General features: G+C 40.1%; 3 protein-coding genes and 1 long non-coding RNA gene across 5 annotated transcripts in view; 1 reads left to right on the forward strand and 3 right to left on the reverse strand.

The window, feature by feature from the left end:
• Positions 1-6,805: 6,805 nt before the first annotated feature.
• On the reverse strand, positions 6,806-111,305 carry LOC105925874 (MICOS complex subunit mic25a). Of its 2 annotated transcripts, XM_036125261.1 has the most exons (9): positions 111,096-111,305; positions 109,193-109,310; positions 107,041-107,155; positions 103,828-103,972; positions 77,500-77,523; positions 72,858-72,941; positions 60,568-60,638; positions 43,283-43,418; positions 6,806-7,389 (listed from the first exon to the last, which is right to left on the reverse strand). In XM_036125261.1, the coding sequence occupies exons 1-9, from the start codon at positions 111,177-111,179 to the stop codon at positions 7,366-7,368; spliced, it is 801 nt and encodes a 266-aa protein (XP_035981154.1). In that variant the 5' UTR covers positions 111,180-111,305; the 3' UTR covers positions 6,806-7,365. The 2 variants fall into 2 exon arrangements, with proteins under 2 accessions (XP_035981154.1, XP_021171786.2); XM_021316111.2 differs by lacking the exon at positions 77,500-77,523 and having other exon boundaries at positions 111,096-111,304.
• A 2,467-nt stretch (positions 111,306-113,772) lies between these two features.
• LOC105925873 (E3 ubiquitin/ISG15 ligase TRIM25-like) lies at positions 113,773-120,499 on the reverse strand. Its single transcript, XM_036125392.1, has 4 exons — positions 119,686-120,499; positions 118,915-119,054; positions 117,407-117,574; positions 113,773-115,360 (listed from the first exon to the last, which is right to left on the reverse strand). Exons 1-4 carry the CDS (start codon positions 120,322-120,324, stop codon positions 114,652-114,654), a joined length of 1,656 nt encoding a protein of 551 aa, XP_035981285.1. The 5' UTR covers positions 120,325-120,499; the 3' UTR covers positions 113,773-114,651.
• A 10,985-nt stretch (positions 120,500-131,484) lies between these two features.
• LOC118562879 (twist-related protein 2-like) lies at positions 131,485-132,728 on the forward strand. The gene has a single exon (XM_036135960.1). It carries the CDS (start codon positions 131,931-131,933, stop codon positions 132,573-132,575), a length of 645 nt encoding a protein of 214 aa, XP_035991853.1. The 5' UTR covers positions 131,485-131,930; the 3' UTR covers positions 132,576-132,728.
• Positions 132,729-143,740: 11,012 nt separating this feature from the next.
• Positions 143,741-144,179, reverse strand: part of LOC118562887 — a 516-nt gene continuing 77 nt past the window's right edge. The window contains exons 1-3 of the long non-coding RNA XR_004930865.1: positions 144,173-144,179; positions 143,900-143,981; positions 143,741-143,762 (exon numbers count right to left, since the gene is read on the reverse strand). The exon at positions 144,173-144,179 is cut by the window's right edge and continues 77 nt beyond it. This is a non-coding gene — a long non-coding RNA (uncharacterized LOC118562887). The remainder of the gene's footprint in view (positions 143,763-143,899; positions 143,982-144,172) is intronic.

A 144,179-nucleotide genomic window follows, 5' to 3' on the forward strand; every position in this document is an offset into this window, starting at 1 on the left:
TTGGTGTGTGTGTGTGTGTGTGTGCGCGTGTGTGTGTGTGCGTGCAGCAGAAGTACTAGCAGGCCAACACTTCGCTCCAAGCCAATTACCGCGAGCTCAGGGCGGATTTTAAAGCCCGGGGAAGAACTACCTTGAGCATAAAAAAAAAAAAAAATGTGGGTCCAACTTGTTAGATTTGGTCAATCAAGAACATTATGGCACACCTGGGTGCGTCTCATTGTTGCTCACAGTGGACGTCCGCAGCCTTCCCATTCAGGCGGTGGCTGCTAATCAGTCCATTCATGTTCCCCTCATCAACGCTCTTCTTCTCCTCTGAAACAAGCTTTATTTTTTTGTGTAAAAGAATATCCGGCTGAAGGACAGCGCCATTGTAATTGCAGAGAGAGGCAAAAGATTCTGCTTGAAAAAAAAAGAAACTGAATCTTGGACCAAGTGACTCTATTCGTGTAACAAGTTTAACTTTAACTCTGGTTTTAATGTCTCCATTGTTAATCAGCCGTTTGGAGAGAGCAGACCTGAAAACACGATCTGAATCGGCCTGGTGTTGCTCCTCGGTCCCCGTCACATGTTCAAGGCCCACTAAAAAGCTCGGGAGTGTTGAAAAGATTCAATTTTGTTCAGGTTAATGATCCAAGGTCCTTGTGCAGCGCAGTTAGTCGTGGGGTGCCACATGGCCGGCTGTCTTTAGTATGCACACTCGGTCGCCGTTTTATGAGGTTACAGCTTGATATTACCGAGTCGGACCCTATTTTGTGTTCAGAACTGCCTTAATTCCTCCTGGCATAAATTTAACAAGATTGTCAGAGACATTCCTCTAAGACGTTAGATGATAGAATCGCACAGTCGCAGCCAGATCTTTCAGCAGCACATCCATGGTGAAAATGTTTCACCACATCCCAAAGGTGCTCTGTTAGAATGAGATTCCGCAGAGGCCGCTGGAGTAGAGCCATTTGTTTTTCCCAAATCTAAAAAAATAGAGATCAGTCAACCCGGAAAATGTAAGAAATTGCATTCCTTTCTTTTAAGAAGGCAAACGTGGCTTCCAGACTGGACTATGATTGTAATTATTTACTGTCAGAATGTTTTTTAGCATATCCATAATTCTGCAGCAAGTGTTCTGATGAGAAATAAAAGAACATAAAGTATTTTTCCAATTTCAGTTTCTCCTTTTATGGCTCCCTGTTCAATCTCTATACTCTTATTTTCTTTGACATAGAAAGTGCTCCTGGCCCAGAGCCTCTGTGTTCTTTCTCCATCAGCTCTGCTCTGTCTTCTTAAACCCCCCTGCTGATTGCACTCACTGAGCCAGGATCTGCTGGACCTTTCTTAATGGTAAAAGAGAGTTGTTTGTTTCCACTGTAACCATATGCTTTCACAGCATGAGGGATTTCTGCAAAGTAAATGACTCAATGCAGCTACCATAGACTGTTAATCGTTTATGTGACGCTGTGATTATCATTGCACTGTGTTATAATAGAATCAAACTGCACTGTAATGTCATTGAATCTTAATGTGACCATACGATTGATCTGGATTGGAATAAATTGGAAATTGCTTTTAGATGACACTTTCTGCAATTTGCTACTCTATAAACAAACTGAAATTAACTGTACAAACCCCTGCTTTTCTTGTTTAAAATCTTTTTAAGCTGTCAGGAAAGTCCTGCCACTGAGTTGAGCTGAGTCACACGGACATGCTTTAGCCTACAAAGTTCTGTTCTCCTAATTTGGCTAAAGAACCATCTATGTTAAACGTGCTTGATGGTGTGCTCTGACTGGAGAACATGAAGCTGACCGCCCCTGAGCAGGTCCTTTGGTACTTACTTTTGACTTTCACAAGACCTCATCAGTGCACAACAAATCATATTATACCCCCCAAAACCTAAAAGAAATGACATTTGTTGTCATGGCCCCTTTAATGAACATGTCACATGTGTTCAAAGACTTGCTTTTACACAATCCCAAGACTAAAAGTCTCAACAAATTTGCTTTCATCCCTGGAAGATTTAATAACACCTGCAGTAACAAGTTTCATCTTTGCAGGTCAAAGACATCTCAGGGCTGTCGGCTTTTCTTTCAATTTTCTCTATGTTCAGCTGAGCTTAATTAACCTCCATTTTCTTTTCATTACTATCCTTTTTGTGACTCGTCTTCGTACTAAAATGAGACCTGATGCTCTGTCAATGATCAAGGTATTTTTTGTTAACTGTAAACAGAGTGGATCATGCAGCGACACAACACCATATTGAATTTAAAGTTACTCACTAGGCTTTTTTTAAAAGCATTTAGTCATTTTCAATAAGTAAGAATACATGAAAAGTTAATTTTTTCAGTAACTCAATTCACTGAAGGAAACACATTATAAAGATTAACACAGAACAATGATGTTTTAAAGCATTTGTTTCTGTAAACGGCAATTTTTTTCTACCACCTCCAGAATATTGCATCAGACCAATAAAAATGCTAAATCCTTCATGTAGAAAATGGGGCTTAATGAAAAGGATGTTCAATTTAAAAATACTTTATTAATGTCAAAGGGAAATGAAATGCCGATTTAACTCATGTTACAGCTGATCTGGAGAAGCCTCTGACTGAAGAAACTGTTGTTGTACAACAGTCTGATTAATGCCTGAGCAAAGGTTGTTTTTTTGTTTGTTTGTTTTTTAAACATATTTTTATCCTGTCAAGGCACTTAGAAATGCTTATTATAATGTATTGAATATGACTGTATTTAAAGTTTACTTTAGGTAAAGTTAGTCAGCAATATAACGGGACAAGCTTTTCTATAATTTCTTTGCCTTTGGTTGCCAATTACCATTCAATTGTGAAAAAAAAATCTACAAGTTCAACAACAGTTCTGCATCTCCTGTTGACTGCTAAATGATTTTAAGTCACTGACTACCAACCACTAAGAGCATACGCTGGCAACCTTAATATTTACCAGACAGGGATTGTGACTCGAGTCTGCGACTGAGATTTGACTCGTACTTAAATCACAAAAACAAAGACCCTAAACTCGACACGGACAAGTGCAATCAGTAAGCTAGTTGGAATAGATCATTTACATTTCAGTAAATGATTATTGTTGTCAACATTGACTTACTATAGTATAAACAAATAACTGGTTGTTGTGATAACATTTTGCACAGTGATTAATTTGGCTATTGATACGATAGGCCTATCAGACCTATCGTATTATTTCTCAAAACTATGTTCCAGTATTTAGTGCCAAGGATAGCTTTCAAGTTTGTCTTTGTATTTAATGCTCCCATTATAGCATCACTTGCAGCTCAGACTTTGGTGAACTCTGGGCTATTGGTGGTTATGGCCAGAGTTCTTCAAACTTTTTCTGTTATCCCTCCCTTTTGAAAATCAAACATCCACCCCCATCCCAGCGAAACATAAAAAAAATGGGTAAAAATTTTTACTTTCATTGTTCCATGTCTTAGTGCAGCAAACCGGTTGCTCTAAGGATTACCCAGAATCCCTTGCTACCCATGCTAATGATTGCTGTTACAGACCAAACAGCAGGTGGTGCTGTCGTTTCATTTAGAAGGATTTGGGGTGTTCACAGGCACCAGGTAGCCCCGGACCACTTCTGGTGTCCTCAAGTCTGTTCTAAAACTAGCTCAACCCTCCAGTAAGCTGCATCTAAAATGTTAGTTTAGTCTCTTGCTCTACTTTTGTAATCACACATGCATGACAGTATCTGAAAAAAGAGCATTGAAAATATGTTTATTGGAGAGTGCTTACTCTTCTAGTTCAAAGGTCAGTACAGGTAGCCCTTCGTGTACCACAGTACTCGTTTCAAAAAGGTTGATGAGCCCTGGTCTATAATGTCCCCACATACCTTTTTAACTGTTACACCTGCGCTGTATTTTCTTAATAAAAAAAAAGTCAAGGCTGTTCTCATGCCCCCCTAGGGGGCACGCCCCACAGGTTGAGAACCGACGGTTTTAGCCAATTTGTGATTATTAGCTGTAACTTCTTAATAATGAACACATGGATTTGAAATTACCTGAGTACCGACTGACCTTTGGTTGTTTAAAACAGAACTGACTGGACTTACCTCCAACATAATGTTCATTCTCTTTTCAACTGACATCCTTGTAAAGACACTCCCGGCTCTTCAAAACAAAAGCATTTCCTGTTTGAGTTATTCAGAAACGCAACATTAACTGGCTTTATTCTACTAGTTTTCAGTGAACATGAATGCATGTTTATATTTTTACTAGGGTAAATACAAAACATTATATATATTTTTCCAAAATCATTCATGGCTTTTGTTGAGGCTGAATGTTTTGAAAAACATTAATAAAATTCTGAAATTAAATTGTTAAATTGTAATGTGTTAAAATCTGATTTTAAAACATAATCTACAGCAGTACTGTGTTTTAGGCAGACTATGTGACATGTACTGTTGTGAGAATGTTTATTTCACAGATTTGAGACATATCCTGGAATTTGATTTTTTTTTATACCTTTGAACATTTCTGGTATGTTTATCCTAAAATGAAGGCCTTGTTTTGCACCAAAGCGATGCATAATTAATGTTGAAGCTAAATAGCAGAAACCCTGGATCACATAGTTTGTTGCAATTCCTCTGTGCACGCTAAAACAACCGGGACCACTACAGATTCTGCCAGTATTTTAGCAAAAACTTCATCAGGGTTTCATCAGTATTCTCTGCTCTTCCAGTGTATCTTCATGCTGAAAACGAGTAAAAATATTTAATCCCTTATGTTTTAATGAGCAAAACATGCCAAAGATCCAGATGTGCTTACAAGATGGGCAATAAGAAGGTACAGCTAAGTCTTAAAAAAAAATAAAAAGTAAGTAAATAAATAAAAGATAGTAGAAGAAATTCAAGAGGCGAGATACATGGGATAGAATTTGTAAATAAATAGCAAAATCATTTTTGGTTCAACCAAAGGGCAGCAAAAGAAATCATCAGTAGTCAGTAACTTACCTGCAGTGCAAGGAAGCCAGAGCATACTGAATTTGTAAAAAAAAAAGAGAGAAGTCTGGCTGACAGATAAACAGAACTGGTGTGAAACATGAAAGAACTCAAAGCTAAAAACCCACCCTGTCTTACCATGATACGTATACACCACTTTTTTGCAGTAAAGCTTTTAGTTTGTTGATGTTTTGTCATCTGAACAAAGGGTTGTCTCGTGGCTTGAGGATGCTGGTCCATCCTCACCAGCCAGGAGTCGTCATAGTCAAAGGTATAATGAATTAGAATAATGAAAATGTCCCGTTTTTCTCGATTTTCAATTTTATTTTATGTAAATAGGCTGGTGCGTTGCTTGGAATAGGACAGGCGTCCTTTGGTGCCATGGATCTCGTAGCTCACATGGACACGGAAACAAAGAAAAAGCTGTGAGATGACTGAGTTTGTTGTTACACCGTGCACCAGAAGTGGACCAACTATTTTTGAGCAGACTAAAAGCATAGCATGTTGCTCAGAATCACTGAAGACTTCAGTTTGTCTTCACACTTCCCTCACACAGTGCAAATGTGGAGCTGTTCTCACTGATGCAGAGCCGGTGGAGCAAGGAGAGGAGCCAAACGCTGCCGAGCCGAACCAGCCCTACAGCAACAGCATGGCTGGGCACATGAGGAGGACGAAACGGAAAGCAGAATCACATGGAAAATAAAACAGAATACTTATTTTCTCAGATATGTTGATTTGTTCAGTATGATTCAAAAAGTGAGCCATAACTGCTACAGTTTAATTTTCTAAAGCAAGAGTCATTATTTCTGGCATTATTTAATTGCAGATTTTAAAATATTTTTTTGTAGTTGTTAAATTATTATTTCTAATCCCATAGACATACAATATGTTAAAATAAATGGGCTAGAAGTGTTCTCCAAGTGAAATCAAAATTTGGTAACCCTAGTTTTATTAGGCAGTGCCGTTTGGGGGGGGGGTTAAATCCTTTCCTGACAGTTCCTCTAATGTGTCTAGATACTTCCTGGTTGCTCCGCTTGGCTCATACTGATTGGTTACCAAAGGGATGGGTGTGACTGGTGATGTTTCAGTGGTAGCAGGCTGTGAGGCGATGACATCGCTGCAACAGGAACCCACTTCACGAAAATTAAAATTGCTCCTTTATGGTAAATAAAAAAAAAACATTTTATTGATTTCCTGTGGTGAAGTTTTATTTGACCTTTCTGATCTCAGTGAAACAACTTTATGAGAACGCCCACATTTCCCCTTTGTGGGACAATAAAGCAATTTCTTAGCTTATTTGGCTATTAAAGGATAAACTTTGTTATAGTGTTTGAACTACAACATGAACATCTTGATTGTATAGCTCTTAATTTTTTCCCATTACTTTTCTTTATATATATATATATATATATATATATATATATATATATATATATATATTTTTTTTTTTTTTTACAAGGTAAGGTGTTTAACTACATAAGGTACATCTTTATGCAGTTAATAATAAGGATGTACCCATCCTTATGTTTAACTACAAAACAGCCACGTTGGTTTGCCTTTTTTCTTTATAAATAGCACAATAGGATATAGAATTATTAGCAAATTGTACATAGTCACTGAAATACCAATGGTGTTTGTATTTAAAGCAAATATTTTTTTTATTTTCCTTTTTTGCAATTATATATATATATATATATATATATATATATATATATATATATATATATATATATATATATATATATATATATATATATATATATATACAGTAGACCCCTTTGAAAGTCAGAAAGAGACAACAACACAGCAGTTTGTTTTGCAGTTAGGAAAGAAGAAACCCACCAGTAGGTCAAAGGATATGAATGGTTTAATAAGATGGCCTAGTCAAGCACACGTATGACACGTTGAGGTCACTGCCAGGATAACCTGAGCTTACTCCCATGTTGCTGGAATAATACAAAACCATGAAACTTTAAAGCAAACATCAAATCAAGATCAAAACATGACTGCAACACACTGCATTCAGCACACACACCCCAGCTCTTTTCTTCTTCTTCTTCCTTTCATATCTTCAGAAGCAGCAGAGGTTTTGGACGTGAACTGACTCCTCTCTTTGGCGTACAGAGGAGTGACCCTGAACGCATCTCTGCGCCTCAGGTGTCTAGGGCTGGACTTACAAATGCAGTGACCCAAACCATAAAGCAAACGCACACCTTCATTCTAAAGCTTCCCTGCAGAGTGCAGCGCTGCAGATAAATAGCATAATAAATGTTTATAGACAAGGCATGCTAAAAGCAAATCAACTCTCTTCTTAGTCCAAACAGGAACATGGCCGGTGCTACTCGTAGTGCCTAACGAAAAGTCTCCATCGGATACAGCTTTTATCCGTCCTCTTCCTCCTCCCACTCTTCATCCGTGGTTGACCAGCAGGTTCTGCGGGGAGAAAATGGCGACATTTTATGTGCTTTTTGAATTGTTGCAACCCGATGACACCACCTGACCTTTGAGATGCTTTCAAGGGGAATGGCTGTGACTTTTCCATTCACACTCTTCCACCTCTAACTGACCGCATCTGAAAGGTCAGGTTTGGTAATGGTAGCGATTATCTCAGTAATGGAGAGAAGGAATCCCTAGCTGGCTCGTCTTAGCTTCAAAACCACAGGTAAAAAAAAAAGAAGAAGCAGGTTTTACACTCCAACACACAGACACGTGCGGAAGTATTCATAGTTCATCACATGATTTAACTACTGCTCTGATTTATTGGGATTTCAATTTACTATGTTAACCCTAAGCAAAACCCAGTGCCATGTCCACCTGTATTTAATTGAACCCAGCCGTTCTGTGAAGAAGTCAGAGGTTCGTTAGAGAACCACCAGCAGTGTCAAGATGAATGGACACGGCACAAAGATCAGGAGGAAAGTGGTAGAGAAGATTAAAGCAGAGTTCACTACCAATTTCCACTAAATATTACACAGTTTAATTAATAGTTTGAGCATTATTAATGTGGCAGTATAGAGTGGGAGATAGATTTCCAATCAAGATCTTACTTTTGATTGGTCCCTCACATCGGGTGGCTTCCTATAAAAATCCTCTGTTCTGCTGATGTGCACCTCTCTGTCTTCAGGCATTGGTTGTCCCTGGCTGTTTACTTCCGTGTTTTCTGTGCCTTACGGCAGCACGGATAGTTGCGTACCGAACCACAGATCAGCACAACTCATAAGTGACGGTAAGCGCGAGCACTGATTTGGCCCTTTAGAGTTTATTTAGCTTAGCCTAGTGCTAACATGGCTTCCTGCATTGAAATAGGAGACTTGGGCAAAGGTCCAGAGGCCTCCCCTCCAAAGAGCTGTAGTCCAGCTCAAAGTGGTGTGTAGTGTCTGTTATGGCTAAGATCTAAAGTGTTAATAATTGTTTTGCTTCTGTGTTTTAGTGTGCTTGCAGTGATTCTGCTGTTCTGCCCTGCTTATTTTTGCTTTGCTTCTGTTACCTGCTGCTTTGGTAGTTGTGGGCATGTGCCCGCCCTGTTGCTTGATGTAATTCCCCAAAGATTGATTACTTTCTGGAGCTAAGCGGGACCCAGTTCAGCTGCCACTGAAAGGCCATTTTAAAAATGCCCAACGAACATTTGTTTTTGTTTTTGCATTGTTCACTTCAAGAACATGTACTGTGCTTTCTAGGAGCTGATTGTCACGGCTGTGGTGGTGGAAACCCTTGGTGGTGGTATCTTCTTGGCTTGAGGTGCATTGATTGTTTCATGGTGTTGTTTGTTATATTTTAGTTTCCCTCCAGTTGCTTCCACTGCTCCCCTGTTGACCACAACTCCTGGCCCAGCTATGTTTTATGTGAATGTGATTTTAAGATTTTGTAAAATAAAGTTGTTAAATTGAGCTGGACCGTCTTTTGCCTCTCAGTTTACAAACCTGTGTGCCTTACCCCCCTATTGTCAAATTAAGAAAAGAAGATCCATGGCAACTCCAGATTAGCTGCAGGCATAAACTTGCTTAGGTGGGCTAAACCGTTACCACAAGTGTTTATCCAGAAGTCTAGACTTTATGGTTGAGTGATAAAAGACAAACCAGACGTTAATAGAAGGTATTTGCAACTTCCATTTGCAGTGGAAGAAGGTACCCTGGTCTGTTGACAAAAAAATAAATAAATAAAAATAATGGCCTACAAGTAAATCACTGCCCATGGCAGAAAGTTGACATTAAAACAACAATCTGAAAATAAAAGCCTCAACTGTGAAACCTGGTGGTGGCAGCATCATGATGTGGGGAGGCAGCTTTTCTTTATCAGGGGCAGGAAGCAGGAAAATCCATCAAACTTCGAGGTTATTAAGTGGAAAAGCTGTGGACAACTGGAAGGCATATGAAGACGTTTGTAAGGCCTTGTACCTTAGCTGCTGATGAAGACTTCAAACTGCAGTACATTTATGCTCTAAACGTAACACCCGCTGTTACAACCTGTTCACTTTGATAATATAACCCAACACCTTCCAACAAAACCACCAAGAGCTCTGAGAACCAACGCTGGCCGAGTTTTTATTCCCGAGACGAAATGGCGGCTTCCTGGAAAAGCTTTGTAGATAAACCTGAGGATGAGCAGCCAGTATGACAGGAGCCGCAGCAGCATGAAAACATCTAGCGACAAACTTTGGGAGCAGGCTATCAAAATGTTGAACTGAGGAGGATGTATGCTATTACTGCTGGAGGATGTATTTTTAGTGCGATGATTTATTCAGAAGCTACAGAGTTTGAGAATATGAGGAAAAGGCGGGTTTTCCAGGGGCTGACAGGCCGTCAATGGGAAAGTCTATATATAAACGCATATAAATACACACGTATGTGAATTAGACGGGGAATCTGAAGAGAAACTATTTAACCTGACGGTTCTGAAATGTCACAGTTAAGGCGGAGGATGACATCAGCACAGAACCACAGCAAACTGTGACGCAGACGCGCGTACGCTTGGTTCTGTTGGCGGGTTTTACGGCTCTCGCTTTGTCGCCCGCTTTTCTCACATGTGGATGATATTCTGTCAGGAACATCATCAGATCTCACACACCTTCCCTCCGCCGCTTCCGTCTTACAACATGAACACGAGGCTGATAAATACGTGCAGGAGGACTGGGCTCCAGGTCCAGATTCGCTGGATTAGATACTCTTTCATCTTCAAAGGTGCACCTAGTCTACACAACACTGACAGATTGAAGGTGCAGGAACCAGAGACTCACTTACTCAGATTATTTTTGATATTTCAGCCAAAATATTTGTATTTTCATTTCCTCTAAGTCCAATATGAACATTCAAGTGAATAAATGCTTTCATAGTTCCACATGGTTTTAACATATAATGAAATTAAACTGCATGAAGTTAACATTTATGTAATTGTCTAATTAATAAATTTTATTTATTTTTGAATATGTAACAACATACAGAATTAGAGAAAAAAATAAGAAAAAAATAGATAAACAAATAAAGATGTAATATAATTTTCACAATAAAACATTGCCTTTGTATTACGTAACTTAATCAATTATTAAATTAGAATCCACTAATTTGATTATCATAAATTATATATAATTACATGACAAATTATTTATTGGACTGCGGCATTTGCAGCCTTCAACACTGTAAGATCAGGAGCATCTGGGTCATTATTGGCCAGCTTCTTATCAAATTTAGAACGTCACCGTGAAAATCTTTAATTTATTTGGTGCTTTTCTTTTTCCAGTTGAAAGATAAAAAATTCAAAAGCCTTTGAGTGCTTTGTGTAGCAACCTGTTAAAACGATCCACTCACGCTGTCTGTTGGACCTTTTGTGCAGACAGGAGAGCTCCGACTACCGTCCAAGTTCCCTGCAGCTGTTACTGAAATCATTAAAAGGTGATCGATGCAGCTTAACGCTTTTAAACCTTCTTCTTTAGCCTCTTCACCTCTCATTCTCTTCCCATTCACGTGTTTCCTTTTAAAAACAGCTTACTGTTCTTATGATGTTCGAATGGCAACAATAACGGGTCTGTTGGTGTATTTACATTTAGAAGGATTTACCGACAGTATGGCACATATAAGTGGTTTTCTGTAACAATGGCTGGGAGGATAGAGGGGTGGAATCAAGAGGCGCAAAGTCTCTTCAAACCTGTTGAACCTTTCCACAATTTCTCACATTATAACAGTAAACAATGTATTTCATAGGGATTTTATGTGATAGCCAGACACAAATTGGAAGACAGCGTGAAGTGGTAGAAAAAGTTGGTGTGGTTTTCAATAGTTTTTTATAAGTAAAGGTCTAAAAGGTTTTGCTGCCCCGGGTCGGTTCTCACAGAAGCACCTTTTGCTGCTATTATAGCTGGAAGTCTTTCGGGGTGTGTCGCCACCAGTTTTGCACATTTAGAAAGTGTATTTCTTCTTCGATCCTTTAGGATCAGACAGGATGGAAAGTGCATAAAATAGCAATTTTCTTGTCTGGCAACAGATTATCAGTTGCATTTAAGTCTGGACTCTGACTGGGCCGTTCTGACATATGAATGTGTTTTGGTGTAGACCATTTCATTGCAGCTCTGGCCAAAGATCGCTGCTGGAAAGCACAGGTGCATCTGTATAAATTAGAATACTATTGAGAAGTTCATTCAGTTCAGTAAGTGATATGTGCTTGACTTCACCAAGTCATTATGTAGATTATTACACAATGAGGTTTTCAATCCTTATTTCAAGCCTTTATTTCTTTTAAGATGTTTTTTGCTTAAAGTTAATGGAAACTACAGTTAATTTCTTAGAAGATTAGGTTATTACATCAGCTGGAAAAAATGAATACAGAGATGTGGGCTTAATGAAAAGTATGTTTGCTTAAACATTGTTGTTTTAAAACTTTCAGTCTGACATTTTCTAATCTACTGAGATGGACCCATAATCTCCGCCACAGTCTGGTCTCTTCGCAGCCTAAAAAATGCTTTGCCTTAAACCACCGCAGCTCTGCCTGCAACAGTCAGGATTGCTGATTCCTGAGAATCCATAAAAGTCTCAAGTCCTTTGCGGCATCTTACATGTTTTCTTTGAGGACTGTCCTTTATATACTTCCGTTACAATTTCCATCCAAAAAAGCATCTTCACGTCATAATGCTACCACCACGACAGCCACTATTTACGATGAGGATATTATGTTCAGAGAAATGGTAAGTGTTAGTTTTCCATCATACACAGTGTTGTGCATGTAGATCAAGAGGTTCAGGTTTGGTCTCCTTTGACCAGAGCCACTTCCTCCACATGTTGGCTTTGTCCCCGACATGGCTAGTGGGAAAACCTACAAGTGAGAATTCTAATGTAGATATGATTCTATAGGCTTAGGCTGCTGGAGGACATCAGGGTCTATTTCTCTTACTCTGCTGAGTTCTCCTACTGCTCTCCAATTTGCATTGTTTGTTGTTCAACTTTTAACTTTTTGTTCTAATTTTTCTCTTCATAGTAGGTACACCTGGTCTGGCTTTGTGTTAGCTGTGACATCATCCAGATGAGACAGATCATCTGCTATTGTCATATAACATAGAAAGGATTCCTGGATCAATTTGTGTTTCTGTGCTTTTTGTGTCTCTGCTCTGTCCTCTCTAAGCTCCAGTCAGTCGAGGCAGATGGTCGTTCACACTGAGCCTGGTTCTGCTGGAGGTTTTCCTCCCTGTTTAAGGGAAGTTTTCCTCTCCACTGTCTCTTAATGCATGCTCAGTATGAGGGATTGCTGCAAAGCCATCAACAATGCAGACGACTGTCGCTGTAGCTCTACGCTTCTCCAGGAGGAGTGAATGCTGCTTGTCAAGACTTGATGCAATCTGCTGGGTTTCCTTAGATAGAAAACGTTTTGACCAATCTGTCTGTATGATTTGATTGAATTTGACTTTGTAACGTGCCTTGGGATGACACGTGTTGTGAATTGGTGCTATATATATAAAATTTAATTCAATTGATCTAATGGCATTCTTAAAAAAAAACAACATAGGTTTCTTCCGGTCAAATTTCCAAAGAGCTCAGATTTGTGCCGTGCACAACTCCAAATCGTCCTGTTGACAGATTCTTCCACCTGAGCAGTGGATGTCTGCAGCTCCCTCAGAGTTACCATGAGACTCTTGGTTGCTTTCCTGAATAATTCTCTCCTTACACCACCTGTCAGTTCAGCTGGACAGACTTATCGTGGTAGGATGGCAGAACTGCAAACCTATTTTCAGATGGTGGACTGAAAAGTGCTGTTAGCCGTCTTCCTTGGTCGCCATCATTCTTTATCGCTAATGTTCTCTAACAAACTCCTGAGGTCCTGACAGGACAGCTGGATTCATACTGAGATTAAATGACACACACATTGACTCCATTTCTGATCAGATTACTCCGGAAGATTAAAACTGGTTGCATTTGATTTTATTCAAGATTATTAGAGGAAAGGGGGCCAACATTTTTCTTTCCAGATTTGTAAAGAAAAAAAAGGTCCAAACCATCCATGATTTGTTATTCCCATTCACAATTATGGCCTGCCTTCTGTTTTCCATCATAGAAAATTCAGATCATCGTCGCAGAGTGACTGAGAGCGTATAATCCAAATTAAAGTGCCTAATTCACTCTTTTACATCAGGTGAAAAGCCTGTCAATATCCTCTCAGAATGTGCTTCCTTATATTCCACAGTTCTGCCATTCACGGTCGACTAAAAGACCAAGAACAGCTGAAAGTTGCCCAGGTTACCGCATCCTTCAACAGCTTGGATCTGGACCGTTACAACGAGCCCGTTTCCATTTCATGCGGCTCTAGTCAGCAGATCAACAGACCACAATGCAGGGACTGTAGAGAAAAGAAGCAGGACAGAGGGCGATCGGTGCAGGAGATAGAAAGAGAAAAACAAATAACCAGCAAGACGTCAGGTAAAGGTAGGGGAGCAGGAGAAGTCAGCCTTTTCCCCCCATTCTGCAGAATCCAGCACGAGAGCCTTGACTCAATTGGAAATCCATTTTATCTGATGACTGGCAGGCAATTGGAACTCCCAGGTGATGAGCTGAGGTTCTGCGGTTGATAGACCCGAGGGACGGAGGGACGGAGATGGAGCCGAATGTGGAGGGGAGCACGCACTAAAGAGGCAGGCCTCGCTAACAAAGTTCCTTTCAGGCATCAACTATCAGCAAGTTCACTTTTTTTTGTGTGGAAAACGCAGGAACCAGAACGGCTCTCTGAAAATAACAAAGTTAGTTCAAATAGAAACAAAGACACATCTGAGAAGAAGGAGTTTTGCTTAAATCACAAGCTATTTACACCTGGTTTCAACGTGAATCAGTGAGCCTAAACATTCAGCCAGAAATGGTTCAGATCAAAGCACATCCATGTGTTGGAATGGCCTAGTCAAAGTCCAGCCTTACAATGGCTCTCAAAAGTGTACACAACCCAGGGAAATTATTTGTGATTACAATAAAACTGGATTTTTTTTTAAAAGGTTTCAAAACCTTTTCAACCATTTCTGTTAAAAGCATCCAGTAAAGTTCAACTGAAAAAACAAGCACATTTATTAGAGGAAAGGTTGCAATTAGATGGTTGCGTAAGATTGCAGACCTTTGAACTATTACTTTGTGGAAGCTTGCTTTAATTTGATTTCATGACCCAGTCTTCACAAGCTCTCACCTGCCATAATTATAGAGAGCCTGTTTGACCTGAAATGAAGTTCAGCTGTCCAAAAAGGTTTTTTCCTGACTTTTACACATTTCCATGTCTTAGTTAAAGCCATAGTAAGCAGGAAGGTTAGAAAAGATCAAAAGGAATTCGCTGTACAATGGTTTCGGTCAGGAGAAGAGCGCAACAAAGTCCACAGCTTTATGCTACTTTACACCATAGCACGGGAAAATAGTCACCTTTTTATTATTTAATAGAGTGACATAATAAGTGATATTTTCTAATGAAAGGAAACTTTAACTTTTGGGTCATAAATAAATAAATACATTTTGACCCATAAATATCTTTGTGCACCACCAAAAGTACACCATGCGTACAATGAAACATGGAGGTGGAACCATCATGATCTGGGGTTGCTTTTCTTCAGATGAACCAGTTTTTTTTAATTTTATTTAGGTGAGTGATTTTATGAGCTACAAATACCGGACCATAATGAGCAAAAACCTTCTGCTGTTTGGTGGAAATCTAATCACTTCTGAATCAACAAAGACAAAAATGTATGGGAGGAAAATGAACGTTTTGAAATGGCCTAAAAAGGACTAAACTTGACGATAAATCTGTGGAGCCACTTGAAGAGAGCTGTAGCGAACAGATGTTTTTATAATGTGTTAGATTTGGGGAATTTTTCCAAGTCAAGATGTGGGATGCCGATAAGACTTATCCCCAAAGAAGACTGAATGCTGAAATGTAATCTATAGTTGGAATAAAAAAAAATAAAACATGAAATGTCTGAGTACGTGGGTGTGAATTCTTCAGAATTCTGGTTATTGTAGGTGTATTTTTTTTTACAGGACTAGAGTCACAGTGCATGTAAAAAATTTAGGAGGTAATTTTTTTTAATTGGAGTCCTATTTTTTTCTGCATCACTAAATCCTGACATTTTCCGAGTGGCGTGTAACCTTCTGAGATTCCAGTTTCTGGATTTTGAAAGCTGGCAAGATGCCCCCCCCCCCCTCCCCCCCTTGAAAGATAAATAGATCAATAAATAAAACTCTTGAAGTTGCAACTGCATTGAACTGTGATTCTACAAAAAAAAAAAAAAAAAAAAAAAAATCAACTCGTGCCTCATTTTCCTTGCATTAGTACATCTGTATGGTTCTGTCACTGCAGCAGATGCTTTGGAAACAAATGTATATTACAACACATTGAGGCACTGATGGAAACCGTGTGAATTCAACATTTGGGTAATATAACATAAATAACAAGCCAACTTTGAAGACTCTGCAAGATAAAAAAAAACACTTATAGAGCTGCAGCATAGCTCTAAAAAAAAACAATTTCCAAAGTTCCACATGAAAGAGAAGTTGTCAACATAGCTCTAAGGAACAAACAATAACACACCGATATTTATTTATTTACAAAAAGGCCAGAGAAGAAAGGGGAACAAAAAAAGAATCGATCTCCTCAGGAGTGCTGCGTGCGAATTGGAAAGCAATCACAAAGGAAAATCATGCTTCAAATCGTCAAGAAAAAGAAGCAGGGAGATAGACGGATTGACGGACAGCAGGACACAAAAGAGGCTGCTGGAAAGTGGACTGTTTCGATAATGTTGTGGCTGTTTGAAGGCGACAAAAGCCAGAGGGAAAAAAAAACGGAAAAAAAAAAAAACACAAAACCCCCACTGCTATCCTCTCTTATCCCGGCTGGTGGTCCAGGTTCCACAAAGGTTCTTGCTCAGAACGCGCAGGGGGTGGGATGGCGAAACGCTGACTAGAGAGAGGAGAGCGTGCCCAGAAACCCAAAAATAGTAAAAACAAAATAGGTGTGTCAATTCCTTATATAGTTGAGGTCGCTTTCAGTACAACACAATACAGGGTGGTGTTGAATTGTTCCCCTGAGCCCCTGCTGGAGAATACGCCGAGAGGACGAGAGCGGGGGGTCTGCTGGCGCGAGCCGATGGATTGGCGGAGCTCAGAAAAGGTCAGTGTACAGCAAGCGAGGGGCACAAAGGCTGGGGAAAAATGCCTCTACTGGGGGGGGCGATTGTCAACACGCTCAACCCCGTGAGCGCACTCGCTGCTTTTTTCCCCTCGTTTGAAAGCTCGGAGGAATCCGGGGCCCGAGAGAGGCCAGAAGGCAGATGAGAGAGAAAAACGGAGGCTGGACTCGGTTCGATCGAGAACTGGAGCGCGACAAAAGCAAAGACAGCGAGGGAGGACGGACAAAGAAAAACATCTTGCAGGGAGGGAAAATTGTCTCAACTTTTCTAGTGAAAAAGTTCAAATGGTTTTAGAATTTCTTCATGCCGAAAAAAAAAAAAAAGAAAAATACCAGGTAGGAAAAAAAAAAACAAAAAAAAAAAAAACACACGAGATGACTTACTGAACCTTGTTAAAGGTAATAATTTCCTCCAATCATTACTAAAAATATTTAATAACACCTGCTTTAAGATATACATTGTTCCTCACCTTTAAAAACACTTTTCATCTCCAGCTCCTCAGTTAGGTGCGACTTCTGGCACCTGAGCTGCAGCTGCGCTTACAGTGTAGCTTTGACAACTTTCATTAAGCTAATGATGAAGATCAGCCATCGCGAAAGGCAAAATCCCACTGCCTATAAAGGAAATCTGGATCAGTACTCTGGTTAATAGGAAGATCCAAGACCGCCTATGTGCAGTGAAAATAAACAGGAAATGATCAATATTGTAAGCATCTTTTTAATTGAATATAATGCTGATATAAAATACAAAAGAAACTAGGCTAATTCACATAAAAAAAATATCTGTTTTTAATTTCCAGAAGCCAGCTTGGGGTAAGTAATTTTGCACAGGAAATAGTCACTGGGAGGAATGATGGGTAATATCTGGATCACAGTCATTTAATCGTAAACATCCCACCATGATATATTTTACTAGTAGTACATAAGAGTTTGAATTATTCTGACGTGTTTGGAATATATTAATTTTCTTATTTATTTTAATAATATTATCTACCTGGACTTGAAAGGGAACATTTTATGACATTTATCACCTTGCTTTCCCGTTTTTGTCCTCAGAGAACCGCATCCAGATGCTGTATTTGGGTTTTTTTCTGCCTCCAAAACTCACCTATGGTCATAATTTGAGGGTAATCTTACAGGAATGAGCTAATAATGAATAAAACAGGCTGAACTGAGCTGTCTCCACAGGATGGTTGGACTTTTAGTTAGTAGTGTAGCTATTCATTAGGTGCTCAGTGTAGAGTTGTTGCTTCAATGCAAAGAAAATATGCTGGTTATGGTGGTTTAGACAATTGCTATGGATGCATTCCTATGGACTTGTTTCAGTGTGAGGTGGTCTAATAAGCCTAATAAGAATCATCTTTACTGTCATTGCAACACACATTCCAATGAAATTTGTCCTCTACATTTAACCCATCCCTTAGGGAGCAGAGGGCTGCCACTGTGTGCTGTCCAGGGAGCATTCTGGGGCTCAGGGACCCAAAGTGGTAGTCTGTGGGTGTCGAACCAGCTACTTGCTAGCCCGGCCAGTCAGACTCAGTTTTGCTTTCGCTTTGCTATACAGGACAGATCCCGGACACAGTGGAAAGATTATATCTTGCAGCCGGCTTGGTAAGGATTCAGGGATTCTTCAGGTTAGCTAGAGAAGGAGGAGAGAAAAGTCTTTGGATCTATACTAATCTCGACGCCCCCAAGAATCAGTCTCAGAAAAAGATGGATTGACGGACAGACCGAGGCACACAGATCGTATTCTTCACTAAAAGTTTAATACGAGAGTTGTAATTTCACCAAATGCCACATTGTGACAAAACCTGAGAAACTGAGCTGAAAAAAAAGCAAAAAGAAAGCAAAAAGGGACAAAAATAACGACATAAATACCAAAATCTACAGCCCTGTTATTTTGCTAAACCTTTGAATTGCTAGATTGAAAAATACAGTCCACAGAGCACATAATACAAGACAGATAAACAGAAAGAGCAGATAATGATGCCTTGCAGAGATTGGTTGTGATTGGCTGCACAGTGATCAATGCCGGCTTGAAAGGAGGCAACACTGAAAGTTTATGACAAGGGGAACATCTACCAACAGTATGAAAATAAAATCAATAAGTCAACTGTGGAGAAGGGGGAGAAAAATGAAAAACACAGAGAAAAAAGGAGAAAGCTACACAAAAAGGCAAACAAGAGACAACAGAATAGAGCAAGAAAGACAAAGCAAAGACAGAGTAATAGTTTCAGACAGAGGAGGAAGCTGTAGGAAAGGTTATGGCAGGAGCACCGAAACTGTCAGATGTATTATGAATTTAAAAAGTCTAAAACAAAAACCGCTAAAGGGCAAAATAATTGACAGGGTAATGAAACCTTCGTATAGCCAACTTAAAATCCTTCCAACTTCAACCGTAGGGCTACTGAAGTCACCATTCGAGATAATGTGAGGAGCTCCAACCTTTGGGGGCATCAGAGCTTAATTTGAGCCATTGGCACGGGAGCTAGGGAGCTCATCCTGTAACCGGTGGGTTGCCGGTTCGAACTCCACTCTGACCATATCAGTCGTTGTGTCCTCAGGCAAGACACTTCACCCGCTTTGCCTGCTGGTGGTGGTCAGAGGGTCCAGTGGTGCTGATTGTATGGCAGCCCTGCTTCTGTCAGTCTGCCCCAGGGCAGCTGTGGCTATAATGTAGCTCACCACTGTCAGCATATGAATGTGTGTTTGAGTGGAAGAACGACTGAATGGAGTGTAAAACGCTTGCGGGTCTTCAGGACTTGATAAAGCACTATACAAGTGCAGGCCATTTACCAATTATCCTTTCTCCTCTGCATCTAAAATACATGATGAGACTATTTGGGCCTCTAATCATGGTGCCTATAAGTTGCCTCCCTCTGGGGGCTTCTGGGGCATTCTTCTGGGAGGACCCAAAATTTTTTGGAGGGCCTTTATCTGGCCTGGGAATGCCAGGGGATCCCCAAAAAGGGGAGGAGGGATGTCTGGGTTTCCCTTTGTAACCTGTTATCACCATAACAACATTTGGAGAAGTAAAAAAGGATGCATGGATGGAGAGCGAGATGGACGGACTGCTTTGTAAAAACTAAAAGAACATGAGCTGGAGTCAAAGATTATAACTGTCGGCACCTGTCACGATTGGATACTTTAGGTAAGTGCAGGCCATCTGTGGGACCTCTGTTTATTTGGGTTTTTTCTCACAGATAGCTTTATGGGAATTAGTTAAAGAAAAAAAAAAGAAATCCCTGTTGGGGTCACTGAGCCGATCTCACAGTCATATCCAGAATAATATAGCTGTTTTTTTTTTTTTTTTATAAAAGGGAAACTACATGAAGCGGCAGCCAAGGAATGTAATAAGAGACAACCATAATCAGAAGGCAAAGTTTTGATTTTGTGTGCTGGAGTGAAAAAAAAAAAAAAAAAAAATCAACATTAGAGCCAAAATCCCCGACTGTGACCGATGAATGAATGGAAGTTATCGCAAAATCAAAAGGATGAAAACACCCTACGGGGACAAACTGGGATGGATAACTAATAGGCAATTTGCTATCTGCAGTCTGTTTTATTATCATTTTTGTCTGTTTCTTTCGCTCAGAAGCCCATGGCTGCCAGCAACGGTTATTGTTTTTCATTTAAGTCAAGTGTGAAATTCACCTTGGACCAAAAAAATAAATAAAATAAAAAATCAACTGTGGTCAGAAAAGTAAAAAATAAATAAACCATGCTACTCTGATTGGATTGGAAAGCAAAGTACTATCCTTCTGTGTAGACCTTCAATGGGAAGCGCTCAGCATGGTTCCTTGCAGAAGAAGCAGAAAAAAACAACACTTGCTATGGCTAAACTGTCACAATCAGCGGTTTAAGCTTGCTGTGCTGCTGGCTAACGAGCAGTGGAGTGTGGCATTGCACAAACAAACCAGCCTTTTCATTTTGATTTGATTTGTGTACCGTGGATAGTGATGAACGTGTTGAAGCAAAGGTCTGATAACTAAATAAACAAGCCCTACTTGTTGGAAAGTTTAATGACATCCATTCTTTTGATTACAGCAACAAAGAAAAGTAAGTAACAGGCAGGTTGGAGGATGGACAGTGAACAAAAATGATTTCACTTAAAGTAGCAAAAAATCAAGCAAACTCACCGTCTGGTGGCTTGTTACCACTAGGTATTGTTCACATGCCACAAACAAACCCAAAATAAAGAGCATAACCCTGGCAAAACATTACATTTAACAGCATCCCATACCACTGGCAAGTATTTATCTTGACCAATATGTTTATTTATGTTTAAGGATAAAAATGTGTGTCAAAATAGAATAGAATAGAATTCAACTTTATTGTCATTGCACAAGTACAAAGCAACGAAATGTGGTTTGCATCTATCCACAAGTGCTATACAGGATCTAAATATTATTTATAAGTGTATGTATGAGTAAAAAGTAATAGGGGACTATAAAATGTTGTGTATAAATATAAATATGGGAGCTAGATGCACAAAATATACCCCAACCATTGATTTCAGAAAGGAGCAACTATTTTGGTTTTTGATTTACATTACCTATTAAAGGGCATGTCTGAATCTCTTCATGTCTAATTCAAATTGTGAGAATCTGTATAAAGATTCAAGTCTCTACACCATTCCAATAGACCATGCTGAGCTAAAGCATCCTAATTATCCTGATCAATTGGGAACAGATGTCAATGACTCTCTGGAAAAATATTGACTCTCTGCAGTTGGGTGGCGGCAAGTCAAAATGTTTTTAAGTTCCAGTGGCCACAGTCCGAAGGGGCGTTACAAAAATACAGAATCTCAGACCATGAAGTCCTATAACTGACATCTTCCCTAGGAGTGCTGATGGTGTGAGAGGTGGGAAAGACTCCACTGATCATGGCCAAAGTCATCCTGAAGAATGTAATTCTTGCTGAAGTAAAACTTGGGCTGATGGCAAGAAAGCCTTCCTGCCTCAAAGTCTTGAAACCAATCATTCTTAATGTACACCACCTTGCGGTGCTCCAGAACACATAATCAGAGATGTATCCTGGAATCATGGTGGGTTTTAGGTCTTCCAATAGTAAGACCCCTGACCCAGATGACCCAGCAGGGATTTATCAGCCCCAGCTTGTGTCTAGGAATGCTACCCAACCCACGCCTCTCCCCTCCTCATCCACAGCCACCTGAGTACTACTTCTTCTACGTCAGTGGCCAACTTGAAGGCCCCTCGCTGACTGGCCCCTGTGACGCCCAGCATTCTGATAGCCCTGCAGAGGGACTGGTCCACGAACCTTCTACATCCCACCTCAACGGGTTTCCACCTTGCCCGCCATCCCAGTCATGAGCCAAACAAAAGGGAAGATGCATGGTGAAGGATATCAGTGGATACGTGTAAAAAGCTGGTCAGCAAAGATGAGAAGTGCACTTTCCATTTAATACTAAATATGAAAAGTCTTATCAATGGGATTTTTTTTTTGTTCAAATGTATGCAAAAGTGGAGAAATGGTCTGTTCCACAATAATACTCTTCATACATCGTCTTATTATGTTTTGGCAGAGACTTCCATTCATGCTATTTTGAGGGAAAATAGCTCTAAACCTAACCTAGGGGTATGAACAATTTCAACTGCACACCTCAGCCTAGATATATTCTCAGGAATGTTCAAAAGCGACTACATGCAGCAACTCAAACGTCCACCAGATTTGCTCTCAAGCTCTTTGTGATCATCAGGTTGCCCTGCTACCTGGCCATGGTGATGTAATACTGAACATCACCATGGTTGTACATAAAGACATTTCCTGCTGCCAACGAATTCCTTCTTCATGGTATTCTCCTTAGAGGACGCTATATGTTTTCCAGCTGTGAGGAAGACACACTAGTGTAAAGTTTACAGGATGTGCAAATATCTGGAGGAAAAATTAGGACCGCAATATGTTGAATTCGAATTGTCCTATAAAGATCAGCATGGACAATATCCCAATTGCAAAGCACTGCTTGGACGTAATGTTTGGTGGGCTGTTGAAATGTGTGCTATTTACCTGAATAGGACAACATGAGAATACAATTTTATGTTCACATTTATTATCGTTTTTGAGCCTCTAAAACATCCAGTGATTTTACTTGATAGACAAACTCAAGTAAAACACAACTTCAAGCTAAGAGAGAAAGCACACATGGCTTTCAAAACCTTTTACAATCAATCTGAAGTGTGCCGTGCATTCATATTCAGCTCCCCTGAGTTAATGATTTATAGAACCACTTTGTGCTGTAGCTCCAGCTGAAGGGTTTTCAAAACTGCGTCTTAGCAAGTTTTGAGAAGTTTTTGCCCTTTTTACTTTGAATGAAAGCTCAAGGTCAAAGCTCGGGTTAAATTGCTGGCAGATAATCTGTGGGCATCAGTTTTCAAGTCTTGGCACAGCTTTTCCTGGACTTTGATTGGACCAATCTAAAGTATGAATATCCTTTGAATCAAACCAATCTATTGTATGTATAGGTCCATGCGCATTGTCCAGCGGGAAAGTAAACCTCTGCACAATTGCTCTATATTTAGCTTCACCAATCATCCAAAAGTGAACATTTTTCTTGTCCCTGAAGAATGTCCTCAGTGTTCTAACAGACACAACAGTTTGCCTGTAGGCCAGAGAATTTTATTTTGACTTCATATTAAAGGTGCACCTTCTACACAATGTTTGTGTGTTTTACACACAGGGTGCTTTTACTAACCTGACAACAGCCAGCTGCATGTATCGCTCCGCCTAGCTCCACTCACATACATCTGGGACATCGCTCATTGAAAATGATTTCCCCAACCAAATTTTTGGTCTGGCCAATCAGGACGCAGGGCGGGTGTTTCATGGATGTGACGTAGTGGAGAAGCCACCGTGAGATTCCAACAACAATGGCGGCTCGCATCGAGGAAGCAAGCGTTAGCATTGATGCTGCTATTTCTTCCGTGTTGTCCAATCTACCTGATATTGTTTCATTAAAAGAACATCAGAGAACGGCTCGGGCGGTCAGCCCGGGATCGACTCCGACCCGCGGCGCTTTGCCGCCTGTCTTCCCCCCTCTTCTTAGCTTCGGTGTGACCACTACAGTGTTTCCCGCAGGAATTTGCTTCTGCGAGGCGGACCGGCTCGCGGAGCGGGGGGGGGGTGGACGACACGTTTTCCGCGGACCGGCTCGCGGAGCGGGGGGGGGAGGGGGACGACACGTTTTACGCGGACCGGCTCGCGGAGCGGGGGGGGGGGGTGGACGACACGTTTTCCGCGGCCGCCTCGCCAAGATAGCGCTGCGGGAAACCCTGCACTACAGCCGCAAACACATAAAAAAAAAAAAAAAAAGTTTGTTTTTTTTTCCGCGTCGGTCTCATCAGCGTCACGGGTTAGCTTCGGTGTGAGTGGTTGAAATAGCACGTCGATAAAGATGACAGACAAGTGGCTTATCCAATCATATGCAAGGATTTTTGATAAGGCCCAGCCTTCAGTAAAGGCAATTCCTATGGCCGTGTCCCAGATGTATGTGAGTGGAGCTAGGCAGAGCGATACATGCAGCTGGCTGTTGTCAGGTTATGCTTTTACAGCTTTCTTTCAAAATTAGCTTTCTTGTTACCATTCTGCATAAAGGCCAGATTTGTGGAGTGCATGACTAAGTGTTGTCCTGTCCACCGATTCTCGCACCCGAGCTGTGGCTCTCTGAAGCCCCTCCAGAGCCTCTTAGCTGATTCTCTGATTAATCCTCTTTTTAAAAGGTCATGTTTGAGTTTCCAGCAGGCAATGTGTCCTCTGTTGTAAGATAATTGACTGACATTTTCTAAGTTTGGGATATTGATTTACAAATACGACCAGAATTCTTCATACCCATGCCAGATTACGATGATTTTCAATGAACTAAGGAGTTTGTTTTAAAGGTAATGAGAAGCACCTTTCAAAAAATAAAAAAAGCAATAACAGGACGAACCCTAAAAAACATCATGTTGAAGTTTTTATTGACAGTTTTAACGATAGAGTCATGTCAGGAATTACTTATATCACTAACTATTTAATGGAAAAATACTTAATATCAAAGCAATCAAACCCATGTTATAATTGACTGGAAGGCCTCCTCTTCTCCTATTTTTTAACAAAAGAAAAGAAGGTTTGTCCTATATTTGTCGACAGACGTTTGTCACATTTAGTCCTTCTATATGGGCCAACACCCTGAGAGAGGTCTGTTAGTGTGTGATTTAAATAAATAAAAACTAAATAAGCTTGAGCTCATTCACTCAACAGGTGAGAGTGCAATCCCCCTAATATGGGCATGAGTTATTCTATTAAATGCAACAGCTTCTTCAGGGTGGAACAAATGGAATCATTTGGAAAAAAAAACTTTCATTATTAGATATTTTTCATTTGCACCCAAATGTAAATGCATTCTTGTTTGGTTTAAGCGTTTTTGCAAAGACAATTACAAAAACAAATCCCCCCATAAAGTGTATGTTACAGTTTTATTAGTATTTTTGCTGGCAAAAAGTCTGTATGGCTCACTGTCACAAGTAGAAAGTCCAAAGATAAAAAAAAAAAAAAACTACACCATGCTCCACTGTGTATTGAGTGTAAGAGAGAAAAAAAAAAACTTGCACTCTGCAAGATGAAACAAATATACTTCTGAGTTTTTACCCCCAATTAAAGCAACCTAAACCAATTTAGGAGCTCGGAGTGAGACTCCTCTGCAGGAATTTTTCTACAACGACGACTTCTCTCTGAACAAGTAGGAAAACTAAGACAAATCTGGTTGTTAATTAGGCCTACTTTCAAGAAGCTCCGAGACACTTTGTAATATTTACTCATGCACAGCAGTGAGGGGGGATGAGTTCAGCTAGTTGTGCGCTTCACGGATTTTGTGTCAAAACTTGAGGTGTACATACTAAAGGGAAAATGAGTGGGACATCTTGTATGTGTGTGTGTGTGTGTGTGTGTGTGTGTGTGTGTGTGTGTGTGTGTGTGTGTGTGTGAATATGGACAGCAGCAGGTCCAACCAGCAGCAGAGGCCCCCCTCATTCTTCTTCATTAGTGTCGACCGCTGAGGGGCCGACTGTCTACTGCCGTTTCTCTACACATCTCTTCATCCTCTGCCTACGTCTAACCCTGCTCCCGATGTGTAAAGAACTTTGCACGAGTATTCACAGCCCTTAAACTCTTTCACATTAAACGTACTTTATTGGGATTTCATGTGCTAGACCAACTCAAAGCAGTGCATGACTGTCAAACGGAAGGAAAGGGATGCATGAAATCCCTTGATTTCCACTTGCGCCTGACACAGCAGACACCGGCAACGAGTTTTCACTGGGGATTCAACGTGTGATCTGCCGCTTTAAACGAGTGCGTTATTACCCACTAAGCAACCAGGAAAACCACATATTTCAAGAAGCCGCAGAACTGTATCGGTAGCTAAAACGATTATGTTGCCTCATGAGTTGTTGGAAGGTGCGCAGGTACATGAAGAGAATATTTTTCTCATTCAACGGTTTGTTTTCTTTGGATTTTCCAGGTAGTGGTGGTGTTATGTGTTTTTTTTTTTTACAAACTTGCTCCCTTGTTTTAAACCACATTTGGTTGCTCATGATGTGTAGCGATGTCTTTCTTCCACACATGGAGTTTTGCACATAGACAGACTTATGTGTGACCAGAGCAACTATTTCCATGTTTGCCTTGTCCTCTGCACGGACACTTTTTGTGGGTCTCTCTCAACAATGCCTTTCTTCTTGCCAGTCTTCCAGGAAATCTGCTGCTCCTTCAGAGGTGCTATCTTGGTTCAGTTTCTGATTAATTCTCTTCCTGCCTGGCTTGTTGGCCTAGTGGTGGGGAGTGTCGGCCTAGTGGTTAGAGCAGCGCTCTTGCACTCAGAGAAGGATGCAAGTACCCGGTTCGATCCCCAGTGCCTGCACTCTGGGTCCCTGAGCAAGACCCTTAACCCCAGATTGCTCTTGGGGCGCCGCACATGGCAGCCCACTGCTCCCCAAGGGTGATGGGTTAAAAGCAGAGAACAAAATTTCGTTGTAATGTATGTTTCAATGTATGTTTCAATGACAATAATGATTATATTGCTATTGGTATTGTTGGTTAAGCGGACGGCTTGTTTAAAAAAAAAAAAAATCCCTTTATAGTCCCATGGAGGACAAATTTGTGTCTGGTTTAAACATCCCTCAGGGAGCAATGTGCTGCCGACACTGAGTGGCAATCTGTGTTTGAGAGTGACAGACTGAGTTTCGAACCACCAAACTTTGGGGCCTCTCCGAGAAGCAAATGGCCGGCTCTCTAGCCACTAAGGCTACGTTCACACTGCAGCCTGAAGTGACCTAATTACGATTTTTTTGCCCATATGCGACCTGTATCTGATCTTTTCATGACAGTCTGAACGACACAGATCGGATTTTTTCAAATGCGACCCAGGCCGCTTGGATATGTGGTCCTGAATCCGATACGTATCTGATCTTTTCAAATGCGACCTGTGTCTGTACCACCAGCGCTAAAGAGATCCGTTCAGACGCACATAAAGGTTGCCTTTGTCATTCTAAAATTATGAATGAAGTCCGTATCTGTAAAGCCCCTCACGTCGCTAAAATTTGGCTATCTTCCTTTTCGATCTTCTTAAAAAGATTGCGTTGGTAATGTGGTAGCTCCAGTTGGAGAATAACGTAAAGAACGCAAGATGACCTGCAGCATTACGATCCCTGTTTACTTCCGCAAACAATGAGCACGCTTGCTACGTCCTCTACGGCGCATGCGGGACACTTAGGTGTATGAATGCAGTTCACACAGGAGATCACATACAAGTCGCATATATTTGGAAATGTGAACGGACGAGCAAAAAAAAACAATTTCACAAATAAATCGGAATTGAGCATCAAGGCCTGCAGTTACTGCATCCACGTCAGGGAATCAAATCCTGGTCTCCTGTGTGACAGTTAGGAAGACTGGGGTTCAATCCCTCGATGATGGGTTAAAATTTATGTGGTATGTTAGAAGTTTGGGAAATTGTTTTATAGTCTCAGCCATATTTGCACAAGCTTTATCTGTGGACCCCATGTAATAAAGACGTTACCCACCTGGGTCAGTACAGCTGTATGAGAGCAGCTGTTCAACAGAAGCAGTGCAGCCAACTCCGCTTATATGCGACTTTGATATTTGTTTTTGTTTTTTTTGAAGTCGCTTGTAAATTTAGTGAGTTGCGGGTTTAGGGCTTGCTTTTGAATGTGCAGTTGCTTATTTGGGCGGGACATTTTTCCAACAGAACCCCTTCCCCTGTCTATCTCACTGTGCATCCTTGCGCTGCCACTGCTGCATACAGACAGACAGGGCGAGCCGGTTAAAACATCTGTCCGCTTACAGTCTCCCCGCCCTGACAAGTTCACTGACAGAAAAAGTCATGGTGGGCAGAAATGCAGCATTAAATGCATGCATTTATACGCCATTGAAACGGTGTTGTGGGTTGCTTGCTTGACTTCTTTTGGGCTTGATTTCCGATAGGGTTTTGCTGGCCTGGAACCCAAGGTTTCTAAACTCTCCAATGCAGCCCTCCTGCCCATTTCTGTCCAAATCAGAGATGCCTATTCGCATTGGATTCGTACCATCACAGGAACTCGGAGGTCAGCAAAATATAGTAGATAATTTGTGGGGGAATTTTTACTTTATAAATTACTGACATGACTGATTCGCACAGGATTGACAACACAGAGAATCTCCATAATTATTACAAATCACATGTGGTCCCGGGGTAAAACTAATCCCATCAGAATAGGACTTAACCCTGTTTCAAAATCTCTCCACATCTTTCTCCCTTAACTGTCTTCTGATAAAGTCTGTTCTCTGAAATTCTCTAACAAACCCCTAAAGTCTTCACAGAACAGCTGGATTTAGGATGAGATGACCCAAACACAGATGGACAGTACAAATTATGTCACTTTTTTTTCCTTGCTCTTATCAGTTATATGCTACTGTGTTTATTTTTCCAGTTGATAAAACAAAAAAAAACTGAAGTTTGTGACCGTCACATGACTAAAATGTGGTAAAAGCAGAGTAGGCACACTTTGTCAAGAACATATATGAATGAATTCACCTTGTTTTTTGACCCATTTACACCCAACCATTACATTCTTTCCTTTTCATTTTATGCATCCTTCATCCCATACACCCCCCCCCCCCCAATCATTAATCTGTCCTCAGCTGTTCTTCATACACTCTCACCTGTTTTGTACTATTTAACATCTAAGTAGTAATAACAAGGACCATTTTTGTTTTTTGTGTGCCTTCTTCCTTTGCTGCTTTTAGATGAAACCTATTAAAAGATCTGCTTCTTTGAACCAGTTTGCAACTCTCTCCTGTCGGCACTTCATTTCAGCTTTCACCTTACAGCTAATTGTTTCTTCTTTTACTGTGGCCTTTGGCTTTGCCTTAATGCTATGAAACCTTTCTTATCTCTCTCCCTTCTGCAATGCTTTTAATGTTTATAAAAGCCTTTCATCTACCACTCACACCATAGAGGTTTGGCTTTATGTTTATCTTATGGATGTAGACTTTAATAATGCAGTTTCTTATCCTCAACAACATCTTTGTGTTTGTCCTCCTGGTTGTAAGTACTGATATATACCAGTGGAGTGAGTGAGCTGTTGTGATCTTTGTTCAATCAGCAATACCAGTGACATTAAAGAAAATAGAAAAAAAGAAAAGCCCACCGAAAATCAATATTAGATTTTACAGCATTCTACGGTGATTCACTGGCCTTGCAAAAATCAACCAACATTCAGACTGTGGCTACAGAAAATATTTATTATCAGATGGTCAACAGAGTCTCTATCTGAAAACACACTCATCAAAAGTTGATGAAAGAATTAATTTCAACTCCCACTTCAGGTGTCTTACAGCAGAGCATCATACAAACACAGCCACCAGGATACACAGACTGTCAGGCCTACGCCAGCCAGCAAGCCTCTGGGGCGCTTCCATTTTTCTCTTCATAAATGCATGGTTTCTTTTCCTTTACTATCACAAAACCCAATAATTTAAAGTGTTGTTGGTTGAGCAGAGTATGTGATGCTTTATTTGTCATTATACATACAAGGTACATGCAACGAAATTTCGTAGACCAGATGGTGGGTTAGCCTGAGTGCGCCGCCACTAATGGCCGACCTGACCAGCAGAGGAAAGGCAGGGCTCAAACCCGGGACCCTGTGAGGCAAGAGCGCTAACCACTGTCTCACCGTGCCGTCCTAGTATGTGGATGGTGTTGTTTATTGAATAGCATGATACAGGTTTATAGAAACTATAAATAATGTCAATTTAACAGTCTGTTCATTTAAATAGTGGATTGAAAAAACTGCACACAGCCACAACTGCCTGGCATCTCTTTCTCATGCTGTTCACCTGCTTGGTCAAACACTGCTGTGGGATGGTATCCTATTTTTAAACCAGCCAATGTGATTGAGTTTCTCTTGGCATAAGCAGCAGCCCTCAAGTTGATCCCACAAGTGTTAAATGGGGTTAAAGTCAGGACTACTACTAGCCTAATTCTGGAGACTCTGATGTACTCCACTCCATGTGGACGACTGTTGACATCCTAGAGCAGCGGTTCCCAAGCTTTTTTTAGTCGTGCACCCCCTTCTTTGTCCCAACCGGGCTGACACACCCCCAATCCCCCCAAATATTCAAAAAAGATTTTATAAGGCGGCATGTTAATAATGCTCAAATGATCAGTACACACAAAACAACAAAAACAATTGCAGTTACAGTTACAATAACTCAACAATCAAACCAAAGGTTATGATTATAAAATTAGAACAGACTTTTAATTAAATTGCAATAAGGTTACACACAGCATCCAGAACAGGATCCTGAGGATTTTCAGGTGCATCGGTGTCTCAGGGTGGAGCCAGAGACAGAAAGAGACGCTCAGATTGGTCAAACCTCCACAACCTGAAACGTCTCTGAAGCAGAGACCATTCAGGTGGATTCACGGACTAAACTCTGATGATCTACCTATGTGTGTGTGTGTGTGTGTGTTCTCACTCATTTCATGCAACAGCTTCTAAATCTGAGTCTGACCCACAATTTACGCCGCAAAATAGAAATACTAAATTTTAATTTGATTTTTGTCCGATGACGAGAAAGAGAGAGAGAGAGAGAGAGAGACAGAGACAGAGAGGGAGAGAGAGAGAGAGACAGAGAGAGTGACTTTGGTAGAGTGACATAGAGTAAAAATAACAGAGCGCCGGCCTTGATAAAGCTGTTATTAATCAGATAAATAAAAAGTTATTTCCTGATTAATAACATTGATAACAATTTCACAGCGGTTACATCCAGCAATACATTACGTCCATAGCAACACACCTCAGCTCAACGCAGCTGCCACCACCGGTTGCCGGTTTCCCTGTCCCGGTCTGAATACGTGCTAAATCTGTATCTTTAAAATGAACTGCACCTCTCTGAATCACATTATCCAATGAAACGTACTACAGCTCTGTGCTGTCAAGAAACCGCGTCTACCACCAATTTTCTCACCAGCAACGGCGGTGTGGCCATGACGTGCGCATCGGTGCTGGTCGGCGGTTCAGAGACACAGCACCATGGGCTGCCCTGTTTGTAGGTGCTGCGCTATTGATACAGATACAATCTTGCAAATAAAACCTTCGGCCCGAATTCAATTTTCCTCTATTGACGTAAACAACGTGAAGTGGGGAGAGAGATAGAGAGACATTTTCTGATTCCCGCTCGTTTTCTTCCAGATCCGTTGCAACTCTCTTCTCTGTTGCCTCCGATTCCTCTTTCTCTCTTGGTTCCTCTCCTCCTTCCTCACTAACTTTGACCTTAGAGCTCTCACCTACCACTGATTTCAACCAATTCAGCATATGTACAAGAATGAATGAAGGCCACAAGCTAGGTGTGCATATATATTACAATGCGTAGAAAATAACTTCTTCTATATTTGTCTGACTTTTTGACTGGAAAATGAGACCATAAGGTAATAAGGACAGTAGACAAGCTTAAGCCTGCCAGAGAGTGTTGTTGTTGGTCAGTGCATACAGCTGTTTTAAAGAAATAAAATTAGAATACGCATTTCTAAGAGGAACATTCAAACTATTCCCTATATTAAAGTACCTTTTGGAAAAAAAAACAACAACCTTTAAGCCTGTATTGAACAGTGTTGTGTTTTTCTCCCCAAGTCAAAAGACAATAATTAAATACAAACATGGATCTAAAGCTCCAGTGGAGGCCCAAGAGACCATTTTTGCTCTACTTTTCTCTATCTATATATTATTCGACAATTACCAAGCTGTACTATATGATTCGGGGTGTGGATTTATTTATTACTGTTTGCATTTGTTAGTGTTTATGCTGAGCTACAAAAAAACTATTTCTATTTCCCTGCAGTGTAGTCCAATGATAAAAATTAAAAAGCACTCACAGTACATTCCAGCCAGTGCCAAAACAGATACACATCATTAGATAAAGATGTATGACTCCTGTATGTGGACATAAATAAAGTCATTGCATCAAAAAAAACGCTTTAATATAAGAGCATTAGTGAAATAGGAAAGTAGAAACTGGTATGCAATGAGCAGTTTCAAGTGATTATTTGATTTAATGGATATATTTGATAAAATTATACATTCTGCTCACAAGACTGAACTGGAGTCACAACATTGATGCTCTTTAGAAGCAGGGTAAGAGTGGACTTTACCTGCTAAGTAGGCTCAGGTCTTTTGGTTTTCAAAAACATTTTTAAGGACAACCTGTCAACAGGCTCTCCCAATTCCTTCCATACTGAGTTTGCAAGTGGTTCAAAAATGATGGAGGCTTTTAAATTATTTTGGGAACAAAGTGGTTTCTTTATACTACATTTGTAACCAGAAGTTGTTATGCAAACTGATGCATAGTTCAGTTGGCTCTGTCGACACAACCTTGCAAAGTAAGAACGATTTCCTTACTTGATCCAAAATTAAAGTCTCTAACAGCAATAATAGGGGAGATCAAGCTTATTACAGTCGTATTAAAAGCCTTTCAACAAGCAAAGCTACATGCTGTCAGAATTTTCCTTACGAGACAGACTTCCTGTTAAAGAGAATTATTCAGGGTTGTTTTTATTGCTAGCTCTTCTGGCCAAAGAATTACAAAATAAACACTGTTACATATGTATTAAATCAGTTACCAAATAACTCAGTTTTAACTATAAAATATGACAAAACGTTTAAAGCCAGATATTTATATACATTGTATGAAAAGACATCCTTTTTTCTCCGTCCATGACATTAAATCTATCTTCATGTTTCTTGTTTTGAGTCAATTATGATTATTAAAATTAATTCCATTAACTAAATTCCAGATTCCCTTAGGCTTTTAGTATTATTTTGTTAAAATATCTGAGTTTGTATGCATTAAGCTTATTATGCTGTTAACCAATTAAGTAAAGCCCAGATTATGTTTTGGTTTTGTAAGGTTTAAAGGGGCATAGTCCTGTACTATGACTTTACGAATTTATGCTGGAGTAGCTCACTTTGATTGCACACAAAGGAAATGTGAAAAGATAGAGGTTAGGTAACCCTAACCCTGTAGATCAGGTTGGCTTTTGACCACTGCAAGCTGTCACTTTACTGTGAGGTACTGTAGGATGGTCTACTGGCTCTTACATCAGCTGCATCAATTGTCGCCACCTTGCTTTCTGACAGCTCCATGGTACTGCCGGCAGATGGCACAACAATGTTTATGTCTGCTGATTGCACCCAGCGCTAAATTCTTTTCAGGCTCCAAAAATATAAACACTATCAGGATGAAAGCTTGGCACATATTGTTTTATCTGAAGATTAAATTAAATTAAATTAAATAAAAAAAAAAAAAAAAAAAAAAAAATATATATATATATATATATATATATATATATATATATATATATATATATATATATATATATATATATATATATATATATATTTTTTTTTTTTTTTGAAAAACATTATATATTATAGATTATACAATATATATTTTTCTTTTGTTTTCTTTTCATGGTCAAGGCCTAGGCCCCTTTAATTGACAAGATCTGATTTAAGTGGAAGCACATACAGTATGTGGATGTAATTTAAAGCCACACCTCTTCCATGTGTGATAGCGTGGAAAACTCTAAAGAAATCAGCTAAGATATTGGGATGCAAACTGCAGACTTCTAAAAGTCTTGTTTGTCTTTGGGCACAACTTGAGATACCGAAGTGCCACGTTTATCTGTTCAAATAATTACACCTTCATACGGTCCAGGAAAAGGACAGGTTCTGTGGCTCAGATATTGACATGATTTGTTGCATCTTGTGTGAATAAACCCCAGAAGAAAAGGAAAAGACCTTGTGAAGATGTGGGTGAAGTTGATGAGAGCGTGTCATTTGAAGTGAGTTGAAACAAATCCTGCTTCAACATGGGCTGAAAGGCCGCTTAGAGTGGAATAAGCCACTTTTTAAAAAAATACATAAAAGCCAGATTACAGTTTGTAAATGAACTCAAGGACAAAGACGTTAATTATCTGAGACAGTACAGTGGTCTGATAGAACTGCTCTAACCAGCTATAACGATAATAATTACATCTAGGTGCAAAATGGCAGAAGTTTGCAGGTTTGAAAACTGGCATTTAGCAAATAGAAATAATTCTTGTTATCCTAACTGACCTAAATCAATAAAACACTTGCCTAATTTAGTTTAAGGTGGTAAAAAAAGGTTTTGTCTTTTGATAAACTATCTGGTTTGAACTGCAGGTGACTGTGTTAACAGCGTTTAAAAGATGAAAAGATGATGAAGAAAAATCCCCTTTTGTTTGGACTAGCAACCAGAAGATATCATTTAGAAAAGGCTTGCTTTATAAAACTCAGCGAGTATTTGTTTAGTTAACTTGGATTCGCTGGCACCTATGCTAGCTATTACTGTTTACGAAAATGTAAACATATTTTGTGTTCCAGAACAACAATGACTGCTCCTCCCCTGTGTCTTAGAAATGTATTCTGTTAATTGGCTTAGTGCAGGCACAAGTACACACACATACTGAATACCGTTTCAATTTTGGTTTCACACTAAACTGAAAAAAATCTAAAACTATTCCTTTAGGATTTCTATTAAAATTCTGTCAGAGAAACATTTACAATAAAAATTCAAGCTGAATAAGACATGACATGTGCGATTTCAACAGAGCAGAAAAATAGCCAGATGCACAAACAAAGATGTGTTTCTGACTTGATCCCTCTCCTGATTTTAACCAAAATGTTTTTTTTAGACTCTCTGATTGTCTCTCCCGCTTCTTTCTGTGTGTCTATTTATTTCCATCTCCCTCCTCAGACTGATGGGCGGCTTTAACTTCAGCAGTAACTCCCAGGGTATTCGACCCAAAGCCTGCTACACATGTGTAACCTTCCGCAGGGCTGTGGATAAAAACGTGAACGTGTGCGTGTGCCTCAGCAGTTGGCCCTGCTTAAGGAGGAAAATAACGGCATTTGAAGTTTTAGAGGTCGTAACTTGAAAACGTCCACATTCTAACCTTGCTGAGGCTCTACTTCACTCTCTGGATGTTGGGGAGTAATTACTAATGTCTTTTTTTTCCATTTTTCTCCCTATTCTTCTTTTTGTTTCTCACATTATATGTTATGTTATACTAAACATCAACACACCACCTCTCAATTTGGACATTTTCACAAATCAGGTTAGGATCACCACAGACCTGCAAAGACAAACGGGTATAAAAGTTTCTTTGTTCCCTGTGCTGTGACCTTTTGAATAAGAAATATTTTAGTTAATCTCTGCTCATATCACTGTGGGTCTCACTTCATTCATTTATTCATTCATTTATTTTAATGTTGTCTTTTATGGAACTGTGTGAAATATTGTATTTTCAGTGACGCTGTTCTTTTAGATATGCCTTTTAAATTATATGTTTTTATATATGAACCGTTGCCAGATATCAAAGATGAACCTCCATCTCAGGAGATGTGATGGACAATAAACTTATCTTATCTTATCACCAGTGGTGCATATGGTTACATGCACTATTAAAGAACATTGTTCTGTTAATCAGCAAAGGCATAAACTAGTGTATTCCAAGCATTTCGCAACATGGGCTAAAAAATACCGAGTTGAAAGTGATCCCAGGCCACTAGAATTTGATAAAGTAAACCAAAACAATTTAGTGATTTTGTTTACCCTCCTCTGCTCAGCAATCAACAATGTTTCAGTGAAACTAATTTGTTTTTGAGGGTACGAGATCTGTAAATTATTGTAGATCGCAAACATAAAAGAGGGTTTAATAGGTTTGTCTCAATAAAAGAACGGTGTGCAGTTTCCAAATTTTTTCCAAGGTTGGCTGATTCTTATTTTCTTCTCTATTCTGAGCAGCAAAAACAGGACTTGGCTCACTGCGGCTTGGAAAATGTTTGTTATATTATTGATGAATTATTGAAATGCAGATTTGGGTGCACCGAATAAAAGTCGCTTGAAAGTTGTAGCCCCATTTACTAATACATGAAAAAGCAAAATCACAGGACTACTAAAAGATGAATACTTTGTGTTGTACCTAAAAACTGCAACTGCAAAATCAGTCCACCACGCCACATTTTGGACATCCCTAACATGACTAGTCTAATTGAAAAGTGTCAAGTTGGGAAAAAAAAAACATCTTATGTGGTGTTCCCTGATACATGTTATACAAAGTAGGTGTTAGTTTACAGATCACAGTATTGTTAAGAACGTCTAATGCGCTCAACGTTCAACTCTGTCCTTAATTTGGGTTATTATGTATTATGCATGGCTGCAGAAAAAAAAACAAAAAAAACCCCACATGCTGCAAGCCCGCTAAGTTTCCCAAAAATATTGCGACAGAAAAATGCAAGGAAGTCGTTCATGAAGGGTTTAAGTACCGACTACGTTTATATCCTGCCAGGACCATCAAAACTACAGCGTTAACTGCCATGACTGCCAAGAAGGACGACTTGAAACAAAAATGGATAAAACCCTTGGAGCAGGAAGAGTTCATCTGTTGGGGCTTTATTCCTTTTGCTTTTCATCAACTGACTTCCTGCCTAAAAGATCCGCTCTGCTCCAGATTCACGTGGAGCAGGAGGAGCGAGTGGCAAAAACAGAACGGCCACACGTTTCAGAGAAGCAGCAAGCGCCGGCACATGTGGGACGCTTAAGAAACATGTGGCGGTGAACCGGGTGGAAGCGCTCTGACCGAGTAGAGTTTCTGCGATCAGCTGTGAGGGCCCAGCCGCACCGTGGAGCTTCCACGTTCAGGCGAGCCGAGGGGTTAAGTAAAGAGTGTGTCTCAGTGGACCGATGAGCTTCGGCATCCACATTGGAATCTGTTAAAATTGCCTCATCCAGCAAAGAGTTTACTAAGCTAACAAATAACCCTGAAACTTGATTTATGGGTTGTCTACCACTGGATATTAATGTCTAAACCTTGTGGCGGGCAGGTGTGCATAAACAAATGCCTGCATAAACAATACTCAATAATGTCACAAAGAGAGAGCTACAATAGCACTACAGTGATTTGAAAGGCTGATACGGTTTATAAAGAGTACATACTTTAAAAAAAGCTCCTTCCTAAGACGGATCTAAAAGTTGTTTCATGATGATAAGCAGCTCATCTGCTCATTGTATCCATCCGCTCATTTCCACTCTGTTGTCTCCCAGCTGATGATTTTACCCTGCCCACTGTCAGAATCTCTTCTTCTCTGCCTCTTTTTTGCTCCGCTGTAAGCCAAATCTCTGCAGCTGATTACAACCAGGCGGTCTCAACGACTGACACTTAATAACTTAAGAATCCCGCTGAGGCTGTCGAAGTTCTGCTCGTTTTGCGAATACGTTCACCTCCGAGAGTGGAGATAAATGACTCCAGAACCCCGCCGAGTGTCTGGGCAGTGTGTGCGTATAGCGTGTGGAGGTGAACATGTCGAGCCCGGCTTCCCGGCGGATAATGACTGGAGGTTATTTGCTTCCACTCCGCAGGCTCCGTGGGACCCTCCCCTCGTTTTTCATCAAACTCACACGTATTTAAGCAGACTCAGACGCGCGCACGTGCGCGGGGGGACGGTTGCGTTAACCCAGCAGGGAGACATCTGTGATATGAGGCCTGTCCACTGACCCGCTGTGACACTGATCAAAACACATCACAGTCGATTCCTTGGAATGACAAACCAGGAACAGGATCCATTTGTCTTCCAGTTAAGTTCGCTTTCCCCCCCATTTAAAAAAAAAAGAAACAACATTAGAGATGAAAAGCTCACATTTGTTTTTGTTTTTTTTATCTGCTTACTTACATGGCTTTGACAATAATTGAGATAAAGAAAGATAGTTCTTGTTTGATCCTGTAAAGAACACTACAAACCAGGTTTCTGCAGAAATGACTAAATCTAATTTAATGCTATTACATGCCCGTTTAATGTCATTTTTAATATTCGCAAAGCCATCAACAACAACCCATGACTACGCACAGCTTTATATGTAAAGAAAAATACGGGAAAGTCTGGATGTATTTGAAGTGCTTTGAGATGACATTTTATGGTGTGGCTATTTAAAACTAAAATGGAAGTTAAAAAAAAAAAAATCAAGCCTGGATGCAAAAACAGGTGCTACAAAATGATATGGACTGTTAAATGCTGCAGAATATTGATTAATGTACATGTGCCTCAGTTTGTTAGCTTTTGATTGCAGTAGTGACAACAGTTTTCAATTCATTGTATCCTTGTATTTCTTTCTTAAAGTATTTGATTTTTTTCATCATTTCCCGATGAAAGAAGCAGCATTTTGCACAACTGGATCTTAAGGTCCAGTGTAGTAGAGCTTCACTATGCATAAAGAAGAAATGGCAGCAAGAGACGAAAAATTTTGAGCAATGTTTTCGAAAACAACAATTTAAACCGAATTAGGCTGTTCATCAGCTGTTCAAAGGTTGAAGACCACAGCCTTCTAAAACCAATGTAAGGTCCACTATGTGGGTTATGGGCTTGGTGTACAGAAAAAAGGGTAGACAGAACACTTTTTCCACACAGAATTTTATCTCTTCCTAGCTGATAAAATGATAAAAGCTAATGCCAAACTTTTCCAGGCTACTTGGGAACGCTTTTTTGTATATATATATATTTCTTACACTGCATCACTGGTATAGAGCACTGCTGACTGTTACAGGAAGTTAAGAGTAGCAGGTTAAAACTCCCATGGGCACTGTTTCACTGCTGATGATCTATAGGCTGACCATCTGCCCAACCATTCAGCCAGACTGGCTTTGATGCGTGTGTGTTCAGCAGTTTTCTGTAAGGGTGTTACTGAGGACGTTTCTTTAATATCTGATTAATAGCCACCATTATACATGAGCCACGAAGTGACAATTTTCACAGAAACAAAGCAGAGAAAACCAATTTTTCATATTATGTTGATGCCAGAAAATGTGTTTTTAATGGCAGAAATACTTTTGTGATCTTAGGGACCGTTATACTGAAAACCCATTGAAAACATACAATGACACCAGGAACTAGATGTCTTTTAAAGTCCTGCAGCATTATTTTAAGGTTCATCTACATTCCAGTATACCACGACTTTCCAAAGTTTTCTAAAGTCAGAGGAAGCAGGGAGGCCTGACACGGTGCACAGTCGATGCACAGCCAATCGTGTTGTAATAATAAACACTGAGCATGAGAGCCGATGGCTATCGCATTTAATTTTCCAGCTGGGAAAATGTTTTGCTGATATAAATTTTTATAAAGATCAAACATCTGTATTACAGATACATCTATTACAGCACTTTAAAAAATGTCAGGCCCCCTTGTTAAAAATCTACAAAATAAACTCTTATTTTTGTGCAATAGCATGATATGACACTGAAATTTGCTGCAGTTCCCAAAAATCAAGCCTTGGACGCTGTAGCGGAGCCGGCTATTTCAGGTGAGTAGCTATTTTCTTTGTCATAATCTGACATCTAAACGTTACCACACACCGGCCTTACTTTAATTCCATGTTCTCTTGTGTTTCCACGTTCAAACAGCGGCTAAGAGATACAGACCTCTGTCTATTACATATTTTTCCCCAGGGAAACAGTAATTTATGGCTTATAAATAAAAACTTACCTCATGCTCTGCAAAAAATTATTCATAACTGAATCTGAATACATACATGAAAATTAAAGCTTGGGATCATGCTATTGCAATAAAAATTAACTTTTGTTAAACCTTTTTATGTATCTTTATCACGGGCAATACGTGATAAAGATACATAAAACACGTGCCAAAAAATGTGAAGGCTGATAGGTGTAATATCCATATTTCTAAAAAACAAAAATAACCTTTTGGCATCAACAATTTAAATAAGACAAAATTGAAGATTCATCAGTTTAAATGTCTCCATACAAGGACATTTACTTCTGCTGTATCTAAATGTCTTCCCATTGCACTAAATGTGAGTCCACTGCTTTTTTTCCCTACTTGATTACTTGTCTTAACCTGTGTGGGAATCAGCAATTGTTAGAATAGCGCTGAGCAACATATCGCAAGATAACCCTTATTACAATATCACTGTACGCCTATATGCATATCATACACAACTGCCTGGACGCCAATAAATGTTAGCTCATTTAAAATGTAGGCATGCAGACTCTGTATGCTTACAATAACCTATATGAAGTGGTATCTGTTTAATAGTGAAAGGTGTTTTAAAAGGAAAATAGGATGCAAGGTGACAAAGTAAGAAATTACAACTAGATTTCCAGGACAGCAGACCAAAAGACTTTGAAAAAAGTTGTTGAGGTGAAAATAATTTATATATTATTTAGATTATCTATGTTTTATATCAAGCCAAACAATCACCAATATTGTCGCATGTCGCCTGTTTTTCTAATATCGTGCAGCCTAACTCTAGAATCTGATTCTAGACAGGAGGAAAAGTTGTCAATGTGAGCCAAACTCACAGCAACAGCTTTGGAAAAGTTTACAAAGTTTCACACCGACAGAGTAAAAGTTAGCGACGTGCCTCCGGGGCCAATCAAGATGAAAGTCCTCGCTGTGCAGAGTAAAGCACGCCGCAATGAATCAAGCCATTCTCACACAACAAACACACACATATCCACATTCTCAGTGATCAACTGTGGGAGTTTCTTTTTTTTTCACTTCTCGTTATCTAACATGATAAGCAGCTATAGCTTCAGATGCCTTTACAGCACAAACCTTAGAAGTGCAGGATACCAGACAGAGAGGCTGAAAGACAGCTTCTCATCCCTCTCCTCTCATTTTCCCTTTCTGTGAATTTTAATCTACTGCAGTTGGGCGCAAACTTCATTTATCTTTGCCGATGAAGAGTAAAGCAGCGGTTCAAACGGCCTTTCAGGCCAAATGCAAAAAAAAGGCATTGCTGGTAGGAAGAGCATTTATAGCTTGATAATCTTATTTGGTATAAATTGATGCTGTAAAGAAATTGCTTATAAGCTGACTAAAAGAAAAAGTTGAAAAAAGGAAGTTCTAATGGACAAGTATGTGGAGCGTTTATCTGTAGAGCACCTTGATTGAAAAAGTGAATGGAAGAATCAAAAGGAGTTAGTCAATATAAACAATGTTGGTAACTTGTTTAACACAGCAAACGTGTGGGAGGAGCTTCACCTCTCAGATGAGACAAAGAGTGAACTATTCGGTCTCCATGCAAAACGCCATGGATGGAGGAAATCTAACTCTACAACATGCCAAATCCCCTATCCCGATGGTGAAACATGGTTGTGTCTGCTACTTTTGTTCAGCAGGAATAGGGAAGCTGGCCAAAACATCCGACCAGAGCCACAATGGAACCGTTTCACAGCGTCTTCACACGGTAGACCGGCCCAGTCTGAGTCCACACCTGTCAACTTGTTGCTTAACATTTTTCTCTCTGATCAATTTAAGAATTTTGTACTACCGTATTTTCCGGACTATAAGTCGCTCCGGAGTACAAGTCGCACCAGCCATAAAATGCATAATAAAGAAGGAAAAAACATATATAAGTCGCACTGGAGTATAAGTCGCATTTTTGGGGGAAATTTATTTAATAATATACAACATCAAGAACAGACATGTCATGTTGAAAGGCAATTTTAAATAAAAATAGATCGGAGGCAACAACAGGCTGAATAATTGTACGCTTAGCTTACGCTACATGACACAACTGAGAACGTGCCTGGTATGTTAACATAACATATTAAAAGCTATTCAGATAACTATAGCATAAATAACATGCGAAGAAGTTAACCAGAGCGCCAGTGTCACTGCAAATAACTAAAATCCAGTGAAATCTTCATCCTCGGTGTCACTTTCAAATAACTCCGTTAACTCCAGAAGTAGAAGATGCGGTACTTCCGCTTCTACGTCGCTTACGTCTGATTCAACACAGGCCTAGAGCGCCCTCCTGCGGTTTGGTGTAAAAATAACAGGTGTAGTGATATACTGGTAAAAATGTGTAATAATTTCACACATAAGTCGCTCCAGAGTATAAGTCGCACCCCCGGCCAAACTATAAAAAAAACTGTGACTTATAGTCCGGAAAATACGGTACTTTGTGTAGGTATATCACACATTACCTAATAATATACTCTGGGATTTGTGTGGTAATGTGACAATATGCCAGAGGGGTGTGTATACTTTTTCAAAGGACAATTTGTAATATATACAAAAATAAAGTATTTAAAGCTGAAATATCGTGGCAAAAAGCAACACTTTTTTTGGTCCTTTCGAACATCTCAAACACCGTCTAGTCTCTAAAAGAGAAATTACGTTTCTTAATGCAGTTTTAGAACTTTAAAAGATTAAGTAGGCCAAAGTATGAAAAAACAAGGCACATAATCGGGCATTCTTAATATATACTCCCATTTGTACTCACATGACATAGAGCGCAAGCAATCTGATTTCATACCTTTATACAGTTCAAATGAAGAAACTCAAGATGTTATTGCTGGAACTATCATTGCATTTGCTTCAGTCCCATAGCTCCCATATTCAGAGCCACCCTAATGCTCTTCAGATCATATTCAGAATTGATCAAAAACACTGTATAACACTGTCTGGGTTTTATTTTTTGTTTTCCCTCACTCTGCTTCCCTGTGTTTCCCCCAAGTTTTCCCAAAATTAGCTCTCTAGTGACAAGGTGAACTTATATTAAAGCAACCCTGTCATTCTGAAAAGTTGTCATTTTCGGGACTTTTAGAGGAAAACAGCATGAAGTGCGCGGAGGAACTTTTATTTTGTATTGTTACATCTGATATTCACTCTGCAATCTGTTATCAATCGCATTTCTCATCCACACACTCTGACAGCTATTATTATCGCTCGCGGTCCTTACCTTCTCAGGAATATTGTTGGAAAACACACAGCTAACTGTGTGCTGCAATAAAATTATTAAAAAAACACAAAGTTCCCTAAAAGTTTATGGTTCATTAGGGTGCCACAGGAAAAATGTACGTTCTTGCTGTCGCATTTCTTTGAATTTATTGACAGAGAAATAAATGAATGACTTTTGTTTGTGTGGGAGATATCGCCAACACAAATGAAGCAGTAGTTAAAAGCCTAAACTAAAACAGAGAGAAATTGCAATTTGATTAAAGCCAAACTACACTGACACACACTCTGCAGAAACAGGCTTCCTGACAAACTCCAGCGGGATATTCCAAATCGTGCCCATTCCAGATTTAGAAGTAGAAAAATCTCACCTTCTTTGCAGCATTTATACACTGCATGTATTCTCTAGCCAAGTCTGAGCACTTTAAGGTCTGGTCTTTGTTGTCCTTGTAGCAGGATAAAATCTGAGCCTGCAGGCCAGGACACACGGGAGCTGTGTTACGGGTCCTGCAAAAAGAATAGAGACAAAAAAACACAGAGAGATGGATTTATGTTTAGACAGAGACTAAAAAACTGCATTTTCTCCCCCGTACCGGTATGTGACTGACTGCTACATCTTAAAACAGCAAAGCTGCAGGAATAAACTGCGGACTTGATGGTCTCTCTGTCGGATTTTCAGCAGTCAGAGGGTGCAGTCATAGCAGCAGACGTTCCCAGCGCTTCCAAGAATACTCAGACTCCCTCAGCTCTTGACTGACACAAGACATCATTCCTACGTGTTAACGTGACTCATCGCTATTAGATATTACTTTAAAATGTATTGTTTCAGAGTATCCAAAACTAGAATCGTCCTCTCTTCAACGCTGTCTTTAAATGTGGCTGTTTTTCTGGCGACAGTCAAATCTGACTAACACTCCTGGACAGGTGTCAAAACGTTTTCAGAAAGAACTGGACGAAAGTCCGGTTGCCTCCGATTTAAGCCGGTTCGCTGTTTTGCGTTGACCCGGATAACTGAGAATTTGCACAGGCATGTTTAAATGTGCTGAAAATTCAAGGTTTTCCAGAAATACTTGCCGCTTCTTTTGAAACAAACTGTTTACAAAGACCAGGAAAGGGTTTGTGGTTATGTGAGAACCTTTATTGTATTTGCGAAAAACCCAAAAAGGAAGAAACGTTCAATGCTTCTGTAGCACTAGGACAGTGGTTCTCAAATGTCTTCTGTTTTGACGAATGAAAAAAAAAAAAAAAAAATCAGGTCCCCCATCCCAAAAAAATGGGTAAGAAACGTCAATTTGTATTGTTTTCCCTCCTAACGCATTGGAGCCATGGGTCTGAGGACTACACACAATCCCTTTTACACGTTAAAAACATTTTTGTTTCTAACAACTGGAATTTTTCAACATTGCCACATTGTATTAACTACATAATGATAACAGCATGATAAAAGCTTTCCAGCCTGACATCCCTGCAGTCACAACAGAAGGTGAAGCTAAACACAACACGTTCTCCCTCTGGAAAAGCGGCACGTTACTTCTAGCTAAGCGCGGAGACCTAAAATAGACGAGCTGAAAATATGGTGAAAATAATATTGAGCCCTTGATATTGGAGACAAACTACAATTACAGTAAGTTTTATACCCTTTTAAGAGTTTATTAATATTATTCGTCCAGAGACATTCGTAGCTGTGTTATGTCAATGCAGTGAAGCCGTTGCTCGGAGGATTAAAGAGAACCTCTTGCTGCTCACACCACTGATTGCAGGTACAGACCAAACAGCAGATGGTGCTGTTGTCACGTTTAGCAGCATCTAGAAGGTCTCCAGGGGTCTTTTTAGCTGGAACATCTGGGCTGTATTTTCTGGACAAAAAAGGCAATACCCTATTTGATAACCACTGCATTAATAGAGGGGTATGGAACCACAGTAGCTGAACTAATCAGTGCTGGACTGGGTTATTCTACACTGATTAGAAATCCACAATTTGAAAAGTGCAAAACCTTTGATTGAGAAAATAAAAGATCTTTTTCTAGTTTTCCCAAAAACATTGTCTTGTCTCTTTTTTTGCGTACCATTGTTTTTTATCCTGATCTTGTCAGCTGATTTAATCACTACACTCCTTGTAATCATTCATCACCACGAGAATGACATGGTGATGTATAATATATGGTAATATATACCCAGTACTTGAGCATAATTGGAGGATGGCTTAATGTTCCCAAAGAATGGACACCACCCAAAGATGTTATAAAAGTGCTTTATATTAGAAAGTTTAAGGTACTTAGCATTTGTTTTTCACAAAAACAAAAAAAAAAAAAAACGATAAAAGGATTTAGTTCGAACTGTAAATCACGTTTAGGATTTGTTTCTAAGCGAAAACCCGCAGTCAGTGAGACAACAGTTGCTTTATATTTAAAGTTTTCAAAGCAGGTTCAGTCTGACTTCTTCTAGTGTGATTATTCTTTTCATGATACAAAAAAAGAATGTGTGGAAAATTGAAGTGTTTGAATAAAAAAAAAAAAAAAAAGATAATAAAAGACAAAGATGAAAAACAAGTCACATCGCCACCGATGGGAACCTGCTTAACGACGAGTGGGGTGGATGGTACGTGCTTCACTGTAAATCACACAATTAGCAGTAAATCACACTTAATTGAGTGGGTAGGCTCATTCTGATCAAATACAGCAGAAAAGTGAGCTCTGAGAGATTGAATTAGCTGGGCTTAATTTGATATGTGGGCTGTATTCTAATTTTTTCTTTGGCTGTCTATCTCTGTGAGCGTTAGGGATGACAGGCTTGCTGCCTCGACATCTTGCTGTAATAGATTCTGACTGATTGAAGTAGAGACAAGCGAGTTATGTACGCCCACACAGGTACAGGGAGGCACGTGCACCGACGCCGCCGCCAGCACACACCGTTACACTTTAAACACCAAAGCACGCACACTTTGCAGCGTGTTAATTTTTTTTACTCGCCGTCCCCGCGCATACACCTGTGCTCTGTAAGGAGCGTTTAACAGCACGTTTTTTTTTTTTTTTTTTTTTTAGTTGAAAGCTAAATTAAAGGCTCATTTTGCTTTTGACTGTGGAGGAGAGCTGACCTCAGTCATTTCAATTACCGCGTATCCATATCCACGCAGACGTTAGCGTCTGTAGAAGCATCGCGCAGGCAATAATGGAGTTTATCTGGGCCCGCGTGGCGAAGGTTAAAGAGAAAAATACACCTAAGCGATGAGAGAAACAGAAAAACAAATCGAGATGAAACGACGGCGAACGCGAGAACAAAGGATCTGATGGCGTTCCCTCGGATAATTGTTTTAAAAAAAAAAAAAAAAGATGACAGCCTATCAGATTTCTCCGTTCCTCCACACAAACCCCGCTCCTTCATGTCGCCCGTTTAATCTGCCTTCCTCTACTTTTTTTGTCTTCCCTCCAACCCGGGTCTCTTTTGCTTTCCGATTCCCCTCCTCGCCTCTTCCTTCCTGGTCGCCGCATTAACTACACAGACAGTGCGACACCAAAGTACGCCGTCTTTATCTCCCCCCCCCTCTATTTGAGTCCACAGAAGATAAGGAACTCTCCTTTAATTTGAAATAAATGGCCTTCATCAGGGAAGCTGAAGCCTCCTGATAGTGCGACGAGGTTTATTAAAGGCGCTTGAAGCAGAAAATTGGTTCAGCCACGGCAAAAAAAAGGTAAAGCTCGGTCCACATGCTACACCAAATTGAAGGTGAGGCTTTAAATCAACAGTATTAACCGAAGCGCTTGCAGAAATATATAATAAAATGCGAGCTGGCTGTGGCGAGGGCTTCTTCTTTCCTGCTGGAATGAAGCAAAACGCCGTCCCTGGCAGCCCGCGGAGCCACGCAACAGAGCCGTTGTCGTTAAATGTTTTAAAGCTCAAGGAAGCGTTCATTATTCGGGGGAGCTCTCCGCGCATCTGCAAGCAGCAAATATGACAAAAAACATAAACAGCGAGATTAGCCGCCTAATTAATGGCGCTGTCCTTTATATTTAATCTCCGATGGAGAAAACAGGAGTGGGCGGAACAGAGAGGCCTCAGACTCGTGGACCGCACGGCGCAACAAAGACAAAGAGACGGAGCCAAATGAATGCAGAAGAGCTGCAGAATAGAGAAGACACGGAAAAAAAACAGCCGGCCAACTACAAAGGCATCTGGCAAGGCTACAAGACCGATAAGGAAGATGCTTTTATCGCCGTTTGAGTCAAGCCACGAATGAAGAGTGATGTTTTTGTGCGTTCCTTAATGGCTCTGGCTAAACACATAAAGCGCGTTTTTTCTCCCCACACACACACACATCATTTCATGTCTGTCAACTACAGAGGACAGGAATCGGCACTGTGTTTTAGCCAAGTAATTAGAAAATCATATTAACATCTCACAGAATTAGCCCCCACAAAAGACAAACACCAAATATAATTTTCTTACTTACACGCAGGAAAAAATGTCTAGCTACAAATTATGGCCTCTAGATGAATATTTTATCTTTTTATTGTAACCAGACTGTGGAACAAAGGGTACAATCAGCTAAAAAAATTGTGTGAGTCGCCATGGGTTATACAGCCTGTAGTGTTGTGAACATCGGCAGTTTATTTATATAATTTAAACAAGTTTCAAGGTAAATAATTGCCAGTTTCCCCATGTCAACTATAGTGTCGGCCAAATTTATTGCCAACTCTAGTAAAAGCGTGGAAAAAAGCAGTTGCACAATCTTACACTAAAAGAGTGATTATAAAAATATCCAAGCTTAACTTAAGACATTTTTTTTCCATGAACAAAATTGGCATGTAAGGAGATAACTATTTTTGAACCAAATCACTGGTGGGACAGTTATTTGCACCCCAAACATCTTCTAACTAGCAATCCACCACTTTCCCAGGCCCATTTCTGATAGCTGCAGGCCCAGGATCTGCGTTTATTTTCTCAGCACACAGAGTGAGCTGGATGGTAAGGGAGGTAGAAACATCTCAAAGGCTCAGTTAGAGAGCTGCAGCAAAGACTGCCACCTTCGGGTCACCGAGTCTCCATGACAACCGGCGGAAAATTGTGCTTTGGTCAGATGAGCTACTGACACTCCAGTTCAGTTTGGCATGAGACAAGGTATGAATATGTGGAAACACACCTTGAGTTTGGGATCTTTGATGCTGTGGGCCGGTTTCTCCTTCAGGAGGTCCATGGTGTCATGAACTGTTTAAGCTACCAAAACGTTTTAAACAAGTTCAAGCTAGATTCCACCTAAAAAGTGAAAAGGGGCAATCATCGGATCCATCAGCAGGACTGTAATCCAAAATCTACGGCCAAATTAACAGAGAAGGGTTTCACAGGACAAACTTTCTTTTTTCCTCAATTATATAAATGTACTTAAATGAAATCTAAAATGATTCTATAAGAATATGCTGATGATTTTTTTTTTATTATTATTATTGTTATAGGTTGTTTCTAATCTCAGAACCTGTGGATCTGTCAAAAGCAATTATTTGCAGATTTGGGATTTAACACCCACTAAAAACAAAACTATGATGGATTTTTCCACACTTTTCATAGTGAGATTATGCTGTGGAAATAAAAGATACATTTAGCTGAAGTTTTTTTATTTTTGTTTACCCATTCTGACCAGGGATGCCAATAAATGTGGCTTGAACTGTAATCAAGGCTTCAGTGATCTATTGTTTGTCAAGGTCAATGTCAATTTTACTTATTTAGCACATTTAACAGCAACTCAGTGTTGACTAAAGTGCTTCACTTAAAGGTAAAAACTAAGTCAAATCAGAAGACAGCCATAAAACCAAGAAATACAATGAAAATAGGATAAAAAGAGGACCAAAATATAAAAAGATCACAACCTAACTGCTCCAATTACGACTTAACCTGAACTAGTGTTAAAATCCAGTTGGATTTCAATCGGAGGCAACCAGACTGTCGTTCAGTTCTTTCTGATGTTTCGACATCCATCCAGAAGTCTTTGTCAATTCTGGAGGCTCACACTTGAACAACCTGTATTTGGTGCGCTGCTGTTTTTTAGGAGATGGAGGCCCTTCCTCCAAGGCACATTCTAAGTCTTGTGTTTTTTAAAGCCACATCCAGCGGATCAACATTTGTCAACATCTGACCAATGCAGCCCCTGAAATGGGACACATCCAACGTCTAGTTTGTAAGTGCACTAATTCATGGCCACAACATCATAGATTCTAGGGTTTAAAGTGAATTATTTGACATACCTTTATCTTCTCTTTAGCAAATAAGTTAATTTTTTCATAAATTCCAAATAAATAAAAATTCTGTTTAGAAACTCAAAGCTCTGATCATTCTCTGATCAATAAACTCATCATTGCTTAGCCACCAGGTCTTGCATGCAATGAAACCCTTCAGTGTGTGTTTTTGAATGAATAAAATAGATTATTGGGCTACTTCAGTGATCCAAAGGTAGGAATGAATGAAGTGAGTGTAACGAACGTCAATCCCTAAAAAATAATAACAAATAATCCCTCTCCTGATTGGCCAAGAGTGCTTCGTGGCAGAAATAAATCCTCTGGCAGAGTGATACCTCCGGTTGTTTGGCTCCTGCTGTGGCTGACTACACGCAGATTGGTGCCCAGAGTGACTAAAATACTGGTTTAACTCCTTCATTATCCGAACTAAAATACCATCGACTCATTGGTAATGTTTCCTTTATGTTAGCCTTTAATCATTTGTGTTAATTTCCATTGCATCGAAAGCTTTAGCTTTGAATTGTCTTTATTTTTGTATTGTTTGTACTGTTAACCTAAACAGGAAGTAGCTTTTTGTTATACGACTGTGCATTTAAAATAAATACACAATTCTTTGATTTTAGATTTTTGTCTCTCTTTATCATTCACACCACTCAGGCTCTATAAAGAACCAATCTTCTGCCAAAGCAGCAATTAGCTCATATTGCGGCTAAATAAATGGTACACGAGGAAGCAGAAGAAGGAAACTGTATTTTCTACATTGGCATGTCTCCTATTGGACCAGTGCACTTCTTCTCCGCTTAGCACCCCATCGCCACAAACTAATATAACCATTTCATCCTGGAGGTACAGGGAGTACAATATCGAGCATTGGCGCAAAGAGCAAACAAGCAGACCCAATGGAACTGAGTGAGTCAGCAATGCTCAGCGGAGGTGTGACAAGACAGAGGCTAAGTTAATCTAACCCTGAAGATGAGATTGGTCTTGGATCACGCTGAGCGGTCGCTTCACTGCAAAGCACTGCAGCACGGTCTACTGGCTCTTACAGCAGCCACCTCAATTGTCGGCATCTTGCTTTCTGATAGTTCCGCGCAACTGCCGGCAGATGGCTAAACAATGTTTATGTCTGCAGATCGCGCCCGGTGCAAAATTATTTTCAGGCTCAAAGAGGATTAAGTAAACACTATCAGGACGAACACTTATATATCGTTTTATATATACCGTATATCGTTTTAGTTGAAGATGAATATATGTTTTTTTTTTTGTTGTTTTTTTTAAACGGTGATAGTACGGGACTTAATCCCTTTAAATGTTTGTGTTGTATTAAAATTATTTCCTGGTTATTAAATGACCTGATGAATACATCAACGTATGTACACACCCACCAGCCACGTGTTCAATTGCTTGTTAACACAAATAACAAACCAGACAATCACATGTCAGCAGCTCAGTGCACATAAGCATCTAGACATGGCGAATGCAACTTGCTGAAGCTCCAAGCAAGCATCGGGATGCTGGACAAAAGGGGATTTAAGTGATTTTGAAAATGTTATGGTTGTTGGTCCATGTCTAAGGTTGAAATAAAATTATCTTGAGGGGGGGAGAGGGGGGGAATATATCTGGTTAGTGGCAGCTGTGTGGGCGAAAATGCCTCGTTGATGTCAGAGGTAAGAGGAGAATAGGCAGAATGATTCAAGATGATAGAAAGGCAAAAGGAGCTCAAATAACCACTCGTTACAACCGAGGTATGCAGAATATTATCTCTAAAAGCACAGGTCCAACCTTGAAGCAGGAGAGCTACAGCCGCAGAGAAAAACAGAGAGACACTCCAGTCTAATAACGGGGAAACAGGCTGCAATTCACAAGGTCTCATCAAATTTGAACAATAACAGATTGAAAAAAAAAAAAAAAAAAAAGGTTGCCAGGTCTGATGAGCCTCAATTTCATCTGCAACTTTCAGATGCTAGGGTCACAATTTGCTGTAAATAACATGAAAGCATGTAACCGTCCTGCTTTGTATCAGTGGTCCACCCTGGTGGTGTAATGTGTGGGGATATTTATTCTGGCCCACTCAGGACCTCTTAGTATGAACTGAACACTCCTTATAACACCACATCCTCATAACCATGCCTATCCCTTTATCACCACAGTGTAACCATCTTCCAGCAGGATGAAGCACCACATCACAAACTCACGTAATCTCAACCTGTTTTTTTGTTTGTTTTAATGTACAACATTACAAATTAACTGTATTCGAACGGCATCCACTGTCACAGACCTAAATTTAATAGTCCCCTTTGAAATATGACGGACCAAGAGATTTGTAACCCATAAATCTGCAGCAATTTTGTGATGCTGTAAGGTCAATATGGAACATTCGCTGATTTCTAGTAATAAGAAGTGTGTCCAGTGCACAACGGACTGCTTAATATAATATCAATAATTCATGGTGAGGAAGCAAAAGGCAATATGTGAATCAACTTTAATTTATAAAATTGCTGCATTGTAGTGGAGCGGTGATATGGAAACAAAAACTGCAGAATATGAGCTGCTGGTCGTGCAAAGGTCAGTTTAAATCTCTTATGTTTGTGTTTATATCAAAAGAATGTGCGTCCTTTTAATTCTTCTTCTGCAGTCATTCCTTTCGTCTTATAGTATTATCTTCTTTAGAGTGACACCTTGTGTTCAGTGGCGTGACTCCAGTGAGTGTGACACAGCGGCTAATCAGTTCACTCCCAACATGACGCTATACGCTGCTCTCTGTCGTATCTTTTACTTTTCAGCTAAATCAAATTTCACCTGAATGAATTAGACTGTTTATAAAACAGTTCACCTGCAAATCTTTTCCTGTTTTTTTTTATCATTTCTCTGTGCTTTTAATTAATAAAGGATAAAAATGAATTACAAATAATTGCTTTTTGCTGTTATTTTCCTTCTTAACCTCATTACTGAAACCCCTAAACTGGCTGATTACACTTTCCCTAAAAGATGCTGCCTCTGTTCCATTTCTTATATTAAGCCACGTTAATTACTTGCAGGCTCTGACCTTAGATCAAGTGTTTTATATCATTTTTGATCTTCTGTAGGAATAAAGTTCTTCCAGAAATAAATGTAAATGTATAACAAAGATGCATTTTAACTAAATCCAATTTGCTGGGCATGAATAGGACAGAATGTAACATGTTGTACGGCTTTGTAAATCCCAAGATGTGCAAACTATTTAAGGGATCCAAATATAAAACTTTATAGTCAGGCAAACAGGTTCTGTCTTATCTACTGAGGCAGGAATTGACTTTTGACATGCTAGACGCTCAGAATTCCTGAGCCGACCACTTTACCATTACTGGTCTGATTAATCCCGGGGCTGTGGTGGAAAAGAGAAAGGGAGAGATGTTAACAAGAGGGAGTGCAGGAAAGGTGAAGTAGAAAACAGCTAGAGAGAAAGGGTTGCTTCTTATCTTCAGCTTGTAGCTTGTATGCACCTGCACCTTGACAGCTTTTCAATTGACTGAAGGTACACATCCTCTTCTCCTCTATCTTGTATCTGTACACTCCTTCAATCATCCTCTACCATCCCTCCGCACTTATCGCATCCACAGCCAGGGAAAGGGGGTCTTCTATATACTAGTGCTCAGACTCCACTTTGCCTCTTGTAAACAGATACAAGGAGGTTACAACAATGGCTTTGATGAATGGATGATCCCATTTTAACAAAATAAATTATGTTCCAACAATCTTTTATGTATACTGCCCCCCCCCCCCTCCCAACCCCCGAGAATTACCGATGATTCTGTGACAAAATGTAAAATTACTTTCAAGATTTATTGTTATTCTACCATCAAAATCCAATTAAACATTGATTATCCAAGCTGTATGGCATATGATAGCTATCTCAAATTCTGCTCGTACAGTGGCACTCTTTACACATCCCTGCAGAGTTGTACAGGTCGCAGGCTTAAAATTACAGTCTTAAGAAGGATTTCAGACTTTTTTTTTTTTACTTTTTACATGACATATTTTTAAAAACAACAACACTAAAACAATCATTAGGGAGAAATCTACAAAAAAAAAAAAAAAGATACAGAAATGTGGATGCAGATGCAGATAGAGGGTCTTATTTGTACCAAACATACCTATGCGAACTGTGATAAAAAAAAAATTAGTTTTGGTTTAACCAAATCATAAAACTTTCTCTAACAAGCTTTTAGACCAGTTTAGCTCAGCATGCAAGGTCTTGCTTCCCACTCCTTAGTCCAAGAAATACAGCTCTTCACACGTAGAACACAACAAATATTTGCCAGTAACATCCTAAGCATCTCCGGTGCGGCTGTCTGCCTTTTGACAGTCCTTCTGGCCAGTTTTTGGCTCCTCTTATCATCAATTCTGCAGAATTTTCAGTTTTGTCCTAGAGTTTTGTCAATTATTAATGACTGTTTAAACTCTGCCAGAGGATATACAGCAGGGATCTCCAAACTTTCATCTTCTGTGAGCTACTTTTAACTAAAAAAAAGTACCAGAGAGCAACATATATTTATATATTAAATTTCTAAAAACAAGTAAATGCCTATTTTAATAAACTGAAAAACATTAACACATAACACATATTGTGCATACAAACTTTCATTGCCAAGCATTTGAGTGTTGTATTTGTTGCACTAAGAGACTTTAAAATTGTCAAAATGAACATTCCTGGAGAGAATGCACCCAAAAAAACAGAAATCAAACTGAATAGCAGTGGCATGCCGTACTCCTCAATAACACTTCCAAGAAAAATGTGAAAACCTCACGTAAGCAGATAAAATTCAACGGCATTGGGAGGCTGTATTTCTGAGTTATTTGAACTTTTTTTTCAATTCTGATTTTGTCAAAACAAACAGTGCAAAGGTCCGAGCTAATAAATTCACCATCTTCGTACAACTTGCATGTGTTGCTAACTTTTCCTCAGTGAGAAGTCTGGCAATGCATAGATTCAACCAGAGAGACGTACGCAGGAGAGTATCCATGAGGTTTACTTTGATGGAGTCATTTCTATGTTCATCTGTTCCGACTGTTTTTGTACTTATAAAAGGTTCATATCAAAAAAGGCAGATTCACACAGGTATGTGGACCCAAATGAAGGAGGAATTTCAGGGCATTATTTTTGTAGTTGTCTGGCTCTACCAAATTCTAGAAACGCTGGAAATGTAGCTGAGATTTAAGTGGGACACCGTTTTGGAGATTTATGACCTCTGTCTCCACAGGATCTACATTTAAAAGCTCAGCCATCTGTCCTGATAACTCACTGATGTCCGCATCCGGGAAGGGGTTAGCAATAAATGTCACACAGGGCTCCAGTTCCTCAAAGCCACAGAATCAGTCTGAAAACTCATGCCCCAGCTTGGACAGCAGATCACAGAAAAATGAGTGGGAGACCCTGATGTTCAAACGATAGACGACAACAAATGGACCAACAGGCAATAGCAGCTTCCCAAGTTGATATACAACTGCATACAGCAGCACCACAGACAAAGTTCACAAACTGTACACCAGAACTGAACAAGATCTTTTGTTCCCATGGCAATTAGTTTTTAATCTAATACACAGTTTGTAGTGTGTTAGTTTATATGGTCTTAGTTTCTTGTGCTTTTTAATGCCATTTTGTTTTGTCTGTGGATGCATTTCTGTGCTGCTATTGGATACCTGAGTTTTCCCATTCGGGAAGAAAAAAAAAAGCATCCCTCTCCTGCATATTTACCACAAACACAGCTCACAGAATAGGCAGCCAGCCTAAATTCTGACTGTAATGGAGAAGCCGTAACAGTCTTTGCTTCTGAAATGTATTCAATTGTTGGGGGAGAAACTAACAGAATTTGCGATTAATTTAGCTAATAATTATCTGCCAACTTGGAGTCACTCATTATAATCTGCATTTCCTAAAAGTGGGTTAATACAAGTTGAAAAAAGAAATAAGACAAAGACAACAATCATATTATTGCATCCTATCCTGGCCCCACGGAACCCTAAACTCTACACCCTTGATCTCAATACCTGTGTACTATTCAGAGGAGGAGCACATCAGAGGAGACACATAGTTGTGTCAGGTCTTGGTCTTCAAGACATTTCCGTTTCCCAATCATACATTGCAAAGATAGGAATCAGTGTGATGCTTTAATTTTACTGTAACAATATGAGACAAGGTGAAATTTAAAACAAGAAAAACAAAAGAACAGTAACATTTCAGTTATAGTCCTCAGATTATACTGTACACAGTAAGCATAATCCCAAGGCCTTGGTAAAGATATAGATGTGTTAAAGCTAGGGTCGGATTTTTCCAGAAGTTTCCCCAAGACCCTTTTTGAATAACTGACTGTCTTACCTTGCTCTTTCGCTTTTCAGGGGGATCGCATGACAAAAATCTCCCAAATCCATTCTGGTCTTATATCTTTCTTTCTCTTCTTCTCATAAACATGAACACGGTTCACTTCCTGTGACTCTCAGCCATGTTCCAAGACTACGGTGAGAGCAGTTGAGCTACATTTAACGACAAACCGCTAAGCTAACCGGATAGATAAACACTAGAAGTGCGCATGCGCAGTAGCGAGGGGAAACTAGGGAAGAAAGAGCTCGGACACTGGCATTACAGGAGCGCGTCAGAACGATTGGCATGTGGAACAACCATTAGATAGGTCGATATCCCCGGAACTTAAAGGAACAGAGGAGAGTGGGAGCAGGAACAAAATTAGTGGTGAAAATTGGTTAGGGTTTTTACAGGCCTGCAGCTCCCACAGACGATGATTATTTTACACCTCCTTTTTTGAATACACAATGTATTGACTACTTTCAGGATGGAAGGAACCATTTTACCCAGCATAACAAAAAGTGTTTTTGAGAAAGATTAAAACGTTATAGCTTTAAAGATGCATTCCACAGAGGGAGCTGGCAGTAGATGACAAGAATGTTTGCTTTCAAAAGAAACAAAATACCTTTTTGTCAGACAAAAAAAAATGAGATGCCTTAATTAAAGATCTTTTATATTGATGGAATTTTCTTTTAGAAACTCTGATTTAGAAGTATATGTCTGGATGTGTTAAGTGATAGTCTCAGAAGCTTGACATAAAATAATTTCACTTTAGAAAAAAAAAAAAAAAAAAAAGATTCAATCAAAACTGAAACCAAAATTGTAGCAACTGAGTATACAGAACATAACTCAGGAACCGGCTTCTCAACGCTTCGATTCCCATCAAACTGTATGGTTAGAGTACATTGTTAGACTCACATCACAAGAAGCAGGCATTTTTTCAACCAGGGCTGTTGACTTGCTTGCCGATGTTTGCAGTGTTTACAGAGCTACTGCTGCACAATCGTATCCTCTGACAGAAGCTGGAGACGATCTGACAAAAGTTGCTATTAAGCCTTGCTCCTACTCCACCATAACAGACAGCTAGTCTAGTTAGGATGGCTTGGATGATAACCTGGACAGTCCGACACGGGCATCTGCCTTGCTTGTCTTGGCCTCACTCTTATGCTCCCTGCTCTGGAGAAGAAGTTTTCTCCTTCACACATTCAGACCAAGCCTGTCACAATAAGCAAAATCAATTCATCGCATTATAAATTATAATGATCTTGATAATCTCCATTATCGCAGGAGGCGTGAACTCTTGCTTCAGGTACTTGCGAGGCGCATGGTCTCGTTGCGTACGTCAGAATGTAACACGAGAGCCCTATGAGGAGTAGCTAGGCAGAGAACCGCTAGTTGGGATGTGGGGAAAAACAGAAGTAGTTTCAAAGCTGAACGCGACAGCGGCAGTGTGGGAACGCTTAGGGAACACATTCAAAACAAATGAGATGTTTTTTGGACTGTGGGAGGAAAGCCAAAGTTTTATATTTGGATCCCTTAAAAAGTTTGCACATCTTGGGATTTACAAAGCCGTACAACATGTTACATTCTGTCCTATTCATGCCCAGGAAATTGGATTTAGTTAAAAATGCATCTTTGTTATACATTTACATTTATTTCTGGAATAACATGCAAACGCCATGTAAAAAGACCTCGGGCAGGGATTTGAACCCAGGACCTTCTTGCTGCCAGGCAACATTGCTTCCAACTGCACCAGTGTGCTGACCAGATGGTAAACGTATATAATGTAAATAAACCAGAACAGAGAACAGTGCAGACCCTCAGCAAAGTTGAGTTTAGGGTAGCTCTACGATGGCTACCTAATAACCATCAGCAAGGCAAACGTCCCACACATGCAGGAGGTATAAGAAGAAATTCAAAAGCAACAGCAGGATGGGCATCATGATGATGATGAAGGTTGCTAAAAAATCTCTCTACTTGAAATTTCTGAAAACTTATTGCAAATAAAAAAATAAATTTATAAGGCGGTGCAAGATAAAAGATATTTAAAGCAAATCAAAGGAAGAATGTTTGGAAACATTACTGTAGCTGCTCTGACTACACTCCACTGATATCAGACATCCTAAGCATGGCGAGTTGCAAAGCTTTTTTTTTTTTCCTCAGCTCTGCTTGCTTTCCTAAATACACACACACACACACACACACACACACACACACACACACACACACACACACACACACACACACACACACACACACACACACAGATTAGAGCACACAAACACACACAAACATGCAGCTCACTCAAACTACCAAGAGAGCACAGTATTTACTGCAAAGATCAAACAGTGAACTGCTAGACAGCATAGACCTACATACCAGAACATCCAGACGCAGTGGTACAGACATACATACCGACAGTGAAAGCTGAGGAGAATTAAGACTTTGATAAAAATGTTCACATTTGCCATGTGAAAAGCCATATTTATCATTGCATTTGTACTATATTTGGGTCCACTGCACTGTGGACAATTGTGCTCAGGGTCCAACATGTTGTAGATATGTTGGAAAAAGCCAGGTTTCAATGAATGGGTCATTAGCAGGGTTCTGCAGAACTTTGTGTCTGAGCAACTATTCCACCCATCCATGTCTCTTGTGTTTCCAATGTGTCGCAGAGGCATAATCTCAATCTGATCACAATATTCCGATTGGCTTGTTTACATGACGCATGTTTATTCCGACCGGCCGTTTAATCCGATTACTTTTTTCCATGTGAGCGTAGCTAATGTTTATAATGGGGGAATATTTAGTGTGGAGTTCGCGGGACCAGACGCAGTGTAAATCTGGGATTAAGATTCTGTCAAACCCAACCTATATATGTTGCATGTGCACTGAGAGATGAAGGATGAAAACATTCCTCTCCAAAAGGGCCAGAAGAAATTACTTTCTGATGTAAAACGAGTGCCTGACCATCTTTGGCTGAAAGTTCAATCCTCCATACAACGTCTATGAGTGCCTCCAAGTAGTCAGATAATATTTACCTGAATTAATTAAAGGGGGAAAAAGGTTACAGTTTGGCGCAACTTCAAGCACTCATCATGCAGAGGTGAGTGAATTTTCATTAATGGAAAAGCAATGTCTTGAGATTAAGTAATGTTATACATTTGAGTAGCACCTGCATACATTTCATAGCGTATCATATTGGTGGCATATATTCCATCTCTGAACTGTGACACTCAAAAAGTCTGGAGCAGCTTAGCTTAGCTGGAGAATAATTACTGAACCATCACTCATTCTCTGCTCATCCCCAGCTGCCACACTTTAGTAGAGGAGAGCCTTTGTGAAATGCTGCAATGTTGTAAGTTCTGCTGAGGAGTTTTGTAGCGGTGATCTGCCTTTTATTTTCAGAACTAGTTTTCTATTGTTTATTTTAGTCAGGAAGCCATTTGGTGTGTTGCTATTCAGTTAATTTACTTTAAACAGGAAAGTTTGGTTAATACTTCAGATAGCTTCCTTTTGTACGTTGTTTTGGCTTTGGTCCACCTTGAAGTTACATCAAGCTCATTATTGGTGTAGAACGGGAAATAAAAATAACATCTTCTAAATAAATCTTTTGGTTTCAAAAATGGTAAAACAAAGTTTTGTGGCTTCGTAACGGACTAATGAGGAGGAATCACCTTCATGTTGTGGCCTGGCCACCCCTGGAAAAGTCATAACGGTTATGCTCTAAATATTTTATCAATTATATTGTTGCACCGTTTCATTCTGTTTTTGAAAACTTTTAAAAAAAAAAAACTTTTATACTTTGTTCTTTACAGGATCTGACTAATGATTTGTATCATAACTGGACTACATGGGAACCCATTTCATTGAACTAAATGTATGTAACGGCATCACAGTGTCAGTCTGAATGGATTTAAGGTAAGATCAGAAATACCTTTATTGTCCCACAACGGGGAAATTCAGCCATGACTGTGGTAAAATACAGAGTTATACACTAGTTTAGTAATGAATAACGAGCTACTTTAAAGTTAAGTTCCAATGCAACTGAGAACGCAATTATCAGAAAGGCAAAAAAGAAAATATTGCACAATTATTGATAATAGGGCATATTCAGATAAAAATGCAACACTCTAGTTAAATAGAGGAAAGCCAGCAGCTCATTTACAGATCGATGCGGGAAAAACAGCGATATGTATTATTGTACCAACACCTTAACTAAAAAAAACTTTGTGGTCTTTGAATTTCTTCTTTATCACAACTTTATGCAGCTAAAAACATATATACCTTATTTTCTATGTTTACATACTGTTTCTATCCAGAGGGATGGAAACAACTACATAAAGAGCATTCACAGTCACAGCAAAAAAAAAAAAAAAAAAAAGAATAAAAAATTTAGAAGACAGAAGCAAATTAAAAATCATCTCTGCTTAGCAACATGAGGAGAACTTCATTAATATAAAGTGAAAAATTAACCCACAAGCAAAAGGCCTGGCCTCGGGGATGAGAACACTTGCATCTTTTCTGAGGACTTCAGCTTTTTGGCATTTATTTTATTTTATTTTTTTCATTTTGAGGGCTCTTGTCATTTCACAGCAAGTCAAGGTCTGGTCTCTAATGCAGACGAAATCCGTGTGTACCTCATTATTGCCACTCTGCAGTGGCAATAATTAGGTATCTTTTTCCGGCTGTGGCTTATTACACTTCCAGAGTGAGAAGTGAGGCTGGTGAAACTATTGTTGAATTCTGTTTAATTAAAGCAACCAATTAAAACATTTATCACATAAGGCAGTTTGCTCTGGAGAGTGTAAACATTTAAGTAGGTAAAAAATAAAATAGCTGCCTAATGCTGTTCATTAGTCTGCCGGGGTAATGCAATTCTGCATGCGGAAGTTGGCAGAGTATTTCCAGAGGCTGCAGGGAATCATATTGCCTAGCTTTTGTAGCTACAAATTGGGTCTGTGGTTGTTAGAGTGCACATAGGTAGGAATGTGTGTGTGTGCAATGTGCGGACCTTATTTGTCAAACTTTCTCTGTTGGGGTGATGGCTCGGGAAAATCGAGGGCATTCTAGATGATTTGTGTGCACATCTCACCTGACGCTTGCTTCTGTCACGGAGGCAGCTTGGTGGAATTGATCTTTACTCTCCTTGAATCTCTCCAGATTCTACGGATATTATCAGCCAACACGACGAAGGGAGACAGAAACAGAAAAAAAATAATTGTTAGTCAGGTATTAAGAAGGATGCATTCGTTTGCCTTTTGAACATGTAGGAGGGACATAAATGTTGGATTACGTTTTTTTTTTGTGTTGATTCGTGCAGATACAGCCCTTAAGGTGCAAGTGTTTGACCAGCAAAAAACACTGATTACATAACCGATTTTAGATGATCACAAATTCACTTTTTGTATAACCGGCTCACCAGTTCACTGGCTTTTACTTATTTTCACATTTTGTTTCCTTGACTTTTCATCTACAAGAGGCTTTTTATCTTCCTCTATTCCTTGTATCCACATTCCAGGGTACAGACAAAAAAACTCAACTTAATAGCATTTTTTATCATAAAACTAACAGAATGCTCTAACTTTTTTACAAACATCCTGAATAAGATTAGCAATTCCAGCCCCTTGCTGTAAAACTGCATTATTTTATTTTGAATAAAATCAAGATTTCAGACTTCGCAGTCAGTCGACGGACCAAAACTTGTGCATGCGGGCAGTGGAATTATGAAAAAAACAATCAGCTAATCCACAACAACCGAAGCCTCTCCTCTGGAGATCCCCGGAGCTTAGGCTTTTCATCATGCGGCATTCCCCCAAATATTTACCCAGCAAACTGCACCGCCTTGGACAGGAAAATGTGGACGGGGGGGAAAAAAATGAAAATACTGTAAGGCAGGCAAAGGAACAGAAAGAGAAGCAGACAAATTGCACACACATTAAAAGCAAAATACCAGCTGACTATTTGAGTTTAGTTGAAAATGAAATAACAAATGTGAATCCATTACTGAAAAATATTATTTTAAAAAGAAAAAAAGATGCTATGCTAGTAAAAGTCACCAATGATTTGCTCACTATAAAGAATAAAGGCTTTAACTCTATTCTTAATTTGATGGACCTTAAAACATAAACTGTGCCTAATTAAAATCACATACAGATCTCCATTAATTCATGTAAATGTTTTTTACTTGGTTCTATGTTACGGAGCTCCTCAGGGCTCAGTGCTTGGACTGGTTCTTTATATATGCTCCCTGTGGAGTACATCATAAGGAGGTACTGTAAATCTTCATTGTTTTGATAAAATGAAGCTTTGTTTATACTCTGTACTCAAGCGGAACCCGGCCTGTTTGTTTCATAGCTCATTGTTCTTGAACACTTGCACTTTACCCAGTGAGTCTTCCTGAGGATCCTACACCTCAAACACCTACGTACATCAAATTCAGACTATAGTATGATTTTTGTTTTGAGCAACATGCCGAATGCTGGTGGTCTTCACGGAGTCTTGGCAAGACCTTCAGCCTGTATTAGGAACACAAGAGGCTTCCTATAGCTACTTCATCTCCCTGTAACTCTGAGGCTTTACTAAAGCTATTCATTATTTTAGAAATGCCCAAAGTGTTTCCAAAGACATTTTCAACTCCACCAATCCCAAATCAAACATTTATTTAAATGTTACCACTCCCCTTAGGGAAGCTTTAGAAGCTCCTGAAAACCAGGCCCGCTGTATTTTAAAGATCGTTTAGTTCATCATTATTTTATTAGGCAGTAACAATACATTTGGATTTGATCGAAGATACATCAGCTGCGGGTACAACCAGTCAAAACTACAGCTGTATGGTTTCACTTGTAGAGTTAGTGGAGTTAACTGCTAGCTGCTATGCTAAGTTAGCTTCTTTGAGGCAGATGTTTGCCTAACAGCTTACTGTTCTATTCTTGATATAAGCATAGATGTTTGAATAGAAGAAAAAAATAAAGCTTCTAAAGACAGTTTTGACGTTTTGGAGTTACATATGAGAAGAAGGTAAGACTAGAGTACCTTAGTCACTGAGCTACTGTTTGCTACTGATGTCGCACTGGACAGTCTAGGTCCAGGTGAAATTTCTGCATAAATCTTATGTCAGTGTTAATATTATTGTCTTTAGGAAATCTGTTTTAAGTTAACATGCATAGTTCAATAGTACAAATCCCCTCTACTGAGAAACTTTCTACTTTATTTGTCATCAACCTACTCAGACATGCTATTAATCACATCTGGAGATCAATATGTCTGCATATTTCAATAAAAGAATAGCAGTTCTAGTAATCTACCTGACATCAACAGGATCTCTTCAGTAATTAAAAGGGAGATGTCCTTACATAAAAAGATGTTTGGGTATCATGAGCAGAAATCTAAAATACTTTTGGTAATTGAATAATTCTGAGCTTTCATCTGTTCTATAAGCATTTCAGAATGAAACCTTTTTTTACCTTTCAGATGCAAGTCAAAAGGAGCGAAATGAGCAATATTACCAAATGAGATTCCATTACCCTGCTTTATTAATTTCCCTAATATCCTGTGAATTTCTTTCAATCAATGAATCAATGGGCTTACATAATTTAAAACACAGTACACGCTGCACTTTAAAATCAATTTGTGGTGAATAAAATCCTGCACTGAGTGTTCTCTTCGTCTCTGGAGACACTCATTATACCATGCATCTCATCTCAAGTGCATTTATCAGACTACAAATGTACAAAAGTCAACAAATAACTTAAGGCTGAAAGAAGGATGCTGTGAAGACAATATCATGACCCCCTGACGGTAAACACAAAAAGGTTCTCCGTCTTCTGATGTGGCGGGATTCATGAGCTGCACACGCCAGACCTCTCGCAGCGCTCCATCACCGCAGAGAATGAGCACAGTAAGAGGGTGATTGTACATTTCTTAATTATTCTTTAGGGGGTTGGGACAAAAATATTCAGTGGATATTTTTTAATCCTATAGAAAAAGTTAGGGGATGAATGTAATGGGAGGTTTACAAAAAAGAAGGGCATCATTTCTAGACTGCCGGTGCAATTCATGTAAAGATCTTCAGTAGATGGACATTTTCTAGCTCTGTGTGGAGCTTCTTAGCAAGGTATGGGCTTGAACTTTTGAACAGTTTAAGTTTTATTGTCATTTTTAAGAAATTGTCTTTTTTGCCTATTGATCCCATTTCTCTTTCATTCTGAAGTTCAATTTACAACCTAGTTACAAGCCAACAATTGAAACTTTTACCACAGTCTTAAGGGTTGACTCAGAGGTGTATTTCCACATTCACTAATATAACTGAGAAGCAAACAAGCCAGGATTCTTCCCAGCGTATTTCGGCGTAATGGACGCTGAAAGTTGTCAAAGTTACGCTGAGATTAGACCGTGGCGGTCAGTACGACGCAGGTGTTTGAGAGCAACATAGAAAAGTCAGGAAAGCTCCTGAACGTGCATCAGCGCAGCTATAAACCTCCCGAGAAACAGAAGCTAACGCTAGCTGTTGTTAGCTTGACGAACACCCCCCTTCAGGCTGCACTACGCAAACCCTCCGGTGCGGGAATGCATACCCCCCCACCCACCCACACACGCACGCACCCCGTCACCAACCGTCCACCATTACGCTGAAGACCAATCCTGACGAGGACCCTGCATTTCGGACTTTCTTGCTAAAAATCACTGAAAGTTCCTTTGTAACTCGGCTATCCCTGTGTAGCAAACATAAAGGTGCTCAAACACTTTGTTCAAGGAAATGTTAAAATACTAGAAGCGTTTGCTAAACTTTTATCATATGAAGCATAAATCACAAATAACATCCACCGGCAGCCTCGTAATTGTCTTAGATTTGCACTGCACCTCATTACGTACGCTCTCTCTTGAATTATTTCACGTAAAGCAGTTACACTGTAAATAATAGGATCATGTTCAAAATAATCAAATAAACTGACAAAATAAACGTTTTCCTCTTTTCTTTATCGTCTTTGTTCTTCTATTCCAGGGTGTCTTCAATCACGAGATGTAGCCCCAATAGGACTGCAGCCCCATAGGCCGTTCATTTATCTGCTTCCTCAATGGTTTTCCTTTCAAACTCCAGTCTACATGACGGTGTTGAGGTCTTTGATCTGCTTCAGGAAAAATAAAAAGGCCCTAATAAGTGTAGCATTTTAAAAAGAATGATTAACAGCCCGGTCTTTTTAAAAGACGGGAATTTGAAGATGTGAAATATTACCAACAAGTGCGTAGAGCCAGGGAAAAAACAAAGCTGACACGGGGAGTCAAGAAGCTCGTTAGATGTGAAAAGGTGGAAGCAGCTGTACTTTGCATTCATCAGCCATCAATACCCAGATTTCTGCTTCCCCACTGATTATGATTGCAAGCAACAATTTTCACCAGCTGTCTACACATATTTGCAACCAGCCTCTACCTACAGGAGCACGTCTCCGACATGTGATACGTGGGGGAAACTCTGGCGTGGGTCCCCGGTTCTAAACTAATTAAGCACATTTGTTTCTTCTTTTAATTTCTATTAATTTTGTGATTTCATCACGTTGCCGCGACATTTGAAGAACGGCGTACAAATCAAACGGCAAACAAGGCGCAATCAAAACAAAGCTCGTCACGCAGGTAACGGAGAGGAATGCTAATAAGGTGTCTCAGTCGGAAAGCTTGTGGTGCAACATAAATGAAAGAATGTAGACTGTGTGACGTGAGAATGTACAGATTTGTGCTCAGGTTAGCCGTAACAAATTATGCTCTTCAGGTGAACAAAAAGACTGACGGTAATATTTCTCTTCCTGTCTCTGACCCACCCCTTGTTTCTCCCCCCCCACATACAGATGTACACATTCCTTGATCCCTCCGGAACAGTGACAAAGGTTGGTGTTTTAACCCCCACACGGCCACCTCTTTTAAACTTGCCGTCGACTGTGGCAGAAGCGTTTACTGAACATCATAAGGAGTTTTTCCATTTCCACCCCGACCTTTATGTGGGCCGCTGCGGTTACTCCAACTCATGCGAACGTCTGCGCTCAACCAACATTTCAGCAACTTGATCCTTTTGGGAATCTAGATGTGGTCAAGAGGACCTGCTGAAGCTCAAAGACACCATCGAAACGGAGAAGAAAGAGGGTGTGAGGGACTTTGAATGCTTGCTGTAGGGCACCCATGGGTTCCCAGGCAAGCAACAGGTACGCACCCGGTCATCCATGTGATGCAAAAGAAAAAAAGGGATTCACTAGACCAGGCTATATTATTCCATAGGTCCATAGTCTGGTTCTGTAGATATTTGGCTGTGGGCAAAGCTCAGTGTGGGCAATCTGCAACAAACTGCAATGCTCTGTATGCGCTGGCAGGAACATTAGTTAACTTCTTTACCTATTTGAACTACATCAAGTGGTCAGTAGGAATGGACCACATGGGCCTGACTTCGATGACCAGATGCATCACTGAGCTTTGGACAACACTGTTTCTTCCTTGGATCACTTTGACAGATACCGCAAACACCGGACCTGGAAGAAGTGTAGTGATGGAAAATCCCTGACCCTGTCACCTAGCCATCACGATGTAGTCCTTTTCCAATTCACAGCTACTAACAGATGTCCACACAGAGAGACGATCGGTGTATTTCACTTTACCTCGGCGGTCATAATGTTATGCCGGATCAGGGTTTTTTTATACTTCATGCCTAACAAATGGCACAGCACATCATAAAATAATCAGCATAATCTGGAAAGGTGTTTTTAGTTTATATTTTTTTACACATTAACTTCAGCATCACTGCCAAAACCATGATTGTTTTTATTGTTGTGTCACAGCACCGTCTTCTGGACTCCTCACATTCTAATGGATGCAGGTGTTATCCGCTGTTGAGGAATGCACAAGCACTCCTTTTGCCCAGGAAAAATAATGAGGCAACAGGAATGTCAGCAGCAAAACTGCAATGTTTAGTACCATTAACTTATTATGAAACTCATATCTTCATCTCCAGATGGGTGCAGCCTCTGTGGAAACGCTACTAACAAGCTAAACTAATAAGCAGATCCGAAGCCTTCGGTGCCGCATATTGAGCAGACAGGTTTTTACGGGATGAAAGTGTTCAACTTTGACTCGGCGTGCATGAGGCCCAGAGTGGATGCATTTCCATAAGAAAGTGCAGCACAGCAGAAAAGTGAAGTTTTAATATGGTACTTTAGGGGGGGGTAAAAAAGGATGGGAAAAAAAAATAACTTGAGGTTTAGATCAAAACGCCAGAATGTCTCCATCTTGTCGGGATTACACAAGCATCTGCAATGTGTCGCAAGTGCAGGTGTGTACGTTTAAATATGTACATCTGCATGACCATGTGTGTAGATGCGCCTTGTGGGGACATAAAATTGTCAACACATTAGAATTTTGTTTGGGACGATAAGCCCCCGATGAGAACATTTCATAATGAAATTCATTCATTTCATAATGAAGGCATGATTTATGGTTAGCATAAGGGGATCTCAGTGGAAACTAAATGGAAGTCCCTACACCATCCTCCAAAGTTTTGAAAGCACAACAATGAGCAGGTGTGTGTACCTTCATATGCAGGAAGCCCCCCCCCCCCCCCCCCCCTCTCTCTCTCTGCCTGGCCAGGAATAAAAGCAGTGCCACTGCGTTTGATTTGGAATAAAGAAGTGGATGTGTGTTTAGTGTGCAGATATTTCCAGTGCTCTTCGCAGAAGGCCTTCCTGACAGGCTGTCAAGCAACCTGTCAGACTTGGAGGAGGATTATTATCTCCTTCTGTATGCTCTATTTCCACAAGCTTCAAAAATGCGATCCATTATGACAGGAGTGTGTGCAAAAGAGTCAGAGAGACAGCAAGACCACCAGCGAGAGAAATGGGACAGGATAAAAACGGAGGCATTAGCCACGAATTAAATGGTGGGCCCTGGAAAGAAGAACAACATTGGCCGCTCGTATTACACCGGATTTCTTCATGGACTGATGTTTCTAAAAGAAATCCGAGAGCAATATGTTTCATTCTTATCTCCACAGCTCAAGACCCTGGTCTATAGTAACTATTTTTAAGTAAGAATTTTTTTTCAAGTTTTGCAATCTGTTAGTTGGCCAAGATTGAATTGCTAAAATAACTGATATTAAAATAATCAATACAAAAAAATTATTCTTTAAAAATACATGTTTGTGTCAAATTCTATTTAAACAGGGCAACCATCTTCCCAAGGTGGCACACAACTTTGCACAGCAGTGCTGCAGACATAGACATTCAGCCCCTGCGGTCCCCCCATAGGACCCGAACAATGATGGCTGACAATGCTAACAGCGAGCCGGTGCTGAAAGTTCAAAAAGCCCTTCAGCATGACCAGTGCTTCTTTGTGGTAATCTTTTGGCCGAAAAGCCAAAAGCATTGTTCGCAGGAATTTTGTCTATAAGAAAGAAAAACGGGGGGAATCAAAGGATGTCGATTTGGAGCTACTTATGCAAGCCTGACTGGTGGCTACAAAGTGGAAGAATAATAAAATAATAATAAACAATGGTCGTTCATCAAATAAACTTAAATAAACGTCGCCACTAAAATAAAATTAGTGGCGACGGGTAGTGACTACTACTAGTGAGCCGTTTTTTTTTTTTTTTACTTGTTTGTGTTTATGTTACTTCATTAGGCCATTTTCTGGTATAACCACTCAATGATTGATGGGCCTTTTGGGGCTTATCACAAAGCCTGGTCCTAATTTGCCAGAACACCACTTTTAGGACTAGGGTTTAGGGCTAAGGCATGGATTAAGTTTATGTTAAGGTTTGGGTCAGTATCACGAGAAAAGAGACATCAATCAGGAAACACAAAGGAAGCAGTTACTGCTGAATAGATTTGCACGGACCAGGTCCTTATTTATACAATATATAAACCAGTTTCTTGTTCAATTAAATCCAGAGTTCATATGTAAAACAAAAAAAAGCAACACTTCAAAAAATATATCATTATTAAATTCCCTGGGCAGCACAATTGCCTGGCAGCAGCAAGGTCCTAGGTTTGAATCCCTGCCTGGGATCTCTCTCACCAAGTACGCTGGCTTCCACCCACAGTCCGAAAACGGTTTAAGTGGTTACTGTAAACCTCCCTAAGATATGGATGCGTGTGTATTTATAGTTGTCTGTCCCGTGTGCCTCTGCATTGCTCAGTGATGGACTTGCGAGCTGTCCAGTCTGGACACTGCCTTTTGCCCAATGACCACTGAAGATAGATCCTAGCCCCCCTACGACCCTGCAAGGATAAGCAGGTATAAGAAAATGGATGATTGGACTAAAAGTTTTACTTTGTACTGGTCAATGAGCCTATTGTCTTAACATTTCGTCTATTAGAAAACCCTGGCTAATATATTTCAAATAAAATCTAAATGCCTTTACAACAAACTCCCCATTACTGACTGGGAGCAATTCTGAAAGCTCATGACTGGTGGCGGTCTGCAAACACACTGAGCTCTCAGACTGATACATGAGTCTGCCTATACTGTACATGTGCACCTGAGTACACAGTATCTATTCAAATAATATCTCACTGCATGTGTGCATCTTAACGCATGCACACATGCAATCACACACAGGCACACAGAGAGGTCTGTCTGCAAACATCCTAAGCTCCATAGCAAACACAGCTTGTGCCACCCGTATGCCAGCCTGCCAGCCGCTGACTCGCTCTCCAAATCCAACCTGTTACTAATGAGAGGAGCACAAATAGCCACTCGTATGACACCCAGACCTGCCTGTGACTCTGCCTTCGCATATGCATGGCTATGATGCAGCAGAGGGGGGAATATTTTTTCGACCTGCCCATGTCAAGGTGTTCAATGACATCCATATAAAAGCAGACGATGGAAGAACCACCGTGCTGGTAATATTGGACCTCAGTGCAGCACTTGATACTGTTGATCACTCCATTGTATTGGAGCACCTGGAAAACTGGGTTGGACTTTCTAGTACAGCACTTGACTGGTTTAAATCTTACTTAAAGGACGGGGACCTTTTGTGTCAGTAGGTAACTTTACATTAGAGTCCACAAAAATCACATGTAGGGTTTCCGTCCTGGGTCCCCTCCTATACAACATCTACATGGTCCCTTTAGCTCAGATCATAAAAAAACAACAACATCAGTTACCATTACTATGCAGACGACACACAGCTCTAAATCACCATGTCACAGGGTGACTATGAATCCAATCAAGCGCTGAACAAATGCTTAGAAGAAATCAATGCATGGATGTGCAAAAATGTTCTATATCTAATCTGGATGTAGTGATGGACTCAGGCCTGAACCTTCAAAGGCATCTTACGACAATCACAAACTTGGCCTTCTATCACCTGAAGAACATGTCAAGGATAAAAGGACTAATGTCTCAGCAGCGTCTGGAAAATCTAGTTAATGCGTTTATCATTAGGCAAATTGATTACTGCAACGGCGTCTTACCGGGTCTCACAAGAAAAAGTGGATCAGACAGCTGCAGCTGATCCAGAACGCTGATGCCCGCATCCTCACTAAGACTAAGAAAGTAGAGCACATAACCCCAGTTCTAAGGTCCTCACACTGGCTCCCTGGATCTCAGAGAATATACTTTAAAAACTGCTGTTAGTCTAGAAATCACTGAATGGTTTAGCACCTAAATACATCAGACTTGTTGTCAGTTCATCAACCCTCCAGACCACTAAGGTCTTCTGTCTCCAGCCTACTCTGCATACCTAGAACCAGAACCAAACATGGAGAAGCAGTATTTAGTTTTTATGCTCCAGTTATCTTGAACAAACTCCCAGATAACTGTAAAAGTGCTGAAACCCTGAGTTCCTTCAAATCAAGGTAAAAAACCTGTTTGTTTAGAGTTGCCTTTAAAGGTTAATGTTGATATTTGTGTCTTGACCAGTACCGACTATTCCACTGCAATTTACTTTTCTCTGTAATGTTTTCTTTTCTTATGTTTGAATTGTCGCGTTATTGAAATGTGCTATACAAATAAACTTGGTCTGCCTTGACCTCAGGGTGAAGAAAATATACAGTTCTTTGCTAAATAATGTGTGCGTGTGTTTTTCACATATTTTCAAACATCAATCTATCTGTTTGGGATTTTGTAATAAACTAACACAAAGCAGTGCATAACTGTAACCAAGGATTTTTTTTTTACAATGCAAAAAATCTAAAGAAAAAAAAGGGATAGACATTTGTATTCAGCCTCCTTTATCATCCACAGTTAATATGGAAGATGAACAGATTTAAATAAACAGCAATCCAGGGAAAAAGACATGTTAGAGGCTACAAAAGACATGGGATTCGCCTTCCATCAGGATAACGGCCCTAAAGATAAAGCCTAATCTACAGTGAAATTATTTAGATCAAAGCATATTAATGTGTTTGAATGGTCCAGTCAGAGTCTAACTCTAAAGCCAATTAAAAGTCTGCGAGAAGCCGCAAGCATTCCTGTTCAGATGCTCTCCATCCGACCTGCCTGAGCTGGAGCTGTTTTGAGGAGAACGGTTCCTGCTGTTGCTGCATAAAAGGTGCTAATGCAGAGTAGACTCAGGGGGGCTTTGTTGCAAAGTTACAAAAATTTTTTTTAAATGTTTAAGGGTTATCAACACTTTTGCAAGGCACAACAGATGGATTTTTTAGTAGTACTTTATTCTTTAATTAGGTTGTTTTACATTAAGGCAGCAAATGAAGGAAGCAGATTTGTTTTCAAGTAATTTCTTGATGGATGTCCCGCAACTCCTCACTTCTCTATGCACAAATGTGTGTGTGTGGCAGAAAAGGTAACTGATGTTCAGTTTTTAAATAGTATATATAAACCAGGAGTGTCCAAAGTGTGGCCCGGGGGCCATAGAAATGAGTTGGTGTGCCCACTGACTGCAGTTCATGAATGGTACAAATTTGGCCCTGCAGCAAATGGATCTGATGCAGACGGACCCCTTTTGTACTTCTTCGGGAAGAAGTGTTCAATGATGAATTTAGATATTAACTGGAAAATGTTACACACATTTTTTTCTTTGCTTCATCCAGCAACTTTTTACTCCAAAACAGACTTGGACACATCCATTTATCAAACATGACTAAATACAGCAGCAAAGGGGTTTTCAAAGAAACTTCCTGTTTGTGCTGCTGGGAATAAAAAAGATTTTGTAGGCAAAAAACAAGACAAAAAAAAAACAACAAAAAAAAAAGACATTGACCCCAATAAGTTAGGAAACTGTATATTCATTTTTTCTACAAAGGCAAGCAGCTTCATCTACAATAATTTGTCCTTTTCTACTTTGTTCCATTAAAGTACCGCATGTTTAATTGTTTAGTTTTACTCATATTTGAGCAAGTAAAGATAAAAGAATTCCCTCTAAAAAATTTTTTTTTAATTTATTTACTGATGAACTGAGCTTTAGGTGAGTGAATGATGAGCTGGCTGACTGATCGGAACAAGGACTATGGGCTGAGGACGCTTCACTGTTACGGAAATCCAGTGCTGCTCCCTCCGCTCCATCTACTCCCCGTGTAGGAACGGCTTGAATTAACCACGGTAAACACAACACAATACTTAGGTTTTTCCACATAATGTCCTTTAAAGGTCTTCTCTATTTGAGAAATGGAAGACAGCTTCCCCCGGAGAGCACCTTGTAAAAGGTTCTCTGCGTGGCGCCTGGTGAGACTGAGACTTGACTTGAAACCGCACCTTTTCTACCCCGGCAAATGTCAAGCGGAAGATGAAAGGAAATGGAAGGTCTTGAAAAGGCTCTCCGGAGATGCTCCGACTGGCTTCGGTCTCTGCCGCCTGTTGAATCACATCGGTAAAGGCCTAAGGGAGTCCTTTCTCTTGTGCAGTGTCTAGTCGGAAACCTATGAACAAGCTTGCTTAAATGTACATTACATAGCTTTTCATTTTCAAGAGAAAAATCTTTCTATTTTATTTGTTGTGTTTGCTTTCTTTGCGGTACAAATTCATCTCTAAAGGAGATAAAGCTTATTATTATGCGTGCTATGGAGCGGCCTGCTTGTGGAGTTTATAGCCCAACGTTCACACTGGGAAGGCTGCAACAAACCATGCATCATATGTTTTGTCATAATAACGCGGCAGAGAAAATCCGAGTGAACTCTTTGTAATCATTATGCGTGCAAGTACGTATGTGCGTGGAAAAGCAAAAGATTATTTGACCTTGGGCTTATGTGACTTCACTTGATCGTGCATCTGTTTGAATGTGCAGATGTGAAACAGGTCTTCTCGGCCAGTTTTTCTAGTGTGACTTTAAGCCTGTGTAGTTTGCTACCCGGCACGGCAGGCCCGGGCTTCTATGAAAGCCTGGGATGAGGTAGGCTTTTGCAGGTCTGTGAACATGTGTTAGAATGGGGGCTTGTGTGAATACTGTACCCTCTGCTCCAGCTGAGCCAGCTGCTCCTTGTAGAAGGCACCCAGCGCTTTCAGCTGCGAGTCTTTCTTCTGGAGCTGCTGAGCCTGCGAGCAGACACACACACACACACACACACACACACACACACACACACAAAGACAGAGCGGTTAGTTGAAATGGTATAGTAGAAATGTGGTTGACTGAAATTTAATTCTTAATACAATACCGCTTTTTTATTTTTTTCTATATATTTTTTTGCTTGTTTTAAAATTAAACTGTATACTCTGCTTTATTTCTGCACAATTTTGCTAAGCACTATTTTCAGTGTTGGTTTAACAAAAAGCGGACCTTTGTAAGGTGACTAGGTTTAACACTGGAACGTAATTTTACGACTCAATTGTTTTTGATCATTTCAATTCAATTTATATAGTGCCAATTCACAACTCGTGTCATCTCGAGGCACTTTACAAAGTCAAATTCAATCAAATCATACTAATCAATAACTGTTTTTTTTTTTCAAATTACTCCAGCCTCCATTCATGTCAGACAAAATCCGGTAATTATACGCTTAAACATTCATTTAACATAGCTTAAACATTCAGTTTAAACATTCAAACTGGTGCCCCCAATATGAGAAAAGCCTTAATATACATTAATATCTTATTATAGTACCATAATCATCCACCCCACCCACCAAATACACACACACACAGGTTCTCTAAAGCATTTACGGTGTTGTGCAAAGGTAGTCAACCCCCTTGGCTTTTTACCTATTTTGCTGCATTTCCACTTGTAATTTTATACTTTTAATTATATTGTAATTGTATTTTATGAGCTGGATTTGCTTAAAATAGTCTAAGTTGGTGAAGGGAAATGAAAAATGTATAAATTAAAATAAACAAATAAATAAAATAAAAACTGCCATGTGCTTATGTCCCCACCCCCTCGTTATTCTCCAAAGAAGTCAGGGACAAAGTTGTTGAGAAGTACAAGCCCAGGGTGGGATTGTGAAAAAAAAAAAAAAAACTCAAGTCTTAGATGTTCCCCGGAGCGGCATCAAATCCATCATCTTCAAATGAAAAGCATACGGTACCACAACAAACCTGCCAAAAGAGGGCTGCCCACCAGAACTCAAAGACTGAGCAAGGAGGGCATTAATTAGAGATGCAGCACAGAGACCACAGAGATGGAGCCGAGCACAGGGGGGGGGGGGGGGGGGGGGGCGGAGAGCTGAAAGCAGAGGAGCAGACAGAAACAGCTCACAACGTCTTCTGCCACTACCGGGGGCAAGCGGTGCTGTGGTCTTGTTGGCAGGTGGGGAGAGCCCCGCTTGGATAGTTTATAGGGGAAATTCTGCTAATGAGTGGAAGTGACATGCTTGACTGCTCAAACCACCAGAGCTGAACAAGGCGACTACAAGTGTTTAGCTCGACAGATACGCGCCAAGTGTCCACTTTTACAACTTAAAACACGTCCATCCAAACTCTGACCAATCACAGAACAGTAGCTGGACACCCTGGAGAGAAAAAAAAATGTCTGACCAGACGTTGTGTCAAGAACAAGCAACAAGTGAGAACTAATTGCTCTCTTCTAGTGGAGTATGTTGCAGCCTTTATTCAAAGCCACTTGCAGCTGGAATTGCTGCAAATGGCTACTTCTACGTTCAAGGCTTTCAAGGCTCTACAAAAAGTATACACCTTGAAAGTTGTAGGCATGTTCTATAATCAAGTGGTGCAAAGTCACAGACAATCTGTTTTAATTCCAGGTCGTGAGGCAAGAAAACAGAAAATGCCAAGGGGTCGAATGCCTTTGCAAGGCACTGTAAGTCTAGAGGCCGTCACGTCTATAGGAGGTGGTTGAAGGTTGAAAGATGGTTGATTTTGTGTCTGGTGAAACATTTCTGAGTCGACCTGGTCATACCTTTTTGATCATTAATCTGCTGAAACACCCAGAGAAAACCCGTATCAGTTTTCTGACTGAGTACATTGAATTTTGATTATTTATTCAAAGGGTTCATGATTTCATGCGCTCTGACAAGGTTCCCAGATCCTTTGAAAGAGAAACAGGCCAACCGCATCAGAGCTCCTCCTCTAAGGTGCTGCTTTTAGCCTCATCCATCCTTCTGTCTCACAACAGACCCACCTGGAGCATTTGTTTCTAAAATCTTGAATATGTCAATATCTGTCTTATTTTATCAAGGCATCAGTTGGAGTGTTTTGCAAAGCCACATGTTTATGATGACATGATGCAATTACCTTTACCCTCTCCATCCTGCACCATGGGGAATGGCTGAAGTTTAAACTTATACATTTATGTCTATCCTCAGGATTTCCTTTCCCAATTGATAAAGGAACTCAAATTAAAGCTTGGCTTCGATAGATTGTTCAGTGTAAGACTGTATACTCCAGCAAAGGATACATTTTAAGGTTTTTATACATGATCTTTAACTAGGGTGCAAGTAAATGTGGCGATTATTGAAGACTTGGATTGAAGGAGTAACTGGAAAAAAGGGTAAGAAAGACCTGGAGTGACTGAGACTGATGTATGGTTCAAATGAGAAGACAGACTCAGTTTCACACATTCTCTTAAGCAGATTTCGAAATTATTTGGTATAACCTCAACATCCACCCATCGTCTTCTGCTTATCCAGGATAAAGGACGCTATGAGAGGGGGACCCAGACATCCCTCTCCCCAGTGACATTCTTCATCTCGTCCTGGGGGATCCCGGGGAGTTTTCAGGCCAGATGGGATATATAGTTCCTCCAGCAAATTCTGGTCCTTCCCCAGGGTGTCCTGTCTATTGGGACGTGACCGGAAAGAGAGCCACCCAGGGGGCATCATGATAAGATTCCCAAACCACCTCAACTAACTTTCGATGCAGAGAACCAGCTGCTGTATTTCCAGCTTCCCCCTAGATGATGGAGCCTCTCACCCTATAGGGCTTGGCACCAAATTGAAATATTACCAACTGGGCTAAATGTTGATGGCATATTTATAGGATTTTTTTATTTTATTTTATTGCACATGACTCATATCAAGTAGAATAACTCTGAAAGGAAAGTAGATGAGGGGAAAGCAGTTCAGACAAGACAAAGACCGAGTTTCATCCTGGAGACAAAGCAGAAATAACAGAACTTGAAGGTCCCGATGCATCTCAATATGCAATATATCCCAGCAAGTTTAACGGTGACAATCAAAATAGGACCATCTGCCTAACAACCAATCATTAGAGCACTAACAACTGGTTGGTAGCCTGATGGTCCTCTTTTACATGTGAACAAACAGTTTTGATTGTCACAGTTTAACTTGTTGATCCGCTATGCAAAGGTACTGCTTACAAGGCCAAGTTTATCTTTACCTCTTCAGACTAAAAATGTTTCTTGGAGAAGAGACGAAACATTTCCATAACATTTCCAATTTCTTTTGAGAACCTGAAGGTATTCACTGATAAGAATCATTTTTAAAAAGCCTACCTTCCTTAAAGTATGTTTTTTTTTCCCTTTACCGGCTCTTTTAGTTTCGGCATCAAGCCATAGCAGGAAGAGAAGGCTGACTGATGCAAATACATGCAGCAATCTATTAAATGTTTCATATTCATAGCTGGCCTTTACCACAAAAGGATGTGATTTGAATACCAGTGTGGTCTGTGCCCTGGCAGATCTTTATGTACACCAACAACGGATTAACACTGGATTAAAGGAGTTAACATTGTCTGCTTTCATCTCGCCGCAGGTTTAAAAAATACTGCTTCGATGTCTCAAAAAAAAAGCTATTTACCTTAAATGCAAAAATGCATTTTTTATAACCATCCAGCATTATCTTTCATTTTAGGGGTTTACAAGAGATTCTGATATACGGTCAATGCATTCTCAGATGTTGGACTCTACAGCATAGCTGCTCACCGGGAAGTGCATGCAATACAAAGAAAAAAAAAGCTGTAACCTTCAAATCAAACGTTTGCTTTTCCCCTCCATCTCTATTTGTCAGTGCATCTCTACCCATCTATTTCATGTGCCTTTGTTGCTGGAAGCACGCTAAAATTACAACGTTGCACTGAAAGGAGACGCATAGATTAATAAAAGCAAGCACATATGCAAGACGGGGAAAGGACGCTGATAAACAAGCAAGCATGCAGGACACCGAAAGCAAGTGAGAAAAGATACAATGCTGTTTATCACAGGAAGTTTTCAGCACTTTTTTTTAAGTGGACTCTTTACAGCAAACATGCAATATACAGGCATACTTGGAAATGTTGCAAAAGCCATTAGAGTAAAAGCATAGTAAAAAAAAACAAAACAAGGATGACATGAATGAATAGGCGTGAAGAACCAAGAAGATGGACAAGAAGAAAGAAAAAAAAGCAGCGAGAGGCTTAATTTGCTTTCAATTCAATCTGATCAGTCATTAAGTGAATTGCACCCAAAGATGCTCCAAATTACAGATACTGTATTTCACTGTTGTAGCTGGTGGGAAATTCATTTGAACAAAATCATTAACAATTACTTTAATCAGCATATTATGAAAAGCTGTTTCATTCTTTTTTTTTTTTCCCCTCTAGCTGCCCTAGACATTAAAGAGGACAATGAAAAACAAAAGAAGGGTTAGGGAAAGATGAAAAGGCCAAAAGAGCAGAACTGTTTGAAGGTTGTAATGAAGCTTACCCTCGCTTCTATCTCATCTGCAGACTGCAGGTGGTGGAAGAGTGGCAGAAACAGAGCAGAGCAAACAACGGCAGTGAGTAGAAGCTGCTTGCCACACATTTCAGCATTTTGGTTGTCCACATTCAATACGACACAAGGTAGATTAATACTCTAGATGGTATGATCTGGAAAAATATTTCTGACAAACATGAAAGGCGTCGGGTGGTCTCTTATGACATATACACACAATAATAAAAGATCCCAGTTTTACAGATGAAAATACAGAGGTTCTTGTAAAGTACTTTGTATCTATAAAGGTATTGTATTTTGTATTTTAATGAAAGAAAAACCAACCATTCATGGCGTCAACAACTTTCATCAAGTATTTCCATAACTGAAGCAGAATCTTTTACATCTTTGTGGTCCATAATTCTGTCCAGAATAGCTTTAATCCAGCCGCTTTGAATGGGTTTGTGGGCAGGACTGGTCTGTTTAAGGTCATAGCTCATCTTTATTAGATCAAATACCAGACTTTAACTAGACCACTGCAAAAAAAAAAAAAGCTTTTTTCGACCGTTCCAACCATTGAGAGGTGGACTAGCTGATGTGCTTTGGATCATTGTCCAAGTGCACTTGACCTTAAGGTCACAAACTGATGTCCTAAAAGTCTCCTTTAGGATTTTGGGGATCAGAATTCTTGTTTTTATATCAGTTATGTCAAGTCATCCAGGAAGCTAATCACACCACCATCATCATGTTTGACTGTCAGCAGTTATTGAAGTAATGTTCTTCAAATGCTGTTAGTTTTATGACAGATATGACACAACACACACCTTTCAAAATGTTCTGCTAATTCTGTGTGTGGACTAATTCTACTTATTAGTCCACAGAATAGTTTGCCCTAAATTCTGGGGAAGGACCATTAGGTCACTTTTAGCTTTGCCTTAAACTCGCCAATGATAATATGTTACCCCAGTTTCTTTCCCGTTATAGAACCATGAAAATTGACCTTAACTGACCCAAGTGAGGCATATAGTGCTTCACATGTTGATATTGGTTCTTTTGTGACCAACTGAATGAGTTGTCAATGTGCTCTTAGGGTATTTTTGATAGGCCGGTGACTCCCAGAAAGGTTCATCACTGTTCAAGGTTTTCTCCATTTGTGGATAATGGCTTCCACTGTTCTTAACCAGAGTCCAAAACTTTGGAAATTGCTTTCTAGGTGGATTGCAGTAAATGTTGGTTTCTAAGCTGTTGTAGAATTTTGTTTGACTTGGGCAGGATATGCTGTTTTGTTGTTTGTTTTAGATCCTTCCACCAACTTCATGTTGTCATATGTCTTCTGCAATATTTCTTGATTTTACAGGTCAGGAAGTAGTCAGACCGAGAGAGTGAAACTGAACCAGAAATCTTTTGTTTAAATACAATAAATTCAGGATTAAGAAACAGGGGCATCTACAACATATATTCATTATTTGTGAATATATGTCTGTGCTTAGGCTATCGTTAAACAAAATGTTTATATTAGAACGAGTTTGATGAGATAAAACAATTAGGATATAAACGGAAAAAAACAGTATTTATTTGGGCAAATACAGGACTTGTTCTTACAACTATATGTAGCTTTAAGAAAATTACACTCCAGCTCACCTTTCTACGCATCTGGGTTGGTCTGTTTGGACACATCAAAAAAATGTGGCATGAGCATTAAACATTACATTAAACAATGCTTGAGCTCATGAAACATTGTGCAGACATTTAGTCTGCACTAATGAAAATTCACACACCTCAGCATTCTGAATGCTCGTGAGTGGTTGATTTAGCAGGGAAGTCTAATCCACTTTCTGATTAATGTTTGACTGCTTGGGGGCAATAATTTTCTGTGTGCAGAGCACTGAATATTCTCAAACAAGGTTTTAATGAAAAGATTGCCTTTGTCTGTCTTGTGATGTTTTGGCAAAGAAACAACTAAGCTGTAGTTTCTTACAGACTTTATCACCTCTTTATTTTCTCAAACGTTTTACATTGCATTAAAAACAAATGTCACCAAACATATGGGACTTGAAAGGGTAACGTCACAACCGCACTGCATCGTGGGATACCTGGGCATCGGGAAACCAGCTTCTGCTTGTTTACATAGCCTTCATCGACAATGCTGTCTTTGTTTTCTGGTTTTAAAAAGTTAACAACGTGGCGCAAACGTGCTGTCTTTAACTGTCACACTTGTTCACACAATTGCTTCGGGAGTGATGGATTGAGAATTTTAAGTTTACCAGCATGAAATCAAAGCCAAGGAGCTCAGATCTCTGAACTAACAAATAGATGCCGAGTGGACTCTGGATGAAACGACCAAACCTCTCTTTCAACACTATATCCCCATACATTAGTGTGTTCATGACATTTTCAGACTGGTAAATTTGAATCAAAGCATGTTGTGTTGGTTTACACTGAGGTTTTAGCAGGCTGCTAGCGCTTGCCAAGCTAGCTGAAAAAAACAGTAGGAGTAGAGGAGAGCCTCTATTTCCTTCACAACATGGGAGATTAATTTAGACATTACATCATAAATTGTCCTCACTCCTTCGACGTTATCTCTGATATTTCATTATAACTGAATTAATTTTAAAAGTAATACTGGGCGTGTGGGATTCTTAAAGTTTGTTATGCTTTTTTACACGTAGCTCGTAGGCTGCTAGCCAGCTAGCGCTTGCCAAGCCAGCTACTGGTAGCAGACAAAGTGAAAGTAAAGGAGATATATTTTTTTACTACTCCCTACTTCATAAATAAATTAACAAATAAGCCCCGAAATATTTCCAATAGAAATGCAGAGAGGATGTGAGGCTTAAAATTATTTTAAATAAATGTGTCCAGCAGACACCGCAGTGGAGTAGGAGCACTGTGAGGTGAAGCTTTGTTGTTCACATAACTTTGAAATTATGAGTTTTCTCATAATTTTGGAGATTTCGGATCCACCACATTTGTTTGTCCATGAACATTTCTGAACCATTCGCTGGTATGAAAACTAACTCAATTGATGAGATAGAAAGCAACCTCAGCTTCTGAGAATGGCAGTGGGCGGGGGCAGCAGTCATGTAAATCCTTTGTCCATTCATCATGCTCAAATGGATCAATCCCACGGATCCTAGAGATTTATTTTTAGATAACAAACCTTTAGTACAGGGTCTAGGTTGTCTATGTACAGTCCATCTCTTATCTCTTTAGATTGATCCATTTTTCAAGCATTTTGCATCTCTATTTCTCACAGCAAAGCATCTGAATCAGCAATGTAAACAAAAGCCGTTGCTCTGGAAAATGGCAACCACATCCCACAATTTATTGCAAAATCACGTGCCTTTTCGAGCCCCATTGGGGGCTTGAATGCAGAGCCCTTAAATAATTAGCTAATGCTTATTGCATTCCATGCAGTTCTTTACAGTATGCATAGTGCGATCCATGATATTGTGATGACGCTAAATTTGCGATATATTGGGCAGCCCTAATAACAACAATGCAGTCATTTTCTTAAATCAAACTTCCTAATGATAAACATGAGGACTCAAAACAAATTGCGCAACAAACTAGAACACAATGGGATATCTGACAAGACGCACATCTTCACTGCGTTATCTTGTATCCTGACCGTGGTTACAAATATCTTTTTTTTTTTCTATTACTACATAGAGCCTTTCATTTTTAAATAAAAAAGTTTCAATTGAAAACGGAATATACTTTGAAGCTGTTGTTGCTTTGCTAAACAACTTAACTCAGAGCCTCCAAATAAACCTCGCTGTACCTGCGTAGACAAAGTGCTGATTGTGGAAGAGAGCAATTAAACTGATTACAATGAGGAAATCTATCAGAATTCTTTGATGTGTGTAAACAACATCAAATTGGGAGCTTTTGTTACACTGATTGTGATCTATTTTGTACTCTTTAAAATGCAAGACAAATGTTAAAATGAAATAGGTGAAAGACATTTCACTGCAGTTCCATCAAAAGATCCAACTTTGCAAAAGCACTCATACCCCTTGATTTTGTTTATTTGTTTTCCATTTTGGCATGTTACAACCAGAAAAACTTAATGTATTCTCTCGGGACATGAGTGATAAACCAACACAGCTTAGATTAAGGAAAAAGATAAATAGTTTTTGAAACATTTTACACATAAGCTGAAAAGTGTGGCATGCATTTAAATTCAGCTCTCTTTAATCTAATACCCAGAAGTAAGATCCAATCAATTTAATTGTCTTCAGGAGTCACCTAATAAGTCCACCTTTATGTCACTTAAGTATAAATCTATCTGTTTTGTGAAGGTGTCAGAGGTTTGTAAGACAACCTTAGAGAACAAGCAGCAGTATGAAGACCAAGGGACAAAGCGCATAGGTGCACTTGTTGAGCAGTTTAGGGTATAAAACAATATCCAAAGTTTTGAACCTTAATAAGAGAATAGGTTTTTGGTAACTCCAGAGGAGCTACAGAGAAAATACAGTTCAGGTGGGGAATTTAACAAATCATGTGTTAGTTGTGTATTCCACAAATCTGGCTTTTATGAATGAGTAGCAAGAAAAGAGACGTTGCTTAATGAAAGCCATAAGGAACCTTACTTGCAATTTGCCATGGACAGTACAGGCGTAGTAAGCATGTGGTCTGGTTGGATAAAACCAAAATTTTATTTTTGTTGGTTTACACAGTGAAAACTTTTCTTCAGCAGGGACAGAGAAGCTAGGGAGATGAGATAGGAACATGAATGGAGCTACATGTGGAAATCCAGAAAGAAAACCTATTAGAGCAAAATATTCCAAAGTGTAGCCTGGGGAACATTTGATGCCCCGGGGATAAATCTGGCCACCCCGCGACTGTCGATTGAGAACGACACAAATTAGGCCGGCCAGCATAAGTGGTTGATGCAGATGGTGACTTTTTATTTTTAATTAGGGCAAAATTAATACAAATAAATTAAAACCTTTTTTACAATGGAAAATCTTACATCTAGCACTAGGTATTGCATTTTTTAAATTTCATAGTAATTAGGACCACATTTATCTTATCACAAAGCAGAGTTTGGTAAAATCGTTTTTTGATTCATTAAACCTCCTGAGACCCGGCCCAGTCATTTATGTCCACTGTAGTGGACATTTTGTCCACATGTATCTCCCTTAAGTATCTGGAGTTACCCTATCAAGCCCTATAGTGTTCTGTAGAGGACATCCTGGGCTTTCCAGTGATGTATCATGTGATAGGTTTGCAAGCTGGGAACTTTACTTTTTTTCTCTCACAAGATGGTCGCTATACTAACAACCACATTTTATGAAAAGAGGAAAGGTAAGTCAAATATTCTTTATCTATTGCTTTTTTTACCATGATAATTATATATATTCTTGTTTATTAATGTGTCATCAACAATATTATTACATCTGAAAATACTTTAATTATTTATGTTTTGAAATAACAGTCATTTAATGAATGTCAACTGTAGTGGACACCGGGACCATGTTAATGTGTTTAATGACTGACATTGTCGTCGGAGACAGAAGCGAAGCAGAGAGGATTCTATACCAGATAATAGAGGGAAATTCAGATTTGGAGCTGTCAGATGAGGAAAAGGATGAGAATGAGTATCAGCCTGTGATAGGGGGAAATAGTGACGAAGAAGGAGCGGAAGAAAATGTAGGAGAATCTCATAAGACAGAGTCAGAGCCAGAGAGGGAGTGGGAAAGTCGTCGTCCTCTGTGGGGCAGGACAAACTTGTATGTTTTATTTAGTTTCAAGCTAATGTTTTAAATTTTATTATCATATTACTGTAGATTATTGTAGAGTTTGTAGTCTGTATAACAGATGTTAAATGTATGCAGGTTGCCTAAAAACATGCTTGTGAGATTGGTCAATATTATACCCATGACACTGAAATTATGGCATTAATCAAAATTGATGTGTAAAAAATGTAGGATTTTTATTAACTTAACTTTATTTTTTTCCCTCATCCCATGCCATTATAATAGATTCACACCTGTGCTACCTGGGCTTCCTGCCTATCACAATGACCCTAAAATCTGTGAATACTGGAGTCCAATCCAGTACTTTTCACAGTACATTATTGTCAAATTCTTTGAAGATCTGGCAGCTTTTACAAATCAAAGACAGCTGCAAACTACAGGAGTGTCTCTGAATACTACTAGTAATAATAGTAATATCATCTTTATTGTCATTGAAACATACATTACAATGAAATTTGTTCTCTGCTTTTAACCCATCACCCTTGGGGAGCAGTGGTCTGCCATGAGCGGCGCCTGGGGAGCAATCTGGGGATCAGGGTCTTTGCTCAGGGACCCAGAGTGCAGGCAGTGGGGATCAAACCGGGTACTTGCAACCTTCCCTGAGTGCAAGCGCGCTGCTCTAACCACTAGGCCAACACTCGCCCCCAAGAACTCAAAAATTTTACAGCCCAAATTTTACTGCCCAAGAAATCAAAATTTTCTTTGGCATATCAGTCCACATGGCCTGCCATGGCTATCCCAGAGTGAAAATGTTTTGGGCTAAAAAAAACAAAGTACCAGTCATTAGCAAGAAGATGACAAGGGACAGGTTCTACAAGCTAAGAAGCTAAGATTGTCAATGACCTGGATGTGACTGAAGAGACAAAGAAGTCAGACATTCTTTGGAGAGTCAGACCATTGCTTGACCGTGTGAGGCAAGGTTGTCTCAGCCTTCCAAGGTGTGACAAAGTGTGCATTGATGAGCAAATCATCCCATTCACAGGCCGTTGCCCAGTCAGACAGGATTATCACAGCTAAAATATCCAGAGGAAGATGAAATGCAGAACTGCTTAGTTCTATGTCTTGTAGTTTATTGTTGAACTAAATACATGTATTTTTACTGTTGCAAGCATCAAACAACAGAACAATGTTACAGATATTTATTTGTTTTTATCAAATGTGACAGTTCTTAGGTAATTATCACTTTCAAGACAATCTTTTTAAATTTTTTCATTTTCTAAAACCTGTTCTATTTTCCCATGCAAATAGTCCTGTTGTCCTCCACAGTGGACATGCTATAAAATTAAAATTAAAAATATATTTAAAAAAATTAAAATTGTAATGTGTTTTTTTAGGTCCAAATACATGGGAAATCACACAAAAAAAGAAATTGTAAGACACTTTTTTTCTTTGGTTCTCAGGAGGTTAAGCAAACTTTGCTAAATACAACCAAAGAAAGAAAAAAGTGACCTAAAGAATGTTTAGAGAACAGATCCCAATAGATCCTTGAGCCCTAAAGAATTTACAAACTGGATGCCTTCATTTTAATAAAGCAAATATGCAGGTTTATGATCTGCACTGATTCTGAATACTTTATCAGTAGTTTAAAATATTACATGCTTAGTTCATTGTTGATCATGCAAAGGAAAAAGTTTAAAAGTAGCAAGTATAGATTTTTTATGTGATGATTTTATATATATATATATATATATATATATATATATATATATATATATATATATATATATATATATATATACACACTTTTGACATTTTGACCCAAAAACATACCACTGTCTCAGAGGCACCAAAAGGCTTAAAACTGGGGTGAGTAATTACCTACCAGCAGGACAAAAAACATAAACTTAGATCCAGAGTTACAGTAGATAATGGCTTATATTAAAGCTTTTTTATGTTAAAAGGGCCCAGTCAAAGTCCAGACATCAATCCAATTAGAAACTATTTGGTAAGTATAGTTTTGTTTAATAAAACACCTGTAAGTTTGACATCGCAATATAAGACAATGTTAGAAAGGACTACGAATAGTTGCCTTTACAAGCTTGCGTTCCTGTAAAACCCATATGATATCAACACTGCATGCTGTGAGTATCTTGCACACTTTGTTCATAAAGCTCCACACATGTTTTTAATCACACCTGAAAACTCTATATGGAGGAAAACATAATAATTCACGCCGTCTGTCATGCAGACAATCTGTCACTTTTTGAAGTACCCCAACGTACTAAAAGTTGCACATCTGGTACTCTGACGAAATTAATGCCACTCAATATTTAAAAAGCTCTGGAGTAACAGCAAGCAAAGTGGCACTGAAAGGCAGCAGCAAACGCAGCGCCGAGCAACTGAGGTGAGGACTCTCTGCATGCACATTTGTGCACACATACAGAGGGAGCAAGATTCATCATCATTATCAGAGCTGATGAACGGCAAACCAAATCGGAGCCAAACGTCTCTGTGTTTCATAAACAGAAGAGCCACAAAGAGCGAGAGAGCCTCTGATCTTAGAGGCAGCTGCTGCAAGTTAAGGCGAAGAAACGGCTCAAATTGCTTTTTTTTTTTTTTTTTTTTTTTGTTAATTTAAAATGCCGGGAAAGTGTCTGTTTGGTGGGGATTAGGCAGAAAAAGAGCAAATTTAATTAGGCGGAAATACATTAACGACTTCCCTTCCTATCTGCATCCCTCTGTGTTGGTCCGGTTTTAATTTGCAGTCGCAGAAGAAACTGCTAGTGAATCAGATGACTCCTCTGGTGTACCTTCGGGGACCTGTGAGTCTGCGGTAGATAACAGCCAGCCAGGCGTGACTTCACACACACACACACACACAACACATCACACCATGTACAAGACACAGCGGAGGACGACCTGGGCTTGAAGCTGGTCTGACTCCCTGTTCAGATTTCCTACATTGTCCGTTCATATCATCACGAATCGAGTCAGTACCAGGTAATGATTGTCGCACAATTTCATCGAGAAAGGAAAACTGCAAGTTCGTCTTCATCCCTTTCCCAGTCTGAACGGCTAACTTCATTTCACCACAAATTTTAAATTTGTATTTGCGCTGGCACAGCCGAGATCCAAAATTAGAACCCTTATGCACCGACACAGTAACAACACAGACAAGACAGGAGCCTAATTCACAACACGGTTAAAGCTATAGTTGGTAATCCTGTTCAGAAACTCTTTTTTGTTATACTGGGTGAAATGGTCCTTCTATCCTGAGAGTAGTCAATACATTATGTTTTCTGAAAAAGAAAGGTTAAAACAGTAGATTTCTGTGAAAGCTGCAGGCCTGTGAAATCTCTGACCAATCCTGTCATTCGGACCAAATGGCAGGGATTGCTCAGAGGGCTGGTCCTGCTCTCACCCCCCCCCCCTCTGTCCCTCATGTTCCGGGGGTATCACCTCATCTATTGGTTGTCCCACATGCCAATCACGTAACGGCAATGTGCGAGCATGTTTCTTGTTAGTTTCCGCTTGCCTATGTATGTCTATAGCTGTGTCTCAATGGAGGAGGATGCTCCGGAGGATCCTCAACCGTTGGTAAATGGGACGGTCTAGCCTTTGGAGCACTTCCTGGTTGCGACACGACGTCATCATGTCTACCCCAAGCCCGGGAAAAACAGCGCCAGACGACAAAAAAATGGATATGGAAATTTTTATTTAATTTTTTTTATTTACTTGTTATTGGAGGAGGACAGTCGGCTTAGATGGCTTCGGCGGCAGCAAAACCTGCGACGATTTTTTCTCAGGCTGGGAGAGCGCACTGGAGAGATAACATTTACCTGCTATTATTTTCACCCACAGGGACCTGCTAATGATCATAATATACCAGTTATTAAACAAACGCTTGTCAGCAGATTGACGAATATGTTTAAATATAAAATTTTATATTTATTTGTAAGACTTGATATAGGCTTATGTTTGTAACTTTAGTCATTTGAATTGAATAGTTAAATGTGTACAAACCCTGTAAATAACTGACTTAAATCACTACTTTCACTATCACTAAAAAAAGCGCGCAAAGCACCTCGGGAAATCCTATGGCAGGCGAGGCCACTAAGGATGGTAGCGGTGCATCCTCAGAATTCGGGGAAAAGGAGGACGCATTCGAAGGCTGCATTTTAAGCATCCTCAGAATTTTTGCCAAATGGGACAGCCTCCGTGCATCGTTGTGACGTCACCGGCCTTAAAATGCGTCCTTGGAAGGACGCAGCCTGCGAATTGAGACGCAGCTTATGTATCCTGCTAGTGTTAGTTGTTCATTGTAGCTCCGCTGCTCTCACCATATACATAGATTTTTTTTTTTTTTAAATAAAGAAAGAAAAAAGAAAGAAAGAAAAAATAAAATGCTTGAGAGTCGCAAACCACGTACAAGTTAATAAGAAGAAGAGGAAGACCTCAGAAGGGAGAATTTAGACCAGAGTGGATTTGGGAGATTTTTTTTTTCACGTGAACCCCCTGGGCCATAAATTGGAATCCATTTTTGTTTTTGCCTCACACCACATCACAATTCAAATATCACGCACGCTTTACACATGTAATCAGACTTGCGGAGCGTCGGCTATAAAATTACTTTTCTTGCTTGATTTTTTTTTTTTTTTTTTTCTAAATTATTAGAAAAATGAACCCTCATATGGATGAGTAGGAGAAAAATGGAATGAACAAAAAATAAGCTGGTTACGAAGACAAAATATATAAGAAATTGAAGAGAAAAGTAACTTCAAGTTATTAACAAGGTGTATAATTAAATACAGCAGCTCCTAGCCACGAGCTAAACAGCGGATTAGCACAGAAATGTATTTTCATATATTCTTCCCTCTCTGGGCACCTTCTGCATATGAATCGATTCAGTGCACAGCTGGAGGTCTGAAGCATCTATTTAGAAGCCGGAGACGCGGAGGGAAAAATGTGTAAAAGTGTGAAACACAAAAATCAAGCTGGAGTGAGTGAGAGAGGCTCACGCTGTAAATGATGAAGGATAACAGGAGACGTGTCTAACAGGTAACAAATATCAAATGGGGGAAAAAAAATAAAAAATGACAAAAGAAGACAGAAGGAAAATTACAATGAGATGGGGAGAGCATGCGGGAGCAAGAGATGTGAAAGCATCTGGCAGCCACACTAAACCTGCTTGCTTGTTACCTGGAGCTTTTTTTTTTTTTTTTTTTAAAGAAACAACAGATAAAGCTGATAATAATTTCTGAGAACCAACTTATAAAAATACCCACAATTTAGACAAATAAGCCTCACTAGTGGACTGAATATGCTGCATTTCAAAAGTTGGAAAGCAGGGAAATGAAAAATACACATTGAAAAAAATGCTTCATTTCTACTGTAACGGAACTAGAAATAAGTAAAATGTTCTTTAAATCAGTGTATTTGTCCTTGATGTGAGCAGGTAAATAAGATGATTTGCCAATGGAATAAGATTTTTGCACTTAAAATAGGAACAATTCATCTCCATCGTCTTATTTCAAGTGCTGTATATCTAATTATCTTATTTTAGGGGTAAAAATACTCGTTCCATTGGCAGATAATCTTATTTACCTGCTCAAATCAAGGATAAACACACTAACTTTAAGAACATTTTACTTTTTTTTTAGATCTGTTTTTGCAGTGCATCCATACATTTTACAGCTATACATTAAAAAACAGGATATACGACTACAATCATTACTACATTTACGAGTATGTGAATATTCTCTCGCATGGTAAAAGGAAAAAGGGGAATTTGAGGTGGAGGGAGTCAGTGGGGCGTGCGTCAGCGCTGCTTGGTCATTCCTTGCTCCCTGATTTGGCTACAGCTGTCTAAATGTCACACCGCCCAGCTGCACCGCGGCGTGGCCCAAGCAGCCTCGCTGAGATCTTGACATCAGTCTCCAGAGCGCTCGCCGTGCAGTTTATTAACGGTGACATGATAACGCCAGAGGAGGATTATCTGAACAGGTTCACCTACTCATAACATCGGAGGCAAGTTGTGTTCAACAATTTCCTCCAATGCCTCGAATTGTGTTTTGGCCCCAAGGACAAATAATACAAAGAGATAGACGTGCCATTAAGCTGCAATTTGATTTTTCTCATCTTTGTATTTGTTGTTTCCAATAGACAAGGCTTTATTTCTTTATGTTCAGAGAAATACACTGCAGCAGAGGAAGGCGTCTAACTCCTACAGCGGGGTTATGACAACGTTTCCATACACTTTTTAGTAGCGTGTTGGTAATCCGCACAAAAGAAAAAATGCAAGGCTGGCATTTTAACTTTTTCACTCTGGAACTAGTCTTTAAAAATATTTTATATAAAAGTTTGACTAAGATGTTTCAATGTATCCTTCTCCAGTGGATGCCTTCCAAAACTAAAAGGTCCAATTTAATTCGTAAAGCCCTCTAGTGGGGGAAGAGAAATCGGCTCGTGACTCGAACTTGCTGATTTTCATCGTTAATAGTTCACCCCTAAAAACCTTTGCCCATCAATAAACACAATATTATTCACGCCACGATATTTTTGTCTGTGCTTTAAGACATCAAAAACAGATAGAGAACAGATCCCAATAGATCCTTGAGCCCTAAAGAATTAACAAACTGGATGCCTTGATTTTAATAAAGCAAATATGCAAAACCTCTTTTTAGGTTTATGATCTACACTGATTCAAACATCATTATCCTTAAAAATCTGAATACTTTATCAGTGGTGTAAAATATTACACGCTTAGTTCATTGGTAATCATGCAAAGGAAAAAGTTTAAAAAGGTATATATATATATATATATGTGTGTGTGTGTGTGTGTGTGTGTGTGGGTGTGATTTTTTTTATATTTTCTAAATTGTGTTTCTTAAAATTAGAACCAATGTCAAAACTTAAAAAATTATCCATCTCTAGTAAAACTTTTTAGTAAAACAAAAACTCCAATATCCATCTGGCAATTTAGATCAGGTCTTGTGAGTGTTTGCCATAAGAGTATTGGAAATTTGGGGAATTAAAAAAACAACAAGAGCCCAATCCTTATATTACAAAGAAAGGGCCTTGGAGTCTAAAATTCAGAAAGAAAATCCCTGTTTTTACAGAACTATTTATTTACAACAGCCATACTATGCAGCAGTTCTGTGATTGAGCTGTGGGACAACAGATGGTGGACGGCTGAATTGTTAGTCTGCGTGTCTGCCGGGTACATGCCACAGCGATATCAGCTGTGGAGGGCCAAGTACCAGATCCAGCCCAGAAAGAACCCCGAGACGAAAGCGACAGTACGTTGATGGTAAATGTCCAACGGATCATCGGCACATCGCGTGGCCACAAAACACTAACGTTTTGGCTCGCGAGTATGGCATGGGACAGACCTGTATTAATATACACCAGTAAATCTCTTTCTTCCCCGGTGGCTAGTTTGTGTGCAGCGATGCCATCTGATAGCAGCGGCAGTCTGTTCTCCCACTGCATCTTTCTGCCCAACTATCTATTTACTCGGCTGCGTTTATTTAACACATAGCTCCCGGCGAGGCAGTGAATTAGCACTCAATAATAATCGAACTGATAATTACAGCCAGGCAGCTACACACAAAACACAGTGGGATAAAATGGGCCACCGGCCTCTTCTCCTCCTCCTCCTTCCTGCTCCTCCTCCTATTCAGCCGTACAGTTCCTGCCTTTCCTTTCACCGCTCTTCGTCTGCAGAGATGAAACGGACTGAAAACATGATACCTACGTGTAAAGCAGTCCACAACGCACCATTTTCTTGAGCTTTACTTTGCTAAATAAAACAATTTCTAGCCTTGTGGGCACAGTGTTATCTTTGAGAACCCTCATTTTATTGTACATTATTCGTCATGTATCCCAATGTAAAACATAACCTTTTTTTATTTATTTATTTTTTAAACCAAGATCAAAATTCCCTGGCTGTCTGCCTTCTTTTCAGGTCGCCTCACCTTGCTATCAGATGTTGCAGTTGTAGAAAACGAGCTTTTTGTGCACACAGTCCCCCCTAATGGCTTTACATGCAAACCCATGTCAGCTTCTGCAGATTACAATTACTGATACAGCTGCGAGCTTATCTGCACCTCAGCCTCCTTCACCTCCTCCACTTCCTCCTCCATCCAGCCAGTCACTCACCTTCTTCACGCTATTTGCTTCAATGCCGCTCCTGCCATCTCCTCATTTGCCCTCAACGTTTCCCGGCTTTCCTCCAGCCTTATCCGGCTCCTTTTCTGCTCTTTATCGCACTTGACTTTTCGTACTTATTTCCTCCCAATTATATGCTTGTAAGTGTATGCTTGTAAGTGTTATCTCTTTCAGTTTTGCCTAAAAGAGACATAGCAGGAAAAATCCTGCCGTCAGTTCGGGACGCGTTCTGTAGTGCGTTCTCAAAACTGCTTCGTACAACAATCCTGAGAGGATTACAACCCATTGAAATGGGCCTGGAAAAAAAAAATCAGATAATTAAGGGACATTTAACTATTATGTAACAGGGCTTTAATGATAACACAAGATATTGGGTTTTTAAGAATATAGTAAGGTGAGATTTTACCAATACTTTGAGGGAAATCTAGGAATGATCTTTTCATTTTATTTATTTATTTTTTTGCAAACAGAGTAAGGATCTATGTGCTTTACCTAATATAGAATCAGAATGGAATATTACATTACTAATTCTAAGGTGGATCCAAATGCCAAAAAATATGAACCACTGTAATTCTCCCAATTTTGTGTAATCACAAGTAGAAGCTTTTATACATTTAAAACTTTGTTTACACAAATCTCTGTTCCATTTAAATAATCTGTTGCATTTAGAATCATCAAATTATTCAGTCAAGGTTTCATCACTTAAAGAAATATAGATTTTTAACTTGTAATGATGAAATGGAGTATAGATTACCTAAAAACCTTTGGTGCTAATAAGCTAAAGGGCAGATGCTAACTTTAGCGTCATTAGCAGCTAACAGTTAGCCAGTAGCAACAGTTCTCACAAATCATTTGTATTTATTCTTTTTCTTGAATCAACTACCCACATAACCAAGTTCCATCAGCCATCCTGAAGAACTAAAAATATGAAGCACCGTAATTCTCCCTCTGTTAGTGAGCTTGGTACAGGAAGAGGGCTTCCTTTGAAACTTCTAAATAAAAGTCTCAAAAATAAATCCTACAGGATGTCAAGCATAAAACACTCGCCATCATCAATATCAATATCAATATCATGGCACCTTGATATGGTGAAACTTGGCATGGACCAGTTACTGGTATCAAGCTTTGAAAAAGTTTTGAAAACTTTCAATGTCAAAACGTCTAAACCTTTCTGTCATAATGGCATAGAGAGTCCTGGAGTGACCCGTGTACAAGATAGACACACTGGCCTGCTTGGAAAGATTTCCTGGTTACAGAAGTTTTTGTTATAGATTTATGTATAAATACCATGATATGCTGATACCATGATAACTATTTTTGCTTAAAGTTATAACAATAAATGTTATATTGGTCTATGTCAATGTTGAATTGAATACAACACGCTCTATTATATAATAAACAAAAACTGTTTCACATAATGTGAAAAAACATCAAAAAGAAAAAATCCAAAATGTCCCCGTTTTCAAAACGGTATGCTTTTTAGTATTCCCTTTGCATCTCACGCACAAACAAGTAAAATTACTATGGTGTGTTTAAATTTCCTAACTGACGTAAAAAAATAAAACATGTGCTTTACACAGCTCGTTTGACCTTTTTTTTTCCACTCACCTAAATGGCATAATAGCAGCGTGTTGCCATATGTCGGACTAAATAAGCAGTCTGAGGAGTACATGATAAAACATCAAGCAATTCACCAGCTCATATGTAATGCTATAATGAAGCGTGTCCCATCTGTCTCTGCTTGTATCAATTCTCCGTGTGTGTGTGTGTGTGTGTGTGTCAACACAGCTGTTTCATAACCACACACTGAATGAGTTTCTCTAGACTAGAGTGTTGGGGAGACACAACAATGTCGCTCCATCAGCAGAGAATCTCTGCCTGATTATTTGATTCTAGGCAAAAACCTGAGAAGCAGGTTTTGTCCAATCAGAGGTAACATCTGTCTCATTCCACAGAGGCTGACTGGCAAACGGAGAAGAACCTAACTTTGAAGTAGCATCACCACTGCAATGCTCGCTATAACAGTAGGAGCATACAGTAGAAAAGGCAGCAGTGTGAAACGCTGGGCTGGGGCTGGTCAAGCTGTGGCTGTACTGAGGCCGTGTTCATTTTCAAAACTACAAAAAGACTATTCGCATCACTGCCTTCATGAAGTGAATTTTTACCCATCAGAGAGTTTTTAAAGGGTACATGATGCTTTTTAATGGCTTGTTTTTCACACCGACATCGACAGTTTTTGTGAACTCTTCGATTTTTCCACTGTTCTAGGGTGCGTCTGGGAGCAACTCGTTTTGGTGCGGTCTCTTTAAATCTAAAGAACGCACTTCACTCCACTCCACCCAGGGGACAGTGTAATGAATTGTGTGGTTTAATACAACCAACAAACGGAAAATTTTCACTCATCCACTTGTAGCTTTTGGCATAGGTGGGAGAGGGGGGTGGGGGATACACATGGAGGATAAGCAAACTGGGTAAGGTCAAAGTCCATGACCTTGTTTAGGAGCTCCTCTCCAAATACTGTGACATGCTTGTTAAAAATAAACTGATAGAATAGAAAACAGAGAAAACTGAACGGCTTGAAACATATGACCCAAACATAAAGATATCTATGAGAAACTAGAATCAAACTTTCTGCACTACTAGAGACTTAGCCTGGCCAGTCAAACGGACTAAACACGGGTCTGTGTTACAGTGAAGATCCATTCGGAGATCTTTGTTGCTTGGTGCCTTGGAAAATTAAGAAAGTACATGCGAGTACACCATGTATCCTGAGATTTTTAATATAGATACAATGCGGTATACGTCGCTGTTCATCTCACCTGAGCCAAACCACGATAGCCCCCATGCTATTCTGCTGAACTTTAAGACTGATTAACAGCTGCATAGGAATCCAAACACTCACAAAGCATGACAATCCAGAGACACCTACTGTGAAGACTGAAAAGTCAAGTCCTCATTCAGTTGTAAACGGGAATGATTACTTCCTGCGAAACAATATAGTGGTATTCTTACAACAAGGAAGGTGAGAAAGAACGCCAGCATCTATTCTGTGTCACCCTGAACATCACAACACAAAGTTACACCACACCGTGCCACTCTTAGGCCAATCATGATGCAATGAACGCAAGGGCAGGAATAAAAGCCCCCCCGTACAAGGTAAGGTGATGGAGAGTACATTAATGTGACGGGGCGTGTGCAACGGTGCTGCGTCTGACTTCCCAGAAACATTTCAGGCTTGATTTTTCACCTAATAATATACATGGTCAGAACGGAGGGAAGCATTAGACAGAATAGGAGGAATACATTAGAAACGTGTGAAGCCAAACGGCGGCTGGGAGACGTGGTTTTGCTGCCACCTGGTGGCGGCTGACGACACTCCAGAACTTTCAGCTTCTGAACACCGACGCAACGTGGATCAGACTAATGCAATAAACCCTGCAACTTGGGCCCGAACTTAATATCCTGATTTGTTGAATTGTTATTCCATCAACTCTACCCTTAAATGATGAAAAAAAAAAAAGCTCTAACTTCATTAGACAAATTAAGAATCTTATATGAACTTTTTAACGGTCGGGATGCCGCTCATTTAATTATTCTTGACAAAAGGAGTTCAGAAAATAGGAAAGCAAGGATGACATTTTTTTTATTCGCTGAAGCTTCGTCTGAAGAAAGGTAAAGGGCAGTTAATAAAAAAAAAAGCCGTCCTAATTGTTCAGCAAGAACAGAGAGAGAAATTTACCATATGCTAATGTGACTTATAACCTTCCTTTGCTTTCAACAGGCGCCAAAAGGCCATTAACATGTCGGGGAAAAAAAGAGAAAATCCCTCTTAGTCCCTCACTCCGGCTTTGCCCCCTTTCTTCCCATTCTCTTATTCCCCGCTCTCATTCTGAAATTAATCTGCGAAAGATTTGCCATTAACAAAGAGCATTCTGGGAGCAGCTTCAGGGAGGGGTGCTCGGCTCATGATGCAGAAAGGGACGGAGGAATGGAAGGATCAGGCAGTTCAACGTCAATAGAAGAAAAAGAAAAAAAAAAGTCAGGAGCGATGAAGTGATGGAGAGAAAAAGAGAAGAAGCCAGTAAATAGCACACGCCTCGCATCATTGTCTGCTTCTCTGACTTGTGACTCAGAGCAGCGCCGTCCACAAAGGGACAGGAAGAACTGAGTCACCCGTAGCTTTTTTTTTTCTCTCTCTCTCCCCTCACCTCTCATTTTTATTCAAGCACTCAAGGATAAACTCTCCGTTCGCTCTGCTTTTCAATTTCACAAGGAGGTACAAGTAGTCAAAAAAATAAAAAATAAAAGAAACAACACAGCAAAGCAGCCGGGGATCTGGCTCTGCCTGAATTCTAAACCTACGCTACCTCATCTCTTTCCTCGGTTTCTTCCCCAGAAAGCATTTCATTGACAGGATGTCGTGGAGAAATGGGGACGCCCCGTTACATACTCAGTTCTTCATTCAGAAATGTTCATACATCCACATCTAGTCTAATCTATTTGTTATTTATCTCTGCATACAAGTTTCCTTGCAAAGGACAAAAATGAACCCTGTTTATTCATTCAACAAAAGATATAAACAAATAATTTTACAGTCCTTTTAAGCCCTTTATAATCCCTTCCCAGACTAATTATTACATTTTTTTCAGAGTCAGCTCTTATGACCTTACATGGCATCCAAAATTATACATTGCCAGAAGTTGCATTTTTAATAACATTGTAAAAGGAACTTTAAAAATATATTTTCATCAGGTTTTATTGTTTTAAATATATGGAATATTTAATAAAGATATTCCATTTTGCTCCATTAACATCTCACAGTAAGCAGAAGATAACTTTTTTGGGTTCTCGGAGACGGTTAAACCATCTGCCATTTTATTCAGTCAGTCTCTTTGCTTTCATCCTTTTCATGTTATCTGCATAGTGCGACAGATTTCGCTCCGACAACCCGTCTTTTCCTCCCCTCCCCTCCCCTCCCTTCCTTCCTGTCAGTCTTTTCCAGCCCCTCTTAATGGTGCAAAATGTTTAATCGTCTTGCAAATTTCCTTTTAATCGTATAGCAATACCCTCTTTCCTTTAGAAATCTGATTGCCTAAAGGAACATTACAAATAGGTACTCCCTTCCCTTTTCAGGCGCCTGTTGTCGCCAATCTCCTCCACCTCCTCGTGATCCTTCAGGAAACGTTAAATCACTTTTGAAGACTTTTTATTCATCCTTTGGTTCGCTCCCTTCTTTTCAGGAAAAGCGTGTCATCTTCTCTTTCAGTTCCATTCATTCTCGCCTCCTCTATATCCTTCATCCCGACCCTTCACAAAATGTTCAGTCACATCTTTTTCATCCTTACATCCTTCTTCCACCCAATTACATAGGAAATGCTCGATCATCTGTAAGCTCCTATTTTCCTATCTTCCCATATGGTCAGTCTCTCTAAAACTTTTCCCCCTTCTCTGCTGAAAACACTTCTTTTTGAGACTTTTTTTTTTTTTAAATGTCTTGCAAAAAGAACATGGATCACCCCAAACGTGGTAAGGATTATATTTATGCGTGAATGCTCCATAGACGTCTTTCTTTTGATGTTTGTTTCCTAATGTTAGGGGTTGTTGACTGAAAATAATTAATAGTAAAAAAAAAAAAAACTGTGAAACGAGCTAGGCTTTAAATTAATTACTTACGCATCATCTTTAATAGATGAGCTATACTTGTACTTAAAATTATATTTTTACTATTTTTTTTATTTTGCAAATGCCTGTTTAAGGAGCGTTTGTAGTTTATTATATGAAACAATGATTCATGTAATATAACTGACACTTGTATCATATCAAAGCGAACTGAACGTCTACATTCTCTGGATAGACATTAAAACCAGTCTCTATAGTTAATTTATAATGCTAACAGCACTAATTGCTAATATTAATTATAACATAATCTTATACAGACCCATGCCTGAGGGCCACAATTAAAAAGGCATCACTGTATAGACAATTTTTTTTTTTATTCGTCAAACACCATCTAGTACTATTTTTTAAACAAATAAATAAGAATTATTACATTGCTGCTGCTAAAATATTGATTGTTACACCATTTTATGTGGTGTCTATGACATATTTTCATGATGTCATTGAGGCCACAGCTGATTGTTGAAAGTCAAAACTTAAGTCCGCTAAAAACGGAGGATCGTGTTAAGACGTTTTTTGTTTGTTTTATTGATTTAGGGTATTGTACACAGTGGTGGAATACTTAAAATTAGTGATGCACCGATGTGAAAATTTGTGCCTATATGAATATCCTTTATCAATATTTTCCTCTCCCTTCGACACCATGAAAAAGGTAAATCACACCCCTCAAGGTCATCCCACAGTCCTGCACTGCAATACTATCACATGTCCAAACACATACCTGCTTAATTAAGTAGACGCGTTTTCATTGGTTGATTGCCGACCATTAATGTATCATGTCACTGTTAGTATTGACTACGAATAATTGATTACATTTAACCTGTCAGGGACCACAAAGCAGCACCAGTCTGTGACTTCTGCTTCGATGCAACTTCCCTATAGGTCTGGGAAAGTAAGGCGTGGCATGACATCTAGTGTTCGTATATACAAATTGCAGGCTGCAGTCAAAAACAAGGGACAAAGAACGGGACCGCCGGGCTAAAACGGGAGAGTTGCCAACCCCACTCCTCGTGGAGTAACACTGAAAGCTAATGTTAGCTGGCTAATTAGCCCGGCATGGTTAGCTAGCCTGCCTCCATGTCCTTTAAAAACAGCAGCGCTCCAACTGCAGATTGCTCAAATGCGAGCCACCAGAAGAAAGACTCCTGAACTAGGTGTCGAAACGTTTTTCAGAAAGAACTGAACGAAAGTACGGTTGCCTCCGACTTAAGCCTGTTTGCTATTAGAGAGGAGCAGAACATAAACCATTAAACTTCAACACTAGACTTCTTTAGTTTCATTGTAAGTAACACGCACCCAACTTCTCGTGCACAACTTTGGAGTTCTGCACAAGAACTCGGTTGCAGAAGTCTTCAAAGGCTTTTCCCACTGCACCACACCCGCTTCGTATTTTTTGGGACTATAAATAAATAAATGAATGTTCTGCCGAGAAGAAGCATCCAAGAACACGCTCCAAGACCTTCAAAATCAGAGTTAAAGAACCAGGATGATGTCATTTTGCTCTTGCATCCTTGGGACAGAACACATTTCTCCTTTCTTGTGCCACACGAATTTGAATTAAAAGGATGGAAGACGGATCTGTGACACAGACGCAGCACTCGTCAAACTCCCCGAACTAGCTTTGTTTTTGTTTTGTTTTTTTTTGTTTTTTCGTAAAAGCCTCGAAACACGACGACGCCGGCTTGTTCGGTCGCTCGGTTTTGCAGAAATTCTGCAGGATCTCCAGAGAAAAAGTACTGTCTGTTCTCCCAACAACACACAGGGGGAAAAAAAAAAGGAGTTGAAAATATGAAGAAGAAAAATCCACCCACGTTGCATATATGTATTCATAGCACAGGAGAGAGTAATTACAAGGAGCCCTTAGCATAAGGACGTCCGTTCCCGCACAACCGGTCATTCTGCTCACGCCATCCCTCCAGCAGGCTTTTATTAGAAGTAGGAGTATGTTGGAGTGGAGATAAGACAGGCACTACAGCACGTCTCAACACGGAGGGGGGGGGGGGGAGAGCAGGGGAGCGAGAGTCACATGAAACAGGCACCAACTGGTGTGTGCAGCGAGCTCTCCCCCTTCCACAACTATAATTCCAAGGCTGCCCCACTCCTATCTGCAACCCCAGGAAACTCTCAGGGTGCAATTTACCGCGTGCTCTTCGCTGATAATACTGTCTTCAGGGCAGGAAGGAGTGAGTGATGGGGCTCGGATAGAAAACAGAAAAAGACAGAGGGAGATGGAGGATGGCGGTGGAGGTACAGGTGGTGGTGGGGGTGGGGGGGAAACGAGAGAAAGACGGACAGAAAAGCAAGAAGATGAGGGAGGCAGAACCCGCTGAAGAGGAATAGATAGAAAAGAAACGGGGGAGGTAATAGGTGAGGATAAGAAGGCAGGAAGGCGGAGTGAGGCAGAGCGAGTATCACCATGGAAAATTACAAATGCAAACCCGAGAAGCAATTTGTGTCAGTACAAAACACTCCAACGTGTGATTTGGCTCCAGCAAAAAAAAAAAAAAAAAAAAAAAAAAGAAAAAGAAAAAAAAAAAATCCAGCAAACTGAATCATGACTTGACTCCACAAAAAAAACATATCTCCTCCGACTCCAAGACACTCGAGTTAATTAGTTTTTCTTTAAACAGTTACACGGCTGAACTCTTGTAAAACCTTGAATGTGCAGAGACAGAAGAGGGGGGAAATGACAACAGAAGCACAACGCGCCTTTTCTCCAAACCAAACCCAATAGCTCCTCCTAGAGGTCACTGCTGGGGCGATTCTGGGATGAAATCCATCACATTCACAAACGACGTGTGGAGCTTCCAGCGGGTGATGTGAGAGGAGCAGTGGGGAGGCTCTGGTGGCATATTACGCTCTTCCTCTTTAGAAGTCAGACTGTTTTTTCTAAAGAAACTGAAATTACACGAATGATCTCAACCATCCTGAAATCAGGCCAGCCAACAGAGCGCCTGCTGCCATTGCTCTAGTGATAACCGTGCATTTCCCAGCATCGTTTCCTCGGCTTTTTGCTCAATAAATCCATCCGACCCTGTGCTGCATGCAGAGCCTAGAAAACAACATCCATAACCCATGAACCTTTCCACGTTTGGCTTACTTTACAAGAATAAAATTCAATGTATGGTCGTTTTTGTGTGTTCGGTGATTAGCTCTGTTCATCTTCCCATCAACTTCGGCCAATTTCCATGTCCATGTAGAGGAAAAAAGCATCCCACAATATGATGCTGCCACCATGTTCCACCATGGGGGTGATGTTTTTACACCACACAGCACTTTCCATACAGACCAAAGAGACATTTTGGTCATGTTTGACCAGAGCACCTTGTCCAGCGGGTTTGCTGTGTTGCCTTAATGGCTTGTTGCAAACTTTAAAACAGGTTTTCTTTTAGCAATGGCCCCCTTCATGCAACTAATAGTTGTCCTGTCAATTGATTTTCCCACCTGAGCATCCAATCTCATTAGCTCCTCCACAGCTTCCCTGATGAGTGCTCTCCTTGCCCAGGTTGCTTGCAGTTGTGCTACACTCTTTTGATAACAGGAAGATAGATTGTGGACAGGGGTCCACATCATGCCCAAAGCTTGGGATATTGTTTTAGAACCTAACCCTTTAGACGTCCCCACAACTTTCTCCCTGGCCTGTCGGCTGTGTTTCTTGGTCTCCGCGGTGCTGCTTGTTCGCTCATGTTCTCTAATAAAATTTCAAACTCATGTTCTCAAGCAAATCTCTGAGGCCTTCACAGAGCAGCTGCCTTTATAGTGAAATTGCATTTTTACACACACCAGCTGCGTTTGTGAATTATGGGAGTTCTGCAGGCCGCTGGTTGCACGGTGTTTCATTTAGTGATGTCAGAGTAAAGAGGATAGAAATTAATACATACCACGGTTTTGGATTTTTTTGTAAAAAAAAAAAAAAAAAAAAAAAATTGCTGAATTTGTTGTCCCGCACTGCAGTTATGAGCTACTTTGTGTCGGTCCATCACATAAAAAGTCTGCGATACTGTACTTAAAAAAACGTATCTCCCGACAGACACGGACAGCTCTCCCGCTCACGTAGTATGTGCGTCTGCGGAGTGATATGGGAAGAATATTTAATGCGCCTTATAATCCTGCACGCCTTTTGTTCTGAAAAATACGGGTAATTTTTTAAATTCTTTAAAAGATCTGTTAATTTTTTAAAAGAACACAGACATCGGTCATTTACCGACATCACGCTATATCCATGATGGTGGCCGTCCTGTTTTGGTTTTCCCTGCGTCGCTCTCATCAGCGTCACGGCTTGGGTTCCATGTGATTGTTTGAAGTAGAAGTCAGTAAAAATGACGGACAAGTGGTTTTTCCACTGATATGCGAGGATTTTTGCTAAGGCCCCTCCTTCTGAAATACATTTCCAATGGAGCGATCCCACACTGCAAAAAGAGAACTAAAAATGAGTAAAATTTTCTTGAAATTAATGTATTTGCCCTTTATTTGAGCAGGTAAATAAGATTATTTGCCAATTGAATGAGTATTTTTACCCCTAAAATAAGATAATTAGATATATTGCACTTGAAATAAGATGATGGAGATGAACTGTTCCTATTTTAAGTGCAAAAATCTTTTTCCATTGGCAAATAGTCCTATTTACCTGCTCAAATCAAGGAAATATACATTAATTTCAAGAAAAAAAATCTTATTTTTAGGTTTATTTTTGCAGTGCAAATGGATTTGTGGAGCTCTGCGGAACTACATCCATCTGGAGAGAGTCGGGTTACTGTTGTGATTTTAAAATGTGAGGGAAATGTGTATTTGTCACCTTCTTTCATTTATGCATGTTGCAAATTCTGTGGGCGAGACCATGACAACTGTGAACAGAAAGGGGCGGAATGTGTAGTCGATGGTTGTTTCCAAACACCGGATTCCTTTTCTGTACTCATCTGTATACGCATGGAACGTTTTTTATAATCGTTTCTGGCCACAGATTAGTTCTTGGTCAATGAGACCCAACACACGTTGTTTCCGACACCGCTACTGGGCTGACTATTTTTATTTCTAATCACTAACATATACAGGTGCATATCAAAGTAATTTTATGTAGGGAAAAAGTAAAATCTTTAGTGAGTCATTTCAGGAAGTGAAAATCATAGATTGATTACCCAGAGTGAAATATCTCAAGCCTTCATTTCTTGTAGTTTTGATTTATTATACAAGATCAAATATTTATTTTCAAAAGAGAAGCGTCAAGCTTCTGAAAAGTATGCTTCTTTTCCTTTTGAGTTCATTACTCCATCGATGCAGTGTGGCATGGAGGCCACCAGCCCAGGGTTCCGCTGAGGTGCCATTAAAAGCGAGGTTGCTTTGATAGTTGCCTTCAGGTCCTCTGGGTTGTTGGGTCTGGTGTCTCTCATCTTCCTCTTGACAATACTACAAAGCGCCTCTACAGCAGGAGCGGCGAACAAATAGCTCGCGAGCCGCTTCTGGCTCTTCTGCCTGTCCTGGATGCCTCCAAAGTTCTGTCAAGGTTCTGGTTTTAACGGCAGTATGTGGGGTATTTTATTTTCTGTCCGCCTTCAACTTCTTTGTCCAGCAAGGACGCTTCATACATGTCTGCAGTCCAGCTACGGTGGCCTTATTGTTGTTACTTCAGCCAAACCACTAGGGGGCGCCAGGTTCAACCAGAAGGTTCCATCCCTTCTAGCAAAAGTCATTGTCGTCTACTGGCAGAGCAACACACAAACACCGTAACCCTGTCCCCTTCCCCTACCACACCACTCATCTACTGAGATCTACACATCTGTATTAAAACCCATTTTGCCAGATTGCCGTGGTGAGGCTGGTTTGTAAATAATTACATTATTATTTTATTACCTGTGAGGGAACAAAGATTTAGGGTGACCACCAGAAATCATTGTTTTTAGCAATGTGTGTACTTTAGGTTCATTTTGGTGCATTGTTGCATTGTGTTTACCTCTTTTGAACATCTTGTAAATATGTGTAAGGTGTTAAAGCCTTATAAAAGACGCATTTCTGTCAAGTAGACAAACAAAGTGTCTACTCTAAAACTGAACTCAGCTGAATGTAAAGGCCACATTTCCTTTTTGAAAACCAGCAGCGGACATCCAATAATGATTGGCATCAAGACATGAAACGAGCCATGGAAACTGTTCTGCATTTCCTTTGAAGCAGCCTTGGTCACCCTTTTACCTGAATTTGAACATCCTTTTTAGCTTCTCTGGGCGTGTCTGGACAATCATGCATATGGCACAGTTTTCTAACGTTATTCTGCAATCAGCTGCTGTCTTTCTTCTATTGTAACTTGAACATTGCATTTACCTGAATATGCTTTATCGTCTATTAATAATGCTATAATCCGCCCCCACCCCCTTTCTGATCAGTTCTTTCTCTTCTGTTTTACAGCTCAACTTTAAAATGAGTATTTTATTCATGTTATTTAATCTATTTAACCTAATGTCTTCTGACTATGTGTTTTTGCTACTGTCACACCCAAATTTGCCATTATGGGTCGATAAAGGTATTTCTGTTCTATTCTATTCATTCCTATATAAACATGCTAGAAGCAGCATTTGGGTTTGTAAGGTGGCTGCTTAATGTTTTCTACAATATTTCTTTTTAAATTATCCTTAGCATTTAAAAGTTGTATGACCTGCTCTGAAACACAACAGTTAAAAGCTTCTTATTTTGATTGAGAAAATGTGTCCAACACTTACGAATACATCGGAGTGTGTGTGTGTGTGTGTGTGTGTGTGTGTGTGTGTGTGTGTGTGTGTGTGTGTGTGTGTGTGTGTGTGTGTACCAATTCCTTGGCTTTCTGTGCTTCCTCGCGTGCTTGTTGTCGTTCCCGGGTCATGGCTTTAACCATCTCCTCTCTCGCTGCCTCCCTCTCTCTCTCCGCCATCTTGGCCAGCTCATCCTTCAGTATGGCCTGCTGCCGATCGTACCTAAAACATTTACACCATAAATAGAGATGATTACGGCTAAAGGCTTTCCCTCCTTACTAGGTGGCATTTGATTCTCCTCAGTGAGGTTGTTCCATCTAAATGGTTGAGATGTCTCCACAAGGGGGCGACAGATTCCAAACTAAAACTTGTCAGCAGGGCTTCCTACATATTTCTTCTTTAAAAAACATAAAGTATGATTGATCACGAATATCCACAGTTTTCAGTCCATCTGTGGGCCTCCTCTAAGGTATAAATATAACAGTTTGTCATGGATGTATGGAATATATTTCTATATTGGACAAGCTTTATATGTAAAACCATTAAATTAATAAATGACTTTGAACAGAATAGACTCTATTCTCTATCTTATTATATAAGTATAAGTATATAAATATATTTCCAGATTGCTCCAGACCTGGTAAATGCTTAAACTTCAAACATCTCTGTTGTGAACCGTTTAGGACATCCTAGGGTTTCTGTTTCAACCTTCAGATTTGATAAAGAGGAGCAGTGACTAGTAACCTGACCCTAGCTAGATTGATATCGCTCCGCCTAGCTTCACTCACATCCATCTGGGACATCTCCCATAGAAAGTGATTTCTTCAACCAATTTTATTGTCCAGCCAATCAGGACGCAGGGCTGGAGTTTCATAGATGTGACGTAGTGGAGACGCGACCGTGACGTGAGACAGACAGCAATGGCGGCTCGTCGAGGAAGCAAACGTTAACATTGATGCTGCTATGTCTTCCGTGTTGTCCAATCTACCTAATATTGTTTCATTAAAAGAACATCAGAGAACGGCTCGGAAGGCTTTTGCTGGTGGAAACCATGTTTTCGCCCTTCTCCCGACTGGATTTGGCAAGTTTTGTTTTCCGAGACGCGCCCGTGGGGGAGCGGTTAGCGCGAACCATGTTAGGAGGCTTTTAGTCCTCGACACGGTCGGCCCGGGATCGACTCCGACCCGCAATGATCAGCCGACTCACCTCAGTAGAAAATACACTTTTCTTTTGAATTTTTACAGCCTTTGTATTTTCTCTGACTTCTTTTCAAAAACCTAACCGGTACTGAAAATGGCCAACATTAAACCCTCTTCCCTCACACGCAGCATCCACACTAAAGAGTGCTGCTGTCGGCACAACCTGGCGCCACTCAGGTGTGGTGAGTTCATGAACAGTCAAAAGATAGGATTTTAGGGTTTCAGATTGCCCATTGTCAGTTCGGGCACGTCGTGATGACAAATTGGTCAATCCTGGTCATCAACTGATTTCTCTGTGCGCCTGTAGTTCAGACAGGTGAATTACAGCAGCTAGCTTAAGGTGGTCTGAGTGAACGCAGCCTCAATCTGCCTTAAGGGACAGTCTGACTGATTTTGGCTCTCCCTCAACAAATGTTAGTGTCTTAGTGTTCTTACACAGGAGATGAATGATGGTAAATGGACTGAATTTATTGACCACTTTTCTAGTCAAACGGACCACTCAAAGCACTTTACATTCAAACACACAGATATGCAGATCAATAGGCAACTTGGAGTCTTGCCCAGTGGCATGTGACAAGGGGAAGCCGGAATCGAAGCAACAACCTTCCAATTGCAAGACCGCCACTCTGCCCACTGAGCCCCAGTTGCCCACTCTGAGAGACTAAGTGGTCAAAACTGACTGCAGACAAAACAGAGGACATCATTACCTCCAAGAAGCAACTAAGAAGAGAAGCGGCTTCCAATGCATAAAGCTAAATTAAATAAAGCTTAATCATCAGTGGTCGTATTCACAAACAATCCTAAGACTAAAAGTAGCTTAGTGACGTCATTTTGGGACTTTCTCAAATCCTAAGATTTTTCTTAGAATTTTACCCCGGTAAGATAAAAACGATTAAAAAAGCATCTTAGGCCTTAAGAGAGCTTCTAAAGTGAAAAAATAAAACGCTGGGAGTGTCTTAAGCAAGAAGATGGTGGAAACAGAGAGAGCTGATTGGCTGATCCACCACCTAAACAGGAAATGAGCACATGAACCTCTTTAATAATCATACAATTATTAAGATGTAGATAAGATCAATTTTATAATCCCCATAGAGGGAAATTTATTTGTTTCAGTGACGAGTTGAAGAAGTGGCCAGTAATTTTATGAAAGAATAATAAAGAAATAACTGAATACATTTTTGATCATGAATAAAATGTGGAAAAATGTACAAACAATCTAGTATAGACTACTTTCAATATTATTTATATAGTAAAACGCTCTCAATATTAAACATTTGAAAGTACTGAAAAACGTCTAGAGGCAAATACATACATAAATCCACTTCCTCACATTCCAGGCTGATGCGTAGAAGCAGAGAAAGACTCACTGATCTGGTGCAATACGCTTCAAAATGCCCCAATTCGGGTTCAATTAACCTCTCAACAATCTATTCTGCTCCCGGAGCTGTGCAGACAGAAGCGCTGCTCCTCTGTCCCGTTCGGTTTTCTCCACCTTTTTTTCTCTCCACTTAATGTTGGTCGTTTTGCCAAATTCAAATGCTTAATACAAGCAGGCAATCACATTAAAATGCTGAGAAATGTAATAAAAGGACCAACATGGCCAGTAAACAACAATGAGTAAATCAAAATAATGATGAGGATGTAAATAAGGTACATTCAAACATTTTCATGCTGTGTGCCAATTATTTCATTTAGCCACGTTTCATCATCATGACGCACATTTCTTAATCCAGTCTAATCGATTCCTTTCCCTCCACTGATTACGAGGAGTGCATTTGTGTGTGGGGTTTTTTTTTGTTTGTTTTGCTTCTTGTTTCAACCAATCACAGCTCTTAGAAGACAGCATCACGTCTAGTAACGGGGTCAACCACACCTCCTCTCTAAGACAGGACCTTCTGTCGTCTCCTTCCTCAGAGTCGCTCCCAGCAGCGCTCTGAGTCGTACTCAAGCTGTAAGTCCTTGGCAGGAATTATTCGGCTAACTTCGGAGCTCCCCGAGAGGAATCTGAGGATCTTTGTGAATACGAGCCCAATACTTTGTCTGTTTACCATGAGCAAGGCAGTTATTTTTGGGTTCAACCCTCTTACCCACCTTCTCTGTTCATCTTTGGAGAATGAGGCCGACTTGCTGGACTTGGTGCTGGGCTGGGCCCGGTGCTGTGGGCTCTGCTTCGCTTGAGAGGCTGAGCTGGCGCTGCGGCTGGCACCTGATACAAAACATTATTAGAAACAGTAAAAAGAAAATTCAGCAATGCGCTACTTTCCCGTGCCTGGGCTCCAAAGCAACTTGAAGAACTTCCGGAAGCTGTAGCTTTTCCCGCCCACACCAATTTTATCTCACATTTACCTGTAATTTGCCCCTCAGGATTTAACAATCCGGGCTACAATACGATGAATCGCCAAAATACAACTCATTGACAGGAGCACTTCAACAAATGACCCGACACTGGAGCTAAACCGTTTGTTCAGTGGCAAATGCTAAGGATAACTTTCATTTTTATTAGACAGGAGACTCTTTCCTGTTGGTTAGTCCGTCGGTCAGCAGAGAGAGCACTTCACAATCTGGCCTAGAGGGACGAGTGGCGAAAAGAAAACAAAGAAAAAAGGTGCCAAGCCATGTTGGGAGCACGACAAACGGGCAGAGGAAGATGCTCCGGTCAGATGGGGCCAGAACTGAACTCCTTAGCCTTCATGTTGAAAAACAGACTCTTCATGTCGCCCTGAACGCACCATCTCCACACTAACGTAGGAGGGTAAAGGCTTGAAACTGAGGCGGAGTCACCTTCCAAAGCAGGACAGCAACCCTAAACACCCAGCGTAGAGCTGGACCATATAGAAAAAAAGCTTATTGATAAAAAAAAATGCATATTGATCGATATCGATAATTATTGAAAATATTTAAAACCATATTTTATGTGCAGCTCTGCCTGGGCATTTTATGATATCGCTAAATGATTTAATTTTAATAAAGAACACAAACATAGAATTCCAATTAAATCTTTATTTAACCAACTTTTTTAACCATAGCTGAATTTTTTTAAAGAAAAATAACTTAAGAGACCTGAGTTATGTTATTAAATACTGACAAAGAATAAACTAAAGCTACCAGTAAAATGACCAAAATAAATATACCAATACCATTTTATCACAAAGAAGGGAGCCCAGTTTAGCTGCTATACCTGCTTTGTTTTGGAAGAAGCTCCATAAGATTTCTCTGAAGATGACACGGAGCGGCGCGGGGCTAAAACAGTTCACCTGCTCTGTGTTGTGGTTTGAGAGGGCGGCGCTTTGTGACGGCGTGCCTGGGTCCGCGATTACGATTGGTTGAAAGGAAATAGTGACTGCATCATCAACTAATATGATAGGCTGAAAGGAAGGAAGGAAAACTGTCTATCGAAGTTTTATCAACCCTTTTTTTTCCTATCGCGCCACACGTCTATCGATCGATATTGTTATTCAATTATCGTCCAGCCCTAACCCAGCGTGAGGTAAAAAGGAACGGGTTAGATCTAGAGCCTCAGCTATTGTCAGTCTGAAGGACGGCAAATATGTTAGAGACAAATGCCGAAAGGTTGGCAGCTCTAATTGCAGAAAAAGGAAGCCGATGCAAAGGACTGGCTATACGCTTTCATTTTACAACATGCTTGGCATTGTGTTGCTCTTTCGCATACAATCCGAAGAGAAAAAAAAAAAACTTTGTGCCTCAAAACGAAAATGTTTAAGGGGCGTGAAATACCTTTGCAAGCCGCTGCATATAGGAGGGCTGCAGCGCAGGAACGAAGCAGGGGGCGAGGATGTTTGAACTCACACGGCTAATGGCAGTATATGGCAGCAATCCACACCTAGCCTCGTAGGATCCAGTTTGGTCTGAATTCTGTTTAAACCAATCCAGATGTTTCAGCTGATCATAAAATGCCAATTAGTAAGGAAAAATAATAATATCCATCAGAGGAAGTCCAGCCTGTTGCACTGAGTCTGGACTTTGTCGCCATCCCTCCTGTTGAGCGAGCATGTGTGTGCGTGTTTTTAGGGCCTCGTTACTGACTGTAACACACTCTGCCTCTAGACCGTACGGAAACTGGATCTCCACGCGATGCCGGGTTCATGGCACGCTATAATTAGAGCGGATCAGAACACCCTGAAGTTTTTCCACGTCGAACATGTCCGACATTAACAGGAGTCAAGTTTAACTATCATCGTTTGCTAATGGTCAGGTGAGCTCCAAACAAGCATTCAACCTTTACCCTTTTCTTTCGGAGGACTTGGGGCTGATGATGATGATGATGATGACGGTGATGATGGTGAGGGTTCTGGGGGAATGTTGGCCACTCCTCTCATCCTCTGGAGCACATCCTCTGACAGCTGGCGGGGGAAAGGAGGAGACATTTACGACACAGACATGGAGGACACAAACAAGTCAACCGGGTAGACTTCCTACCAACAGCTTTAAGTCCCAATCAGTGAACTACAGCGTGTAACGCATATTATTTGGTGCTGATTTTATTCAGCTGGAACAGGTCAGAGCAACTTGGAGCGACAGAGCTCAGGATCAGGTCCGCTTAATTCGGTTGTTTCTTAGGGAAGCAGCTAAGCATAGCTACATGTAAAAAAAAAAAAAAAAAACACAGAGGCCAGCACCATTCGCTGACTCACTCCTTCTGTGACTCATGACATCTGAATGTGCGGCCCGAGCTGGCGAAACCCAGTTTTCGCTGGGACAGCTGCAGAACTTCAGGCCTGCAAAAAGCTTTCGATTCCAGCGGGTCCTGGAACCTAACTGGAATCATTGCAGGATGTGATACGTTCAATGTTGCAAAGAAAATCGGAAATAAGTCTTTAAAAAAAATAAATCATCAAATAGTAATAGAAACGATTGCTGTGATAATGAAGACGCTATTAATTTGATGTAGTATAATAGGTAATTAGTCACAAAGTAAGACGAAGCACAGCTGAGATCCCTCTAGCAATCTAATTAGCAGAGTGGTTGCTAAATGTTTCTGGAAACTATGAGGTAAGAGTTTTATTGCAGTGATAGAAGCTAGAGTCTCCAGTGGGCACCAAGACTGAGTTTTCTCTCCACTGAGAGTGGGCAACAGAATTGTGTCGCCACCAGCACAGAGTTTGCTAGACTAAGGCAGCAGAGGAATGCAAGGACAGTTGTATACAAACTAAAGGGGAGATGAGACAACGGCCTGGCAAAAAGAGCAGAGCAGAAGCTTTCTGGATTTAGTGTAAAAGCCAAGGATAAAAAAAAAAAAAAAAGCATATGGTGGAAAATTCAACATTGTAAGCATGGACCATCTCCACTTGTAATTGAAACTGGTGACATGTTAATTCTGCTTTGGTAAGCCAAAATACCTGTAAAACATAAATAAAGGCGCTACAAAGTTATAAGAAATATTGAAAATTTTATTTAATTTTACATTGTAAAGACGTCTGGCCATAGATGATCTTTTATTTTATTTGTTTTGTTTTTTTTTTTTACCACAAAAACAACTTGTACGTTGCCGTTGGTTCATCGAATTGTAAAATTCCGACTCGCCCTCGAATGCAGCACTGCAGCACAACTCTTCACCAAACTCCATTCAAAACCTGTTCATTTTAAGACCCGTCGAAAACTACAAAACGCGCTGGGGTGACGCGTTTACTTTTCTGCTGATTTGGCGACACAACAGCAACGCGGCACGCATGCTCCCACACCACAGCCACCGGGTGTTTTACGTTCATTTCGCAGCATTAGCGGTTATTAAGGTACTACACCCAAAACAGTAAAGCGTCAAAAAAAAGTCACATTCAGCAGCGAAGGCAGACAACTCTTAAGACGATTTTATCTAAACACCTTGCAGATTTCTAAACTTGACTGGCCACCCTCTGCGTGCATTGGTTTGCAGGTAATTAGGTTGAACTGCTACGGTCTGCTTGTTTTCACAGAAGTCTGGCGGAGAGGAAAAAAGAGCTCCTCCGGGGCTCAGGAACCTGCTCCACAGCCTCTGCATCCCCCTCCATCCTCCCGGCTTCAGCAGAGGCTCACAGGTGGTGGAACTGGCGGTCCTCGGACTCTGCATGTCTGCTGTTTAATGCTTCCAGCTGGCCAGCCTTAAACTCATGTTAGCATGACTTATCGGACGCTAGCTAAATTAGCATTACCTTTATCCCGCGGAGAATCCTGACTCTGTCCTCGTCATCGACGCCGAAGGACACTTTCCTGGTCGTACTCTCCCCCGAGCCCATGACTCACCGGCGTCCCCTGTTTGTTTACTTAAAAGCTTTATGGTAGATATTTTGTTGCTATCATGAAACACTGTTTATGTCCTGCCCAATGACAGAATGTGTGACAGATGGAATACGGGTTGCCAGATCGGTGTGAAGTATCCCCCCTTTCTCTGTTGTGTTTCTACCCGCTAGGATGGATTCATATCAACGAATCCATCTACTCAGGCGACGCCTAATTGTGAATCAATAATAGCTTTATTTTATTATTTCTGTCTACGGACATGACGTAAAAAATTATACTTTTTTTTCACATTGTTATACCCCAACCTGGCAACTTCGCTGGCAGTTCATTCATGCAAACCATGCACATGGCCATGGGCGGTCCAAGGCTGTTTGAGGCCCTGATTGTGGATCTCATTTATCAGACAGCATGGGATTAATACTCTACATTCATCCATAAATCCTGACAAATCCAATCAATTACTACGATTACAGGCATGCCTTGATGACATCAAACCTGGATGACTTTAAATGTTCTGCTTTTAAATTCTGACAAGACAGAAGTTGTCATTTTTGCACCAGAGTTCTTAAAAAATTTACTTCTTAATCAATCGCTTTATCTGAATGGCATTAGATTGGCCTCTGGTAATAAAGTAAAAAACCTTGGTGTTAATTTTGACAAGGACATGTCATTTAAATCCTATACTAAATCCGTTTCCACGGTTTCCTTTTTTACACCTTTGTAATATTGCCAAAAGGTGAAATATTTTGTTCAGGAGTGATGCTGAAAAACTAGTCCATGCATTTGTTACTTCAATGCTGGACTATTGTAATTATTTACTATCAGGAAGTCCACAAAATGCAGTTCAGTCTTCAGCTGATCCAATACGCTGCAGCAAGAATTATGATGAAAATCAACTAGAGGGATCATATTTCTCCAATTTTAGCTTCCCTTCATTGGCTTCCTGTTAAATCAAGAATAGAATTTAAAATTCTTCTTCTAACGTATAAAGCCCTTAATAATCAAGCTCCATCATATATCAGAGCTCTGATTACCCCGTATGTTCCTAACAGAGCACTTCGATCTCAGGTCTGCTGGTGGTTCCTAGAGTCTCTAAAAGTAGAATGGGAGGCAGATGTTTTAGTTATCAGGCTCCTCTCCTGTGGAACCAACTCCCATTTTACTCCATGAGTCAGACACCCTGTCTACTTTTAAGACTAGGCTTAAAATTTTCCCTTTTGACAAAGCTTATAGTTAGTGTCTTGGGTTACCCTAAGCTATCTCTATAGTTATGCTGCTATAGGCTTAGGCTGCTGGAGGACATCAGGGTCTATTTTTCTCACTCTGCTGAGTTCTCCTACTGTTCTCCAATTTGTATTGTTTGTTATTTTAACTTTTTGTTCTCTCTGTCTTTTTTCTCTTCATAGTAGGTCTGGCGTAGCTGTAACACCATCCGGTGGGAGGGATTTTTCTAGACTTATATTACCATATAATACCATTTTGTGGACTTATATTACCATATAATATAGAAAGGATGGCAGTCCATCACAGGGCAACACAGAAACACGCAGAACAAACAGCCCTGCACAAATAAGGGGAATTTAATTTTCAATTTTTAACTCTGGAGCATTTTCCTTGTATTTCTAACTCTATTTGTGTATTAAATCTGGAACATGGTTCATGACCAATGGATCAATTAAATTAAGCTACTAGCTGAACTAAATACATATAGACAAAACCAATTGGTTAGGATCAGCTTCTTTTTTTACAGGTTTTATACTGAAACCTACCAAACCCGTTGACAATTTATTTACAGCCATATTTATGTTGGTTTGGGCATGGGTTTGGCAGCTGTTGCTTATGTCCCGCCTTAAACCATAATACTGCAACGTGATTGGCCCAAACCATTTTTGGTTCAGACACAAACGGTTGAAGCCAGAACGACACAAGATGGATTGAAGATGTTCTGTGTTTTCAAATATGACTTTATTGATGTAATTTTATAATCATGAAGCTCTTTCTAAGTATACAATGTTTCCATTTGCAGACCTTTCATGTGTAAACTAAAGAACTCTTAGGCCCCCCAAGGCACCCATGGGATCATAAGGAGACACAAAGATTGCATTTACCTCAGGCTGGCTCTGCATGTAACAATCCATCTTATAGAACAACAACAACATAGACAGTAACAGATTTTGCAGTCCGGTCTCTGTAATCTCATAATCTCTAACATTACTAAGACAACTGTTCTAAATCAAATCATCAAATTAACTGAACATATATGGGAAACCTGGTCAGTGTTAAAGGGAATAATGTAACAATTATAAAACACCTGTGTCATACTGTATATACCCCACAAACACACCCTAATCATGACTGTTATGTAAACCAATCGCAAATCATTTTGTATGATTAAATGAAATGTGAAATAACGGCAACTTAGTTTTGCTACTTTACGGAAAAATCTTAAGAAGAATGATAACTATGATTTACATAGTGCCTTTCAAGAAACTCAAAGATGTTTACAAAGAGTGAATAATCAAACTTAAAAGGTTAATGTTAAAAAACACATTGAAGAGGAGAGTTTAGAGGAATTTCTCAAATACAGAATGTAGACCCAAAGCTGAGTGTTTTTTGTTCCTGACACCATGTGAATAGTTGGAGGAGGTCGACAATTCCCCAAGGCGTAGGGTGCTGAGCGATTTGCAGGTGAGAAGATCTTAAGTGATGTGGTACTAAACAGGCAGCCAGTGGAGGTTTAGGAGAGAGGGACTAATATGCTTGTAAGGATTAGTGCGTGTTACTGGACTAGCAGCTGAGCTTTGGACTGGAGCCAGTCCAGGGCTCTGTTGGTGATCCCAGAGGACCTGCAGTAATCAGGTTGGGTTGGAGCAAAGCATGGATCAACCTGTCTGTTACAGCCAGATATAACTAACTGTAGAGGATTGTTATGGTGTTATGGGATAGGGTGCTTTTGTAAATTATTATAAATATGTTAGCCTGGAATAAAAGTGTGGAGTCCAGAATTGCGCCAAGGTTGCAAACATCCTCGGGTGATGAGTTGGCGCAACCATCACTGTCAATCAGTTGGAGCTAGTCGGGCTTTGGGTTGCACAACATGATACGATTGCATTTGAAAGCTGACAAGTTGTTGTTGGGACAGCGGTGTGTAGGGTTCGGTAGAGTGTGTCATTCTGGTAAAAATGCAAACCCAGCCTATGGTAATGAATAATCGGTAATGTTGAACAGAAGGGGTACAAGACCTCCCCTTGAGGTATGTCATGGTTAATTTCTTCGACTATTAAGTAAAACACCATCTTCTTCCCAGTCTATGAGTTGTTGAGGTTCTGGGAAAAAAACATTGACTACTTAATGTGTTTACATGGAAACATTTGAACAAACTTGGTAAGAGCTAGAATCCAAATGAAGATCTAACAAATGGAATGCCCAAAACTCTCTATGCATAGGGAATGGAGATTAAAGCTGGTCTCAAATGTCACATTGCAGAGTGATCCATGACTCTGGCGTGTTCGAATGGATACTGAAAGCTGGGAAAACGGGCTCCTTAAACACAGTCTTAAAGGTGTGAAGGCGTTCCCTGCGCGATTTGATGGCGTAGAAGGACAGGGTTCCGCTTTCATAGTCAAGCGCCACCTCAATCTTAATTGGATGTTGGAGTGTCTCCCCCAGTGCAGCATTGCTAGAGGAAGAGCACACAGTAAGCTTGCCATTTTTCCATTGTAGTCTCCAGGACACCGAGTTGTGCCCTAGGCGACTATGGTCTCCACGGCGAGGGATGGTCTTGTAGCACACACCAAGGGACCACATGCAATTGGCGCCTACTTCTACCACCCAGACATGCGTGCCTGCTGAGAAACCCTGGGTGCACATGATCTGGGGCACGCTTATGAAACGCTCCGGGTGGTCTGCGTAGAGCTGCTTGGAAGGGCTGTATTTGACTGTGCGCAGGTCGTTGGACACCAACAAGCTGGGGTGCGCCGTGTAGACGTTGAAGGTGATCTCCATGGGGTTGAGCAGGATGTGAAGAGTATCGAGGAGGCGGACCATTTCTGTGCGGAAGTCGTTGGTTTTGAGGCCTGTCTGGAGACGCTTGGTGTTCAGAGCAACCTTTGAGGGAATTGTGCTGGGAGTACTTGCCGTGGCGACATCTCTCAGTTTCTGTTCAATCAGCATGAATCTGACGAGTAAGAAAATGAATTAAATACATTTGCTGTCACAATGTATATACAAAAATATGCATGAGCTTTTCATAAAGGCATTCGAGGATTTAGATTTGGTTTTGCCAATAAAAATGTTCTTAGAACCAAATTTGGCTGCAGTTGACTGTACAAGTATTTTTGGTGTTTGTCTCGACCAGCTTTGCACATCTAGAGATAGAAATCTTAACAATTATTTTTTTGTACAATAGGTCAAGGTCTGTCAGACTGGACCGGACCTCAGTTTTCAAGTCTGCATTGATCTAAAACATTCCATTTATCTTCTGACTGCACATTTTAAGCCAAAATGCCTAGTCAAAAGTCATGTTTCCTAATACGATTGCCCTGTATTTGCCGCCATCCATCTTCCTATCAACCCTGACCAGCTTCTAAGTCCGTGCTGAAGCAAAGTATTCCCACTGTAAGATGTTGCCACCATCATGTTTCACAGTGGGGAGGATGTGTTCAGGGAAGTGTGCAGTGTTAGTTTTAGCTCCACATATAATACTTTTTGTGCATAAACGGCAGATCACTCACTTAGGATTGGAGGTCAGTCATCTCAAATGGAGGAGCATAAGTATCTTACAATTTTTAAAACCAAGCCGAAGGGTTCGCTTTTGGTCTCGTCTGACTAGAGTACTTTCTATAACATGTCCCCAACATGGGGCTTTCTTGTTGCCACTCTTCTATATAGGCTACATTTGCAGAGTGCATGACTAGTAGTTGCACAGTAAACACACAACTCCTCAGACGGTAGCATTGGATGTGGGATATATGTTAAAGAAGGCTGAATACATATGCACATAACACTATCCAGGATTTTATTTATAAAAGAATTTAAAACTGAAGTTGCTTTGCCCAATTTACAGTTGTACTTTATCATCTCAGTCTATCACATAAAATCCCAAGAAAAAACATTGAACCTAAAAGTTGTGAATGACAAAATCCACAGCTCAAAACATTTTTAATGGGACATGTTTTAGGGTTGTTAATCATTGTTGGCTGTTTTGGTGCTAATGCAAACTGACAACAGGTGCAATATAAGGACAACAATGAGACTGCCCCCAAAACAAAAATGGTTTTGCAAGTGGAGGCCACAGACATTTTTTCTCTCCTTATTTTTTATTTTTTTTACTGCTTTTCAGTTGTTTTGCATCTGCCCAGGGTCAGCGTCAGTACTGGTTGCATGGGGATCATGCAGAGGTTGTACTGATAGGGTTTTCAAAGGGGGAACAGGACAAGTAAGGCCAAAGCCCTACAAAGTGACCTCCAGTAGGCCACAGGTGTGAATGTTTTAGACCAAAAAATTTGAAACTAAACTTCGTGAGGGTGGCCTGAGGGTCCAATGTCCTCTAGTAGGCCTTGTGCTCACTGTGTGTCACCATGGAGCTCCAACACCGAACATGGCAAGGGTAAACAATGGCACCCTAACTGCCATTAAGTATCGGGAGGAAATCCTTAGACCCATTGTTAGACCCTTTACTGGTGCAGTGGGTCCTAGGTTCCTCCTGGTGCTTGATAAGGCACGGCCCCATGTGGCAACAGTGTGCAGTTCATGGAGGATGAAGGAATTTATACCATCTGCCTGACCTCCACAGTAGCCCGACTTAAATCCATCTTTGGGACATCATGTTTAGGTCCACCAGGGTGCAGCTCAGATTTGATGATGCCCTGATCAGGATCTGGGAGGAGACACCCCTGAAAACCATCTCATCATCTCATAAGAAGTATGCCTGGTGTTGTCAGGAATGTGCACAAGCACAGGGCTGGCAAACAAACTGTTGAGTACCATGTTGAGCTGCTGTAATGACATTTGAGCAAATTGGACTAGCCTGCCTAGTCCGTTTTTCCAATTTTACTTTCTCAGTGGCTTTAGATTAAACCCTCTGTGGGTTGATAATTTTCATCAAATTATATGGCATCCTTTTGTTCCTAACGCATTACTTTCCAGTCCATATCAGTATGGATGTCCAGGACGAGCAGTGAATAAACAGTTCAAGGAGTATGAGTACTATATGAACACATACCTGTGTATGAAGGCAAATGTGTCTGTCTCATTGAGGGCCTCAGTCGCACTCTTCTGAGCCTCCCGCAGCAGCTGCTGCTGTTCCTCTAGTGCACTCACTCCAATCTGCCAGCTTTTGCGCCGCTGCCCTCTCTCTTCCTCCAACACCATACGCAGCCGCTCCCTGTACCTGAAAAAAAAAAAAAACATATTTCATTTTCTGCCACCAGCATGTTGTGATGGTCACTGTGGAGCAGCATCTCATGGTGAAAACTTGGTCAAACTGGCATGCGTTTTAGCTGTAAACAAAATTAATTGTACTAGCCGAGGTTCTCTAAAAGTAAATCACTTAAATGCCAATTTTTAAACGGCTGCTGAATAAACCGACAACAGGTTCACGGGTGGACAAACAAAAGAGAAACTGCTAAACTACATCACAGACATTGTAGATGTCTGTGATGTAGATGGGTGTGCATTTTTATCTACAAAAGTTCCTTGCTTAACCTGCTCTTCAAGTTATTACCAGAAGCTAAAGCGTGCATGCTCTTACTGTGAATTGAAGAAACCAGTAGCGTGCTTTTGTCCCTTTCATTTTAAAGTGAAAGCTTATCTTCAAGAGCATAAGATGAGATACCAACATGGGACCCAATGTCTTAATAATACCCTAGTACTATCCTTACACCTTGTGTAATAAAATAATTGAAAAATGATCAGTGATTTTGACATCGAGGTCTTAGTCCAGTAAACCAGTAATTATTATGGTTGTTCGTTATGTAAAGGTTTGTAAATGTTACTGGGTTGCTCTTACTAAGATTGCTGAGGATTGTGTTTCACAATTTTTGCTTTACGTAGACTTTCATTTTTATGGATAAGGCGTTAAAAACTATTTTTTTTACCAGCCCTAATACTGTTGTCGCGAAGGACTATGTAAAAAGTAGCTCCCCTGAACCCAAATCTCCAGTTGTTCCTGTTTACTCACAACGCATTGTCAGCACTGTCGCGCAGCTAGCTTACATAGGAGGTTAGATAAGTAGCAGCTTAAAGTTACCATGAGCCATTAATTCGAAAGTTGTGAGATTGGTTTAGATTCTGTTCCCTGATGCTTGCCTCAAATATACCACTTAGATATTATCTTAGTGGGTGCATGCAGTACTTTAAATGTTGGGGTTGCCTAAAGCTAACATAAACGTTTGATGAGAGTTTAGCTGACCCTTCAAATATCAATCTCTAAAACAGTAACCTCTACAGCTTTCATTAGCTGAATCTGCCAGCTGTGGACCTTTATTCTGAATGTAGATTTCCTCTGTACTAATTTCTAGAAAACCTGTCAGTAGTTTGGTAGTAAATTCACACAAATCTGAGACATATTGGTACCTCCTGGTATCTATTCCCCTTTCCTTATAGCCACTACACTAAAAGTTCCCTAAGTTACACCAATGAATCATCAGTGTCATGCTTTGGTGGAGTATTAAAAGAGTCTTAATCTACAGGCACACCATTGTAAGATTTCATCCTTGTACAGTCCCTTACCTCTCTACTATTGCAGCCATGCTATCCATGAGTGAGACCGCCTTGGTAACCATTTTGTCCCCAACAGCCTCAGAGGTTCCCTGGTCTTCGGTGGTCTTCTGAAGGAGGCTCTCTGTCAGTTGCAGTCGGGTAGAAACCACCTGCAGACATGTACAAAATGTGAGATATTTACTTTGTCTGGTTTGACATACTATCTGGAATAATTGGAGACAACCTTCTTGCACAGTATGGGAAAACAATTTATGTCAATTTTCTATTCTAGATGTCTTTATTACAAGGTGTTTCTTCTTTACTGAATAAAGATTAAGGCACAAATCAAGGCTGCAAGCTTTGACCATTGATTTGGTGTATGTTGAGTCAGTCATGACAACTAAGAACTCTGCTGAACCTTGTCAAAAGGGATCACGCTGTTCTCATCAGTCTCAATCTCTTCTTTCTGCTGTTGCATTGTTCTCAGTTATCTATTACACAGCGCTGTGTATGTGAACCACATAGTGACTGTTTTTAAGTGTCACAGATGTCAAATTTTCTTGTCTTTATCTCTGCTCAGCATATTCCTGTCATTCCAACTAGGCAACCCGATAGAGAAACCTTTAGGCAGCTAAAGTCGAATTTAGCTAATGTATCCCAATGAAGTGAAGGGACTGACTTCAGAACATCAAACACTTCATATTGTCCTTCCTCTTTCTTTTATTTTCTACGTACTTGTACATCACAATACTGTGCATTTGTAAAATGCAAGCTTGTGTCAGGTATACCCAAAAGTACTACCTTGCTGCGACTCTCCAGGGCTCGTCTCATCTCCTCTTCTGCCACACTGAAAGTGAGGACGTCGTGGTTCTGGTGATGGCCTTCTATAAAGCATGTACTGCAAAGAGACATCATGTCATTGGAACAAAAGTACTCAAGTGGACCGTTGTGGATGGCACAGGATTTCATCTTCAACTCCTTCAGAGGTTCCACCAACGCATGAACCTTGAAGGAGTCCCTCTCGTTGTGCTTCTGGAGATGCCTGCCGCACAGTGACACCTCACACTTCAGGCAGGTCTTCACCGCAGGAGTCTTCTGATCTATGCAGTTGTCGCAAAAAATGGCAGCGTCCCCATTTGTGTCCGCCGGTCCGATCACATCGTGCACCTCTTCATAAATGTTTTGGGAAGTAGCTTGGAAACCCTCGACGATGTTGCAGAGTTTGAAGTTCTTCTGCAGAGAATCGATGCCATCGTAGGCCTCGCGACACTCTGGGCAGCGTGGAGGTTCTTTGCCGCTGTCCGTGGAGCTGGCCGACTTGCAGATGCAAGCCAGACAGTAGTTGTGCCCGCAAGGGAGAACAACTGGATCGTTGTAGAGCTGAAGACAAATGGGACAGCTCAGCTCCTGTGTAAGCTGCTCCTCTTTGGATGAAAACATGTTGAAAGTTTAAGAGATTTGTAGTTTTTTTTCTTCTCCTTCAAGTTTCTAGCTCCTCTCCTGTCGCTCTTCTTGACAAAACCTTCTACACATCCGACTGAGGAGCTAGTATCGTATCGTCATTTCTCATCAAGCAAGGCTGCAGGTGCAAAAACAGGTATGGTAAAGAGCAAGGGAGGAGTGCTACTGCCTGTACTTATTGAATGCCAGTAGGAGGTTCCAAACTTGTTTGCAGGACAACATTCCATTCCGAGAGGGATGATCATCTTTGCTGCCTGGAAGTCATACCAGCATATGGGTTGCTGTTGATAGGAAAACATATGGCTCAAATCCTTTCTCCCTTTTTTTCAAAAGGAGATGTCAGAAACCTATTTTTCTTCTGGAAAATGACAGAAAGTTTCCAGTGATGTAAGAAAGAATGAATGCTTCAGGGAAGCCATTGGTTTATCTTTCTAAACTGGCTTAAAGAAAAAGACAATAGATTGGACAACAACTATAAATACATTTGATTTATTTGGACATTTTATGACAACTGCTTTTTGGTGGGCATAAAAGCAGTTTATTGAGCTTCTGTGTTTGCACGTGCAGTAGAACCAGGAAGCTGACATTGTACACCTTAGTGACTTCACATCCTCTGCAATGTCATGTCGACCATAGACACAACAACAACAACAAAGCAACAAAAGAAGAAACAGAAAAGGTGCAAGATCAAAGTTGCCATCTGAGAAAAAGGTCAAATGTTGAGCAAGGTCTGGAGCATTTCAGTGAAGGTGAAAAGACTTTCTCTAAAATTAGCAATCCGACTGTTTCAGTGGGCTGGCGGCAACTGTTTCCAAAATAAGAGGCAACAGCAGGGGCTGTGTCCAAAATCTTCTTGTTCTTTTTTCTTTTGTGTTCGGCAAAAACACAACAAATGTAGGCCCACCAGGACCTTGTGAGCGAACCTTTCCATCAGCACACCTTATTCCATTCAGTGTTATTCAGAACAACAAAGACATACAATGGTATATATGTAGTGATACTGCCTGTATATTGATTCAAATGTTGAATAAAGCTTGGGAATTTTCCACTTTTTTCACTTGCTGATTAATGAAATGCTGTTGTACGTGTATTCCTTTGACTGTTTTTTTTTTCTGGCACGCCTTGCTGGTAATCACCCGTTGATCTAGCAATTCAAGCCTTTGAACGAACCAGTGCTGGGAAATGCCATGGACTCTTATGAGACACTGGATGTTTTCTGTGACAAGTGGTTTACAACAAATGGAAGGTGGTAAGATAAAACCGTCCTGTGACACAATGTGAAAGTTCATCTCATATTTACTCACAATGATGACGGTTCAGCCAACTCAAAACATACAGAGTTGTAATAATTTGCTAAAACCATCCTCCATCTTCCCACATTGGTTCACGTCATCAAAGTTGCCATGTGAGAAAAAGGTCAACTGTTGAAGGACAAGCGTGTTTAGCCACAAATGCACCAAACAAACACTTTGCAGCTGGTTTTAAAGTGAGAATTATTGTTTTTACAGAAGATCCATTGTTCTGTGTGTGCTGTACCATTTGGTGATCAAGTCAATGTGCAGGAAATAGGACACACTGTCAATGGAAGTACTTTGTACATGTAAGTTTTGGGTTAAAAAGCTTTATGTTGTGAAATAGTGTGATCAGGAAATATATGAATATCCTCTGCCTGAATGTGTTGTTCTGTAATTATTTTTTTAATTATGTACATTTTTACAAATTTATTTCATACCTGAATGGGCACATCATTTTATATTTGTTCTGTCTGATCACATCGTTTCTTGCAGAATTAGATGTAAGGATCAGTAACTTTCCACCTAATGCTTTTAATCTTTTTTAAGCAGCTACTTTTTGTTTCTACTTATGTGAAGGTATATTGAAGTATCACTCTTGAGTCCAAGATTTACACACCTCTGGTTGTAGGTCATCATGGTTGCAGCAAATAGTGACAGAAAATAACAAAAATCACATTCCGCATGAGGAAAGATATTGTGCATCTTTTACCCTGGCTTAGCATTACATGTATATATAGTTAAAAGCAGATATTTATATAAACTGTAAATACACACACAAGTTGTCTTTCCAAACTAACCTTTTTCTGTTTCTGGTCATGAATTATTACCAACATTATTTGCATTGACTAAATGTCAGAGAAAGGACATTTCTATGCAATTTTTAGAACTTTCATCAAAGTCAGACTACACCATTTGAAGTGTTTTTAAAGCTTCAGGCACTGACCTTAACTGACTTGCTGTATCTGTGACTTCGTACACCAACTTTTGTGAGGACACATGTGCAGGCCTAGACCTTTCACACATACAACAAAATAAGCCATGGTTCATTTTTCCTCTGAAAAACCTGCGTAGGACCAAGGAAGAGCAGGGACCAGGCCTGGCACACAGCCCTAACTGCTTCTACTGCAGTTTTGAAAGGCGTCTGTTCCCACCTCTCACCAACCTGTCCACATCTCACCCCGAGACAAAAGCTCCCTATTCACCAACCACCCTATTCTCCTTATATACCCCCCTACATGGATTTGAGATCAATGAGGAAAATGTAAAAAAGACTCTCTCAGCATCTGAAGACCAGAGAAGCTCCAGGACCTGACAAGCTACAAACCTCATGCTTTAGAAGCTGCACTGACAAACTGGCTCCCATTCTCACTCAAATGTTCATCAAGTTTCTGGAGCTGTGTGAGGTAACCCTCATGCTCCAGCTTCATCCCAGTCTCCAAGAAATGCACTTTCATGGGGTCCAATGACTACAGGCCTATTTTTCCTGATGTCTGTGGTCATTAAATCCTTTCAGCAACTGGACCTGGAGCATTTGAAAGAGATTATAGGCACACTGCCGGACCCCCTGCAGTTTGCTTACTGGGCTTTTGCATTTGCACCAGGTGGTTGAAAGACTGCAGCTACAGACACTCCCATGGCGTCTGGGCCTGGTTGAATGCTACATGCAGTTGGAGTTCTGCATTTGGGCTTTCGACTATTTTTCTCTGTGTCGCTGATTCAACTTGACTTTGTTTATAGGTGAGTAATTAGAGAGAAATTAAGTTCAGCGTGGAGCTACGCAAAGCTGACATGCAGCTTTGGTTCAGTCCAGCTTTCTTTCTCAATTCTCACCGAAGCTGAACAAAAACTGGAAGCATTTGGGAATGACAGCATTTCAGTCGTAAAGTGGCGGGATAAATAAACTAGCAGAGAGGGGGGTCAGTGGATGCTGAGGTGCAGGTTGATCAGCTTTCTGCAGAGCTTCTAACTCCACGTGGCCTTCAGACTGGCAGTGGTGAAAAGTAATGTCCACTCTGGACTCCTGAATAGTGAGCACGTGTTCTCTGGAATAGGGCATCATTCATATCAAACCCTAGAATGGCATGTCACACAAGTTTGTTTGTGTATCGGAGCAGATAAGTGGATACCTTTGGCAGTATAGTCTATATCAAGGTATGTGTCTAATTATGTTTAAATCTTTAAATACATCAAATGATCTTTCTGATAAACTGTGTATGTGTTATAAATAGTTGCCTTGTACATTATAATGAACTTATTAAATAGACCTAAACCAAACTGCACAGACATTTGATTGTGAAACTCTAGCGATCCAGCATAGTATTTCAGCTCCATGATGGTTTTTATTTGAAGGAAATCCAACAGAGGCGATTGTAACTTCTGGGTTAAATATTTTCCTTTACCTGTTATATCAGAATATACCTAAAGTCTGTCTTCGCAGACCATTGATCCACTAGTTTAAATTTTGCAAATAACAGGAATCTGTTTTTTCTTCTGAATGTAGTCAGCAGTCTGCATTGTCGCCTCTTGTTGCCCATATTTTCACTGGAAAGCCCTCATGACCGACACAAGATTCTTTGAATTTTGCCTTTAGTTTATTTTTTTCCCCCTGTGGCCACGGTCTGTTTGCTTCCCTTTTTCCAGTTATCAGTTTGTCCTTGTGCGTTCTCCTGCTAACCTGCATATGAACTCCACCCTGGTTCATTTGGGCCTCATTGTTCACACCTCCCAACGTCTTTATTCTGCATTGTCATCTGTCTTCTGGAAGATTCTCATTTGATGTTTGCGGTACATTCCTGTCTAATCCTCCCAGTGCAGTCTTTTGAACTGATTGAAGACTGGTGTATCAGCTTTTCTTTTTTTACCTGATTCTTGCCGTTGACTCTTATGTTGTTCACATCTTAATTATTTTTGGATTTTGTGCCAAAGCAATCTGTTGGAATGCTTAGTCACACCAAGCTTTCATGCATTTTACTGTCAACCTTCATGCCTTTATTATTGAACCAGTAGCTCCAAACTGCGACTTAAAAACTAACCTGTATGTTTCTCTTGCTCTCTGATTGTTTTAACAGATACATTAAGGATGTATGACAGCAAATTAACTATTAAAGACTTAGCAGCAGGTATTGCTTTCTTTTTTCCTTTGCATTATAGTGTTTAGTCATAGGACAGGTGCATTTGCTTATTTATTTTGTTGCCATGAGTCTCTGCAATAATCCTGGCTGATCATGTCCAGTTTTCTGACCCAAACTGTTACTGCTGATAAAAACAAACTGATGTTCAAGAATAATCCAGGAACCACAGATGCCCAAGCCTATTACAATCTGGAAGTTGTTGAAGTGCCATTGTGGTTGCCCACATATATAACAGGCTTAAGATCAACATGGATTGACAGGATGGTGACCACAAAAACGAAATGTCTGTTCCAACTTCGACACCTTAAAGCAGGGGTGTCAAACTCATTTTGGTTGAGGGGCTGCATACAGCTTAATCTGATCTCAAGAGGGCCACACGAGTAAACTCATTGTAAGATTAAATAGAACTAATAAATGTGGACTTGTTGTTGATTTTTATATTAAGTTAATTTCACTTTTACACAATATATTATGAATAACCTCAGCGTTTTTAAGAAAAGTATGTGCAATTTCAACAATACTTTTACTCAGTTAAACATTTACTTGTGAATTATGCATAAGAACTGATCACAGTGATTGTACAATGTTGAAAAACATTTACTCACATTTTTTGGAACTTAAAAACACTGTCCTGCATGACAAAATACATCAAACAGATAAAAAATAAGAAATTATTTGAAATTTTCCACACCTGAAGCTTAATCTGCTAATTAAAACACAGCGCCCCTCGTGGACAATATAGGAACTGCATATTTTCAATTAAACGAAGTACATGTTTTTTTCAATCATTCTCTTCCTTTTATCTTGTCCACTTGTGAAAGTCAAATCTGATGAGCTCTTTGTGGCATCTTATTGCCACATTGCCAGACAGGACACTGGAAAAAAAAAAGGGACATTTTTTTATTTTTATTTTTTTATAATGATAATGCATTTAGCCACAGGGCCGGACTAAATTGTCTGGCGGGCCGGATCCGGCCCGAGCGCCATATGTTTGAAACCCCAAAGCTTGACTGTATTTTGCGGCTGCCAACACAGACAAGCCAAATGCATTCTGGACCAAAGTTGTATGATTAAACAAGACAAAAATGGAGATTTGCACCTGATCAACATACATGCTCTCTATGAGGAATTGCTGCAAAGTCAATGACACAATGCAGGCGACTGTCCGCTGTGGCTATGAGCTCTACCAGGACTGAATGCTGGAAGTCAATGACTAGATGGACTCTGTTGGGTTTCCATAGATGGAAACACTTTCACCAAACTGTCTGGATGGTTTGATTGAATCGACTTTGTACAGGGATTTGAGATGACACGTGTTGTGAATTGGCGCTACATAAATAAAATTGAATTGAATCAACTGCTTAAGACTTGGAAAGGTTTTCCAAGAATATGGACACAGTAGGACAGCTGGTGTAAATTTTATGAAGCAAAAAAAAGTTGATTGTGTTTCTGAGGTGATTCCCGGATTCCTTCCTTGGTCCCTGCTGGCTTTCATCAACCTTGCCTGCAAGATGAATTCCCCGCGGTATTTGTGAGTTCACAAACACACGAGAATCCATCTTGCACTGCTGTAGCTTCAACCGTTTGTGTCCGAACCAAAAACGCTTTGGGCCAGTCACGTTGCAGTATTGTGCTTTATGGTAGGACATACCGGTGCAAGAAGTGTATTACTAGTAGCGGTCAAGTATGTTGGTGGTAGCATTTTGTTGAGGGTATGGTTCAGTATTAGATAGAAGTAATACCTTAATATCCTTCAATTTCACCTCTAGCCAACAGCTAGGGTTGAGCAGAACTTGGACACAACTGAGTGTTTTAACTGGACATTGAGCTCAAATGTTAAGCTTCTGGATTGGCCCTGATTTAAAGTGTAATTAAAAACTCTGTTAAAGGAAGGCCTCATCCTTTCTTTTAAGTTGAATGGCCAAATACGCATCCTGAAGGACCCCAGAAGCTCAAGGATGTCTACATAAAGCACATGGTCAAAATGCAACTTGCTCAGGGAGATTTAACCAAATATCAGTGGGGCGTACACATTTCTTTTAGGGCCTGTGTATCATTTTCATCCTGTACAGATTTGGGGAAATCCAGCATAAATTCAGACCTCTGCAAAAAAAATAAAAATAAAAAAATCCTTGTTTTTGGCTAACTATTGAAGTGTCAGCTGTTGTGCAAACCACAAGAAAGTACTGGGAAAATAAATGAATAAAAGTCAAACATGGTGAAATAACCACAGACCATTTTGAGTCTAGGACATCTGCAGTGAGCCAAACCGAACACCATTTATTTATCCATCTCTTTATTAGCATTTGGGTTATATTCTGCTTTTACCTTTTTATCCAGGTTGTACAAGGTATTTCACATTTTTACAGGATATTTCAGTTTAACTCTCTCTTTGTTCTACATTATTGTGACCAGCAGATGGCGCTGTATGTTTCTTTTTTTTTGTAACCACCATAGACAATTGATGGTTGCCACAGCTGCATGATGTTCAGGAAGCTTCATGACAGGTTTCTCAGAAAACATCTGAGCCTTTAAGCAGAAAAGAAATCTACTAGAGCTGCATTGTTTTGTCTGCTTGTAGGATTGGTTTTATGTTCATTTAAGTATTTTTTCCTCATCTCTTCTCTCTGAAGTGAGCAGATAACCCCCTGACTATCAACTCGCTTAGATGTGCGTAACGCTAGTTTAACATGGGATTCCGTATGTTGATTATTTTACGTGTAAAGTATAAGTCAGCTGGGGATTTTCTTTTGTTTTAAGTTATATTTCTAGATCCCCAGACAACAGCAACATCCTTGTCTTTGCAGTCATGTTTTTTTTTCTTATTGGGGAAAAGCAAAATGTGTTAAAACAACACCTGATATCTTGTTTTTGTTTTTCTTGCAGATCTTTAATTCTATCTTGCCTATTGGAGGTTTTTGTTTTACAATGTTAGGAATCAGATGTTTTGGATATTCGTTGTTGGTGCAAGCAGAAAAAAAGGACAAGTGTTTTAGTTTCAGTGGGATTCAAAAGAGGAGAAGTGTTGAGTAGCTGCCCTGATGAAAGCGAGCAGGATTGTAAAAAAGGTTGATGTTTTCTTTTCATTTTTAGAATGCAAAAAATCTAAAGACTTCACCTTGACCTTATATTTAGAATCGTTACAAAGTGTGCTAAGACACAGTGTGCCAGGAGTGTGATGAAAAGTTTCCTCACAAAATCAATGACCAGAAACTGTCAGACAATTCTGTAAAATATGTTTTTCTTCCTCCTGTAATAACAGTAACAGGCAGCAAAGTATGATATCAGACGCCTAATGCTCCCATGCCGTCCTTTTTCAGAAGCATCTCTTTTTCCAATTATAGACAAGCTTGCAACCACAGGCCTTTTGTTGGTTCCTTCATCTCACTGTTATGTAAAACTAGTGCCGTAATCACAGCTCTTGATAAACTCACAGAACCTGATTATCAGGATTCAGACTGTGCAAGTAAACTCTGCCTCCAAAAACTCTGCTGTAAATGCACTGAGTAACCCTGTCTGTTTCCAGGACAAAATGTAATGAAGGATGGGCAAAACCTGAAGAGAGAAAAGGGAAAGGTTTACTACCCACCAGCCATAAGATGCATTGGTTGTTTCTCAGAGACTGAACTGGTTAGTTTGCATTTTAGAACCACCTTTTGTTGCAATCTGCTAGACTTTGAATCTTTGCCCAAAAATGGCTCAGTCAGCATATTACCAAGAAAGTGTCAAAATTATTGTATGTTTTAAGAAATAAAAACAAACCTAGTTGAAACTGAAAGATTAATGTTGAAATGTCTTTGAACGTCAATTTTCTTGTAAGGCCTTGTTGATACCAGTCATTGTAGAGGAAAAACCCCAAAAAACTACACATCAAAACCAAAAGAGATTCGTAAAAACTCCCAGAATGCACAGAATGACCCACTGTCTTGCACAGCTCCCAGGAGGGAGGACTTTCACTGCTGTAATCCCCCAGCAGCTCTTTTTTTTTTACGCCAACAGCTCTCCACAGGCGGCAGCATGGAGGACACATGCAACAAAATCTCACTTGCTCAGCAAAAATTTATCTTCATTGGATCCAGAGTAAAGTACAGTTTCCTGTTTGTGTATCCAGTGACTGTACATTGGCCTAATACCCTTGAACCTGGCAGTCCAAGCTCATGCAGCCCACCATCTCTCTCACTCTCTGTCACACACACACACACACACACACACACACACACACCAGAATTGAAGTATTCTGTTAATAAACTCAAGTATTTGCATCTTACACATGTGTGCAGTAGCCTACTTGCTGATTTAAGAACATCAGATTCATAATACCACACCTCTTTTTAATATATATATATATATATATATATATATATATATATATATATATATATATATATATATATATATATATATATATATATATCCCATCCATCCATCCATTTTCAAACCCGCTTAATCCCTCATGGGGTCGCGAGTGGTGCTGGTGCCCATCTCCAGCTGTCAAAGGGCGAGAGACAGGGTTCACCCTGGACAGGTCGCCAGTCTGTCGCAGGGCAAATATATATATATATATATATATATATATATATATATATATATATATATATATATATATATATATATATATATATATATATATTTATATTTTTATATATATATATATATATATATATATATATATCTATATATATATATATATATATATATATATATAAATAATAATAATAATATGCCCTGTGACAGACTGGTGACCTGTGCGCAACCCTGCCTCTCGCCCTTTGACAGCACCATCACCCCTCACGACCCCACAAGGAACAAGCATGACAGTAAATGGATGGATGGATAATATAATATAATATGTTACATTATATGATATGATTAAAATATTTAATACATGATTAATACATTTTAATACATTTAAATTACTAGAAATTAACTGATTCACTGAAGTTGTGTCCCACAAAAATCTATGTAGCACGGTAGAGAAATAGGACAAACAGTGAATCACATGACACAGGGGAAACAATCTAAATAACCATTTAACCCAACGGTCCGAGCAAAAGGTAAGTTATCTCTTCTATTTTTCATGTTCCAACCCTCTGGGCCTCAACTGGGAGTATCATTCTAACCAATGCCACTCTAGTTAGTCATATTATCAGATTAGAAGTAGATTCTTTTTTTATTTTGAATTCCGTAATAATACTCATTCTGTCCTTGGCATCAACACTAACATTACATTCTGCAACTAGCATCTATTCCTGAAAACAAGATAACATTAGCACAGATTTTCAACCCTATTGTTGGAATTAGACCATTAATGTCTCTAATAAGCTTTTTTCTTTTGAGCAACCATGTTATGCTAATTTAAACACTTTACAATATCATTTTAGAGAAATATTACTGAATTACTTTCTAAAGTGATGCAGGTTTGATCTTTTGCCCTTTTAGTAGTTTGATTTGATGCAACATGTTCACGGGCCGCTGGGCAAGGCACTTAACAGCATACCAATCTACATACTGGTGTACAAATGTGGGCATGTAAGTGTGACCTGGTGTAAAGCTCTTTGGGTGGTCTGTGTGACTTTGTTATGAGTCACATATAAGGTTATATAGTGCTCTTAGTGAACTGTATCAATTTAATCTATTTACCATTTAGCATTTTAGTGGATACTTTCTTTTCATTCTAGAAAGAAAAGAAAGCGGGTATCTATTGAAAAGCTGGCCAAACTGGGTTCCACCAAGCATGGTAAAACAACAACAAATAAAATATTTAATAAATGCTTACCTTTGATGATTTAACTGGATGGAGTCAAATATTTCATAGTTTATTTCACAATTCACACAATACTATAAAATAAAGGCTACATTTTTCAAAAGTTCTGATGTTTCAATTTTATTCCAATTCTTATGAATGAGTGTGCATGTTCTTTACAGGTGGTTTGACTTCATCCCAGAAACAAGTAAGTTAACTTGAAAGGCCGATTTAAAGAGCCCTTAGGTGTAAATGAAGGGCTGTCTGTTTCTCCGTGCTGCCACTGTGACCTGTCCAAGATGTCCCCCACTCTCCCTTTTGTTGATCACTAGTGATAGGCACCAGGATCATTGTGGCCTGGCAGGGAAAATATTAATTTTATCCCAGCTATTACATGTTGAGTATTACAGATTAAAGATTGTTCTTTTACAATTTGGGTTTAAAACTGGGTAAAAACCACAACTCAGGCCTGTTGACCCAAGACTGAACGAACTGAATAACCCAAACTCTGTTCTTTGTGTCCCAGCAGGTTTAAAGGAAAACTTTTTACATTAAAAGGTATAGAATAGAAGACTCATCATCGGTTTCTTTTAGTTTCACCCTTTTTCTTTATGATTTTGTGCACAAAATCTGCATATTCTGTTTTTTACAAAGGACGAACACACAAAATTGGAGGGTATGTTGATGATTTTTACTCAGTTTTCACACAAAGTTATTCCTTTACGGATTTTTTTATTTTTAGCAGTCCAGGAATGACGGTGCTGAGCTGTGAATGCTCACCGAGATGGGGGGAGGGCAGTACCTTGCTGTGGAGGAAATCTGGAACCTATAAACCTCTGCAACTTCAGGGACAAGGAGCGAACGTCACAACGGTCGGATCTGGTTGGCTGCGCAACAGATCTCTCTCTCCTCCTCAACGCCTTAAACGGACCAATCGGTTAGGACTCGTTCCTCTGGTGCTCTGAAGCTCCACTGTCCTAAAATGCGTTCCAGGCCAATCAGGGATCTGAGAGGGAGGGCAGCTGAAAGATTCCCAGTCGCCTGCCTTTAAAAATGTGCGCTCCGTTTGCCGTTGTTTCACATGCTGCTTCAGGAGAATGACGTGAGAAAGTTTGTGCCTCGTAATGCATGCGTACAGAGGCTGGAATCACTGTCGGGGTTCCGCACGTGTGGGTGAAGGAAATGACATCGGCTGCTGGCTCTTCCTCTTCGGCTTGATCAGATGTACCCCAGGGAGAGGTTGCGAGGAAACTGACAACAACAACAGAAGATCAGACAAAGCAAAAGAAAGACCAACTGAAGACAAACAGAACAGAGGAAGAAGAAAGACACCTTAGCAAAACAACATCTGGATAAACGCGAGATTGAAGGACGAGGGACAATTAGAAAATAAGAAGAGGAGAAGTGTGGTTAAGCATGAGAGAGGATGAGCTGTCCAGAGATGAGCACCCTAAAGGAAGGGTGGTTCCCAAAGAGAAGCTGGCAAGACCGCTTTCTAACGCCTGCCCTGTTGTTGTAGCCACGCCGGGCATCACCGGGTGTAAACGTCCTTTGGGCTCACACACCGAGCATCACCTGATTCCACTCGCCCCCACCTCAACAGAAGACGGCGACAGGCTCAAACCCGGGGATGACGTTCAGATATACACCCCAACGGGCCCCAAAAAACTCAAAAGGAGCCCCACGCATCATCCGCCTTCCTCCAGCCCCTGCCTTTCTCCCGTACCAGGTCACAGTCCCGGAGGACTCCCCACCCTGGAGGACCCACACGCCCAGCGGACCATCGCCAACATCCGCGAGCGCCAGCGGACGCAGTCGCTGAACGAGGCGTTCGCGTCGCTGCGCAAGATCATACCGACGCTTCCCTCGGACAAACTGAGCAAAATTCAAACCCTCAAGCTGGCGTCCCGCTACATTGACTTTCTGTACCAGGTCCTGCAGAGCAACGAGATGGACAGCAAGCTGGCCGGGTGTAACTACCTGGCCCACGAGAGGCTGAGCTACGCCTTCTCTGTCTGGAGGATGGAAGGGGCCTGGTCGACCATGTCCGCTGGTCAGTAGCTGGGCCGGAAAGCTCAACGACGTTGGCAGGGAAGGATTGATACAAACCGAGCTCTTCTGTAAGGCCCATTTGGCTGTACCTCTCGATTGTTTTTGTGAATCAATCAGACTGATGTATCGTTGGATTGTTGTTATTTAAATTTTTTAACTGATTGTTGGGGGGGGGGGGGGAGAGACGCTGGGACCTACTCAAAGTATGACCTTCTTGTAAATGTGTACTCTGTTTACATCTAATCCAGTTAAGGTTTGGAACCGATAGCAGGTGAAACAGCTGGTCTTCATTCAATATTTCAGATTATAGACTATCTCTGCAGATTTCCCTCTGTATATGAAGAGATCTGCTTAAGACCTATCTATCCGCTCTCTTAGGTTCTAAAGTTAGAATGCTGGTTTCATCAGCTAGTCCCACTTTTTTCATTGAATATATAAACTTTACAAAAATATCTTTATTTACATCTGTTTCTTGTCTTGGCATATAAAAGGTACATTTCTGCAAGGTATATAAAACTAAGTAGTTATAGGGTTAAGATGAAACACTATTAAAACTGATCCTGGTCTTTTGCCTTGCCCAAATCCTTATGACTTTTCATTTTCCAGCCCTCGAATCCCCCGGCCACCTCTGAACTTGAGTAACAGTGGAAAATATAGCCGTGGGCAGTTGCCTCTTTAAAACAAAACCAGGCCCCCTTTGTGTTATTTCCCAGTTCCAAAGAGAAACTCCTGTTGAAATATTTTCCTCTCTTTTCTGGCTCCCATTTTGCTGGCATGGCACGAAGCTCTGATACAGCTGACGAGGAGGCGTAATGAAAACAAACAGTCTTTTTAAAGCCATTAATCATGTGTGTCATCATCAAAGGAGAGGCTGATGTGGCTTCCCGCTGGGGTTAGCATAAACCGTGGGGAGTGATGAAGGAGGTGAGAGCTGATTTATGCACACAAACGTGGACATGTGCATAGGTGTAGCTGTTTGCATGTACGCATTTCCTACAAATTGCATGTTTTTTCAACGAGCGACGTTCTCAAAATGCGTCCATAGCATTTGTTTGACGCCAGAAGCGTTACAAAAGTATACATCATATTTGCATTATTGAAATTGTATTATTTATTCCTTAACCTAGCTCCTATTTCGACAAGAGAACTACAAAGGGTATTTGGCTGGCAGGTTGTTAAGTTCCAAAACAAATCCATGACGAACCACTTCTTCCTCTGCTGCCAGCATGCAAAAAGATCGGCAACCCATCATTTGTTACAAGGAGAATTTTCCAACTGAGGGGAATTTTTTTTTTCTTTTTTTAATCCTGCAGTGATCCCAGTGTGGTCTCATAAGGCTTAACTTCCCTGGCATGTTAGAATATTCTAGACATTTCAAAATAACTCCTCGTCCAAAAGAGAATAAACTTAATCTTGCAAAGAATCTGCCAAAATGTTCTGAATTACTTTTCTATTAAAAACATTTTATATTTGTTCGAGCTAATTGTGTTTGCCATTTTTGAAAATTCTTTGATTTTGAGAAATCAAAAAAAAAAAAAATTCTTTGGTTCGTTTATGGCTCTGTTTGTGTCTGAGTTACCTTCAAGCAGGTATCTGGTTTGATTATATTTTAGTAAAAGTGCTCTTCTCAAATAAACTGCATACAAATACTCCCTCTATAACCTTTTCAGATTCTAAAAATCCATATTTGTGTTGCCTCTGTAACATTCTACCTATTGTTTATAGTCCAGCTGATAAATAAAATCTGATCTCTCACATGATTTGGCATTAAATGGCAAATCATTTAGGCTAAGTGTAACTCACCCAAAATATATTTTTTTAACTGTATAAACTGTTACTGTGCACTTCTTTTTACATTGTCATGTAAATTTATTCAAGCCTGCATTTTTTGCCTTAAAACTATCTTAGTGCTGCCCTCTTAGGGTTGAATCATATGGAGCAAGAGATTTGACATTGTAAAATCAAACATTGAAAAATTAAACGTTGAAAAATTGCTTGCAATGACATGGAAAAAAAGATTTGGCATTGAAAAATTAGACATTAAAAAGTCAAACATTGTTTTTCCAGTGACAGCTGAAGGAACTCTGCATTGACACTGAAAATGTCTCTCATTGAATAAAAGCTGCAGCATAAAATGAGAATATCATCATAAGTTTTTACATTCTAACAATGTTATGGCTTTTCAGTGTCTAATTTTTCAATGCCAAATCTCTTTTTCTAAATCATTGCAAGTGATTTTTAAATGTTTCATTTTTTAATGTTTGATTTTACAATGCCAAATCTCTTTTCAATGTCGCTGCAAGCTGTCACTGTTTTAGCTCTATAAAACGGTGGCTATTGCAGTTGAATTTTCCTCTTGGTTCAAACAGTAGCCTACATGCTTTCATCATCATATTGAAAAGCATCACAGTCAGACACATGGCCCAGTCACTCTAAGGAGTTTGATAGCGTTTAGCATTTGTTACTGCTTGGAACGTTAGCTCATGTTAGCAATTATACTGTAAACATCACTTTACCCCTCAGAAACTGCACCCACCCTGTCCTCCACTGCTTTTCCGTCAGGGTTAGTTACACTTTAAGTTGGCAGTTTTAATTAATGTTGTGCTGATGCCATTTTTTGGCCCCGATACCGATACCAGTATTGGCCGATACCGATACCATCTGTTTGAATTTGATGTATGTGTGTGTGTATATATATATATATATATATATATATATATATATATATATATATATATATATATATATATATATATATATATATATATATATATATATAAAGAACTGCATACTACTTTTTATTGCCTACCTGGAATGGGTGACAATAGTTAAACAAACTTTTGGCTCTCAAAGGCCAAAATAGTGCAACTTTCATGAACTTATATAACATGTATAATAGTAGTCGGGAGAGAGAAGGCTGCGTTCAAGTGACATACAAACATAAAAATCATCATGGTATTGGTGCCCTATTTGGTATCGGTGCCCTATTTGTTGGTACTCGCCGATACCGATACCACCATTTTAGTGCTGGTATCGGTATCGGTGCAACACTAGTTTTAACCAAACATTATGTTAAATAGACTAACCCTGTACATGTGTGACATTAATATGCATCCCAAGTTATCTAAACACAGGTGTGAACACACTCAAGATGCTTTGAGGACAGTCATTCTCAGACTCCCTTTAAATGTGGCATTGGACACCTGCATTAGTTGTGGTTGGTGTTGTGGACATGTCTTAGGAAACAGTGAAGGATAACCCACTGACATCGTGTGACTCCCCTCAAGCAGCAAGTTACCTGGACATTTTTTTGTTTAAAAAAAAATAAAAAAATTAACACTAAGCAAAATCACATCTTAACACGAGGTCAGAACAGGTCCAGTTTGCTGGATGTTAGCGAAGAGACTAGAACACGACTCTTGACTTTTCACAGACCACAGTTTGTTTTAGGATGAAATAAGAAATGGTAAGATGGTAAAACTATGTAGTATAAAAACATTAATGTCAGTGGGTTGTGTTTATAAGAGTTCCCACTAGAGTTCCCCACTTTGTTCACTTAAGCTAACATTAGCATTTTAGCTGCTATGCTGTTAATGTAAGCTAAATCTAGGTATGTCACTGATAAAAATGTTAATGACTTAATGTTGTTGTTCTTGCCTTCTTCTAAAAGAGTGTTTAGTGGGTTGTTTTACCCTCTTAAAACTGCTTGGTGAAAACAGTCCTGAACAATTTCCTGAACTTCTCCTTTCCGTCACAACTTGACAATAAACGCTGCAGAGATTTATTCGTCCGCCACGCCCTCTATGTCTCCTGTCTCTCTTGTTAAACGCTCTCCCCCCTTCTCCCCCGTCCTCCCTCCCTCCTTCTGGTCTCCCGTTTTTTTAACGAGGTCCCTGTGCCTTTGCCTGGCCAATCACGAACAGTTAATAACTCTGAAAAAGAGCGAGTCAATGTGCAATTACGGGGTGCTGAATATTTATAGCCTGTTTGGTCCTAAATAACATGGAATATTTAAGCTGTGTGTTTTCAGTGAAGGAGCAGCGGCCTGCTAATTGCTTCTTGGCACTTTAACAGGAATCAAATTCTGAACGTGATGATACTTTAACTTGGGAATAAAGTTCTAAAAAACTGCATTAAAAATATGAAAGAAGAAATCTGCTTTTTAGCTCAACTGTTATCTTAAAAAAAGATTTTATAAACATACCTTTACCTTTAATGTTTTCCCATTATTATATTGAACAAACCACTTTGTTCCAGTCACCTCTCTGTTCTGACCATATTTTTATTATGAGAGGTGTTAAAGCTACAGACACGTTGTTTTACTCAGCACAACATTTTGGCTGGAATTAATTTATATTCGTTTTGGCAGTGACATCAAGCATCCAGCTGGGATTCGCAAACTCTGCAGTTTGCAGGTTTTTTTTCCCCGCTGACAGCTTTCGTTGTTTTTAGTAACTGTGCAGAGTGATGAGAGGCATGATAGTACACTCCAGAGAGACGCATTAGCCTATAAAGATTATTTTGAAGCAAAACAACAATTTGGACCCTGTTTTGTTACTCGACGTTGTCAGCTTACTTTGTTTCGGTATAGTCAGGTAAAGCTTTACGGGAGTCCAATTAAAATCCCTTTCAATCAGGATGTGTGAAACACAAGTGCAAGGAGGATGTCCTGCTGAGGAGTGAGATACAGAATCATGATTACAGAACCAGTGCAGAGCTCGCTAATATTTGCAGCAGGTGGCTGAGAGAAGGATTACCCTGTATTTAGCTCCATCCGTATCCCATCAGCTGTGACCAGCTTCCTTGACCTTGGCAGAGAAACCCTCCCCCATAGTATGACGCTGCCACTGCCGTGTTTAACCTAAGGAGAGTCATGTACAGGGTGCCATGTACAGGGTACCAACATTGCTTGTGGCAAACAATAAACAGGACACCTTATAGTTGGTCTGTCTGCAGCTTTCCCCACAGGAGCTGTTGATTTCTGCAGCTGTATTGTTCGTCAGCTCATTTAGCTGAAGGTCTTAAGGCGACTGTCGTGTGCCAAGAAAGGCAGTAAACGAATCTCTTCGGTGCTACAAAATCCACCAAGGACAGACTGAAGTGGTGCAAAAGAAATGCGAGCTTGTGTTCTCTGAGGATTCAACGTTCTGATTGTTTTGGACTTTTGGTAAAATATGGAAGAAAAGAAGCACCACCAAGAGCCTGCGTTATGCCAAAAGTAAAGCATCCTGATATAACCCAAATGTCAAGTTGCTTCTCGTCCATCGGAGGGCTGACTCGGAGTTCTGCCCAAAAATCTACTGCCATGAATGAGGAGTGGGCTCGAAATGTCGTTCACAACAGTGCGGTCTCACTTTAGTGATGGTCTGGGCTTTTTCTGACATGACAGAGTCAAAAATATCACAAGGCAAAAAAGATAAAGTAAAAGATCAAACCGTTCAAGTTTTGGACCTTTGGTCAGAGAATTCTAAATATTTGAACCCTGTTAAAAACCTCTAAGTCGAAGCAGGTGGAAAAACAGAAGGTAACAAATTATGAGTGAGAATGAGTCACCATCCGTCAGGGTTTGCCGCCCGTGTCGCTATCACATTAAAGATCAAGAAATGTTCTCACATTTTTTCATCTTACAAACAAAACTCAACATGTTATTGGGAGCCGATGTGACACACCCACACAAAGTTTTGCATTATTTTAAAGTGGAAGGAAAACGACTCATGGTTTTGAAAAAAAGTTTGAAATAAAATCTGAAAATTACGGTTTGCACTTTTATTCAGCCCCCACCGAGTCAATGCTTTGTAGACCCAACTTATCTCTACACTTCTATCAGCGCTGCACATCGGCAGACCGAAATTTCTGCCCCAAATAACTCCAGGTAAGTCAAACTAAATGCAGAGTGTTCTGTAAATTAATTTTTTTCACATTGAAGCAATGTAACACAAGTGAACTCCTTGGATTAAAAGACGTTGAGCCTCTCTTCCATTTCAAAGTCTTCCAGGAATGCTTTGCATTTGGCTCCATCTATCTTTCATCTACTGTCATCAACTCTCACCAGCTTCCCGGTCCCGGCTGAAGAAAAGCTGCCCAGCACGATGCGGCCACCACCGCCCGTCACCGAGATGATGATGTGTTCAAGGTGATGTGCGCATATAGAGTTTAGTTTGCAGATTTACCGCTTCAGATTTGGTCACATCTGACAAAAGCATCTCGTGTCACATCTTTTTATGGAAAACTGCAACAGGATTTCTGATAGCTTTCCTTTCACAATGGCCTTTTTGCCACTCTGTCATAAAGGCCAAATTTAGGGCATGCACAGATTGTAGTTGCCTTGTCAACAGATTGTTCCACCTGAGCTGTGGGTCTCTGGAGCTCATGCAGAGTTACCACAGGCATCTTAGCTGATTCCCCTTGGTCTGTATATTTAGGTGGACAGCCATGTCTTGCTTGGTTTGCAATTGTACTACAGATATTCAAATTAAAGTCCTAACACTGTTCCAAGCTTCCTTATAACTGTATCCCTGACCTATAGAATTTGGTCTCTGATGCCTTAGCTGAGCAGCTGGATTCATACTCACAGGTCACTAATCAGGTGATTGCTGAAGGCACAACATTTTATTAAGAGTTCTCAAAGTAAAAGGGTCTGAATCCATTAGCATGCCACACTTTTCAGATCTTACACTGCTGCTAAACATTTAAAACCATCTATCCTTTTCTTCTGCAATTGTCTGCTGTGCTGGCCTGTCACACATTGTATGCATAGATTTAATTAAAAGTTGTGGATGTAAAGGGACAAAATGGAAAAAGCTTCAAGGGATGTAAACTCCTTTATATTGAAAAAAAAATAAAATTAAATTAAAAAGGGACTTTGGTTTTAAGCTCAAGATAATAGCCAAATATAATGCACATTTGTACAGGAATTCAAGACAATAGCACGATTTGGAGCAGAATTAATTTTTTTTTTAATCAAGAAGAAAAGGCAAGAAGTACAAAATAGACAATCTTTCTATACATACACCAGGTAAGAAATGTGAATGAAAATACAAGTTTAAGTAAGAATGAAACAAAGATTTCAATGTCATGGTTCGAGATACAAAGTTACTGTTAAGTCCAGTTAGTTAAAAACTACCAATACACATGCTACTGAATGCATCAAGGCACACGTGTGACGTGTATTTTGGTCTCAGGGTATCTATTTACAGCGTCTTTCTTTAAGAAGAATGTACAAATTACATCAGTAATGAAAGGAATTAAGAGCTGAGGCGGAAACGGCCTCTTCGTAAGAGGTACACAAGGAGAGTTTAATACGGAGCTCGCTTACAGTATGTGACGGACACTCTCGGACACCTTAATACTTGCGATCGCATGCACGAAACACACGAAAGAAGTGCACACGCAGCCACCGATCGCTGCGCATCACGCTCGACGACATTCAAGACAACTCAAGACGACACGCAGCTGCCGGCCGTGCTAGATGAGACCGGTGCAGCGTTTTGTTTCAGCGCTGACACGTCCTGCCGGGAAAATTAGGAGGAACAAAAAAAAAAAAACACAAACAGACTCGTCTCAATTCTGCAAATACAGCCAAACCTCTGCTGCGCCGAGATCCTAAATATGTTTATCTACTGTCTTTTGTTTAAAAGGGGGGGTATTCTGTTGGGAAGAATGCTTGTTTGATTACAAGAAAAGGCCGCCACCGTTTCTCTATGAGTGACAAACCGATGTTTCCTACAGGCCGAATCCCCTTCGTAACTAAACACATAAGGAGTTAAAAATAGCTCCACTGTCCTATTCGGAGTGCTTTAGCATTCCAGAGTGAAAACCTACAAAGAGAAACTATTCAGCCACACTTGCTTATAATTAGTTGAAGTTTCGAGGAGTTTCTAGAAGCCAACACTTTGAGAAGCTCCGCGCTTGTCGTCCAGAAATTACGTTCAGCCGACCGCAGCTCTCGTCTAAAACAACACCAGCACACATAGGAGGGCAACACGGGGATGCACGAAACACATTTTGACGATCTCCACTTTGCGACGCCACAACGACACAAACAAACACAATCTTGTTTCCTTAAGGTTTGGAATGCAGAGCTCCTGAACAGAGAGAGGTCACAATAAAACCATCAGAGGGTCACATGGCATCGGCTTCCATGGCAAAACTGTAGCCGTCCGAGAAGAGCAGCTGTTTCAAAGCTCAGACAGAAGATCTTCGCAGGACATAAACGTTATTAAAAAAAAAAACATTTCTTCATTAAGCAAAACCAGTTTTTTTTATTCAAAAGATTATGTTAAAAAAAGACTTTCTGAGCTGACTGAGTCATCATACTCCCAAGCATACAGTTTAGAAAAGACTGCATATGTGAAGTGAGCCTTAATCCAAAATGTGAACAACAACAACAAAAACAAACAAGCTAGACCTGTTCTCATGTCACGTCCATAAAGTAACATTTGGAGCAGGTCGCTTTAAGGCAGGTTTTCTTTGGGTCGTGTGTAGAGATGCACCGAGGGATCGGCTTGTGACTGGAAACCTTCTGATTTTAAGCTTGATCCAAACCTGAGCACCAACTGGCTGCACTATTTACAACTCGCTTCGGTGCGGAAGATGTTAAACAGAGCAGAGATCTCACAGTTAGCAACTGCCGGTGTCAAGGAGGTGTTCAAAAGTGAAGGGAAAGGAAGCACCGGAGGCAGAAGACGCTGTTTAAAAGGCAGTGAGAGTTGTGGCAGAGAAGACGTAAGTAAGTAAGTAAGTAAGCGTCTACGTTCTCTGACGGATGTTTTAGTAAATCACTAATACAAGATGCTAAAGAAAACTGAACTAACCTAGAAACAGTTTGGCCTTTTTTTTCCCCCCCAAACAGTAAAACCCTGTATTACCGAGATTGCTCTATCACGCACACAGTGTGACGTCACCTCGGCTCAAGTTATAAATAAGCGAAGAAAGAATTATATCACAGCAAGAAGGCATTGGAAAAAAACATTTTGAAGGTTTTCAATTACTGATTTTAAAGCCTTCATTAATCACACGTATCATTTACCATGATAAGTGTGATTCATTCGGGGGCGGTGGCAGGGGCGGGGTCTCTTGTTCTGGTTTAGTCCAATATTAACTGAATTTTTGAGGGCTATTTTTTTGTTGTTTTCTAGATCTTACTCCTGCAATGTCATCCACACCCCAACCTGGCGGTATGTGGGTGTCCCATCTCCTTCAGATGGCTGTGCACCGGGATGCTGGTGGCATTCAAAACTAATTTTTTTTTTACTTTTTAATCTGCCACCCTAGCCAGTTTTGTATAACGGCTAAATGAGACGGTGTCAGTGCTACAAATGGAAAATCTATCATTGCAGAAGCCTGGTACACGGGACATGTCTGACAGAATGTGGGGGGGCCTTTTCTAGCTCATTGTGCCATAGGCTGTCATTTTAAATAACCCTTTGTTTAAATTCTCCGGCGGTTATTTAGGATCCCAACATCATCCGTCATGTCAACAACGTGCTTCCAGTTTTGCGAGAGGTTTGTGTGCTCGTTTCTCCTTCTTGTCGTCCGCTTGTTTGTGCTTTGCTGATTTTTGTCCCGCACAATGTAAATATATATATTTTAGATTATTGGAATTAGCATTAGCAGGTGGGAGCGTTACAAACACCAAATTGGGATGTTGGCCACAGGGAGCTGACCGGTGCATCTCTAGTCGCGTTAAGTGCATCAACAGTACTGCATTTGTAGAACAATATAATAGTCTTCAGAGGTGCCAGGGTGGAATGATCACGCCTTTAGTCTCAAAAATAAACATTAACATACAGCATTCAATACTAGTGGTACAATAATAGTTTGCTTTGTACATGTCGGAATGCGTTTTACGTCTGTACGCAAGACAGAATAAGACACTGAACAGCAGTGGAGAAAGTAACCTCTCCTACTCTTCCGCTTTACTTTGCAGGAACTACAACTGTAAGGTATTTCGGCCTGCATCGAAAGAGCGAGTGAGGAACAATAATAAGATTTGGAAAAAAATACAACAAACGCTATTTAATCCAGATCTTCCAAAAAAAAAATTAACTACAAAGAGGAACTGTGTGATCCCAGAGCTTTGGAATTTCTTATGGTTCACATTAAGGAATGAACAGTGCAATAAAACAAGAAAGGACAATTGTCCTTTTTTTTAGTTTTCTTACTTTCTTTTTTTTTTTTTTTAAAGAAAAAACCACAGTTGTCCGTTTTGTGTCTTCATCCGCTCTCTCTCTTTTTCTTGAGTTCTTTACTGGTCTAGTGGTTAAACTGTCTCAGTATACTGTTCCTTGTTCAGTCCTCCCTTCCTTTCTTTGAAATATTATTGCGTGTTCCTCCGTGGAGTCTATGAGCCGTCTCCCGATGTCACACAGTGGGTTCGTTTAGTATCCTTTTGGTCAGCTTTTGCTTCGACTCTCCCACGCGAAGCGACGTGGCAGAAAGGGAGGACGGTTTGTCGTTCAAAGTCTCCTCACCATGAAACCTGATGCTGGGCTTTACCAAAAAAAAAAAAAAAAAGGGAACGTTAAGGCATCAAATCAGCTGCTGGTGCACAGTGCTTCAAGGAGGATCAGAGCCGATCTCCAGATCTGAAATCTGTCTGTATCAACGTGTTTTTTTTTTTTTTCTTTTCACTCCCATGCCTCTCAGCATGGATGTCAGTCAGAGGAGATGGAGAAGCCTGTTCGATAGACTTGTATTGCTCTTTGGTGAGGTTTCCGAAGGTTTCTCAGCTGCAGGTAGTGCTACAAGTGGTTACTAGCTTTGAGGTTCGGCATCATGCGTCGGCTGGTGGCTTCGAGGGCGAAGAAGGCTGAGTGGTGCGGAGGGGGTGGAGAGGGGGGGGGGTGGGGGGCCTCAGTGGCATTGCGAACATGACGGCGCCGGAAGATGCGCAGCTGGCGAGGCGCAGGCCCTTGAAGGAGAGTTCTGCGGATTCCTCTACATGGAGTCGCTGTCGTGATCATCGGCTCATCCAGGCACCTGGAGGAGGAAGGGGACACGTGTTGATATAAAGAAGCGGCGCATGAGAGTGTGCGCATGTGTTAGAGAGCCGCACCTCTTGTTGGAGATGACGCCCACGGAGAGCGAGGCCAAAGCGTTACGGCGTCGGTTTCCCTCGCAGTCTTGGACTCTGGGCAGCCACGTAAGGACAGGCCCACCGATCCGCTGTGGCCTTGATGCTCTGCCAGTACTGACCTGCAGCACACGCACACAAGCAATCTCATCAGCGCAAGTTCATCTTTCCAAACCAAACTGGGCGTAACCCGTATCCCAACAGGCAGCGCAAGGAAGAAGGGGAGAGAGCGAGACAGGTTCAGCGTTTTTCTGCTCACTTTGTATTTCTATGACCTTCTGAAGGGAGCGGACGGCGTTGGCGTTGGGTTTTGGGCGCAGAACTTCCTCTGGCATTGCATCCTGGGAGAGAAAATACGGAGTCAAAAGCAGAAGGAAATGTTTATGTTTTAAAATAATATTAACATCCCAAAACTGCTTGTATGATTTTAAAGTCACATTTCTTTACACCTTGAAGAGTTTTTTAGCACATAATATAAATACTTTAACCCAACATGGTTTGTAGAAGAACTCCATTACCCAGAATGCCTCACCTGTATA

The sequence above is a fragment of the Fundulus heteroclitus genome, chromosome 1 (genome assembly GCF_011125445.2).
Source record: "Fundulus heteroclitus isolate FHET01 chromosome 1, MU-UCD_Fhet_4.1, whole genome shotgun sequence".
Classification (NCBI taxonomy): Eukaryota; Metazoa; Chordata; class Actinopteri; order Cyprinodontiformes; family Fundulidae; genus Fundulus; species Fundulus heteroclitus.

What these genes read in the sequence shown, in the direction of transcription:
- LOC105925874 (XM_036125261.1), bottom strand. Translation starts at nt 111,179, where the DNA reads ATGGGCTCGGGGGAGAGTACGACCAGGAAAGTGTCCTTCGGCGTCGAT. An exon ending in TCCAAAGATGAACAGAGAAG is followed by an intron (nt 103,973 to 107,040) that starts GTGGGTAAGAGG and finishes TAAATGTTTTAG; the next exon opens with GTACGATCGGCAGCAGGCCA. An exon ending in TGGCTCAGCTGGAGCAGAGG is followed by an intron (nt 60,639 to 72,857) that starts GTACAGTATTCA and finishes TAATATCCGTAG; the next exon opens with AATCTGGAGAGATTCAAGGA.
- LOC105925873 (XM_036125392.1), bottom strand. Translation starts at nt 120,324, where the DNA reads ATGTTTTCATCCAAAGAGGAGCAGCTTACACAGGAGCTGAGCTGTCCC. An exon ending in CCCTGGAGAGTCGCAGCAAG is followed by an intron (nt 119,055 to 119,685) that starts GTAGTACTTTTG and finishes ACATGTCTGCAG; the next exon opens with GTGGTTTCTACCCGACTGCA. An exon ending in ATGGCTGCAATAGTAGAGAG is followed by an intron (nt 117,575 to 118,914) that starts GTAAGGGACTGT and finishes TTTTTTTTTCAG; the next exon opens with GTACAGGGAGCGGCTGCGTA.
- LOC118562879 (XM_036135960.1), top strand. Translation starts at nt 131,931, where the DNA reads ATGAGAGAGGATGAGCTGTCCAGAGATGAGCACCCTAAAGGAAGGGTG.